The 144,179-nt window shown below is 48.1% G+C and overlaps 2 protein-coding genes across 2 annotated transcripts; one reads left to right on the forward strand and one right to left on the reverse strand.

The window, feature by feature from the left end:
* Positions 1 to 12,657: 12,657 nt before the first annotated feature.
* On the reverse strand, positions 12,658 to 55,817 carry LOC146010151 (uncharacterized). Its single transcript, XM_083151109.1, is given in 8 exon segments — positions 12,658 to 19,956; positions 19,958 to 21,266; positions 30,609 to 30,846; positions 30,971 to 31,068; positions 32,520 to 32,598; positions 33,907 to 34,098; positions 54,077 to 54,199; positions 55,559 to 55,817. Coding segments are annotated over 7 exon segments (2,181 nt in total). The 5' UTR covers positions 54,182 to 54,199; positions 55,559 to 55,817; the 3' UTR covers positions 12,658 to 19,796.
* LOC146010219 (uncharacterized) lies at positions 55,358 to 106,115 on the forward strand. Its single transcript, XM_083151254.1, has 7 exons — positions 55,358 to 55,926; positions 57,106 to 57,201; positions 58,880 to 58,954; positions 59,997 to 60,094; positions 60,228 to 60,852; positions 70,424 to 71,485; positions 102,584 to 106,115. The coding sequence occupies exons 3-7, from the start codon at positions 58,924 to 58,926 to the stop codon at positions 105,229 to 105,231; spliced, it is 4,464 nt and encodes a 1,487-aa protein (XP_083007380.1). The 5' UTR covers positions 55,358 to 55,926; positions 57,106 to 57,201; positions 58,880 to 58,923; the 3' UTR covers positions 105,232 to 106,115.
* The last annotated feature ends 38,064 nt before the right edge of the window (positions 106,116 to 144,179 follow it).

Here is a 144,179-nt window from a genome sequence, read left to right on the forward strand (position 1 = left end):
TTTGCCCACCACTGATCTTATTAATAAATTTTTTGACTGGTGTTTCTATAATAATTTTGGGATTTTCCACCCCAATATATTGGGAGAGAGCACTCCTCATTTGTAGATATCGATAGAACATCGTCTTGGGTATCCCATATTCCCCCTGAAGTTGTATAAAAGATTTTAATACATTATTATCATACATCTGTCCCACCGAGTTAATACCATAATTATTCCAAATTCTACCCCCTTGTTCTATTTTCAGTTTTTCCATATGTTTGGAGGAAAACAGGTGTGTGCCCAGATCAAGTCCCTCATAGTTGGTGACTCTACCCACTCTTTTCCATACTTTTATTGCCTGCGCCATGATCGGCGGTATCCCCCGACCTCCCTCCGCCGCCAGTATTACTTGGAGCGGGGTTTGCCCAGGGGCGACCGTTCCAACCAGATCCCACAGACCGGGTGGCTCTTCCCCTTCCCTGATCCAATTACTAATATGGGCTAACTGGGTTGCCAAATAGTAAAGCCTAAAGCTTGGCATTGCCAGCCCACCACGTTCTCGCTCTCTTATCAGGGTATCATTTTTAATTCTAAGGCGTTTGTTTCTCCATATAAAAGATGTAATTATACTGTTAATTTTCCTAAATGTATCTTCACCTATGTATATCGGGGATTGCTGAAAAATGTATAGAAACTTGGGTAGAATCACCATTTTTATAAGATTTATACGCCCCATCAGATTTAATGGTAACTTCATCCAGCATTTACACTTAATTTTAATTTCTTCAATTAAGGGAGTTACATTATCTATATAGAAGTTCTTAGGGTCTTTGGAAATAACAATCCCAAGATATTTAAATTTTCTCGAGATTGACAGTGGAGTATCCACCACAGCTTCGCCCCGGCCTCGCCACTATCAATAAATTAGATTTATTCCAATTTACTGTGAGGCCAGAGAAGAGCCCAAACTCTCTGAGTAGGGCTATCACTTTTGGCAGGTCCCTATGATAATTTGATACCCCGACCAGCAGATCGTCTGCATATAAGGAAACAATGTTATAGTTCTTTATACTTCTATTCCTCTCTATCCCTAATGCCGCTCTTATCTTACATGCTATTGGCTCGATTGCTACTGCAAACAACACTGACGACAGGGGACATCCCTGCCGTGTACCCCTTGACAGGCTAAACGGCGTTGATACAAATCCATTTATCACTACTCTGGCTGTCGGTTTTCCATACATCAGAAAGATCCAGCCAATAAAGCGTGGTCCGAAACCAAAAGCTTTCAGTACTGCGCGTAAATATATCCACTCCACGGAGTCGAATGCCTTATTGGCATCGAATGACGCCACCCCGGCCTCCGCCCCTGTGTATTCCAATGTCTGAAGATATGTAAAGACCCTTCGAATATTTTCCGAGGTAGCTTTCCCACTCATAAACCCTGTTTGGTCTGGGCACACTATATCCTTGACTACATAATTAAGCCTATTGGCCAATACTTTAGCAAAGATCTTAACATCGGCTGTAATCAAGGATATAGGCCGATATGAGTCCACACTCTGTGGGTCTTTACCGCTCTTAGGGATGACCGTTATTACTGCCTCCGTCATTGAGTCTGCTATTTCTCCCTGTTCTTCCATTTTTTGAAACAAATACAGTAGTCTAGTTATCAATGTAGAGCTGAATTTCTTGTACATCTCCCCCGGCAACCCATCTATACCCGGCGCTTTTCCGTTCGCCAATGCTGCTACTGCCACCTCTATTTCCTCTAAGGAAAAAGGGGTTTCTAATGTATTGGCCATTTCAGGAGTCAGCTTTGGTAGCCCAATCCTTCCCACATAGCTTTGTATATCCTCTTCCCCTCTCTCTTCTAGTCTGGATTGGTATACCTCTTTAAAATGCTTTACAAATACTTCCGTGATTTTGGCAGTATTAGTATGGATTTCACTGGTATCTGAGGTTATTTTATTTACTATATTCGTGGGTCTATCTATTTTAGACAGTAGGGCCATATACTTCCCTGCTTTGTCCATATTTACATACAGTTGATGGGAATTTTTAAGTAGCCTAAGTTTGGTCATGTTCTGCAGGTGTTCTACCCATTTTTCCTGTGCACTCACCCAGACCATTCTGTCATTTTCCGTTTTACTTATAATATATCCCTGTTCATATTCTTTCATTTTGGCCTCCAATTCTAAAGCTTTTTCCTGTGCCGCTTTTTTAATCGTAATTGATTTCTTGATCATATAGCCTCTAAAAAAAGCTTTGAATGAATCCCATACATTGGTAAATTTAGTTGTACCTGTATTAGTTTCAAAAAATCTTTCTATTTCTTCTGCTATTTTTTTTTGTTCCAACCATACTGATTTATTTTTTTGTTCCAACCATACTGATTGGAGTCTCCAATACCTGTACCCGCTTCCTTTTCTAGTTCTATTTGCATAACCATTGGGGAATGATCAGAAATTCCACGGGCTTTATACTCTATTGAGGAGTTGCTATTTATAATATTCAGGGATGTAAGTATCAGATCTATCCTAGAAAATGATTTTTTGGCTGGGGAGTAGCAAGAATATTGTCGTGACATAGGGTATCTATCCCTCCATACATCGAACCATCCTACTTCCCTAACAAAATCAGCAATACCTCTCCTTACATTAGCCAACACCCCTTTATTACTCCAACTATCTACTGCGGGGTTCATGACAGCGTTGAAGTCCCCAAGACAAATTATATTATTTTCTGGATACGATGCCGCAAAGTCCACCGCCATCCTCAATATTTCATATGTAAAAGGAGGAGGCACATACACTGACATAATACAAAACCTGACCGCATTTAAACAACAATCCAGGAATATAAATCTGCCACTTTGATCGATTTTGGAGGTGATACACTCAAATGAAATACTTTTCTTAACAAGAATTGAAACCCCCCGTGAGGAAGAGGTGAACGGGGCATGGAAGGATGACCCAATCCAGGGGCGCCTTAATGATAATAGCTTATCACCACACAGATGCGTCTCCTGAAGACATAGGATATCTACATTCAGCGATTTACACTGCTTAAGTACAAGTGAGCGCTTGACTTTCTCATTCAAGCCTCTCACATTCCAGGTCATAAGCCTAACCATTATTATTTGCTTTTGCTAGCTGTATATTTTCAGGTAACACCATTTTCAGGCTCTCTTCCTCCATGCAAACTTATTTTACATTTTCTTGGTTGCATACTACAAACATGACTCACATTTACATACATCACACTTAACACATACCCTCCCCCCTCCCCCCACCCTGTATAACCTACCCCATTAGGCATACCTATTCCAACCTTACCCCCTTACCCTTAGAACTAATCAGCTCTTCCTTCTTTTCCCAGGGGTTAATTAATTAAATAGCCACCATCGCCCGGCCGGCTCTCCAGCTCTTATTCAAATATAAATTCAATATATTCCTGCCCCCCCCCCCCCCTCCCCCCAGATCTCCACAGAGCATATACACATACTAGCTTCTCTGAATATTTTATCTCCCACCTCTTTCCCCCCGCTCCCCCTTTTTATATATTTTTTTCAATACTTGTCAACGTTAAGCCACATATTTTTCAGTCGGCTCCAAGTTGCTTCCTGCCCGGATAGTTATTATCTAGCCACTTGGCTGCTTCACCCGGGCTTAGGAAGAATTTTGTTTCGCCCCCTGAGATCACTCGCAATTTGGAGGGGCACATCATTGAGTATTTCACATCCAGTTCTCTCATCCTGCCTTTAATATCTCGGAACTTGGCTCTCTCTCGTTGAACTTCCAGAGGGAGATCGGGAAATACTGAAATCTTAGCCCTTGTATCCAAAGTCCTCTTTATTACGGGCCAGCCTTAATATCGTATCTCGATCTTTGAAATGGAGGATCTTTGCAATAAAAGTCCTAGGAGGATCTCCTGGGGGCGGTGGACGGCCTGGCACTCTATGTGCCCTTTCCACAGCGAATTGGGCTGAGAATTCCTCCCCCCCAAACTCATCCCTCAGCCATTCTTCCAGAAATTTTTCAGGGGCTCTGCCTTCCACCCGCTCCTCCAGACCCACAAATCGAACATTGTTACGCCTCATCCTCCCTTCAATGTACGATATTTTAAAGCGCATCTCACTTAGCTGTCCAGGCATTTTGACTTGTTTTTGCAGTGGCCCTAAAGCATCTTCAATTGTGGACATACGGCTTTCTAGTTCAGTCACTCGCTCTCTGGTTTTTTGTGCATCATTCCTTATCAGCATTATGTCCGACTGCACCTGATTTATTTGGTCAGAGAGGCGAACCTCACATTTATTCACCGCGTCAAGGACCTGCTGTAAAGTCACTTCAGGGGTTTGGGGTATACTAGCTGTTTTAGTAGGGGTTGACTGAGGTGTAGCCACCTGTGAGCCATTGGCTGCATTGGTTTGCAAACGCGCATATTTCTCCAACCGCGCTGCGGCTGTGTTTTGGCCTGTTTTACCCATTTTGTGACACGTGTGCCTGTAGGCAAGGGATAGTATAATTTTATTTTATTTTTTCCCCAGTAGAGGCCAGGTTTCTCCTGCACAGGTATTACCACACAGTCTTAATCCTTTAATATGCACTCTTTTGTTTTATTTTCCGCCCCTTGACTCTTTACTTGCTGCTGCACTTGCTGTTAGGTTACCAGGCTATACTCTGGCCTGCCTGTTCCACCTTATATATTCCTGCAGCTACAGTATACTGGGGGTTCCTTTTATAGTCCCTCAAAAGCAGTACATAGTCTCACAATCAGGAGCAGAAGTTTTAAATGGCTTACCAGCCTGCTTGACTTCCCATTCGAGACGCAGTTCCCTCTTGAGCCTTTAATGTATACTTTAGAACACAGTCCAGAGTCCTCCTGCTGCATATGTCACCTTCAGCCTCCTGGTATTGCTGGACTGCCTGGGCAGTGATACTCAGCCCCCTGCTCATCCGTTCCCCGTATCACCGGCCGCCGTCTGGCTGGGGTATCGCTGCCGTCAGCTTCTTATGCCGCTGGATCTGCCTGAAGCGTCTCTCCGGCAGCAGGCTCTGAAGCGGCGAGAGGCTATGGCATCCCCTCCTCCCCACAGCGCCTGCGCCTCTGCGCCCGCTCACGTGACCTTCCTCCATCACCGCTGGGCTGTCAGCGCTTCACCGTTCCCCTGCAGCCGGGAAAGTTCATGCAGCTGGGGTATCGCTGCCGTCAGCTTCTAATGCTGCTGGATCTGCCTGAACCGTCTCTCCGGCAGCGGGCTCTGAAGCAGCAAGAGGCTATGGCGTCCCTTCCTCCCCACAGCGCCTGCGCCTCTTCGCCCGCTCACGTGACCTTCCTCCGTCACCGCTGGGCTGTCAGCGCTTCAATGTTCCCCTGCAGCCGGGAGAGTTCATGCACTCGCTTCTCCGCACTGGTCAACACTGCTACACCGGAGGGGAGTCAGAACAGGGACTCGCCCACTCACAAGCTCCCCAGGTATATGCTCTGGGTGGCGGGGAGGGTAGGGCAGCTTGTACCGCTGGGATAGCTGGAGAGCCGGAACTCACTCCCTACACCTCACTCACAGGCTGCCGTGGCCACACCCCCTCCCCCAGCCCTGTTTTTCTGCTTTAAACTATAGCTACACATCCCAAATGTATTACTGAGATGAAAAAAGTTAATTCTGGTGCATGGTTTTTAAATGGGACCAGAAAAACTTTTCACATTCACATGAAAAAATTTCTAACCCCCGGGGGTTTTGTCCAAAAAATGAAAATTTCAAAAGTTCCTATTTTTCTGCTTTAAAATATAGGTACAGATCCGAAATGTATTACTGAGTTGAAAGAAGTTGATTCTGGTGCATGGTTTTTAAATGGGACCAGAAAAACTTTTCACATTCACATGAAAAAATTTCAAAACCCCGGGTGTTTTGTACAAAAAATGAAAATTTCAAAAGTTTCTGTTTTTCTGCATTAAACTATAGCTACACATCCAAAATGTATTACGGAGTTAAAAGAAGTTGATTCTGGTGCATGGTTTTTAAATGGGACCAGAAAAACTTTTCACATTCACATGAAAAAAATTCTAACCCCCGGGGTTTTGTCCAAAAAATGAAAATTTCAAAAGTTCCTGTTTTTCTGCCTTAAACTATAGCTACACATCCCAAATGTATTTCGGAGTTGAAAGAAGTTGATTCTGGTGCATGGTTTTTAAATGGGACCAGAAAAACTTTCCAAATTCACATGAAAAAAATTCTAACCCCCGGGGGTTTTGTCCAAAAAATGAAAATTTCAAAAGTTCCTTTTTTTTCTGCTTTAAACTATAGGTACACATCCCAAATGTATTACTGAGTTGAAAGAAGTTGATTCTGGTGCATGGTTTTCAAATAGGACCAGAGAAACTTTTCACATTCACATGAAAAAAATTCTAACCCCCGGGGGTTTTGTCCAAAAAATTAAAATTTCAAAAGTTCCTGTTTTTCTGCTTTAAACTATAGGTAGACATCCGAAATGTATTACTGAGTTGAAAGAAGTTGATTCTGGTGCATGGTTTTTAAATGGGACCAGAAAAACTTTTCACATTCACATGAAAAAAATTCTAACCCCCGGGGGTTTTGTCCAAAAAATGAAAATTTCAAAAGTTCCTTTTTTTTCTGCTTTAAACTATAGCTACACATCCCAAATGTATTACTGAGTTGAAAGAAGTTGATTCTGGTGCATGGTTTTTAAATGGGACCAGAAAAACTTTTCACATTCACATGAAAAAAAAATTCTAACCCCCGGGGTTTTGTCCAAAAAATGAAAATTTCAAAAGTTCCTGTTTTTCTGCCTTAAACTATAGCTACACATCCCAAATGTATTTCGGAGTTGAAATAAGTTGATTCTGGTGCATGGTTTTTAAATGGGACCAGAAAAACTTTTCAAATTCACATGAAAAAAATTCTAACCCCCGGGGGTTTTGTCCAAAAAATGAAAATGTCAAAAGTTCCTTTTTTTCTGCTTTAAACTATAGTTACACATCCCAAATGTATTACTGAGTTGAAATAAGTTGATTCTGGTGCATGGTTTTTAAATGGGACCAGAAAAACTTTTCACATTCACATGAAAAAAATTCTAACCCCCGGGTGTTTTGTCCAAAAAATGAAAATTTCAAAAGTTCCTGTTTTTCTGCCTTAAGCTATAGCTACACATCCCAAATGTATTTCGGAGTTGAAATAAGTTAATTCTGGTGCATGGTTTTCAAATGGGACCAGAGAAACTTTTCACATTCACATGAAAAAATGTCTAACCCCCGGGGGTTTTGTCCAAAAAATGAAAATTTCAAAAGTTCCTGTTTTTCTGCTTTAAACTATAGCTACACATCCCAAATGTATTACTGAGTTGAAAGAAGTTGATTCTGGTGCATGGTTTTCAAATGGGACCAGAAAAACTTTTCACATTCACATGAAAAACTTTCTAACCCCCGGGGGTTTTGTCCAAAAAATGAAAATTTCAAAAGTTCCTGTTTTTCTTCTTTAAACTATAGGTAGACATCCGAAATGTATTACTGAGTTGAAAGAAGTTGATTCTGGTGCATGGTTTTTAAATGGGACCAGAAAAACTTTTCACATTCACATGAAAAAAATTCTAACCCCCGGGTGTTTTGTCCAAAAAATGAAAATTTCAAAAGTTCCTGTTTTTCTGCCTTAAGCTATAGCTACACATCCCAAATGTATTTCGGAGTTGAAATAAGTTAATTCTGGTGCATGGTTTTCAAATGGAACCAGAAAAACTTTTCACATTCACATGAAAAAATGTCTAACCCCCGGGGGTTTTGTCCAAAAAATGAAAATTTCAAAAGTTCCTGTTTTTCTGCTTTAAACTATAGGTACACATCCCAAATGTATTTCGGAGTTGAAAGAAGTTGATTCTAGTGCATGGTTTTTAAATGGGACCAGAAAAACTTTTCACATTCACATGAAAAAAATTCTAACCCCCGGGGGTTTTGTCCAAAAAATGAAAATTTCAAAAGTTCCTATTTTTCTGCTTTAAAATATAGGTACAGATCCGAAATGTATTACTGAGTTGAAAGAAGTTGATTCTGGTGCATGGTTTTTAAATGGGACCAGAAAAACTTTTCACATTCACAAGAAAAAATGTCTAATGTTTTGTCCAAAAAATGAAAATTAAAAAAGTTCCTATTTTTCTGCTTTAAAATATAGGTACAGATCCGAAATGTATTACTGAGTTGAAAGAAGTTGATTCTGGTGCATGGTTTTTAAATGGGACCAGAAAAACTTTTCACATTCACATGAAAAAATTTCTAACCCCCAGGGGTTTTGTCCAAAAAATGAAAATTTCAAAAGTTCCTGTTATTCTGCTTTAAACTATAGGTAGACATCCGAAATGTATTACTGAGTTGAAAGAAGTTGATTCTGCTGCATGGTTTTTAAATGGGACCAGAAAAACTTTTCACATTCACATGAAAAAATTTCTAAGCCCCGGGTGTTTTGTCAAAAAAATGAAAATTTCAAAAGTTCCTGTTTTTCTGCTTTAAACTCTAGGTACACATCCAAAATGTATTACTGAGTTGAAAGAAGTTGATTCTGGTGCATGGTTTTGAAACCGCAGTCAGAAAAAAAATCACATCCATATCAACATTTTTCTAACCCCCAGACTTGTCGTTTTGGTCAAAAAATGAAAATTCTAAAAGTTCCGGTTTTTCCGGTAATTAGGATCAGGACCCTCTTTGTTTCTTTTGGCAAATAATACTGCACAGATGAGGGTGCGCTACCAGTGACACTAGTAAGATATAGGACTGGGGGACAGAAAAGAGTGTCCTGTGCTGGTGCACCTAAGAAACAAATGAACTCATAATACGTAACATTTAATGGTTTATTTTAAAATAGTTGTGAAATAAAACCAAACATATACGACATATAACAAACACAATTTAAAAGGGGAAAATACCCCCCACTCAGTGTGAACCCCTTCCACAATATCCCTCTTGTAGCTTTCTGTATGCACTGTGCGCAACTTAAATCAATATGTGGGAATAAACACTGTTCCTCCCGATAGTATGATACTCTATTCGCCGTTACAAAGTCCTAGCCGTGAAGCTATTCAGGCTGGACAAATATATATATATTTTTTTTTAAATTCCGTATTTTTTATTGAAGTTTTTGCATGAACATAAACGATAAACACCCCGTACATATATGTGGGCAGTTAGAGCATCAGTGTAAAATTGCAAAAGAAAATACAGCATAAAGATATCCATTCTTGTGTAACGAAGCAAGGTTTACATTTCACATGTGTGTGTATTATCTCCATAGAGCCAACGTGGTAGTTCATGCACCAAAGGTGCCATTTGGGCGCGACGGTACAAAAGCATTATATAGTATGCATTGACACAATAATTGTAAACCGAGGTAGCAGTGGCGTAACTATAGCACCGCAGCCCCCGCGACCGCCGCAATCCCCCACAGTCTTTACCTGTCTTCAGTACATGCTGGTCCCGGCTCCCTTCTTCTGCTATGAGGACCACCACAAAATGTCCGCCCCCATTTAGCAGACAGTTCTCTGAAACTGTCTGCTGTATGGGGGCGGACATTTTGTGGTGGTCCTCATAGCAGAAGAAGAGAGCCGGGACCAGCGCGTACTGAACGTAGGTAAGACGTGGGTGATGGGGGGGTTTGCATGGGGGTTGGTGCGGGGGGGTGGGTGGGTGCCCTCCCTTTAACGGCAGGGGGCAGCGCCCAAAACGTAGTTATGCCACTGCGAGGTAGCCAGCATGGTCTTATTTAGTAGGGATCCCTTATTATATCTTGCTGTAACCATATTGATCTATACTAGTAATAAGAAGGGTATGCCCAACTACCCAAAATAAAAATAATACAATAATTCCCAAAACAACCCTACCTCAAAACCCCCCACCCTGTATAGCCTACCCCCAACTTTAGGTATACCTGGAGCCCATAACTGACTAACCCCTACACCAAATCTATATCCTAACTATATTACCTAATTAACCCACCCCCCAACCCATTAACAGTGGGACAATAAACGAATGGCCCTAAGCTACGCGGAGCATGACCCAGCCCCACCTCCGCAAATATAGATGTGTAGCAAATGTGTCATTTGTAAGTATGTCATATATTAAACAAGCATCGACATAGTCATAAAAACAAAATATATACGTAAGGATACATCAGTGTATATCAGAAGCATCATGAAAGTAAGAAAATAAAAACAAACAGGACCGAGAGAAATGAGAGACCATCTTGAGCCTCCTTACACTGTGTGGATTTACTCTGGCCAGTTCTGCATTCCCAGAAAGGATCTATAGGTAGCATATGAAAGAACTTCAGGTACCCACGTACCCGCTGGGGCAGGATTAAAACGTGAAGGATAGACGCATCGTCCATAGAAAAGAACAACAATTAGCATAACTGGATATATATGCAGGAGAATATCACTATTAAAAATAATAAGGGGAAAGAAAATGATAAAAGGGCTTGTCAGACTACAACATGACATCAAGCATCAGTCCGGCCAGCGTTCAGGACCGAGAGCGGGTCGCATCATAGTTATAAGGGCAAATCCAGGTTCCAGAGGAAATTCAGAAGGATAACCAAGCAGGGCAAAACATGATCTCCATAATAGTTGAGCCAGAAGCAGGAGAATTGGATGTTTTTCAGAGCGAACCCCAGCATCTTCGTGTGTAGGTTCAGAGCACCCGACACTTCCAGAGCCAGGTAGGTCCCCGCCGGGATCCCCAACCAGCAGGAGAGCAGACTCAAGTGCCACAGGACACTCAAATATACGGCACAGAGGTGGGATCTCGTAGTTTACAGCAATATACTCCCCAGGTGCAATCAAAGTAGGGGAAATATCCCCCTGTATGCCCTCCAGCTTCTTGACAAGCCTGTCAGAGGAGGCGTAGATGGCCATCAGGATTTGTTGTGGAGAGGTGTCCATTGTGGAGGAGAGGACAGCCACAGGCACGTTGAAGGGTAGATATGCTGCAGGAGGTACGTATATATAGGATAGTCAAACAGCACGTGGCCAGGAGGACCGCGCAATGGCTGTAGCTGCACCCCGGACCCCGAAGCAGACTTATCGCAACTCTATGGGCCTTATTCTGGTCTGTGCGGCTGGAGCCGATTATGCGGCCAGGGCCGTGCGTCCTAAACCCCGCCTTCTGTATGGATCGCTCACTCCGTCCGAATGCGGTAAGCCGCTGACCGCACGGAGCACGAGTGTATTTCTCATGTATACACCTCCTCCATCTCTGGGAACCTCCCCCATCATTCGGTCGCAGAACATCGAATGCAGGACCGAGTGGTCAGGCAGCTCCCGCGAGCTCAGACCACTCGGGCATTTCTCCATGCAAAAGCAGGGATCTGGGCGAGCAGCTGACATCCGGCAATGTCATATGTCCGAACGCCCATGAAACGCGGGGCGTATGTATATGTTAATGAGGCCAAACAGCCCTTTACGCCCCTCTCCTCCCCCTGTTCGTAGTGTAAACAATTCATGCGGAATTTGGATGTATGTCCCTTTCGCACATGCGCAGATATGCCTCTGCACATGCGCAAACACAAAACATCGGCGGAACAAACGCACACGGACATATCCACACCAACCAGAATAAGGGCCTATGTGTGGTAGAAGGAGGATATAAAGGATATATCTCTGGGCGCTTGGGTGTGAGTGTGTTTGGCCTAGCAGCAGTCAAATAAAAGGGATAGTCAGTCCCAATACAATAGAAACAAAATTAGGAAGAGGCGTGACTGCGCTGCACTGAGAAAGGCAATATTTACATATAAAATGGATCAGGTGTGTGAAAAATTGTAAAATGTAATGACACAATTTGAAGCATAATATATAACAATAGTAAAAAATATATAAAAAAATACAAAGTAACCAGACAGTTAAAATAGATAATAGTCACCCACAAATTGTCCAGAGTTAAGTCCACAGGGTGTATGATCTTGTTTATTTTGCCCAAACTTTTTTAGGTATGCCCGGTACCAATGGTGGAATGAATTTAGCCTTGTGTAAGGATCACCTTTTATTTATATTCCAATTTGATGGAGGGAATATTCACAAAAGTCGACTTGTATGTCCACACCACGATTTTTTCAGTCAGGCTTTTTAGGAGGTGGCGTGCCTCCAGATGGAGAATTTGCCTTGCGGTGGAGAGGAATGGATATGGGTCCTTTAGGAGTTCACTCCAAAATAGGCAGGTGAGTATCCAAAAATGAGGTGGAGATGGAATTCCTTTTTCTTGGATAAGGAAAAACGGGCAGTCCTCTGGTAAGGGTGAAATTGTTTAAAAGTGTTCTGTGGTGTTCAATCACAAAATCTGAACTCCTCGCTGCACTCTGTCTGTCTATCTGTAGTCTGACTACATGATTGATTTTTAAGTGCATTGTATTCAGAATATTTTCTAGAGGTCAGATCATACCCATTATCTGTATTCCTATAGATCATGGTACTATTGCTAGTGAATATCTCTTGCAATGATTTAACCTATTTATTTTGTTTAGGTACGTACTCATGGTGTTATTTAACCGTCACACATGTTCTTTTTGTTCTCTCTCTCTAGCTGTATCTGGAGTATATTAGTCTATACCGATATTTATCACTAATATTCTGAGATATTAGAATATTAGTGATAAATATCGGTATAGACCAATATACTCCAGATACAGCTAGATAGAAAGAGACACCTCCCGTGACCAAGCTATTTGCGAAACGTACGTTGGGGCTGCCGGATCACGTGGTGCACCGACGTGACCGGCTTCCAGCAGCCGAGGAAGACGCAGGAGCTACTTTACCACACAGACGGATTGACTTATGCTACTCACCACGGCGCCTCACACACGCCGCTGAGGTAACCACTGGACCTGTCCACCGGCTTTCTGTACTACCAATACTAAATCCGTGCTGTGTTCCCTGTCATATGGCACTAGCTATCCCAACTATGGGCTGCCACTGACATTACGTAATCTAGGATAGGACATAGCTTATCACCTGTTCCTATTGCCTATTCTCAACAGCGCTGTACTTATATCAATCCTCCTTATCTTTGAATAACAGTATAGATATTAGCTTATATTTTTGCTACTTATCTACACCATTTTTTTCTATTTACTGCCATTCAATTTACCTTCCAAACCTGCGTGGAGACAGAAACGGTTCCCCTCATGGTACCAAATGACCTATGATTTAAAAAAAAACTCAAAAATTACCTACATATTGGTATTGAAATAAAAATAAGAATCACTATCTGTTTACACTGAGGGAATACCATCTCCTATCATTACTTTATATTTTTGCAAATAGCCGTTTTAAGAGAACTATTCAAGCTACTAGGATTTCATATATATCTTTTAATGTATACCTATTAAAAATTGTTCTTAAATTCAGCATTAACCCATTTATTATGGTTCTGTGATTGAAGAGTGCCCCCAAAAAGTGTTTTTCTTTTTTTCCTTACCTTCCTTGGTCCTAGCAAACCCAGTGAGAGAGTAACAGATCCCACATTATGGGGCTCATGTGGAGGGGGACGGGAGTTGTGTCTAAGTACCGGATGCCAAATGGGATCCATAAAGCTGCATGGTGCTGGGCTCGTGAGCTGCCACTACCACGGAACGTGGTCGGCTCGGCAATCCCAGCACATGCACCTCCTACATAGGTGTCCGGGGTGTGACAAGAGGCGCAGAGTCATAGTGATGGCCCAAATATCAGTATACACCACACACATTACAGTACAGGGTCACACAGTGTATTTATTACATATATATTACAGAGAGGCTGTTATAGATAACATAAAGCACAGTTACAACAATGCGGCTATATAATTACTCAGTAATACATATACCAGCTGCTTTCCCATATACAGTCAGACTAGGAGACATGGAGTCTTATTGCACACTGATCGCTCATGTCACTGTAATCATGGGATTACATCAGAGCAGCAATAGAACTGGAACATCAGCATAACTGACATATGCATTCAGCCAATCAGATGTGGCCGCCGGCATTACATTGTAACTTGCACCAAGGGTGGAGATGGTACTAAGAGGTTACACTTTGCACTAATTAGGAGTCCATGTCAACACTGACACCAAAACACGTAGACATGAGTTTTTCACCTTTTACCTCAACATTTTGACCCTGTTAAACTTTCCTATGTTGACCTTTGGTGTAGACTTTTTGACTGGCTCTCTAGACACTGTCTATCTGATAATCCCCACTCGATGGATGATAGAGGAATTTAGTATCGACGCTTCTTCATGTAGTTTAGCTAATTGAAAACAGAAATTTGGTACTCATCGATAATTAAATTTCTCTGATTCCACAGGGGACACTGCAGTCTTCATATATTGGGGATAGAGTGTTGATTGAAGGAGTCGGCACCTTAAAATTCTTACAGTGTGGCAGGCTCTTCCCCCTCTATCCCCCGCTCAGACCTCAGTCTTAGGAAACTGTGCCCAAGAGGAGAAAGTAGACCAGGGAACCTCCAGAGTAGGAGGAGCAGGAGAACACAGTACATGACCCAGCTAGAAGAAGCCTAGAGTCACAACACCCAAGGCATTCAGGACACACCAGGAAGAGCAGTGCTGGGTGGGCTTGCAGTGTCCCCTGTGGAATCTGAGAAATTGAATCATCGACGAGTACCAAATTCCTGTCTTCTCTCTCATCCACCAGGGGACACTAAAGTCTTCATACATTTGGGACGAACCAAAGCTACCCCCATGGATGGGAGATCACTGTGCATCCTGTACCACCGCTCGGCCAAACCGGGACGTGGAGGCTGCAAATGGTGTCAAACCTGTAAACTCATAGAAAGGTGTGTGAATAATACAAAATGGCTCTCTACACTAAGTCATGCCCCGTACGCAGCAGCCCATGAAAGCCGCACTGATTGAGTAGACGGAGCTGAAATAACCAATGAAAACCTTTGAGAAGAGGTCAGGTAAGCATGTTTAATGGTCAGGCAAATCCAGCGCACCAGCGTCTGTTTTTAGAGGAAATCCATCCTCTCTTTGTTACATCATAGAAAACAAAAAGGGAATCTGACAAGGAAGTATTCTGTTCACATAGATAAGTAGAGCGCTTACCACATTCAAGGAGCAGGAACCCCCTGCCAAGGCCAGAACCACAATGGGTTGGTTGACGTTGGACACAGATACCACCTTCGGGAAGAAATCCAACCGGGTCCACAGTTCCGCCCTATCCTTGTAAAAGATCAGGTAAGGGGAACTGCTGGAAGAACACGGAGGTCAGAAAACCTTCTGGCCAAAGCCAGTACCAGCAAGATAACTGTGGAATGGCTCAAACATATCCACCGGAGGATAGGACCAAGTACAAATCCCATGGTTCTGTAGGAGCCACAAACAGTTGCTTAAGTCGTAAGACACCAATCAGAAACATTTGGACTTAAGGAAGTAGGGCCAGATGTCGGTGAAAGAAGTCTAACAGGGCCAAAACCTGGACCTACAGGGAACCCAACCTAAGCCCTGCTGAAAATCCAGCTTGAAGAAAGCATAGAAGTCAACACAGACTAAACACAGCTGTAGGCAGTCTGTGCTCATCACAGCAGGAGATATAGGATTTCCAGATCCTAGGGTAATGGGCCGAAGTAAAAGCCTTTCTTGTCCTAAGCATGGTAGGGATGACTGATGTCGGGATGCCTGGCCAACTCAGCAACATGGAATAAACAGCCACACCCTCAAACAAAGACACTGTGAATTGAGGTGAATGAATTAACCCTGTTGTAACAGGTCCTCCCTTAGAGGAAGACGCCAGGGGTTGTCTGCCAGAAGGAGACGCAGGTCCGAGTACCATGCCCTGTGTGGCCAGTTCGGAGCCACTAAGATGGCGAAAGCGGACTCTCTTTTGATCCCTTGGAGTAGCCTTGGAATCAGTGAAAAAGTGCAGGAAAAAAGGTAGATTAGACTGTAATTCCAAGGAATTGACAGGGCATGCCGTGCCTCAGCAGCCAGGGTCCTTAGTACAAGAACAGTATCTCTGAAGTCTGTGATTGAGTCTGGATGCCATCAAATTGGTCTGGGGAACCCCCAATCGGTGAGTTGGTTGTGAAAGATATGAGGGTGAAGCATTCTCATGGGTGGAGATCCTGTCGGCTGAAGAAATCCACCTCCCAATTGTCCTCCTGCCCCTGAAGCTGGTGTATAGCCTTAAGCTCCAGGATATTGATGGAGAGCTTGGTCTCATCTTGACCAGCAACCTTGGAATGGACGATCCACGACAAAAGTCCGAAAGGCTGGCATCCATCATCAATACCGTCCAGTCCCATATTCAAAACCTTCACCCTCTAAAAGGTTTGTGGAGTTTAGCCACCAGGGAGTGAGAGACGAGTATCCGGTACCAGCTTCACCAACCGGTGCATATGGAGAGGAGACCCTGTCCACTGGGCGGGAGATCTAGCTGGAAACTCCGGGAATGGAATTGGCCATATGGGAGAGCTTTAAAAAGGAAGCTACTATCTTCCCAAGGAGGCAAATGCAATGGTGTATTGACACCCTTTGGGGCAGCAACACCTGCCGAACCAAATACTGTAAGGAGAGAATCCTGTCCAGTGGCAGGAAAACCTTCTGTTCTACCGTGTTCAAAATCAATCCCAGGAACAGCGGTCTTTGGGACGGCAACAGCTGGGACTTTTGGAAGCTTATTATCCATCCATGTAAAAGAAAACGATATTCCCAAAAAGCATCTTGTAGTAGCTTTTCTCATGAAGATGCTGTGAGGAGCTCACCTAGGTATGAGATTATCGTAATCCCTTGTAGATGTAGCTCCGATACCATGCAGGCCATGACCGCAGCAATGACCGTCTAAAAGGATTTAATTTGGAATTTGCGGTAAGCAAGGTATGGGTTCAGTGTCTTGAGATTTAATATAGGCTATACCGCGCCGTCCAGTTTTGGTACCACATAAAACCTGGAATAAAAAACATAGGCCATGTTGTCCTAGGAAAACTGGTATATTATCACACTTGCCACTAACAGTGTTGGTATAGCCGTTATAATAACCGGTTTCTTTTACGTCAGAACCGTTGAGTCCTGTTGTAAAGAACCGGTTTGGATGCTGAAAGGCAAACTAACTTGTATCCATGAGAACCAATCTGCTGAACCCAGTTGTCCTTGCAATTTTGAAACCACATGGATTTGAAATCATGCAGACGGGTCCCCAATCTGAGGACTCCCACGTGGTTCGGAAGCCCGTAATGTCACTGGTTTGTCCGTGGACTTAATGTCTGATTGACAGACAGGATCCTCTGGGTCTGCCACTGAACTTAAAGAAACCCCCAAAAGGAAGGTCCAGTGAAGTTCTTTTGGGGCCGGTAGCAGCAGAAGGCAAAAAGGTTGACTTACCACCAGTCACCTTGGAGATGAGCTTGTCCAGGTCAGGCCCAAGAAGAGCGCCCCCCTGTGTAAGGAAGGGACTCTGTTCTTGCAACATTTTGATAGCTGAAAGCTTTCGATCAGGAGTCAATGAGGGACCCTCCCGTTCCTGTGAAGCTGGGAAGGTAACTGTGGTTTTATTGGATGCTTTATGCGAAGTAGAAAAGAGGGACTGTTCTATGGGACGCACATTAGTACATTTTCAATAAAACTTAACTTTTAATAAATGTATTCTCAAATTCCCTTTTAATATTCTGAGGGAAATAGCAGTGAAATAAAGAAGTTAAAATCACGGACACACACGAGAAACATATAACATACACACATGTATAGTGCTCAAAATGAGTAAAGAGGTGTATTTAAATCCACAACAATGTAGTACTGAAAAATATTGTGTCAATTATAGCACAACCTCTATAGAGTTACAGTTATTATTTGTAGCCTTAATTGGCTTGTATATATGGTGGCTTTTAAGTTAAGGAGATTACAGGAGGATTTATTGATGGACACCTTTCCGAACTTGAAATAAAAGTTTGTGCTTGAGCCGACACACTGGGATATTTTACCAGTATTGCTCTGGTTTCCCAGAGTCGACACACTGAGAGCCGACACACTGGAATATTTTACCAGTATCACTCTGGTTTCCCCTTTGTTGGGGCTCAGTCTCCCACTTATTGAAATAAAAGTTTGTGCTTGAGCCGACACACTGGGATATTTTTTACGAGTATTGCTCTGGTTTCCCAGAGTCGACACACTCAGAGCCGACACACTAGGATATTTTAGCAGTATCGTTCTGGTTTCCCCTTTGTTGGGGCTCAGTCTCCCACTTATTGAAATAAAAGTTTGTGCTTGAGCCGACACACTGGGATATTTTTTACGAGTATTGCTCTGGTTTCCCAGAGTCGACACACTCAGAGCCGACACACTAGGATATTTTAGCAGTATCGTTCTGGTTTCCCCTTTGTTGGGGCTCAGTCTCCCACTTGTTCGGGGAGGCTGGGCAGCTTTGTAAATTCCTAGATAGGTAATCAATTTTGCTGTGGATTTATTTATATAAATTAACAACAATCCAACAATATTTGGCTGCCACCTGGTGGTTCTTATCTAGCAACAAAACTTTCACATCAATATAATAGAATCTGGTTCAGGTTAATATAGTAATGAATTGCTCAGTAAATTAATCTTGGTAGTTAACCTGACAGTATAGGTGCAGTCTTTTTCCTATTACACTGCTGCCTAGCAATCTCCACAAACTACCTGCACCCTTAATGGGTATGCAGTATCGCCTCCTAACTGATCTCTACAGTGGGCTAAATCATGCTAACACATATTACAGTACTACAATCCTTTCCTACACGTGTTTCACTGAATAAAACAGCTTTCTCAAGGCCAAGCACAAGTTTAAAAAAGATACCAAAGGTAGAGGCTCAGGGTCAGTAACATTACAGTGACCACTTCCTTAGCCGCATGCCCTGACATTCCCAGGAGGCAGCAACAGGTATCTGACTCACTGTAACATGAGCTACAGAGAGCAGCACCAGCGTAATGCAGCTTCTCGGTGGTGCATGTTGGCTTCTGCCAGCACAAAAAAAAAACTGAGTTGCCTAGCTTGGAGGCGGGGTAGAGGAGGGGAGGAGCCTAGCTGACTGGGAGCAGAAGCATGAAGATTAACCTTACTGGTGCTGTTAGCCTTGTGGCCCCCGAAGAATAGAGTAAAGCTGAGGGGAAATGCTGCAGGTCAGCGGAGATCACGCCATGAGCACAGGATCTGGAATCTGTAGTGCGGGTAATGGCGCTTATCTGTAGGAGGACGCCAGCTCTGCATGGAGGAAGAGGCTGGGTAGTAGCACACACGTGGTGTACAGCGGCCTTACAGACTCCTCTGCCCGGCAAGCGCGCGGAACTGGCCGGGATACCACATGGCGAATGTGCACCCTTGTCTAGGTCTGGACACCTGGCGGTGTGGTATGGGCCGTGTACCAGTTACTCGCCGCGGCTGATCCTTGATTCGGAGGCAACCTGATCCTCCCCAGGGGTTCCCAAATTGCAGGCAGTTGGCTTCCTCCGTCTGCCTGTCCTTATTGTAAAATGTAAATGAATACAAAGAAAAGTATTAAAAACATAGTCTCCTAAGGAGACAAAGCCCAGGGATCCACCTACTCCAGGCACATTTCTAAGACAGAGGTCTGGGAGGGGGATAGAGGGGGAGGAGCCTGCCACACTGTAAGAACTGTAAAGTGTTGACTCCTATCACCACTCTATCCCCAATGTATGAAAACTGCAGTGTCCCCTGATGGATGAAGGAGAAATTATATCTTGTGTGTGTGAGTTTTCTGGTGTTTACAAACAGATGATTTACGTGTAAAACGTTTCCCACACTCAGAGCATATATATGGTTTCTCACCTGTGTGACTTCTTACGTGTTTTCTAAGAGATGATCTGTCTGTATAACATTTCCCACAGTCACGGCATGAAAATGGTTTCTCTCCTGTGTGATATCTCTGATGTGTAACAAGAGATGATTTCTGTTGAAAACATTTCCCACATTCAGAACATGAATATGGTTTCTCTCCTGTGTGACATCTCTGATGTCTAAAAAGATGAGATTTATTTTGAAAACATTTCTCACATTCAGAGCATGAAAATGGTTTCTCACCTGTGTGAAGTCTCTCATGCGTAACAAGAGCTGATTTATATGTAAAACATTTCCCACACTCAGAGCATGAATATGGTTTCACACCTGTATGACTTCTCTCATGTGTAACAAGAGATGATTTCTCTATAAAACATTTCTCACATTCAGAGCATGAAAATGGTTTCTCACCAGTGTGACTTCTCTCATGTTTAACAAGAGTTGATTTCATTGCAAAACATTTCCCACATTCAGAGCATGAAAATGGTTTCTCGCCTGTGTGATGACTCTCATGTTTAACTAGACTTTCTTTTTTGCTAAAACATTTTCCACACTCAGAGCATGAATATGGTTTCTCCCCTGTGTGACTTCTCTCATGTCTAACAAGAGAAGACTTCTGTGTAAAACATTTCCCACATTCAGAGCATGAAAATGGTTTCTCGCCTGTGTGATGTCTCTCATGTTTAACTAGACTTTCTTTTTTGCTAAAACATTTCCCACATTCAGAACATGAAAATAGTTTTTCCCCTGTGTGACTTCTCTCATGACTAACAAGAGTTGATTTAATTGCAAAACATTTCCCACATTCAGAACATGAAAATGGTTTCTCCCCTGTGTGACTTCTCTCATGACTAACAAGAGTTGATTTAATTGCAAAACATTTCCCACATTCAGAACATGAAAATGGTTTCTCACCTGTGTGACTTCTCTCATGAGTAACAAGAGTTGATTTCATTGCAAAACATTTCCCACATTCAGAACATGAAAATGGTTTCTCACCTGTGTGACTTTTCTCATGTCTAAAACAATTTGATTTGTTTCTAAAACATTTCCCACATTCATAACATGAAAATGGTTTATCTCCTGTGTGACTTCTCTCATGTGCATCAACATATGATTTACTTCTAAAACATTCCCCACACTCAGGACATGAAAACGGTTTCTCACTTGTGTAATGTATCTGATGTAAAACAGAAACTGACGGATGTATAGAACTCTTACTAAACTCAGAACTGGTAGATACTGTATCATCTTTATGGTCTGTACTGTGTGTAGTAAGGTCTGAATGATCAGGAGAAGGTTCCTCATGACTAGAGGGACCAGATGAAATATCTGCACTGGGAAATGTTGGGTGTGTATTGGGGATAATGGGGTTTTCCTCTGGAGAATCTTGTCTGATGTTCTTATCTTCTAGTATATAACCTGGAGACACAATGAGATCTCCCTCCGAGGTATTCCTGCTTGTGCGCCCATCTACAGGAAACAGATGAATGACAACAGACAGAATTGTTTACATTGAGAAGGAAATGTTCATGGATGTTTTATCACTTAAACTGAACATGTCTAATGCTGCGCACACACTGGCCGATATATCGCTGGTCTGTCAGCCAGTGATAGGTCTGTGAATGACGTCGGTCAGACATATATAGCGTCAGCACCGCAACACAGCCGATGGTCAACATACCTAGGGTTCGATCCTATTCTGTGCGGATGATTCGTGAGTGAAAATCATCATGGCACCGTGTGCACTTTATGGCGGGCTGAATTCGCTTAAAAGCGCTCGCACTGCCATAGGGGTGCAAGCAATTTTAAGAGAATTCGGCCCAGAGAAGGGTGCGAGATCGGCTTAATTCAGTGCCGTTTTCAGCATTTAAATGCATGAGCACGGCACCCAAATGGCACCTCGCACCCTTCAGACCTAATAGGATCACTCCCCTAAAGCGCTGTGTGTGTGAGGGTGATCTCCTGCCATCCATATACCCGCAGCAGGAGCTGGTGGTGATCAGCAGCTGAATTGGCCGGCACATGTAATTGCACCCGCCCAACTGTGACATCAGTCACTATGGATTGGGCAGTGTGTATGGAGGACAATCCGTCCACAGATATATCTACAGATCAATCGTTTTGCAGATATATCTATGTGTTCGGTGGGGTGGGGGGTATCCTGCTCCTTGGGCTCCAAAACTACACAGCACAGCTAGCAGGTCTGAATAGGGCCATAAGACCCTCATCCAATCACTGGCCAGACTGGATTACTGTAACCTGCTCCTATGTGTCCTCCCCAACTTCCATCTCTGTCCACGGCTCATCTCCAACCTGACTGCTTCTGCCCCTCCTCCTACAGTCCCTACACTGGCTCCCATTCCTTCCAGACCCTAATCCTCCCCAATAACTCACTCATCCATCTACATCCTCCATCTCCAACCTGACTGCTTCTGCCCCCCCCTCTCCTACAGGCCCTACACTGGCTCCCATTCCTTCCAGACCCTAATCCTCCCCAATAACTCACTCATCCATCCACATCCTCCATCTCCACCTGCCTCTCCCCCAAATTCCCAGGAACCTTGTTCTGCCAATGACAGGCACTTCACCTCCCACCTAATTACCTCCTCCCACTCAGGACATTACCCACGCTGCCTCCCACCATGGGAACTTTCACCCTCTCAGACTCCACCCCTCTCTGATGTAAAAAAGGGAGAGACAGATATATCTGCACACAAATATATTGTACCGCTGATTGCAGAGCTTCTATATTAAACATAAACTTTTATCATTCCATTAAAACATATGAGGGTAGGATCCCTACAGCCTTTTAATGTATCCGGCTGTGGGGGGGAAACCCCTCCATACTTGAGGCGATAAATATTTAGAGGTTAAAAAATGGCATTTTTGTTAGAACTTACTGTTCTTAACCCTTTCTCTGAGTCCATCCTGGTGACACAGCTTAACCATGGGATGTAGGAGGGTCCTAAGGAGCCCAGCACCTATGCTATGTTCTTTTAGAGGCAGGCTCCTCCCCTGCTGCATCCCAGAAACTGCAGTTCAAACTTCAAGAGCCCACTAGGATACATTACTCAGTACAATGCCTGAACATATTAATATGCACAATCAACAAAATTAACCATATAATATGAGTATGTAACATGAAACAGTATAACACTTACTGAGTGTAAGGGAGGGATCGCTGTGTCACCAGGACTGACTCAGAGAAAGGGATTCGAATGGTTAAGTGTTTACAAAAATCCCCTTTTCTTTAGCGTCCATCCTGGTGACACAGCTCAACCATGGGACGTTCAAGAGCCGGTCCTTTGGGAGGGTACGCTCAGGTCTGCAGCATGTAGCACTGCTCGCCTAAATGAAGCGTCCTCCGAGGCAAACTCAAGGAACTGATAGAATTTGGTAAAAGTGTGAACAGGTGGCAGCCCTGCATAGCTGCTCCGCTGAAGCCCTGTGACGCTCAGCCCAAGCAGAGGCAACCGACCTCGTGGTACGGGCGTTCACCCTTGCTGGAACTGGACGACCAACCTTGGTGTAGGCAAAAGCAATAACCGACCTCAACCATTTTGCGATAGTCTGCTTAGAGGCGGCCACCCTCTCTTATGTACATCATACAGTACCAACAACATATCGGTCTTGTGAAAAGACTTCACACTATCCAGAAAAACAAGCATAGCGCGAACCACATCCAAACGCATCAATCTGTCCCTGTTTCTGGTCTCCTCAGGAGAGGAAAACACTGGAAGCACAATCTCCTGGTTTAAATGGAAATCAGAGACCACTTTTGGTAAATATGTAGGAACTGTACGGAGAACGGCCCTATCCTCATGGAAGATTAAGAAGGGAGGCTTACAGGACAAAGCCCCATACTCTGAAACTCTCCTGGCCGAAGCGATAGCCAAAGCCAGTTTCCATGACAAAAACTTCAAATCAGCTGACCGCAAAGGTTCAAAGGGAGGCTTCGGCAGCACTGATAGGACCAGGGACAAGTCCCACAGAGATACCAGGTGATGAGAAGGCGGTCTAATACGCATAGAAAATTGACAGTGCGTAAAGTTCTACCTTTACCTTTAAAGATTGAAGACTCAACCCAGCCGAAAAAAACGTCCTGAAAAAAATCCAATAGCCTAACCAATTTGAATCTAGACGTATGAACCTTTTGTTTCTCACACCATCTGATGTAGATCTTCCACACCCTATAGCAGTTAGCTGCTGAGAAAGGCTTCCTGGCCTTCAGCATCCGAAAATCCCTTATTTTTCAATAATGAGATTTCAAAAGCCACGCAGTCAAATTTAGCCGAGCTAGGTCCAGGTGGAAGAACGGACCTTGACAGAGAAGATCTGGACGAAGAGGCAGGCACCATGTGGACACTACTGACAACCTGAGTATGTCAGAATACCAGGACCTCCTGGGTCAGTCTGGAGCCACCATGGTTACTGGTGAGCCCTGAACCCGAATCCTCTTGAGGACTTGTGCAAGCTTCGGAAAAGGTGGGAAGATGTATGCCAGCTTGAATCTCCAAGGAACTGTCATGGCATCCATGGCCCATGCCGTCCGATCCCTGGTCCATGAACAGAACATCGGGACCGGACAATTGTGTCTTGAAGCCATCAAGTCCACTTCCGGAACTCCCCAGTGTAATGTGAGGTCCCGGAACACCTCCGGGTGTAAGGCCCACTACCCCTCCAGCAGTTCCGACCTGCTGAGGAAGTCCACCTCCACATTCCGGACCCCCGCAATAAACACAGCTGATAATGCTGGAACATGACTCTGCCCATTGGATAATCTGGGAGACTTCTTGCATCACCGCATTGAGCCCCCCCATTGTGGACATCTGAGCCCCCCATTGTGGACACTTATTTCAAGCACATCACTGCAATTTGCTTCAAATCCATGTATTGAGGACACCACCACGTGCACTTGCACTATCCCATCCGGATCAATCATCCGAGGCAGCCATTGGAAATTCGACCAAGCCATCCAGGTCTTTACCATCTTTCCCGTTAGAGGAACCTAACTCACCATCTGGACTCTGTTCTGGGACTACATTGGCCACCTGGTTATCTCCTCTATGGGATTCATATCTGAGATGTCCGTGTGGTAATATGAACGCTCACTGGAAAGCCCATTAAAAACATTCTCCACCTGCCGAAGCGCAATCAGAACTGCTCTGAGTTCCAGGATATGGATGGGAAGCGTCGCTTCCGACCGTGACCGCAGGCCCTGAAGCCTGAGATGGAGAACCACGGCTCCCCAACCTTTGAGACTCGCATCGGTTGTGACCACTAACCACACCCAAGACTGCAGAGAACGGCCCATCCGGAGAGTCTCCACGTCCGTCCACCACAACAGGGAATCTCTGAATCTCCTATGTCAGAGAAATTCTATCCAACTTCATAGTGTCGGTGTCCCCTCACCAAGAAGTTAGGATGTTCCACTGGAACACCCTCGAGTGGAACCTTGCATACTGCAGGGTTTCGAACGTGGCCACCATCTTGCCCAACAGTCTTAGACACATCCAGACCGATGGGTCCGGAGCCCTGAGTATAAACCAAGTTAAGCTCTGCACCCCCTTGGCTTTGTCCTCTGTCAAATGAGTGTCCAAAACTACCCTCAAGAATTGCAGCTTCTGGGATGGCGCTAGGTGAGTTTAGGATCCATCCGTGAACCTGAAAAAACCTGATCGCTACACTGATGTGTTCCTGTAACAACTCTGCCGAATCCGCCTTGGACAGGAGGTCGTCCAAATTCGGAATAATCACAATTCCCCGCAATCTGAATGATGCTTCCATGACAGCCATCACTTTGGTGAACACTCTTGGAGCTGTTGTTAGCCCAAATGGAAGAGCCTGGAACTGCCAATGCTGTGAGCTCACTGCAAAACGAAGCAGAGATTGATGCTCTTTCAATATAGGCACGTGAAGATACGTGTCCTGAATATCGAGGCCAAATATTCCCTGACTCCATGCTTAGCAGCACTGATCCGAGAGACTCCATCTTGAAATGATCCACCCACAAATGTCTGTTCAGGGATTTCAGATTCAAGATGGGTTGAAAGGACCCCTCCGGTTTGGAACCAGGAACAGAGTGGAATAAAATACCTTCCTCTGTTCCTATGCAGGCACTGGAATCACCACCTCCAACAGAGCTGCTCTCTTCCCTGCCTTCCGCGGTAAGGGAGTAAGGACAAATTGTTTCGGAGGATCCCCTTTTAAGTTGATATTGTAACCTGTGTGGACAGGAACCAAACATCCTGAAAATGTAGGAGGCGACCACCCACGCTGCTCTCAGAATGTGGAATCTGCTTCCCGTCATGCTGAGGATTTATGCTCAGGTTTGGACGCTTGCTTCTTGGTAAAGACACCGAAATGGGATTTGGAAGGTTTTACCCTGCTTGTGGGAAATTTCCCTTTACCTGTTTGACCCCTGCCAGATGCTCTGCCCCGAAAGGACGAGTGAAAGGAAGGACGAAACGCACCAAAGCAAGGACTGCCCTGCTTTGACTCTGGACCCGGGAGGAAAGAGCCACAGGTGCATCCACTAAAGGGACCTTTTCCCACAATTTAAACATGCTCCTCCTGAATGGGGTGTAAGTTATCAAAACTCTTTGGCATAACAACCTTTTTGTCTGGGGTCTTCCAAGCTTCCCTCATAAGCTCAGACATGCTTGTATCAGTAGGAGATTTGCGCAGCCTTTTAAACACGCCTTCCTGCTGAACCGTGTCAATCTCAGATAAATGCAAAGCCTGGCGCACAGCCAAAATAAAATCCTCCACACCTGGGACTGAGGTATACATAACCTCCTGCTGTCCCCAAACAGTATATGATCCTCAGTCTCTCCTCTCTGTATCCCTTCTCTAGGATCCTCTGCCTCTCCTCTCTGTATCCCCTCTCTATGATCCTCAGTCTCTCCGCTCTGTATCCCTTCTCTAGGATCCTTTGCCTCTCCTCTCTGTATCCACTCTCTATGATCCTCAGTCTCTCCTCTCTGTATCCCCTATCTATGATCCTCAGTCCCTCCTCTCTGTATCCCCTATCTATGATCCTCAGTCTCTCCTCTCTGTATCCCCTATCTATGATCCTCAGACTCTCCTCTCTGTATTCACTCTCTATGATCCTCAGTCTCTCCTCTCTATATCCCCTCTCTATGATCCTCAGTCTCTCCTCTCTGTATCCCCACTCTATGATCCCCAGTCTCGCCTCTCTGTATCCCCTTTCTATGATCCTCAGTTTCTCCGCTCTGTAACCCCTCTCTAGGATCCTCTGTCTCTCCTCTCTGTATCCCATCTCTATGATCCTCAGTCTCTCCTCTCTGTATCCCTTCTCTAGGATCCTTTGCCTCTCCTCTCTGTATCCACTCTCTATGATCCTCAGTCTCTCCGCTCTGTATCCCCTATCTATGATCCTCAGTCTCTCCTCTCTGTATTCACTCTCTATGATCCTCAGTCTCTCCTCTCTATATCCCCTCTCTATGATCCTCAGTCTCTCCTCTCTATATCCCCTCTCTATGATCCTCAGTCTCTCCTCTCTGTATCCCCACTCTATGATCCCCAGTCTCTCCTCTCTGTATCCCCTCTCTATGATCCTCAGTCTCTCCGCTCTGTAACCCCTCTCTAGGATCCTCTGTCTCTCCTCTCTGTATCCCCTCTCTATGATCCTCAGTCTCTCCTCTCTGTATTCACTCTCTATGATCCTCAGTCTCTCCTCTCTATATCCCCTCTCTATGATCCTCAGTCTCTCCTCTCTGTATCCCCACTCTATGATCCCCAGTCTCTCCTCTCTGTATCCCCTCTCTATGATCCTCAGTCTCTCCGCTCTGTAACCCCTCTCTAGGATCCTCTGTCTCTCCTCTCTGTATCCCCTCTCTATGATCCTCAGTCTCTCCTCTCTGTATCCCCTCTCTATGATCCTCAGTCTCTCCTCTATGTATCCCCTCTCTATGATCCTCAGTCTCTCCTCTCTGTATCCCCTCTCTATGATCCTCAGTCTCTCCACTCTGTATCCCCTCTCTATGATCCTCAGTCTCTCCGCCCTGTATCCCCTCTCTATGATCCTCAGTCTCTCCACTCTGTATCCCCTCTCTAGGATCCTCTGTCTCTCCTCTCTGTATCCCCTCTCTATGATCCTCAGTCTCTCCTCTCTGTATCCCCTCTATATGATCCTCAGTCTCTCCTCTCTGTATTCACTCTCTATGATCCTCAGTCTCTCCTCTCTATATCCCCTCTCTATGATCCTCAGTCTCTCCTCTCTGTATCCCCACTCTATGATCCCCAGTCTCTCCTCTGTATCCCCTCTCTATGATCCTCAGTCTCTCCGCTCTGTAACCCCTCTCTAGGATCCTCTGTCTCTCCTCTCTGTATCCCCTCTCTATGATCCTCAGTCTCTCCTCTCTGTATCCCCTCTCTATGATCCTCAGTCTCTCCTCTATGTATACCCTCTCTATGATCCTCAGTCTCTCCTCTCTGTATCCCCTCTCTATGATCCTCAGTCTCTCCACTCTGTATCCCCTCTCTATGATCCTCAGTCTCTCCGCCCTGTATCCCCTCTCTATGATCCTCAGTCTCTCCGCTCTGTAACCCCTCTCTAGGATCCTCTGTCTCTCCTCTCTGTATCCCCTCTCTATGATCCTCAGTCTCTCCTCTCTGTATCCCCTCTATATGATCCTCAGTCTCTCCTCTCTGTATTCACTCTCTATGATCCTCAGTCTCTCCTCTCTATATCCCCTCTCTATGATCCTCAGTCTCTCCTCTCTGTATCCCCACTCTATGATCCCCAGTCTCTCCTCTCTGTATCCCCTCTCTATGATCCTCAGTCTCTCCGCTCTGTAACCCCTCTCTAGGATCCTCTGTCTCTCCTCTCTGTATCCCCTCTCTATGATCCTCAGTCTCTCCTCTCTGTATCCCCTCTCTATGATCCTCAGTCTCTCCTCTATGCATCCCCTCTCTATGATCCTCAGTCTCTCCGCCCTGTATCCCCTCTCTATGATCCTCAGTCTCTCCGCTCTGTAACCCCTCTCTAGGATCCTCTGTCTCTCCCCTCTGTATCCCCTCTCTATGATCCTCAGTCTCTCCTCTCTGTATCCCCTCTATATGATCCTCAGTCTCTCCTCTCTGTATCCCCTCTCTATGATCCTCAGTCTCTCCTCTCTGTATCCCCTCTCTATGATCCTCAGTCTCTCCACTCTGTATCCCCTCTCTATGATCCTCAGTCTCTCCGCTCTGTATCCCCTCTCTATGATCCTCAGTCTCTCCTCTATGTATCCCCTCATACTCACCTCACCAGGGTCCAGGGATTGCTGCAAGTCTACGGGGCCTCCTGCTGCATGGTGTCACCTGGTGCAGTAAAGTGATGCTGCAAAGCGGCAGGTCACTTTACAGCACCGGGGGTTACAGGAGAAGGAAGCATTGAATACCGACCGCGCTGCAGGAGCCGATCCCCAGGGATTGGTGACTATACCAGCGGTGTGGGGGGGGGTTGCGTCGCATGGAGGAAGTGTCATTATGATGGGGAGGGGGATCCGTTGCTGCACTGCCCAGACACTACTGCACTCTAGGGTTATATGTCCCAACCAGCCGGGATATCTGCCCACTTGGAAGCGCTTTGTGAGAAACCCGCATTGCAGTGGGAACGCCGTTACATCATCAGGGAGATAAAGGGCTCTATACACCGGAGCAGCTGCTATGTCTGTATACACAACTTGTGCGGCTACACCTCCATCTGACCCCCAATTTGGGGTAATTGGTACATTCATGCCATGTATTCAATTATCCCATTGTGAGTTTCGCCGATATTACATGATATCACATATTATTGGCTGCTTACATGGCTGCTGTGACTGCACCTGCTGCAATGTGGTTATAGCTTATATCTCATAGGCTACAGTGTATTGTACTGCATAGACCCAGCCACAGTGACAGGCAGACTGCATAGACCCAGCCACAGTGACAGGCAGACTGCATAGACCTAACCACAGTGACATGCAGACTGCATAGACCCAGCCACAGTGACATGCAGACTGCATAGACCCAGCCACAGTGACATGCAGACTGCATAGACCCAGCCACTGTGACATGCAGACTGCATAGACCCAGCCACTGTGACATGCAGACTGCATAGACCCAGCCACTGTGACATGCAGACTGACGGGAGTCACATTTCCCAGCTTACACATTACCCAGCTAGTACTATGGGACAGGAACCCACATAAGCCAGTGACACTGTGCAGCCAGTCACTTCTCTCACACACACTATACACATGTGGCAGCACAGTAGCTGTGTACACTAGCAGCATGTCCTAGTCACTGGTTACAACTACTACAGTGGGAGTATAATAGGGGCTGATGGCTCCTGATGTATGAGATACACCAGATAGTGTGGGGAGGAGACTGGTCAGATCTCTGGGCTGGTAACACACAGTGACCTGATGTGAGGGGAGAGCAGGAGTATAATAGGGGCTGATGGCTCCTGATGTATGAGATACACCAGAGAGTGTGGGGAGGAGACTGGTCAGATCTCTGGGCTGGTAACACACAGTGACATGATACGAGGGGAGAGCAGGAGCATAATAGGGGCTGACGGCTCCTGATGTATGAGATACACCAGAGAGTGTGGGGAGGAGACTGTTCAAATCTCTGGGCTGGTAACACACAGTGACATGATGTGAGGGGGAGAGCAGGAGTATAATAGGGGCTGATGGCTCTGGATCCCCCCCCCCCCCCCACTAGGCCATTAGTTTGGTCTGACAGATGAGGATGTAAGATAAGAGAAAGCTGTATTGGTAAAACAAGGAAAATATGTAATTTGTGATTATTACTCACATGTGCTGATATCTGTTGGGATTTCCTCCTCCTTACACTGCTGATCACCTCTCATATCCGTATCTTTTGTCTCTGTATCTTCTTCCTTATTTGTCACATAAGACTCTTCTCCTTCTGCCTTAATTTCAGTCAAATACATCTCTTCTCCCTCTGTATCTTCTATCTTAATTTCAGTCACATCTGTCTCTTCTCCCACTGTATCTTCTACCTTAATATCAGGCAAATCTTCAAACTGAACCTAAAAAAAAATATATAACTTTAGTAATGTCTGTTTTATTTTATTTTTTACACACAGACAACTGCTGCAATTCATATAGTGACAATCACTTTGGTATATTGGGGAGACCCTAAATTCCACCTACCTGATCCTCCTGTGGGGTCCTGTGAGTCTCCGCTGTACAGTGCTGTGAATACAGAGGACGGGGACATCTCTCTGGGGTATCTCTGTTACTGGATCCATCTATAGGAGACACAGTGTGACTGAGGACATTGTATATATGTGATTATCCTGGGAATACAGAGGACGGGGACATCTCTCTGGGGTATCTCTGTTACTGGGCCCATCTGTAGGAGACACACAGTGACTGAGGACATGGTATATATGTGATTATCCTGGGAATACAGAGGACGGGGACATCTCTCTGGGGTATCTCTGTTACTGGATCCATCTATAGGAGACACAGTGTGACTGAGGACATTGTATATATGTGATTATCCTGGGAATACAGAGGACGGGGACATCTCTCTGGGGTATTTCTGTTACTGGGCCCATCTGTAGGAGACACGCAGTGACTGAGGACATGGTATATATGTGATTATCCTGGGAATACAGAGGACGGGGACATCTCTCTGGGGTATCTCTGTTACTGGGCCCATGTGTAGGAGACACACAGTGACTGAGTACATGGTATATATGTGATTATCCTGGGAATAGAGAGGACGGGGACATCTCTCTGGGGTATCTCTGTTACTGGGCCCATGTGTAGGAGACAAGCAGTGACTGAGTACATAGTATATATGTGATTATCCTGGGAATACAGAGGACGGGGACATCACTCTGGGGTATCTCTGTTACTGGGCCCATCTGTAGGAGACACGCAGTGACTGAGGACATGGTATATATGTGATTATCCTGGGAATACAGAGGACGGGGACATCTCTCTGCGGTATCTCTGTTACTGGGCCCATCTGTAGGAGACACGCAGTGACTGAGGACATTGTATATATGTGATTATCCTGGGAATACAGAGGATGGGGACATCTCTCTGGGGTATCTCTGTTACTGGGCCCATCTGTAGGAGACACGCAGTGACTGAGGACATGGTATATATGTGATTATCCTGGGAATACAGAGGACGGGGACATCTCTCTGCGGTATCTCTGTTACTGGGCCCATCTGTAGGAGACACGCAGTGACTGAGGACATTGTATATATGTGATTATCCTGGGAATACAGAGGACGGGGACATCTCTCTGGGGTATCTCTGTTACTGGGCCCATCTGTAGGAGACACGCAGTGACTGAGGACATGGTATATATGTGATTATCCTGGGGATACAGAGGACGGGGACATTTCTCTGGGGTATCTCTGTTACTGGCCCATCTGTAGGAGACACACAGTGACTGAGGACATTGTATATATGTGATTATCCTGGGAATACAGAGGACGGGGACATCTCTCTGGGGTATCTTTGTTACTGGGCCCATCTGTAGGAGCCACACAGTGACTGAGGACATGGTATATATGTGATTATCCTGGGAATACAGAGGACGGGGACATCTCTCTGGGGTATCTCTGTTACTGGATCCATCTATAGGAGACACAGTGTGACTGAGTACATTGAATACATGTGAGATTAGCAGATGATAAGTGTACAATATCACGTACAATAAAATGAAATCTCTTCTTACCCAGTGATGTGAGGGGCCGGTGATTCTCCATCATCAAGTCCTTGTACAGATCCTTGTGTTCCTCTATATACTCCCACTCCTGCATGGAGAGATAGACAGTGACATCCTGACACCTTATAGGAACCTAACACACACAATTATACAGTCATCACCCAGACACATCCCCCGGTGTTACTGTATAATGTCCCATTCCCAGCAGTCACCTCTCCAGTCACATCCCCCAATGTTACTGTATAATGTCCCATTCCCAGCAGTCACCTATTTGGTCACATCCCCAGGTGTTACTGTAAAATCTCCCATTCCCAGCAGTCTCCTCTCCGGTCACATCCCCGGTGTTACTGTATAATGTCCCATTCGCAGCAGTCACCTCTGTAGTCACATCTCCCAGTGATACTGTATAATGTCCCATTCCCAGCAGTCACCTCTCCTGTCACATCCCCCGGTGTTACTGTAAAATGTCCCATTCCCAGCAGTCACCTCTCCGGTCACACCCCCGGTGTTACTGTATAATGCCCCATTCCCAGCAGTCACCACTCCAGTCACATCCCCCGGTGTTACTGTATAATGTCCCATTCCCAGCAGTCACCTCTCCGGTCACATCCCCTGGTGTCACTGTATAATGCCCCATTCCCAGCAGTCACCTCTCCGGTCACATCTCCCAGTGTTACTGTATATTGTCCCATTCCCAGCAGTCACCTCTCCCGGTGTTACTGTATAATGTCCCATTCCCAGTAGTCACCTCTCTGGTCACATCCCCCGGTGTTACTGTATATTGTCCCATTCCCAGCAGTCACCTCTCCGGTCACATCCCCCGGTGTTACTGTATAATGTCCCATTCCCAGCAGTCACATCTCCAGTCACATCCCCCGGTGTTACTGTATATTGCCCCATTCCCAGCAGTCACCTCTCCGGTCACATCCCCCGGTGTTACTGTATATTGTCCCATTCCCAGCAGTCACCTCTCCAGTTATATCCCCCAGTGTTACTGTATAATGTCCCATTCCCAGCAGTCACCTCTCCGGTCACATCCCCCAGTGTTACTGTATAATGCCCCATTCCCAGCAGTCACCTCTCCAGTTATATCCCCCAGTGTTACTGTATAATGTTCCATTCCCAGCAGTCACCTCTCCGGTCACATCTCCCAGTGTTACTGTATATTGTCCCATTCCCAGCAGTCACCTCTCCCGGTGTTACTGTATAATGTCCCATTCCCAGTAGTCACCTCTCTGGTCACATCCCCCGGTGTTACTGTATAATGTCCCATTCCCAGTAGTCACCTCTCTGGTCACATCCCCCGGTGTTACTGTATATTGTCCCATTCCCAGCATTCACCTCTCCGGTCACATCCCCCGGTGTTACTGTATAATGTCCCATTCCCAGCAGTCACCTCTCCGGTCAGCAGCTGGATGATCTTGTTGATGAGTTCCAGGATCTTCTGCTTATTGTCTCTCCCATGTATCAGTGAGTGAGGTGCAGGCACTGTGATGGAACTCTGGGTCTTCTTCTGTCCTTCTGACACACAGGGATAACTATTGGGTGTCTCATGATCACCGGATGTCTTCTTCACCACTGTGTAACCCTGGTGTATTGGAATATATACAATCAATGCAGAGACTCCTAGTTATAACTTTCTATTATTGCAATGCGATGTCACTCCCAAGATCCACCAGTCAGGTCACTGTAGTATTTACATATTAGTGATATCACCAACACTCTGATCTCCTTATCGCCCCAGTCTATGTACAGAGCAGGATTAACAGGGGAGTGACACAGGATGTGTCTGAACCAGGGATGTGCACTGCCCACTTTTTGCATTTTGGGTTCTGATTACCTTCAGGATTTGGGTTCTGCTGGGTTTTGCCAAAACTCCCCCTCAACGTTTTGGGTTCTGATTTAAAAAAAAAAAAAAAAACATAAAAACTGCTAAAATTGCTATATATTTTTTTTTCTCCTACGCTATTATTAACCTAAATAACATTAATTTCCACTCATTTCCAGTCTATTCTGAACACCTGACAATATTGTTTTTAGAGCAAAAGGTTTCAAAGAGGCAGCTGGTTAACTATGTTGAGCCACACAATTGGGCGTCACAAACACGTAGATCATCTAGGAGTGGCACTGCAGCGTGGCAGGATGGCAGTTTTAAAAACTAGGCCCAACAAAGCACATAATGGTCAAAACAAGAGGTACAAGATGGAATTGTCCTTGGACCCTCCCACCCACCCTTATGTTGCGGAAATAGGACATGCACACTTTAACAAACCAATCATTTCAGTGACAGGGCCTACAAAACTGTGGCTGAAATGATTGGTTTGTTTGGAACCCCACACAAAAAAAATAGGATTTTAATACCTACCGGTAAATCCTTTTCTCGAAGTTCTTATGGGATACAGGGAGTCGTTCATAACGATGGGGAAAAGAGCTTATCCGAAGGAGACAGGCACATATAAAAATTTATACAGGGTGTACTGGCTCCTCCCCTCTGCTCCCCTCCCTCAAGCTTCAGTTAAGTGAACTGTGCCGAAGGAGAAGAACAATATGAGAGGAATATGTGTATATTTACCGTGGTGAGATTCATCCAGCACACCCAACATTCAACATAACAGACCACATTAGCAACCCCATAACCTGGGAAGTCTAAGGCCTAAGAACATGTCAACATGACAACTATTTTGAACTGTGTTCCAACTGGAACAATGTATAGAATTATCACCTAAGTGACAATTTACACTCGTGGACCTTTAAGGTACACTATGTAAGATTAAGTTACCTAGGTAACCTACACCCTATGTCCACCAGGAACTAGAAGGGTAGCAGAAGGACCCAGTATTGGTCCATATCTCACAAAGTGAGCAAGGCAAACCTCTGCACAGAGGCGGGTGCCCTGTATCCCATAAGAACTTCGAGAAAAGGATTTACCGGTAGGTATTAAAATCCTATTTTCTCTATCATTCTTATGGGATACAGGGAGTCGTTCATAACGATGGGGATATACCAAAGATATCAGAACGGGCGGGATTGTGCGGAACCTATTGCCGCAGCACCGCTTGCCCAAACTGAGTATCCTCAGTGGCCAGAGCATCAAACTTATAAAATTTGACAAAAGTGTGTTGGCCAGACCATGTGGCTGCTCTACACAATTGTAAGGCCGAAACTCCTCGGGCAGCCGCCCAGGATGTCCCCACGGAACGAGTAGAGTGAGCTTTCACCCCAACAGGCATAGGCAGCTTTGCTACCGCATAAGCCTGTTTATTGGTTGCACATATCCATCGTGCAATAGACTGCTTGGAAGCAGGACGTCCAATCTTCTGGGCGTCATAGAGGACGAAAAGTCCATCAGTTTTTCGAATCCTTGCTGTTCTCCTGATGTAGACACGGAGAATCCTTACTACGTCCAAGGACGTCGGCACCTCAGAATGAGGCCCACCAGCAGGAACCACAATTGGCTGGTTCACATGGAACGCAGACACCACTTTGGGCAGAAAACGCGGGTTAGTGCGTAATTCTGCCCTGTCCTCAAAGAATATCAAATAAGGACTCTTGCAAGTCAACGCCCCTAGCTCCGAGACCCTCCTAGCCGAAGCTAGGGCCAGTAAGACCACTGTCTTCCAGGTTAAATATTTCAGGTCAATTTCCTCCAAGGGCTCAAACCAGGAGGATTTAAGGAACTTCAGCACAACATCCAAGTCCCACGGTGGAGTAGGGGCCACAAAAGGAGGCTGTATATGCAATACTCCTTGCAGAAATGTCTGCACTTCAGGAATATTAGCCAGTTTCCTCTGGAAGAAAACCGATAACGCAGATACCTGCACCTTCAAAGAGCCTAGGCGTAGGCCGAGATCCAGACCAGCTTGAAGAAAGCTAAGAAATCTTTCAAGTTTGAACTCTGATGGAGAAAACTTTCCCTGTTCGCACCAACCCACATATCTTTTCCAGATATGGTGGTAATGTGCAGCTGTTACCGGTTTCCTTGCACTTGTCATAGTTCTGATGACCGAAGTGTGAAACCCCTTCTGAGTCAGGATCTGCCGTTCAACTTCCAGGCCGTCAAACGCAGCTGTTCCAAGGCCTGGAAGACGCACGGTCCTTGCATGAGTAGATCTCTTTGCAGGGGTAGGCGCCACGAGTCCCTTTGCAGACTTAGAAGTTCCGGGTACCACGTTCTTCGTGGCCAGTCTGGGGCCACCAGAATCACCTCGGTTCCGTCTCTTCTTATCTTCCTTAGCACCCGAGCCACTAGGGGGATCGGTGGGAAGACATAGACCAGGCTGTTGAACGTCCACGGTATGGAGAGGGCGTCCACTCCTTCTGCCTGAGGGTCTCTTGCCCTCGAGAAGTACCTGGATACTTTCCAGTTGTTTCTTGATGCCATCAAGTCTACCAGTGGGGTCCCCCACCGAGCCACCAGAGAATTGAATACCTGGTGGTGTAGACTCCATTCCCCGGGGTGGAGCTCGTGGCGACTGAGGAAGTCTGCTTCCCAGTTGTCCACCCCGGGTATGAAAATGGCCGAGAGCGCTTGGCAATGACTCTCTGCCCAGGACAGGATCTTTGATGCTTCCCTCATACAGGGCCTGCTCTTGGTCCCGCCCTGTCTGTTCAGGAATGCCACAGTGGTGGCGTTGTCTGATTGTATACGGACCGCCTGACCGCTGAGGAGAGGGCCCGCCTTCAGAAGTGCGTAATACACAGCACGTAACTCCAGGCTGTTGATATGGAGGCGTGTTTCCCATAGGGTCCACTTGCCCTGAAAGGACTGACCCATGGTCACTGCCCCCCATCCCGTGAGGCTTGCATCCGTGGTGACTAAGACCCAATCCTGGATGCCAATCCGACGCCCTGCCAGCAGGTTGGGCGTGTGGAGCCACCACTGTAGTGACAGTCTGGTCCGAGATGACAACGCAATACGCCGGTGCATCTGGTGGTGTGAACCGGACCACTTCCCTAGGAGATCGAGCTGGAAAATCCTGCTGTGAAACCTCCCGAATTGGAAAGCCTCGAAAGAGGCGACCATCTTTCCCAATAGGACAATGCACTGGTGCACCGTCACCTGGGGGGTCCTTAGCAAGTCTGTGACCAGCCGCTGGATGTCCAACACCTTGTCCTGTGGCAGGGACACTCTCATGAGAGCTGTGTCCATCACCATGCCCAGGAACTGGAGTCTCTGTGAAGGGATCAGAGAAGACTTTGCCAGATTCAGGAGCCAACCATGGCCCGACAGGGTCTGTATGGTAACTTGTAAGGCTGTCTGTAGTTCCTGTGGCGACCGCGCCTTTACTAACAGGTCGTCCAAGTATGGTATCACACAGATACCCTTTTTTCTTAAGACCACCATCATCTCCGCCATCACCTTGGTGAATATGCGCGGGGCTGAGGACAAGCCGAATGGCAGTGCGCGAAACTGATAATGCTCGTTTAGCAGCGCAAACCTCAGATATTTCTGATGAGGGGGCCATATTGGGATGTGAAGGTAGGCGTCCTTCACATCTAAGGACGCCAAGAACTCCCCCTCCTCCAGTGCCGCTATCACGGCCCGCAAGGACTCCATCTTGAATTTGGTTACTTTCAAGAAGGGATTCAGGGATTTTAAGTTCAGAATTGGGCGTACTGACCCGTCCGGTTTCGGAACTACAAATAGGTTCGAGTAATAACCCTGCCCCCTCTCTAGGGGAGGGACCCTGGTTATTACCTTGGCCTGTACCAGCTTTTGGATTGCTTGCTGCAACACCACTTTGTCCTCTGGGGACGCTGGGAGGCCTGATTTGAAGAACCTCTGAGGTGGCTGAACTGCAAACTCCAGCTTGTAGCCGTGCGTAATAAGAGCCTGCACCCAAGAATTGAGGCACGAGGCTTCCCAAACCTGGCCGAAGAACGCCAGTCTGGCTCCCACCTCTGCCGGAGCTAATGGTGGAGCCCCACCGTCATGCTGCTGGTTTCCCTGCAGCTGCCCCGGATGGCCGCTCTGCGGTGGCTGAAGCGGATGGCTTCCTGAATTTACCACGGGAGCCTCTAGCAGCGTTTGAACCACCCCTGGCTTTAGGGCGGAATTTACTTGCCCGAAAGGACTGCTGGGAGTGAGCCTGAAAAGGACGCTTCGGCGCCTGTGGAGTGGATGGTAGGAAAGTGGACTTTCCCGCCGTGGCTTTAGAGATTAAATCGTCTAAATCACTCCCAAATAACCTGCCACCTGTGAAGGGGAGGCTTTCTACACTCCTTTTGGAGTCAGCGTCAGCTACCCACTGCCGGAGCCAGAGGGACCTGCGCCCTGACACTGCCATGGCTGAGTTACGGCCGTTAATGGCTCCTAACTCCTTCTGCGCTTCACACAGAACTTTAGCAGTGTCCTGAATATGGTGTAATTTCTCAGACACCTGTGCTACTGTCATGTCGCCCAGAAGACCTTCCTGGATCTGGGAGGCCCACGTGTATATGGACTTGGCCATATAGCAACTAGCTAATACAGGACGCTGACATGCGCCACTAGCAGTAAAAATGGACTTCAAAGTGTTTTCAACCTTTCTGTCCGTGGTGTCTTTTAATGAAGACGACCCTGGTACTGGGAGTACCATCTTTTTGGCTAAGCGAGACACAGAAGAATCAACCTCTGGTGGCTCCTCCCACACCTTACGTCCCTCAGGATCAAAGGGAAACGTGGACTTAAACTTTTTAGCCACTTTAAACCTCATTTCTGGGTTATTCCACGCTGACTTGAATGTACTTTCCAGGTCAGCCTGCTCAGGGAAAACTACCTGTTGCTTTTTCTGAGTAGCAAAGAAGGCATCCCCTGCTGTGGATTCAGCCAAGGGAAGGTCCAACACCTCCCTGATTGCCATAATCAATGGCTCTGTGCCCCGCAGTAGTGACTGTGAAGCATCAGGCTCGTCATCACCTGCGTCTGCATCCTCCACATCATCATCATCATCCCCATCGTCAGCCCCGGAATCAGGGGTTTGAGAGGGGGCCTTTCTCTTACGAGTATCCCCAGGGGCTTACCTGCGTTTTATACTGAGACTGACATTGGGGAATGTCCAAATCCTCTTCGGTAACTGCCCTGGACAAAACAGGAACTGTACCCTGTCTCAGTGTAGGCAGGGGGTTACGCGGTCCCTGTGCAGGGCACCGCCATACCGCCGCCATCTTGCCGCACAATAACCCGGGGACCCCACGGCGGGGGACCCCGGGGTAATACTCACCACTGACGTCTTCAGACTGGACTAGGGGTGTGCGGCGTGCCAGGGGTGTGCGCGCTGCAGCGCAATGCCCACGGTAACATCACCCACTCAGGACGGTGGTCCTGTGGCAGGGACAGCTCGGTACCTTGAAGTGGCCAGCAGCTGAACCCTTCCCCTAGTCTCCCACGACGCAGGACTGCTGTTAAGTCCAAACAGCAGCCCCAAAATAATAAAGAAAATAAAACAGAAGAAAAACTCTCTGGAGCTCTTCCTGATGCGTGCTTCTCCTGAGGCACAGTTCTCAAACTGAAGCTAGAGGGAGGGGAGCAGAGGGGAGGAGCCAGTACACCCTGTATAAATTTTTATATGTGCCTGTCTCCTTCGGATAAGCTCTTTTCCCCATCGTTATGAACGACTCCCTGTATCCCATAAGAATGATAGAGAAAAGCAATTTATCTCTCCCTGTATAAACTGGATCTACAGAGACAAGATGTCTTCATCACTCATCATCCTCCTCCTCCTCCGATTCCTCGCCCCCTTCAGTGTGTACTTCCTCATCCTCACAGATTATCAATTCGTCCCCGCTGGACTCCACAATCACAGGTCCTGTTATAATCTCTGGAGGCAATTGCTGGTCTTCATTGAAGAATTCATGGTACTCTTTACCTAGCACGGCGCCCATCGCGGCCATCAAATGCACTAAAAAACGGGTGCGACGCGATGCCCGCGATTTCCCATAGGGAACAATGTTAAAAGTGTGATTGGACGCGATTTTACTGTTCAATGCCTCAATGCCCGCGATTTTTCCATAGGAAACAATGTTAAATGGGCCACAGAGCCCAAATAGTCCCCCTGAAGTCTGAAATGGCCCCCACAATTGTTAACGCCACCCCACGATCAACGTGAACCCGAAGCATGGCGAGTGCAGCGAGCCCGCGAGGGGCGGCGGTACGCTTCCTCTGACCTTTTCATACCCCCACTATCCACGTCGGCGTGGAGTTGAGAATAGAATAGTGTGGCGAGCGCAGCGAGCCACCGAGCTCGAAGCATGGCGAGCGCAGCGAGCCCCGCGAGGGGACGCGGATACCTTCACAGGTAAACGCGTCCCTTCGCGGGCTTCACAGGTATCCGCTGCGCTCGCCACGCTTCGGGCTCGGTGGCTCGCTGCGCTCGCCACACTATTCTATTCTCAACTCCACGCCGACGTGGATAGTGGGGGTATGAAAAGGTCGGAGGACGCGTACCGCCGCCGCTCGCTACGCTTCGGGTTCACGTTGATCGTGGGGTGGCGTTAACAATTGTGGGGGCCATTTAAGACTTCAGGGGGACTATTAGGGCTCTGTGGCCCATTTAACATTGTTTCCTATGGAAAAATCGCGGGCATTGAGGCATTGAACACTAAAATTGCGTCCAATCACACTTTTAACATTGATCCCTATGGGAAATCGCGGGCATCGCGTCGCACCCGTTTTTTTTAGTGCATGCGATGGCCGCAATTTTTTACCCCCGATGACCGCGATGGACATCGTGGGCGCCGTTCTAGGTAAAGAGTACCGAATTCATTTTTATGAACATCATCTTCTCCACATTTTGGGGAAGCAACCTCCTTCGCCGCTCACTGACCAGGTTCCCCGCTGCACTAAAAACTCTTTCGGAGTACACACTGGAGGGGGGACAACTCAGGTAAAATAGAGCCAGCTTGTACAAACTGCCTTTTTTTCCTGCCAGTAGAGGTAAGGATGTCTGACATGTCTACTTGGATGCTGTCACCAAAGTAATCCTCCACCATTTTTTCAATGATGACAGCATCCAATGCAGCAACAGCAGACATGTGAGCAATCGTTGCCAGCTCCTTTAGTCCAGATCAGATGTCCAAACCCCCTCCTACCTGCCCTGCATCCCCGCCAGTGGGACATCGCAGCTGTTTCCTTGAAGGCACAGGTGTGGGAGACAATGAAGGAGGAGCTGTGGCCGTGTCTCCTGACCAGCAGATCTTTGCACCTCTGTAGACTTGTGTCCGCCGGAAACAGAGACACAACATACGCTTTAAACCGAGGATCGAGCACGGTCTGTATCAGACTGACCACCCTTGTATCCTGGCAAAGCATATGGAGGGATTCATCCACAAGAGCTACATGCTTTGCAGAATCTATCAGATGTTCGGATTCCTTGTTTGTGCTCTATGGGTTCCACAAAAGAGGATGGCCTGCTCACAAGCAGACCTTGGCTCGCTGGATTAGGATGGTCATTATGCAGACCTATGAGAAGGCTAAACTACCGTCACTTTCTGCACTCTCAACCTGGTCATTTGGTCCTTCGTGGGCTGCTCGGCATGGTGACCCAGGAACCCTGAAGAAGTAAACGGTAGTTGAATCCCTTTCTTCGAGGTTCCTGGGCCCACAGGGCGCCCACCCTAGTACGCCTGATCATTTCTGGGGCAGGTAACCTTGGTCATTGGTCCTTTTCCCTCTTGAATGTATACCATGCCTGTATTCTGCCCTTCTCCACTTCCTGCTGGGACTTGTTAACTAAACTGCGTGACCTAGCATGGAGGCGGGGTTATAGGGGGGGGAGCCAGGCATTATGGGAAGCTGACAGCTTCAACCCAAATGTTATCCATGTGGGACCAGGAACCCTGAAGAAATGGAGTTAACTGAAGGTAGGTTTTACCATAACTCCCGCTTTTCCTGTGCTTTGTTCTGGTAGCGCCTGTGCATCGTTATATTAGCGCCTGTGCTTTGTTATAGTCATGTCTGTGCTCTGTTATAGTCGCACCTGTGCTCTGTTATAGTCGCGCCTGTGCTCTGTTATAGTCGCGCCTGTGCTCTGTTAGTCACATCTGTGCTCTGTTATAGACACGCCAGTGCTCTGTTATAGTCGCGCCTGTGCATTGTTATAGTCGCGCCTGTGCTCTGTTATAGTCGCGCCTGTGCTCTGTTATAGTCGCGCCTGTGCTCTGTTATAGTCGCGCCTGTGCTCTGTCATAGTCGTACCTTTGCTTTGTTATAGTAGCGCCTGTGCTTTGTTATAGTCTCGCCTGTGCTCTGTTATAGTCGCGCCTGTGCTCTGTTATAGTCGCGCCTGTGCTTTGTTATAGTCGCGCCTGTGCTCTGTTATAGTCGCGCCTGTGCTCTGTCATAGTCGTACCTTTGCTTTGTTATAGTAGCGCCTGTGCTTTGTTATAGTCTCGCCTGTGCTCTGTTATAGTCGCGCCTGTGCTTTGTTATAGTCTCGCCTGTGCTCTGTTATAGTCGCGCCTGTGCTCTGTTATAGTCGCGCCTGTGCTTTGTTATAGTCGCATAGCACAAACAGGGAAAGAAAGTATAATGTAGGTGCACTGAAAGTCCTTTAATGTTATATAAAATTTAACTTTTATTGATTTTGCAATAAAATTTGGTGAAATATTAAAAATTAGAAAGAAATAAAGATCAGAAATAAGATTAAAATAAGATGGCCACTGCTCAACTCTGTTCTGTATTTGCAGGGTTAAAATATCCCTGTATATTCCTTATTTGTCCTGTTTAGGATACTAGGGGTGAAATGTAATAGGATGAGAGATTCAGAAAGTGAGAGATTTGGTAAGAAAGCTCCAGTTTTTTTAAAGCAGCAATCATTTACACTGCAAAGGCAAACTGGTTTTGCAGTGTAAATGATTGCCGCTTTAAAAAAACTGGAGCTTTCTTACCAAATCTCTCACTTTCTGAATCTCTCATCCTATTACATTTCACCCCAGGTCTCAGATAATTTATCTGTGATATGTGTTATTTTGTAGTGTATCGTTGCGATAAACAGGTGACAGTATTTACAATTTCCAATCACTGTCACTATTTTGCAGTGTATCGTTGCGATAAACAGGTGACAGTATTTATAGTTTACAATAACTGTCACTTGGGCTTAAATAACCCTCAAATAGGTTTTTTGTTGCTTCAGTTCGTTGTGATTCGGATGTGTTTTAACTTATGTTATATTAACCGTGATATTTCACTGGTATTATATAATTATATGCAGATATAATTTAGCAGGGCAGTTCAGTGAGAAGACATCTGTCATTATATGTGCATTTATACTGTCTGGTGATTGGACAGTGTGTACTAGTACCACCAATCGTCCAATTACTGATTTATATAAAGCTTCTGAATATATACACCGTCCTGTGTTTTAGATTATTGAGGACAAGATATTCTAACTTGTACCAAGGAGAACACTGTTTGGGCTAAGGGAGATTAGATTTATCCGCTGCTCAGTACTTTTCAGCATTTACCCCACTTCAATCAGTGTTTTTATGTATATCTGCCACTGATTTTAGGACAGTGCTTTTTTAGAGAACTCTCCAATATTTCTGTTTCAAAAAGCTGTTCAGATTCCACATCAATGGCTACTGCTGAGTTAAGGGATATCAATTTATCAGCCAGTTAATCTTAATTAGCTGTTACCCCATTCAAGCAGTATTTAAGTGTGTGAAGCTGTTATATAACAGAGTTATTTAATGCTGTTGAGCTAAGGGACATATAATATAGCACTTTATATTTATCAGCTATTACCCCACTCAAAACAGCATCTTTGTGTAATTATCACTTCTTTATTGGACAGTGTGTATAGAAACCACCAATCCTCCAATCTCTGCTTTTGTCAGAATTTGTGCACACAAGATAAAGATGTTTTAATAGCTGGGTTTGCACATCAGTGTACTGTTATCAGGGATTGAACAGTTTATAGCCTCTTCACTTTTGCTCGGCTACGGTCCCATACATAACATTATTACTTGTGTAATTGCCTTGATTTATTGGACAGTGTGTATACATCAAGTCTGCCAATCATCCAATCTATGTTATTCCCACATTTCTAATATGTTTTTGTTATAACACATAGATTCAAATTCACTGTGAGAAATAGTTGGTGTATCGGCTTCACTGAAAAACGTTATTATAGACCTGCTACAAATGCGGTTTTGGTCTGATATGCCGGCTTCCACCCCTGCTTGTTCCAAAGCTTTTAAATGACTGCCGTTTGGATACTCTTACATCTCTGTCCGTTAATACGGACTTGCAGCGGCTCTTATTGTCCGTACTATGAGTTCTTAGTGGCGGCTATGTAATGTGCCGTTCACTTGCTCCAGGGATACAGCATGCTTGTACTTTTAGCATCAACCGGCTATCAGATTATTTAATACGGGCAACTATCGTCCCGTACTATGCCTCCAATATCTGCCTGCCTGTATATTACTGTCTATATCTGCATATTTCTAACACATATTTCCAACAAACATTTAATACACATTTAGGAACATTTTAACAGAGGAGCTGTGGTCATTAATAGTTAATTGTTATAGTCGCGCCTGTGCTCTGTTATAGTCATGTCTGTGCTTTGTTATAGTCGCGTCCGTGCTTTGTTATAGTCGCGCCTGTGCTCTGTTATAGTGCTTTGTTATAGTCGCGTCCGTGCTTTGTTATAGTCGCGCCTGTGCTCTGTTATAGTCATGTCTGTGCTTTGTTATAGTCGCGTCCGTGCTTTGTTATAGTCGCGCCTGTGCTCTGTTATAGTCATGTCTGTGCTTTGTTATAGTCGCGTCCGTGCTTTGTTATAGTCGCGTCCGTGCTTTGTTATAGTCGCGCCTGTGCTCTGTTATAGTGCTTTGTTATAGTCGCGTCCGTGCTTTGTTATAGTAGCGCCTGTGCTCTGTTATAGTGCTTTGTTATAGTCGCGTCCGTGCTTTGTTATAGTCGCGTCCGTGCTTTGTTATAGTCGCGCCTGTGCTCTGTTATAGTGCTTTGTTATAGTCGCGTCCGTGCTTTGTTATAGTAGCGCCTGTGCTCTGTTATAGTGCTTTGTTATAGTAGCGCCTGTGCTTTGTTATAGTCATGTCTGTGCTTTGTTATAGTGCTTTGATATAGTAGCGCCTGTGCTTTGTTATAGTCGCGTCCGTGCTTTGTTATAGTAGCGCCTGTGCTCTGTTATAGTCATGTCTGTGCTTTGTTATAGTCGCGTCCGTGCTTTGTTATAGTGCTTTGTTATAGTAGCGCCTGTGCTTTGTTATAGTCATGTCTGTGCTTTGTTATAGTGCTTTGTTATAGTAGCGCCTGTGCTCTGTTATAGTCGCGTCCGTGCTTTGTTATAGTAGCACCTGTGCTTTGTTATAGTCGCGCCTGTGCTTTGTTATAGTCGCGTCCGTGCTTTGTTATAGTCGCGCCTGTGCTCTGTTATAGTCGCGCCCGTGCTTTGTTATAGTCGCGCCTGTGCTCTGTTATAGTAGCACCTGTGCTTTGTTATAGTCGCGCCTGTGCTTTGTTATAGTCGCGTCCGTGCTTTGTTATAGTCGCGCCTGTGCTCTGTTATAGTCGCGCCTGTGCTCTGTTATAGTCGCGCCTGTGCTCTGTTATAGTCGCGTCCGTGCTTTGTTATAGTCGCGCCTGTGCTCTGTTATAGTCGCGCCTGTGCTCTGTTATAGTCGCGTCCGTGCTTTGTTATAGTCGCGCCTGTGCTTTGTTATAGTCGCGTCTGTGCTCTGTTATAGTAGCACCTGTGCTTTGTTATAGTCGCGCCTGTGCTCTGTTATAGTAGCGCCTGTGCTTTGTTATAGTCGCGTCCGTGCTTTGTTATAGTCGCGCCTGTGCTTTGTTATAGTCGCGTCCGTGCTTTGTTATAGTCGCGTCCGTGCTTTGTTATAGTCGCGCCTGTGCTCTGTTATAGTCGCGCCTGTGCTCTGTTATAGTCGCGTCCGTGCTTTGTTATAGTGCTTTGATATAGTAGCGTTTGTGCTTTGTTATAGTCGCGTCCGTGCTTTGTTATAGTGCTTTGATATAGTAGCGTTTGTGCTTTGTTATAGTCGCGTCCGTGCTTTGTTATAGTAGCACCTGTGCTTTGTTATAGTCGCGTCCGTGCTTTGTTATAGTCGCGTCCGTGCTTTGTTATAGTCGCGCCTGTGCTCTGTTATAGTCGCGTCTGTGCTTTGTTATAGTGCTTTGATATAGTAGCGTTTGTGCTTTGTTATAGTAGCACCTGTGCTTTGTTATAGTCGCGCCTGTGCTTTGTTATAGTCGCGCCTGTGCTCTGTTATAGTCGCGTCCGTGCTTTGTTATAGTGCTTTGATATAGTAGCGTTTGTGCTTTGTTATAGTCGCGTCCGTGCTTTGTTATAGTGCTTTGATATAGTAGCGTTTGTGCTTTGTTATAGTCGCGTCCGTGCTTTGTTATAGTAGCACCTGTGCTTTGTTATAGTCGCATCCGTGCTTTGTTATAGTCGCGCCTGTGCTCTGTTATAGTCGCGCCTGTGCTCTGTTATAGTCGCGTCCGTGCTTTGTTATAGTGCTTTGATATAGTAGCGTTTGTGCTTTGTTATAGTCGTGCCTGTGCTTTGTTACAGTAGCGGCTGTATTGTTGGCATTCTGCCCAGAAATTCAATATTGATACATTTTATTCAAGAAGCTGTGATGGTTTTATTTCACATACAATGTATCAGTAATGAAGTCAGAGTGATACTCTTGTATTGAATATTAATTCCTTTAAATATCTAATAAAGGGAAGTGAGTTCTTAATGTGTCATTATTTCACAGCTTCTGTGTTTTTATTTTGATGAGGAAACCAAACGTAACACTATAAAGAGGGTATATACAGTAAGGATCAGACTAGATTGTAAGCTCCTCGAGCAGGGCCCTCTTCCCTCCTGTTGTCAAAGCCCTGTTCTCCTCACATCTCACTCACAGCTCTCCTATACTCAAACACTCAGTGACCATCTTTGTCCACATACTCCTCTCCACCATTGGCCACAGGCCTCTAGTATTACGCAGATTGAGTCCTCACTACTTATATTTAAGCTGTAATGTGTATTGAACTGTGGCGCTCTTTATTTGTACTCTACTTTTGTTATTTATTCAATGTAATGCTAAGTTTTGTCTCCCTGTATTGTTCCTTTGTACGGCGCTGCAAAACACTTGTGACGCCCTATAAATAAAATAAAAATAATAAGACTACAGCCAATGCATGATAGATCTGGATAGCATTATACAGCAGAAAAAGCGAGGATAGCTTGCAAAGCAGATTGTACTTCATATACCACGACTATACACGACTATAACAAAGCACAGACACGACTATAGCAACGTGCAGACACGACTATAGCAACGCGCCGACACGACTATAACATAGCGCCGACACGACTATAGCAAGGCGCAGACACGACGATAGCAACGCACCGACACGACTATAACATAGCGCCGACACGACTATAGCAAGGCGCAGACACGACGATAGCAATGCACCGACACGACTATAACATAGCGCCGACACGACTATAACATAGCGCAGACACGACTATAACAAAGCGCAGACACACTATAACAAAGCGCAGACACGACTATAACATAGCGCCGACACGAATATAACAAAACACAGACACGACTATAACATAGCACAGACACTGAATTATTACTGTAGATATAAGTGATGTCAGTGACACTCACAGATCCCCTCACCTCCCCAGTCACGTCCTTGTATTATTACTATAGATATAAGTGATGTCACAGTGACACTCCCAGATCCCCTCACCTCCCCAGTCACGTCCCTGTATTATTACTATAGGTATAAGTGATGTCACAGTGACACTCCCAGATCCCCTCACCTCCCCAGTCACGTCCTTGTATTATTACTATAGATATAAGTGATGTCACAGTGACACTCCCAGATCCCCTCACCTCCCCAGTCACGTCCCTGTATTATTACTATAGATATAAGTGATGTCACAGTGACACTCCCAGATCCCCTCACCTCCCCAGTCACGTCCCTGTATTATTACTATAGCTATAAGTGATGTCACAGTGACACTCCCAGATCCCCTCACCTCCCCAGTCACGTCCCTGTATTATTACTATAGATATAGGTGATGTCACAGTGACACTCCCAGACCCCCTCACCTCCCCAGTCACGTCCCTGTATTATTACTATAGATATAAGTGATGTCACAGTGACACTCCCAGATCCCCTCACCTCCCCAGTCACGTCCCTGTATTATTACTATAGATATAAGTGATGTCAGTGACACTCACAGATCCCCTCACCTCCCCAGTCACGTCCTTGTATTATTACTATAGATATAAGTGATGTCACAGTGACACTCCCAGATCCCCTCACCTCCCCAGTCACGTCCCTGTATTATTACTATAGATATAAGTGATGTCAGTGACACTCACAGATCCCCTCACCTCCCCAGTCACGTCCCTGTATTATTACTATAGATATAAGTGATGTCACAGTGACACTCCCAGATCCCCTCACCTCCCCAGTCACGTCCCTGTATTATTACTATAGATATAAGTGATGTCACTGTGACGCTCCCAGAACCCCTCACCTCCCCAGCCATGTCCCTGTATTATTACTATAGATATAAGTGATGTCACAGTGACGCTCTCAGATCACCGCACCTCCCCAGTCATGTCCCTGTATTATTACTATAGATATAAGTGATGTTACAGTGACGCTCCCAGATCCCCTCACCTTCCCGGTCACGTCCCCGTATTATTACTATAGATATAAGTGATGTCACGGTGACACTCCCAGATCCCCTCACCTCCCCGGTCACGTCCCCGTATTATTACTATAGATATAAGTGATGTCACGGTGACACTCCCAGATCCCCTCACCTCCCCAGTCACGTCCCTGTATTATTACTATAGATATAAGTGATGTCACAGTGACACTCCCAGTTCCCCTCACCTCCCCAGTCACGTCCCTGTATTATTACTATAGATATAAGTGATGTCACAGTGACACTCCCAGATCCCCTCACCTCCCCAGTCACGTCCCTGTATTATTACTATAGATATAAGTGATGTCACTGTGACGCTCCCAGATCCCCTCACCTCCCCAGTCACGTCCCTGTATTATTACTATAGATATATGTGACGTCACAGTGACACTCCCAGATCCGCTCACCTCCCCGGTCACGTCCCTGTATTATTACTATAGATATAAGTGATGTCAGTGACACTCACAGATCCCCTCACCTCCCCAGTCACGTCCCTGTATTATTACTATAGATATAGGGGATGTCACAGTGACGCTCCCAGATCCCCTCACCTCCCCGGTCACGTCCCTGTATTATTACTATAGACATAAGTGATGTCATAGTGACGCTCCCAGATCCCCTCACCTCCCCAGTGACGTCCCTGTATTATTACTATAGGTATAAGTGGTGTCACAGTGACGCTCCCAGATCCCCTCACCTCCCCGGTCACGTCCCTGTATTATTACTATAGATATAAGTGGTGTCACAGTGACGCTCCCAGATCCCCTCACCTCCCCGGTCACGTCCCTGTATTATTACTATAGATATAAGTGATGTCACAGTGACGCTCCCAGATCCCCTCACCTCCCCAGTCACGTCCCTGTATTATTACTATAGATATAAGTGATGTCACTGTGACGCTCCCAGAACCCCTCACCTCCCCAGCCATGTCCCTGTATTATTACTATAGATATAAGTGATGTCACAGTGACGCTCTCAGATCACCTCACCTCCCCGGTCATGTCCCTGTATTATTACTATAGATATAAGTGATGTTACGGTGACGCTCCCAGATCCCCTCACCTCCCCGGTCACGTCCCCGTATTATTACTATAGATATAAGTGATGTCTTGGTGACACTCCCAGATCCCCTCACCTCCCCAGTCACGTCCCTGTATTATTACTATAGATATAAGTAATGTCACAGTGACACTCCCAGATCCCCTCACCTCCCTGTATTATTACTATAGATATAAGTGACGTCACAGTGACGCTCCCAGATCCCCTCACCTCCCCAGTCACGATCCTGTAATATTACTCTAGATATAGGGGATGTCACAGTGACACTCCCAGATCCCCTCACCTCCCCAGTCACGTCCCTGTATTATTACTATAGATATAAGTGATGTCACAGTGACACTCCCAGATCCCCTCACCTCCCCAGTCACGTCCCTGTATTATTACTATAGATATAAGTGACGTCACAGTGACGCTCCCAGATCCCCTCACCTCCCCAGTCACGATCCTGTAATATTACTATAGATATAGGGGATGTCACAGTGACACTCCCAGATCCCCTCACCTCCCCAGTCACGTCCCTGTATTATTACTATAGATATAAGTGATGTCACAGTGACGCTCCCAGATCCCCTCACCTCCCCAGTCACGTCCCTGTATTATTACTATAGATATAAGTGACGTCACAGTGACGCTCCCAGATCCCCTCACCTCCCCAGTCACGATCCTGTAATATTACTATAGATATAGGGGATGTCACAGTGACACTCCCAGATCCCCTCACCTCCCCAGTCACGTCCCTGTATTATTACTATAGATATAAGTGATGTCACAGTGACACTCCCAGATCCCCTCACCTCCCCAGTCACGTCCCTGTATTATTACTATAGATATAAGTGACGTCACAGTGACGCTCCCAGATCCCCTCACCTCCCCAGTCACGATCCTGTAATATTACTATAGATATAGGGGATGTCACAGTGACACTCCCAGATCCCCTCACCTCCCCAGTCACGTCCCTGTATTATTACTATAGATATAAGTGACGTCACAGTGACGCTCCCAGATCCCCTCACCTCCCCAGTCACGTCCCTGTATTATTACTATAGATATAAGTGATGTCACAGTGACACTCCCAGATCCCCTCACCTCCCCAGTCACGTCCCTGTATTATTACTATAGATATAAGTGACGTCACAGTGACGCTCCCAGATCCCCTCACCTCCCCAGTCACGATCCTGTAATATTACTATAGATATAGGGGATGTCACAGTGACACTCCCAGATCCCCTCACCTCCCCAGTCACGTCCCTGTATTATTACTATAGATATAAGTGATGTCACTGTGACGCTCCCAGATCCCCTCACCTCCCCAGTCACGTCCCTGTATTATTACTATAGATATAGGGGATGTCACAGTGACGCTCCCAGATCCCCTCACCTCCCCGGTCACGTCCCTGTATTATTACTATAGATATAAGTGACGTCACAGTGACGCTCCCAGATCCCCTCACCTCCCCAGTCACGATCCTGTAATATTACTATAGATATAGGGGATGTCACAGTGACACTCCCAGATCCCCTCACCTCCCCAGTCACGTCCCTGTATTATTACTATAGATATAAGTGATGTCACAGTGACGCTCCCAGATCCCCTCACCTCCCTGTATTATTACTACAGATATAAGTGATGTCACTGTGACGCTCCCAGATCCCCTCACCTCCCCAGTCACGTCCCTGTATTATTACTATAGATATAGGGGATGTCACAGTGACGCTCCCAGATCCCCTCACCTCCCCAGTCACGTCCCTGTATTATTACTATAGATATATGTGAGGTCACAGTGACACTCCCAGATCCCCTCACCTCCCCAGTCACGTCCCTGTATTATTACTATAGATATAAGTGATGTCAGTGACACTCACAGATCCCCTCACCTCCCCGGTCACGTCCCTGTATTATTACTATAGATATAGGGGATGTCACAGTGACGCTCCCAGATCCCCTCACCTCCCCGGTCACGTCCCTGTATTATTACTATAGACATAAGTGATGTCATAGTGACGCTCCCAGATCCCCTCACCTCCCCAGTGACGTCCCTGTATTATTACTATAGGTATAAGTGGTGTCACAGTGACGCTCCCAGATCCCCTCACCTCCCCGGTCACGTCCCTGTATTATTACTATAGATATAAGTGGTGTCACAGTGACGCTCCCAGATCCCCTCACCTCCCCGGTCACGTCCCTGTATTATTACTATAGATATATGTGATGTCACAGTGACGCTCCCAGATCCCCTCACCTCCCCAGTCACGTCCCTGTATTATTACTATAGATATAAGTGATGTCACTGTGACGCTCCCAGAACCCCTCACCTCCCCAGCCATGTCCCTGTATTATTACTATAGATATAAGTGATGTCACAGTGACGCTCTCAGATCACCTCACCTCCCCGGTCATGTCCCTGTATTATTACTATAGATATAAGTGATGTTACGGTGACGCTCCCAGATCCCCTCACCTCCCCGGTCACGTCCCCGTATTATTACTATAGATATAAGTGATGTCTTGGTGACACTCCCAGATCCCCTCACCTCCCCAGTCACGTCCCTGTATTATTACTATAGATATAAGTAATGTCACAGTGACACTCCCAGATCCCCTCACCTCCCTGTATTATTACTATAGATATAAGTGACGTCACAGTGACGCTCCCAGATCCCCTCACCTCCCCAGTCACGATCCTGTAATATTACTCTAGATATAGGGGATGTCACAGTGACACTCCCAGATCCCCTCACCTCCCCAGTCACGTCCCTGTATTATTACTATAGATATAAGTGATGTCACAGTGACACTCCCAGATCCCCTCACCTCCCCAGTCACGTCCCTGTATTATTACTATAGATATAAGTGACGTCACAGTGACGCTCCCAGATCCCCTCACCTCCCCAGTCACGATCCTGTAATATTACTATAGATATAGGGGATGTCACAGTGACACTCCCAGATCCCCTCACCTCCCCAGTCACGTCCCTGTATTATTACTATAGATATAAGTGATGTCACAGTGACGCTCCCAGATCCCCTCACCTCCCTGTATTATTACTACAGATATAAGTGATGTCACTGTGACGCTCCCAGATCCCCTCACCTCCCCAGTCACGTCCCTGTATTATTACTATAGATATAGGGGATGTCACAGTGACGCTCCCAGATCCCCTCACCTCCCCGGTCACGTCCCTGTATTATTACTATAGATATAAGTGACGTCACAGTGACGCTCCCAGATCCCCTCACCTCCCCAGTCACGATCCTGTAATATTACTATAGATATAGGGGATGTCACAGTGACACTCCCAGATCCCCTCACCTCCCCAGTCACGTCCCTGTATTATTACTATAGATATAAGTGATGTCACAGTGACGCTCCCAGATCCCCTCACCTCCCTGTATTATTACTACAGATATAAGTGATGTCACTGTGACGCTCCCAGATCCCCTCACCTCCCCAGTCACGTCCCTGTATTATTACTATAGATATAGGGGATGTCACAGTGACGCTCCCAGATCCCCTCACCTCCCCAGTCACGTCCCTGTATTATTACTATAGATATATGTGAGGTCACAGTGACACTCCCAGATCCCCTCACCTCCCCAGTCACGTCCCTGTATTATTACTATAGATATAAGTGATGTCACAGTGACGCTCCCAGATCCCCTCACCTCCCCGGTCACGTCCCTGTATTATTACTATAGATATAAGTGATGTCACAGTGACGCTCCCAGATCCCCTCACCTCCCCGGTCACGTCCCTGTATTATTACTATAGATATAGGTGATGTCACAGTGACACTCCCAGATCCCCTCACCTCCCCAGTCAGCAGGTAGATGATCTCGAGGGTGAGATTTAGTATCCTCTCAGTCATGTGACTCTGGTCCTTGTCCATCCTCGGGGAATCAGTGACGTGTCTCATTCTCACTGCTCTGTTGTCCTGGAATAAGTATAATAATTACATTTAACACGACACAGTACACATGTAACATATATGGTAAAAGTAACAGTTCCCACAAACGGTGAGATTTGTGCTATACAATACCAACTTTATACACTGCGCTATTTGATCTACATGAGATTTGGACTAGACTACACTATGTAATATAAATATATAAAGTACATATCGTATACAGAATTTGTATGCGCTATATAAGAAACTGTTAATAAATAAATAAATAAATAAATATGATTCCCTACACAGGGTGCGAATTGAGCTAGACACGATGTAGTACAATAATACCTGCCTGCACATACAAGTTTGCCTTGCGATATGGACAACACGGGAGCACGCATTGCAAGGCACAATAAGCACGGTGCGATTTGTACTAGACGCAATGCAATTTGAATGAAATAATGCAAATTATACGTGAGTATCGCACCACTTGTGGGCACCTTACCCCTTTGTGTGCTGACATCTCTTTAAGAGATGTTCAAAATATCCACTAAAAATGCCACCGTCACTCCCATTTGTTATATAAATTCAAATTAACAAAAAGTGTAAAAATAGATTAGATTTCCTATATAAAGTAAACATTACAGGTCAGTACAATTAATTAAAAAAAATGTTTGCTTGGCAATTTTCACCCCTATTTTGACAAATTTGTTTATCACTCAAAGGGTTAAGAGGAATCCTAACAGAGGCCAAACAGTAGCCTCTAATGTTTCCGTACATATAAATATATATCATACAGAGAACATCAGGTACACGTATAGTATAAGCGCTATAGGAAATAATACAACTACAATGTCCACTGTAGCGCATGGTTGCCTCAAAAGTAATGTAACAGGACACCAAATGTAATGTAACAGGGCGCCATTTTTGAGTTGAAAATCTTCTTTTTACTTCTGGGCTCTTGTGCATTAGGATATTAGGGAAATATCCTCCAACTCAAGATAGGCGACGCTCTATTATCATATAGGCGCCAAGGGATTTTCTCACACAAAAACCTGCATATTAGGACACCAAATGCTACTCCTCCTGTATAACAGGACACCACAGGCCGTATACCTATATAATAGGACACCCAGGCCTCTCCCCTTATATAACATGACACCACAGGCCACTCCCCCAGTATAACAGGACACCACAGGCCACACCCCAGTCCCCCCTGTATAACAGGACACCATAGGCTTCTCCCTCTGTATAACAGGACACCACAGGCCGCTCTTCCTGTATAATAGGACACTACAGGCTTCTCCCCCTGTATAACAGGACACCACAGGCTGCTCCCCATGTATAACAGGACACCGCAGTCTACTCCTCCTATATAACACCAGGGCAGCACAATACCATCACCTGCTGCCAGATACAGCAATGTCTTCTCTCGGTCCCCCGTAACTTAATCACCGTGGCTGCTGGAAGTGAGAGGCCTCAGGTAAGATCAGCAGCGCTGCCCCAGCAGGAAATCGAGATGCTGTAGCCAATGAACGCGGGGATTGGTCTTCGGGAAAATGGCCGCCGCTCCCTCACACAGGAGACAATTGTTAAGGCACCTTACTAGTCCTACCTCCAGCATGGAATCTATCAGCTACCATTATTCTGCAACCTGCTGCTGGGTGTGCTGCCGCGGGGGAGTCTGGGAGCTCAGTTCAAACCACAAGAAAATGGCCGCCGATGTATAAGGAGTCGGACACTGGGGTATCACTGCCGGACTGCTAGAAGCGGTAATTGCCCCTGTGAGAGGGTTACGTGATGTGAGGTCACCGGTAGCTGATAGTTTCCATGCTGTGTATGCTAGTAAGGCTCCTGATGCCTCTAACTTCCAGCAGCCACGGTGATTAAGTTACGGGGGTCGGGGACATCGTTGAGGGTAAGTATAATGCACTACACACACAACACACGTTTCATCCACTAACACAATCATATCCCCACTATCCACATCAAACCCCCAATGTCCACGTAAGCGTCGAGTTAATTTTATAAAGTGTGGCGAGCCCGAAGCGTGGCGAGCGGACGCGTATCCGCGTTCCCTCGCCACGCTTCGGGCTCGGTGGCTCGCCACACTTTATAAAATAAACTCCACGCGAACGTGGACAGTGGGGGTGTGACGTGGATAGTGGGGATATGATTTTGTTAGTGGATGAAACGTGTGTTGTGTGTGTGTAGTGCATTAAACTTACCCTCAACGATGTCCCCGGCGCCTTCTCCATGTCACTCCTAGTTAACGGTGTCCCCGGCCCAGCATTCCCCTCCTCCAGCACTCGCCTCCTCCATGACACTCCCTGGCGGCAGCAATGTACGCAATTAGTGCCGCTGGGGGAGCTGGGAAACCATGTGATCCTGTCCCAGCGGCAGTACGCTGAATTATGTACATTGCTGCCGCCGGGGAGTGTCATGGAGGAGGCGAGTGCCGGAGAAGGGGAACGCTGGCGCCGGGGACATCGTTGAGGGTAAGTATAATGCACTACACACATATTAGCAGGGCACCCGGCTACGTTACGCTGACAACTTCGCCTAAGTTACGCTGTCAGCGTAGCTGGGCGCCCTGCTAATACACAAGTACTCTATTTATAACAAATCCTTCCTCAGTGTATAATATATAGACCTTTATTTACAGGCTTACTGACAAGTGATCCCATTAGCGGTAACCACTTCTGTTTTGTGCCTCCGCATTGCTGCCGTGCATGTGTGGTCTGCTGGTTACACGCGTGGCGGCCATTCTACGGTAACTTGCTGGGCTCCTGTAATCATGTTATTTGTCTGACGCGGCCACAGAGCAAAATATTGTGAGAGCCCCTGATCTGTTGTATTAGCAATTTGGTTATTTTGCACATCGTACAATTGAATTGCAATTTATAGGCATATACAATAAAAGTTACATTTATTTATGTATTCCGCACAAGCGGGAAGTCGGGTGAGGAGCACAAGCCAGAAGTTGGATGTGTAACGTGTTTTGAGTGGGAGAGAACAGGAGTTGAGCCAGTGACCGGGATCGGACGGTAAGTCCATGTGAAGATACATAGACATAAGGAGGCACAGGTGTCTCCCGCCTCATCCCCCTATAATACCTCTGTATATCCCCTTATGCTCTATTATAAGTAGTTATTGTATAATGACTGAGCCCCTGCACTAGTGCTTACACATACCCGCTGTGACCCCCAGCACCGCTGTCCCCACATGAGGGATGTGACCGGAGAAGTGACTGCTGGGAATGGGACATTATACAGTAACACCGGGGGATATGACCAGAGAGGTGACTGCTGGGAATGGGGCATTATACAGTAACACCGGGGGATGTGACCGGAGAAGTGACTGCTGGGAATGGGGCATTATACAGTAACACCGGGGATGTGACGAGAGAGGTGACTGCTGGGAATGGGACATTATACAGTAACACCGGGGATATGACCGGAGAAGTGACTGCTGGGCATGGGGCATTATACAGTAACACTGGGGGATGTGACCGGAGAGGTGACTGCTGGGAATGGGGCATTATACAGTAACACCGGGGGATATGACCAGAGAGGTGACTGCTGGGAATGGGGCATTATACAGTAACACCGGGGGATGTGACCGGAGAAGTGACTGCTGGGAATGGGGCATTATACAGTAACACCGGGGATGTGACGAGAGAGGTGACTGCTGGGAATGGGACATTATACAGTAACACCGGGGATGTGACCAGAGAAGTGACTGCTGGGCATGGGGCATTATACAGTAACACTGGGGGATGTGACCGGAGAGGTGACTGCTGGGAATGGGGCATTATACAGTAACACCGGGGATGTGACCGGAGAAGTGACTGCTGGGCATGGGGCATTATACAGTAACACTGGGGGATGTGACCGGAGAGGTGACTGCTGGGAATGGGACATTATACAGTAACACCGGGGGATGTGATTGGAGAGGTGACTGCTGGGAATGGGGCATTATACAGTAACACCGGGGGATGTGACCGGAGAGGTGACTGCTGGGAATGGGACATTATACAGTAACACCGGGGGATGTGACCGGAGAGGTGACTGCTGGGAATGGGGCATTATACAGTAACAACGGGGCATGTGACGGGAGAGGTGACTGCTAGGAATAAGACATTATACAGTAACACCAGGGGATGTGACCCGGAGAGGTGACTGCTGGGAATGGGGCATTATACAGTAACACCGGGGATGTGACCAGAAAGGTGACTGCTGGGAATGGGACATTATACAGTAACACTGAGGGATGTGACCGGAGAGGTGACTGCTGGGAATGGGACGTTATACAGTAACACCGGGGGATGTGACCGGAGAGGTGACTGCTGGGAATGGGATGTTATACAGTAACTCCGGGGGATGTGACCGGGGAGGTGACTGCTGGGAATGGGGCATTATACAGTAACACCGGGGGATGTGACCGGAGAGGTGGCTGCTGGGAATGGGATGTTATACAATAACTCCGGGGGATGTGACCGGAGAAGTGATTGCTGGGAATGGGGCATTATACAGTAACACAAGGGGATGTGAATTGAGAGGTGACTTCTGGGAATGGGACATTATACAGTAACACCGGGGGATGTGATCGGAGAGGGGACTGCTGGGAATGGGACATTATACAGTAACACCAGGGGACGTGTCTGCGTGATGACTGCACTATTCCATAAGGTGTCAGGATGTTAATGTCTATCTCTCCATGCAGGATTGGGAGCATATAGAGGAACATAGGGTCTGTACAAGTACGTGATGGAGAATCACCGGCCCCTCTTATCACTGGGTAAGAAGCGAATTCTTTATTGTACAAGGAAGATTATATACACAAAAATCATCCTATAGCTGCATATATACAATGTCCTCAGTCACTGCGTGTCTCCTACAGATGGGCCCAGTAACAGAGATACCCCAGAGAGATGTCCCCGTCCTCTGTATTCCCAGTATAATCACATATATACCATGTCCTCAGTCACTGCGTGTCTCCTACAGATGGGCCCAGTAACAGAGATACCCCAGAGAGATGTCCCCGTCCTCTGTATTCCCAGGATAATCACATATATACCATGTCCTCAGTCACTGTGTGTCTCCTACAGGTGGGCCCAGTAACAGAGATACCCCAGAGAGATGTCCCCGTCCTCTGTATTCCCAGGATAATCACATATATACCATGTCCTCAGTCACTGCGTGTCTCCTACAGATGGGCCCAGTAACAGAGATACCCCAGAGAGATGTCCCCGTCCTCTGTATTCCCAGGATAATCACATATATACAATGTCCTCAGTCACTGTGTGTCTCCTACAGATGGGCCCAGTAACAGAGTTACCCCAGAGAGATGTCCCCGTCCTCTGTATTCCCAGGATAATCACATATATACCATGTCCTCAGTCACTGCGTGTCTCCTACAGATGGACCCAGTAACAGAGATACCCCAGAGAGATGTCCCTGTCCTCTGTATTCCCAGGATAATCATATATATATATATACCATGTCCTCAGTCACTGTGTGTCTCCTACAGATGGGCCCAGTAACAGAGATATCCCAGAGAGATGTCCCCGTGCTCTGTATTCCCAGGATAATCACATATATACAATGTTTTCAGTCACTGTGTGTCTCCTACAGATGGGCCCGGTAACCGAGATACCCCAGAGAGATGTCCCCGTCCTCTGTATTCCCAGGATAATCACATATATACCATGTCCTCAGTCACTGTGTGTCTCCTACAGATGGGCCCAGTAACAGATACCCCAGAGAGATGTCCCCGTCCTCTGTATTCCCAGGATAATCATATATATACAATGTCCTCAGTCACTGTGTGTCTCCTACAGATGGGCCCAGTAACAGAGATACCCCAGAGAGATGTCCCCGTCCTCTGTATTCCCAGCACTGTACAGAGGAGACTCACACGAGCCCACAGGAGGATCAGGTAGGTGGTAATTAGGGTCTCCCTAATATACCAAAGTGACTGTCACTATATGAACTGCAGCAGTTGTGTGTGTCTGTATACTACAGTGTAATCTCAATAACCTCACACATTCCTAATGTGGTATTTTGTGTAGGTTCAGTCTGAAGATTTAACTGATATTAAGGCAGAAGATACAGAGGGAGAAGAAACGGATGTGACTGATATTAAGGCAGAAGAGACGGATGTGACTGATATTAAGGCAGAAGATACAGAGGGAGAAGAAACGGATGTGACTGATATTAAGGCAGAAGATACAGAGGGAGAAGAGACGTATGAGACTGATATTAAGGCAGAAGATACAGAAGGAGAAGAGACGGATGTGACTGATATTAAGGCTGAAGATACAGAGGGAGAAGAGACGTATGAGACTGATATTAAGGCAGAAGATACAGAAGGAGAAGAGACGGATGTGACTGATATTAAGGCAGACGATACAGAGGGAGAAGAGACGTATGTGACTGATATTAAGGCAGAAGATACAGAAGGAGAAGAGACGGATGTGACTGATATTAAGGCAGAAGATACAGAGGGAGAAGAGACGGATGTGACGGATATTAAGGCAGAAGTTACAGAAGGAGAAGAAACATATGTGACTGACATTAGGGCAAAAGAAGAGTCTTATGTGACCGATAAGGAGGAAGATACAGACACAGATGACACATATATGAGGGGTGATCAGCAGATTAAGAAGGAGGAAATCCCTACAGATCCCAGCACCGGTGAGGAATAATGTCTTATTACAGATTAATTTTGATCTGCCAATACAGCTTTCTCTTATCCTACACTCTCCTCTGTCAGTACAGACTAATAAGGACAATGCATCTGCCTAGTGGAGGACTCAGTAGCCATCATCCCCTATTATACTCCTGCTCTCCCCTCACATCATGTCACTGTGTGTTACCAGCCCAGAGATCTGACCAGTCTCCTCCCCACACTCTCTGGTGTATCTCATACATCAGGAGCCATCAGCCCCTATTATACTCCTGCTCTCCCCTCACATCATGTCACTGTGTGTTACCAGCCCAGAGATCTGACCAGTCTCCTCCCCACACTCTCTGATGTATCTCATACATCAGGAGCCATCAGCCCTTATTATACTCCTGCTCTCCCCTCACATCATGTCACTGTGTGTTACCAGCCCAGAGATCTGACCATTCTCCTCCCCACACTCTCTGGTGTATCTTATACATCAGGAGCCATCAGCCCCTATTATACTCCTGCTCTCCCCCTCACATCATGTCACTGTGTTACCAGCCCAGAGATCTGACCAGTCTCCTCCCCACACTCTCTGGTGTATCTCATACATCAGGAGCCATCAGCACCTATTATACTCCTGCTCTCCCCCTCACATCATGTCACTGTGTGTTACCAGCCCAGAGATCTGACCAGTCTCCTCCCCACTCTCTCTGGTGTATCTCATACATCAGGAGCCATCAGCACCTATTATACTCCTGCTCTCCCCCTCACATCATGTCACTGTGTTACCAGCCCAGAGATCTGACCAGTCTCCTCCCCACACTCTCTGGTGTATCTCATACATCAGGATCCATCAGCCCCTATTATACTCCTGCTCTCCCCCTCACACCATGTCACTGTGTGTTACCAGCCCAGAGATCTGACCAGTCTCCTCCCCACTCTCTCTGGTGTATCTCATACATCAGGAGCCATCAGCACCTATTATACTCCTGCTCTCCCCCTCACATCATGTCACTGTGTGTTACCAGCCCAAAGATCTGACCAGTCTCCTCCCCGCACTCTCTGGTGTATCTCATCCATCAGCCCCTATTATACTCCTGCTCTCCACGCTGCGCTGGCAAGTGGGGATCTGGCCTCTCCATTCCCCCACTGGACCACCAGGGAAGCAGGCTGTGGGCACACAGCGCCAGTAGTGGGGTAGCATAGCCGGATCCCCGTCGCTTTACTGGCACTGTGCAGAGGCCATGTTCCCTTGGGCTCTGAGTCAGCATGGAGAGGTGGGCTCTCCTCATTAGCCCCTCCCCTGGGTCAGTGATGTAATCCCTCCTGCAAGGTTCCCACCGCTGGCTTCTCTCCTCACGGCCTCAGGTACAGAGCAGCCATTGTGCTCAGTGCACGGTCCTGCTGCTGGAGAGTTTAGGTTGTGGCCCCTGGGTGCCTGTCCTCCATTAAGGTCCGGTCACTCGAGTTTTCTTCTACCAGCCGCTGGCTTGGATAGTTGAGCTGTTTGCCCCCATTATTCTGCATTGCCTGTACTGTATGATTGCAGTGTATGCTACATGTTGCCTTTAACACTTTCATTGCTGTTATTTCTTCTGCGGCAGACTTCAGGGGCCACAAGGATAACAGTGGGTAGAGGGTGGGTCACAATCCAATTCCAGCACCAGAAAGGTTAAACTTCTGGCTGCTCAGTCAGCCCTGGCTCCTCCCCTCCTCTACCCCGCCTCCTAGGCTAGCTACTTAGTTTTAGTTGTGCTGGAAGGAGACAACACACACTATAGAGAGGGGCTGCCTTATACAGCCTTACTTATTTTTAAACTTTATTTTTACACTGACGCTTTGTCAGTGACAGGGCAGCAGCGCTGGGGATCTGTCAGAACCCTGCGCTGCCGCCTCATCACCCGGGCTCGGCAGCCGCACACCACCTGAGCTGTCTTCCACAGAGGAGATGTTTCTGTCTGGCCCCGGGCTTTGGGGGACCGCAGAACCGGGCACCGGGACACCAGCGGGCAGCATCAGATAAGGTAACTCGCGCTCACACGCCACTAGCGGCCGAACAGCCAGGCGAGGGGGATCACTGGGCTGCACTAACAGGGTGGACGGATGGACAGGTCTACCGTCTGGCCCGCTGGACCACCAGGGCTATTTTGAGTGTGGGCAGCGGCGCCAGTAAGTGGGGTTGCCCGGTGAGCGCCAGATCCCAGCCATTTTACTGTCGCCGCATGAGTCATATCCCGGGCGGCCATTTGCTAGTAGGGGGAAGGAGCCTCACCTCACACAGCCCCTTCCCCGGGGACAGGTGCAGGATGTACCCACAGGAGTTTCCTGCCCTGGTCTCTTCTTGCCTTCCTACACTATCTCTGCCTGAAGACGTATATTGTGTTAATTGTTACAGTTAGCTGCCTCTTGTACAATGTCCGAGGACAGCGGTGATGACACATGGGCCCCTATATTGGTGTCCTGCACAAGTTGCAAGGCGGGCGTCCCCACCTTGTGGAGGGGTTATGCCGACAATGTATTAAGGTGGATGCGCAGCCCCCTGTGGGGGCTTCCTCTCAGGAACCTGCCTGGGCCCAGCTTACCCAGGTGATGTCACAGTTAATAGACAAGCTCTCAGCTGCACCGCCTCTGCAACTGGGACCATCCGCGACTCAGGCATGTGCTCACCCGGGTTCATGGCATCCAAACCTCTTTAAAGGGTAAGGGCCGTAAGGCTCGGGTCAGGAGGACTCCTTCCCCCAAACCCTTCCTCCATCAGGACACTGATACAGATGACAACGATGAGGAGGAGGGACAAATGGTTGATGACAGGGATGATGACGATGCTGATGAAGCCCCAAATGGCGACACCGCAGCACGCATTGATGTGGGGGCACTGGTAACTGCTGTTAGAGAAGTCTTAAATTTACACGACACCTCTGAATCCCCTCAGTCTTTGGGCCCATCCTTCAAGCATCCCCAACGGACCCTGATGTTTTTCCCTAGCTCTACTGAGCTGGAGGACATCCTCGACGAGGCCTGGAAATTGGATGGTTAAGGCCATGGTGGAATGGACTTCCGCCCTCACCAATATCATTGAAGAGGGGGGTAGTGCAGATGGCATGTTGCCTATTATTGACACCATGCATCAAGCTGCACTATATTTGGGGGAGGCTGCATTAGATGCAGCCACCCTTAACACCCGAGCTTCCGCCTCAGCTGTGGCGGCGGTCCCTGTGGCTCCGCTCCTGGAAAGTGGATGCTGATTCCAAGCAAACACTTGAGGCTCTACCCTTTACATGTTCCCTCTTGTTTAGATCGAAACTAGACGAAATCGTGGCTGCTTCAAAGGCTGCTCTTCTGCCATCCACTCCTACTCCACGTCCCCCAACGGTGTTTCAGTCCTTTCGTTTTCAGGGCAGGGGTAGGGGGCAGTCATTCACAAGAGCTCAGCCCCAGCCCACAAATGTCCCTGGGCCACCAGACCCCCTGACCCCAAGCCCAAGGATAAGCCCTCGGCATGATGGGGCGGCGCTTCACTTGGGAGATCCGGGGGGGGGGGTCGCCTGCTACGGTTTTCGGATGTTTGGGTATAAACCACGACAGGCGTGTAGGTTTGGGATGTGGTCTCACAAGGCTACTCCATAACCTTTCGCCGTCTACCAAGCTCGTTCTTTTCTCCCAGGGACTTGGAAAAGCGCAGAGCTCTGAAACAGGCCATCCGGAAGCTACTGTCGGCAAGGGTCATAGCTCCCATTCCGGTGTCTCAGATAGGCACAGGCTTTTACGCCAACCTTTTGTTAGTGCGGATGCCCATCGGGTCTTTCTGTCCTATTCTAAATCAAAAGTGGCTCAACAAATTTGTCAGGGTCCCAAAGTTCAAGATGGAAATCTTGAGGTCCATTGTTTTGGTATTACAACCGGGGGACTACATGGTATCCCTCGACACCCGGGATGCTTATCTGCATATACCTATCAAACAGGAACACTGGCGGTTTCTGAGGTTTGCACTGTAGGACCGTCCTTTCCAGTTTCAGGCTCTGTCTTTCGCCCTTGCCACGGCACCCAGGGTGTTGACGACGGTAATGGGCAGTACTCCTAACACAGTCGCCCCAGGTTCTCCAAGCACACTTGACCAAGGTGGTAGAGGTCCTGGAATGCCACGGCTGGGTTATTAACTGGCCCAAGTCTTCCATGATTCCTGCCCAATTCATGGTACACCTAGGGGCCCTGTTGGACACAGTCCATCAGCGGAATTACTTGCCAGAGGTACACCACAGGGCCCTGTTCAGTGTTTCCTCTCCCTCAGGTGTGTCTCAATCCATGCCTGCATGAGGGTCCTGGGCTCCATGGTGTCAACCTTCGACATGGCGGAGTATGCGCAGTTCATGGAGGGGAGGTTGTTTTGGATCCACCGGTGAACTCTCCTCACCACGGACGCCAGTCTCCGCGGTTGGGGAGCGGTCACATGTTAAAAATCCTTTTTATGGACTGTAGACTTCAAAGGAATCCCTACTGTCCATCAATGTCCTCAAACTGAGGGCAGTCCTGCTGGCTCTCCGCCAGACGGAGTCTTGGCTTCGGGGTGTCCAGTCAGACAATGCGACGACGGTGGCTTATATCAACCACCAGGATGGGACTCTGAGTCGGGCGGCCATGGAGGCAAGTCTTAGAAATTCACTGGGGCTCCAGCCTTGCTGTCATGTACAGCCTGTGCTGCTGGCTTGTCCCGCAGGATCAGATACACTGGCTTGTATGTTAGCTGCTACAAGGCGCAGAAAGAGCCCACAGTTTCAGCCTCCTCACAGGAGCCAGCGTGGGCAGTGTCTGACACGCGTGCTGGTGCAGCTAGTTGGTAAACTCTCCTCTGAACCACCCCAGCAGTCTGCGGTACCGTCTGTCCCCCAGATGAGTTTGGCTCCCCCTTTGCTAGAACCCTCATGGTAGTTTATTATCTGCCTGTGTTCAGAGTGTGCAGCACACTTTACACGGTAAATCTGCTAAAAGGGGGCTGATCCACCTCTCAGTCCCTGTGCATCTCAGATTCTGAGTCTGGGTCTGATTTAGAGGAGACTAGGTGAAAACAGAAGTCAACAAATGACTAAAGGGAACACAAAAGGGTTTTTTGGGGCACACTTGTGAAATAAATGTTCATATTATTACTGGGAAGATTAAAAATGAACTTTTATTGGTAAGGCTAAAATTAATTATTGGCCCTATGAAAATACATTGAATACATACAAATGACACAGGCATAGGATACTAATTTCAATATGTTCAGAAGGCAAAACACAATTAATAGGATCTAATCCTTCTATATTGATATTGCTATAAGCGAAAATGTTTTAACAAACTGATTCTCCTCTTTATGACGCAAACAATTAATGACGACTCAATTGCCATGGATATTAAGACAGTTTACACTTGATCTGCCCGTGTGGGGGAGATATCAGTTAAAGTAGCGCAGGACACACCCCGTCTGAAAAGTCCCCCAATGTTTTGGTTTAAATCCAAAAAGAAGCACCTCCCACAATCAAAGGTGGAGTTTGAAGGAGGGTATAGTACCCAATTTAGGAGGAAAAAAACAAATGACATGCATCACCCTCTGATAATTAGAAGAGTCTAGTTTAGATTCTTCTGATGTGGAAGTTTCCTCTACCCCAGGTGACACTCCATAACGTATTGATGTGGCGTCTCTGGTCAGGGCAGTTAGGGAGGTTCTGACTATGGAGGATACTGAACCACCTCCCAAGTCTAAGGGCCCAAATTTTAAGCCTAAGAAAGGGGCCCTCATCCTTTTCCCTAAATCTTATCAACAGAAGTAGATGTTAACAGAGGCGCAAGTGCCTCTCTCTGTTTACCAGCTCACACTGGATGATAGAGCTAAATGGGAGGCAGCATCTCCGGTGGACGCACATGTCGCTAGGCTTGTCAGGTCATCCACTTGCCAGTTCTGGCTTATGTGTGGGTGGCAAAAGCTTTGGGGTAATGGGCTGACGCCCTTTCCGGCGGTCTCTCTGATGGTACACCCAGAGAAGAGCTGCTGTCTGTGGTTACTGACATTCAGCAGGCATCCTTGTATAAGGAAGAGGCAGCCTTAGACACGGGCACACTATCCTCATGGGTGTCTGCCTCAGCTGTTGTGGACAGACAATCCTTGTGGCTCAGATCTTGGAAGGTGGGATGCTGATTGTAAGAGCTTTGGAAGCGCTTCCTTATGAAGGCTCCGTGTTGTTTGGCTCAGAGATGGACAAAATTGTGGCCACGGTAGCGGCCTCAAAGACTGCTTTTCTGACGTCTATTTCAGCCCGTAAACTTCGTATCGCTACCTATCTGTTCCAGGGCAGAGGTAAGGGTCAGGCTTTCTCCTGACCCCAGTCGCTATGCCTTCCAGGTCAAGGGGAAATTAACCCTGGGCTACCACACACCCGGACTCCAAGCCCGCCGATAAGCCCTCCACATGATGGTGCACACCTCCACCTGGGGGACTCTAGAGTGGGGGGGCCGGCTGTTGGGGTTTTCAGCAATATGGCTGGAAACCACAATATACTTTGGGGTGATTGACATGGTCACAAAAGGCTACACCTTGACATTGTGAGGTTGGCCGCCCAGCTGTTAATTTTCCATCAATTTGCCCAGGGACTTGGCAAAGGCCAGGGCCCTCAAGCAGGCTATTAAAAAACTACTGCAGTCCGGTGTCATAGTCCCAGTCCCCACCCCTCAGAGGGGTCTGGGTTTCTATGCCAGCCTGTTCTTGGTATGGAGGCCCAATGGAACTTACCATCCCATACTAAAAAGCCTCAACAAGTTCCTCCGTGTCTCCAGGTTTCGCTTGGAGATTTTACGCTCCATCATCGTGTTGTTGGAACTGGGGGATTTCATCTCATCCCTGGATATCCAGGATGCCTATTTACATGTCCTCAGCCGACCGGACCACCAGAGGTTCCTGAGGTTTGCGGTACAGGGGCGGCATTTTTTAATTTCAGGTTCTACCCTTTGGACTCTCCACTGCTCCCGGGGTCTTCACGAAGATGATGGTGGTCAAGGGAATAAGACTTCGGAGACAGGGCATCCAAATTCTTCCATATCTGGATGACTTACTGATCTTGGGACAGTCCGAGTCGGTTCTCACAGATCATTTGTTCACCGTGGTACAGTTGTTGCCGGTTCACAGCTGGATCGTCGTTTGGGCAAAGTTCTTCATGGTCCCCACTGCATCTGGGGATTCTGTTGAACTCGGTCAGACAGAGGATCTACCTGCTGGACCCAGGGCCTTGCAACCCTCCTCTCTCACAGGCGACTGTCTGTGCTTGCTTGCATGCGAGTCTTAGGGTCAATGGTGTCGGCCTTCAACATGGCAGAATATGCTCAGTTTCACTCTCGCCCTCTGAAAAATTAGATCCTGGACAAATGGTCAGCGTCTCATGCTTGAATCTGGTCCCAGCTGATTCTTCTGGCTCCGGTAGTTAGTCTTTCCATCTCTTGGTGGCTTCTAGATCAGAACCTCAAGGCAGGGAGGCCCTTTTGGAGTTGGTTTCAAAATGGTTTCTCCTCACTCGGATGCCAGTCTCTGTGGGTGGGGAGCAATCACTTGCAGCCAGACTTTTCAAGGTCTTTGGATCCAACAGGAGTCGACTGTCCCTCAACAATGTGACCACTGTCGCCTACATCAACCATCAGGGGGCATTCAAAGTCAGTAGGCAATGTAGGAGAAGACCCGCATCTTTCTTTGAGGAGGATTTCAGCCTTATCTGCAATCTTTATTCCGGGGTGTCCTCAATTGAGAGGCGGACTTCTTGAGCCAGACTCTTCACACCAGAGAATGAGCTCTCTATCCAGAGGTCGTTCCAGATGCTGGCCCGTCGCAGGTGCAGGCCAGAGGTGTAACTAATGGTGTCTCGCCACAACTACAAAATTCCTTTGTGCCACCAGTGGCTCCGTGGGACCTTTCATCGGTCCTGAAGTCTCTTCAGGCTCCTCTGTTTGAGCCTTTGCGTTCTGAAAACTTACCATGGCTTACGTGGAAAACTTTATGATGGCCATTGCTTTGTTTAGGAGGGTCTCTGATTTATCTGCCCTCTCCTGCCGATCTCCTCCTTAATCTTCCATCCGAATAGGGCGGATCTCAGGGCTAGGCCGGATCACCTTCCCAAGGTGGTGTCCAGGTTCTACGTGGACTAAGAAATTGTGCTCTTGGCAATTCGTGGGTCGGGCTCTTCTGCTGCACAGTCCTCCCTCTATGTGGTCAGGGCTCTTAGGATCTACGTGAGAAGTACAAAGAATAGTTATAAATTCGAACTCTCTCTTTGTCCTATAAACGTGTTTCGCCTGCGATGAAGCAGACCTGCGCTAGTTGGCTCAGACATCAATTTAATTTTTTGAGGTGTTTTGGTGTCAATGTTGACACCTGAGCAGATGGGTCTCCATACTGTAGGCCACTCCACGTGGATGGTAAAGTATGAAAAAGTAAAAATCATGAAAAACTTTGCTTGTGTTGGCCTTTTCTCTATGTCAGCCAAGAAATCATCTGTCAGCCATCTGGTTTCCCATGCAGGCAGAGAGGACTGGCTGTTGCTGCAGTTGCCTCTCTCACTAATCAGCAGGCCTGGGGGAAGAGGCTGCAGCAGCAGTAGCCACACATTAGAGAGTCAGAGAATGTGATGTATGCAGATTCCCGCCATCGGTGCCCGTGCACAAAGATCCTACAGACTCAGAATCCAGCCCTATGTCCTGGTCTCCATGTTGGATGGAGTTGCCCAATGTAGCCATGCCATCTGTGGCTTAGGGCAGTATTCAATGAGGCTGATTCACCATGTTTTATGGCGATTTTGTGCTATTTTCGTGCTGTACGGCGATTTTTTGACTAAAACGGTGAATCACCCTATTCAATGACCAGATGGCGAATACATTTTTATCGCCATGATTCACGGAGTAGCAATCGCTATCTTTTTATGGTGAAGTGGAATGTGAACTTTTAAAATAAAGTGTTTTGTTTTTTACATTTGGTGTCAAAAAATCAGGAATTTTATTCTGAGGAGGGGCATGCTATTTTTATTCATGTGCTGTAAGCATATGAATATATATTTAATTTAAAAAAAAATATATATATATTTTTTTACACAGCAGCCAGCAGGGGGTCGGGAGCCGAGCCGCTCATTAGATATTCATATATTCACTGCACCCGATCATTACATATGCACGATCGGGTGTAGTGAATTCCCGGTCCCCTGTTGGCTATCCCGTCGGGCAGCCTGTGCTGCCTGGCTCCCGGGGAGCCCACCTCCCCCCCACAAACGTTCTGGGGCAGGCAGGGAGACTTCCATCTCCCTGCCTGCCGCCGTCCTCAGGCTCCCTGCGGCATCGCCGCAGGAGTTAAAATTTGCCGGTCAGGGGCAGTGAGCCCTTGACTCGTTGAATACTGGAGCTGGCGAGGCTCCGGAACGCGGCGGGCAGTGGCGAATCCTAAACAGGATTCGCTGCACATCGTCAAAATTCTCATTGAATACTGCCCATTGTCTGCACAGTGATACGTATGTACAGTGGTTGTAGCATATTGGTATTGATTCAGTTACTTATATAATAATGTCCCCAATGTGATTTATGTGTTTTCCACAGATGGACGCACAAGCAGGAATACCTTTGGGGGACATCTCATTCTGTTTCCAGATGATAAAACAGAAGAGAAGAACATTACACAAGCTGTTACAGGAGACCATCCTGTGCCCATCATTACACGGCCAGTACTGTACAGTGAAGATGCATCAGCTGGTCCGTCTCACCATGACGAGTGTCCTCCTTGTAATTCAGGCAATATGACACATAGTACAGGTCATAGGCGTGATTCAGTATTTCAGTGCTCCGAGTGTGGCAGACGTTTTTTAAATCAGGATCACTTTGCAAACCATCAGAGGATTCACACGGGGGCGACATCGTTTATGTGTTCTGAGTGTGGGAAATGTTTTCCACATAAATCCTATCTTGTAATACATCAGAGAACTCACACAGGTGAGAAGCCTTTTTCATGTTCTGAGTGTGGCAAATGTTTTACACAGAAAGCACATCTTGTTTTACATGAGAGAACTCACACAGGAGAGAAACCATTTTCATGTTCTGAATGTGGCAATTATTTTACTAAGAAATCTCATCTTGTTACACATCAGAGAACTCACACAGGCGATAAGCCATTTTCATGTTCTGAGTGTGGGAAATGTTTTACACGGATATCAGGGCTTGTTATACATGAGAGAACTCACACAGGAGAGAAACCATTTTCATGTTCTGAATGTGGGAAATGTTTTACACACAAATCAGCTCTTGTTATACATCAGAAAACTCACACAGGCGCTAAACCATTTTCATGTTCTGAGTGTGGGAAATGTTTTACACGGCTATCAGGACTTGTTATACATGAGAGAACTCACACAGGCGATAAACCATTTTCATGTTCTGAGTGTGGGAAATGTTTTACACAGAAATCACAGCTTGTATTACACGAGAGAACTCATACAGGCGATAAACCATTTTCATGTTCCGAGTGTGGGAAATGTTTTACACAGAAATCAGAACTTGTTTTACATGCGAGAACTCACACTGGAGAGAAACCATTTTCATGTTCTGAGTGTGGGAAATGTTTTACAAATAAATCAAATAGTGTTATACACGCGAGAACTCACACAGGTGATAAACCATTTTCATGTTCCGAGTGTGGCAAATGTTTTACACAGAAATCATATCTTGTTATACACGAGAGAACTCACACAGGAGAGAAACCATTTTCATGTTCTGAGTGTGGGAAATGTTTTACACGAATATCAGGACTTGTTAAACATGAGAGAACTCACACAGGCGATAAACCATTTTCATGTTCTGAGTGTGGGAAATGTTTTGCACAGAAATCACAGCTTGTTATACATGCGAGAACTCACACAGGCGATAAACCATTTTCATGTTCTGAGTGTGGGAAATGTTTTACAATTAAATCAAATCTGGTTATACATCAGAGACTTCACTCATGACAATCGCTCAACAGGGTGCGGCTCTATTCTAATAGAAAACAGTGTAATGTCATTTGTAATGGACTTTTATGGCTCACATATTTGTATTATAGCTAAAAATAAATATGTTTGTTGATGTTTATGTACTGTACCAATCACAAATGTTTTTGTATATTAGTGAATCCTGTACAGTGCCAGTGATTTTCCTGACAATTTCTGCCACTTATTCTAAGTAACTCTCTCCCCTCCTCATCAGTCCATGTTGCCTCATGCTCTGTAGTGTAGAAATATGCCAGCTATGCTTCTCCGATTCACATGCTATGTCTCTTGTTTCTGATTCAGGATAGTGACATCATGCAGGGAGACAGCCAATCACCTTCTTTTGTAGAGTCATGTGTTCAAAATACCGGGTCTGAGTCTTTCACACTGGGAAACGAATCGCCTTTGAACTGTGTAGGATCCTTCTTTTTAAACTTGTTCTAATACCAGGTTTTTTGACCATGGAGCTTTCACACTGCACCTAGAACCGGGTTGACACGCTTTAAAATTGGCACTATAACCTCTTATAGCTACGGTGTGAAAGGGGTATTAATATGTATATGTGACTGAGCCCCTGAATCTGTATACAATATAGCAGCTGCAGCTTATTCCCCAATACCAGTTCTGTTCTGCTCCGTATACTGACCCAGTCACGTACAATATACGTGTGCTATCACAATCGGCACGGTCTCCTCACGTGACTAAAGCTGTGTACACACCGGGCGATTCTGGCTACTGACTGACTATAGAGTCACAATGCAATAGAAAGTCTGAATCGCACAGTGATCAGCCGCATGTGATGCCGATTGGATGCCGATACACGCCCCCACTTAGTCAGTATCCAATAGAATAATAGACTGTGCAGGCAAGTCTATCCTGACTATCCCGTCTGTACAATGTATTTGGCCTAGGGACAGATTGCAAGATAGTCTAGGTGTGTACACACTTGTACAATTTAGACTATATTACAATTTAGACAAGTCTTACTATGAGATCTGGGCAGGAGTAGTATGTATCTGACACGGGTTTTATCCTCCAGTGCTCGGATCATATACAGTATGGTTGGACCTTATTCCATACTAGGTAAAGCCTGTCACAAGGATGGCTCCTCCCTCCAATCTCTGTCCTCACAGCTCCCTCTGTCCATATCCAGGACGTGTCTTTCTATTTAGAAGTAATTTAGTCCATTGAGTGGCCTCTAGTGGTCAAAGAAGGTGAGGAGGCTCTAGCATTTTATATACAGTGATGTGTTATTACCGCTACTTATACCACCAGTACCGGGTAATTATTATGCTGGTCCCCGTTGTGTGTTTATTTAATGTCATTACGTGTGTGAGGGTTTATGTGACGCTGTACTTGTGCCTTGTTGGGATTGCTGCAATGTGACTCCATATTCATGGTCCATCCTGATATCGGTTTCTTATGGTTTGTATGTTTCATTAGTTAAAAACCAATAAAATCTATTGGAAAATATAAAATGGTGGCTACTTCCTTCATCTCCGTGGATGTGACTGACTGTGCAGTGATACTTATGGAGGAGACGTCACACATCCTGGTGTCACACATCCTAGTGTCCTTCCGTTCCTCCAGAGAAGCATGTTATGGAGAAGGCCGCTTTGGAGGCATCACAGGTTTGGTTGGTGTCTCCATGTTCCGTTATCGTTGCTAGGAATGCGGATGGTAGTTCTGGCTGGGTTACCATCTGTCTCGGAGGTGGGTACATGCTCTGCATATGGGACTGGACCGAGGTGGCCACGGATCAGGATGGAGGAGCTCTGCTGCACCTCCTTGGACTTGGGAGACTTTCTGTGTAATTGCCTAAAGTTGGCAGCTGGGCACCAGATCAGGGCTTGACAAATTTCTTTAAAATCTAGGAGCCAGACAAACTAAGACTTCGGGACTGTGCGCGCCAAAGGCATGCTCCAAAAATATACTGTACACACAAACAATAATGCCTATTATATATAGCACATGCCGTAATGCCCATTACACATTATGCCACATACTGTAATCCCTATTACATATAATACCACACGCCTTCATTACATATTATGCCACATAAATTCCGCTTACCTACATACTTGTTGCTATGGGTTTTATGCTAAATGCCAGGGGTTATCATGCTCTGCCAATGGGGTAACATGCTCTGCCAGGGGCATTGAGGCGCCTAGTTCTTTAGCAGCAGCACTGGAGGTTAAGCAGAGCTGCGCTGAGACATCTACGGCTTCCGGATACTGAGGCCGCGGCTATAGTGCATGTGGCAGGCCCCAGCGTCGGAGAGCAGAATGCCGCTCAGTAGGTGCTCCGTGATGCTGTGCGGGGGGGTCTCTGCGCCACTGCCTGTACCCAGTGCATTGCCGGGGCACCTCTGCCTGCGCTCAGTGCGCTACCACTGGTCCCTTAGAGGGAGAAGGGGGGTCTGGCACCCTGCTGCCTTCCAGCAGGTGGGGGTGGGCGGGCGCTGCTGCCTTTGCTCAGTGCGCTGCTACAGGTCCGTTAGGAGGGGTGGGGTCAGGAACCACTGCCCACACTGCTGCTGACTTACACCAGGCAGCTGAAGGGGGAGGGGGGGTTGGGCACTACTGCCCGTGATGCTGCTGCTACTGATTTCCAGCAGGAGAGCTCAGTGCGTTATGCTGTTTCATTAGCAGAGAATGGGGGGAGGGTTGGAAAACGCTGCCGCTGACGTTCTCATGACCAGACTCTGCTTCCTCCCTCCAAAAATGATGGAATGATAGTAGAGGCATTAGTGACCAAGTGTATCAGACCATAGCTGGTTGGTCCTGACATTTCCACTACAGGACAGTTATCTCCTCACCTGCTGCCCTTCTCCTGGCTTGCAGCCGGTGGAGGTCACATGCGTACCTCTCTGTTACACTTCGTGGTAGTGTAGCATTGTGTAACGTCAGGCCTCAGCAGCTATTCATAGGTGTATCAATGACTATTCGATGGTTGGGCCTCTTACTTTCTAGGCTTTTTATTGTTCCCTATTGTTTTAGGCTGTTACTTCAGGTTAGTTGCCTCGTACATCTAGTGCCTGAATCTCGCAGCTATTACACCCCCTATATAGGTTATAGTACTGCAGGAGGAATCTATAACAGTCCACTACTGATGGGAGGAACAAACCCATATACTATACCGCAAATCACCAGGGTTACAGTAAGCCCATCTGATCACAGTGCACAGTGACCCCGGTGGCAGAGTAAGCCCATCTGATCACAGTGCACAGTGACCCCGGAGGCAGAGTAATCCCATCTGATCACAGTGCACAGTGCCCCCGGTGGCAGAGTAATACCATCTGATCACAGTGCACAGTGACCCCGGTGGCAGAGTAAGCCCATCTGATCACAGTGCACAGTGTCCCCGGTGGCAGAGTAATACCATCTGATCACAGTGCACAGTGGCCCCGGTGGCAGAGTAAGCCCATCTGATCACAGTGCACAGTGACCCCGGTGGCAGAGTAAGCCCATCTGATCACAGTGCACAGTGACCCCGGTGGCAGAGTAAGCCCATCTGATCACAGTGCACAGTGACCCCGGTGGCAGAGTAATCCCATCTGATCACAGTGCACAGTGTCCCCGGTGGCAGAGTAAGCCCATCTGATCACAGTGCGCAGTGACCCCGGAGGCAGAGAAAGCTCATCTGATCACAGTGCACAGTGACCCCGGTGGCAGAGTAAGCCCATCTGATCACAGTGCGCAGTGACCCCGTGGCAGAGTAAGCCCATCTGATCACAGTGCACAGTGACCCCGGTGGCAGAGTAAGCCCATCTGATCACAGTGCACAGTGACCCCGGTGGCAGAGTAAGCCCATCTGATCACAGTGCACAGTGCCCCCGGTGGCAGAGTAACCCCATCTGATCACAGTGCAAAGTGACCCCGGTGGCAGAGTAAGCCCATCTGATCACAGTGCACAGTGCCCCCGGTGGCAGAGTAAGCCCATCTGATCACAGTGCACAGTGACCCCGGTGGCAGAGTAAGCCCATCTGATCACAGTGCACAGTGACCCCGGTGGCAGAGTAAGCCCATCTGATCACAGTGCACAGTGCCCCCGGTGGCAGAGTAACCCCATCTGATCACAGTGCAAAGTGACCCCGGTGGCAGAGTAAGCCCATCTGATCACAGTGCACAGTGACCCCGGTGGCAGAGTAAGCCCATCTGATCACAGTGCACAGTGACCCCGGTGGCAGAGTAAGCCCATCTGATCACAGTGCACAGTGACCCCGGTGGCAGAGTAAGCCCATCTGATCACAGTGCACAGTGACCCCGGAGGCAGAGTAAGCTCATCTGATCACAGTGCACAGTGACCCCGGTGGCAGAGTAAGCCCATCTGATCACAGTGCGCAGTGACCCCGGTGGCAGAGTAAGCCCATCTGATCACAGTGCACAGTGCCCCCGGTGGCAGAGTAAGCCCATCTGATCACAGTGCACAGTGCCCCCGGTGGCAGAGTAACCCCATGTGATCACAGTGCAAAGTGACCCCGGTGGCAGAGTAAGCCCATGTGATCACAGTGCACAGTGACCCCGGTGGCAGAGTAAGCCCATCTGATCACAGTGCACAGTGACCCCGGTGGCAGAGTAAGCCCATCTGATCACAGTGCACAGTGACCCCGGTGGCAGAGTAAGCCCATCTGATCACAGTGCACAGTGACCCCGGTGGCAGAGTAAGCCCATCTGATCACAGTGCACAGTGACCTCGATGTGGGCCGATGTCACCTGTTCCCACTGCAACGTGTCGAGAAATCGGGTCAGTGTGATGTCCCCTTCGGTCCCATGCTAGGTCCTGGGTGCATCAGACCTGAGTCGGAGGTCAGAACGGCATGCAGGACTGACCACGGACCTCCCTCCAGGCAGTGTGCGGGGCGGGAAATGGGACGCATGCAATCAATCACAAGGGACTACGTGGATTGGATCGCATGCGACCCTGCCACCCTGGAAGGTCCCGGGTGGATCGTGTGTGATCGGCTGGGCATGTGAGAAATCGCAGCACTGCATGCCCAGCTTTAACATTAGTTCTTCAGAAAGTAAACCGACAAATGAGGAATTTCCAGTCACATTCAGGTGCCACCAGCCCAGTGATGCAGAGTTCTAGTGGTGATGTGGAGAACCTGGCCAGGATACTAACACTCGCTAGTGCTGCGGCCTCCAGCGACAGGGGATGGGGAGCAGCGCGGTGCCTGGGGGCGGGGTATAGGGGATGGGGAGCACTGAGGTGCCTGGGGGCGGGGTATAGGGGATGGGGAGCAGCGAGGTGCCTGGGGCGGGGTATAGGGGATGGGGAGCAGCGAGGTGCCTGGGGGCGGGGTTTAGGGGATGGGGAGCAGCGAGGTGCCTGGGGGTGGGGTTTAGGGGATGGGGAGCAGCGAAGTGCCTGGGGGCGGGGTATAGGGGATGGGGAGCAGCGAGGTGCCTGGGGGCGGGGATGGGGAGCAGCGAGGTGCCTGGGGGCGGGGTATAGGGGATGGGGAGCAGCGAGGTGCCTGGGGGCGGGGTATAGGGGATGAGGAGCAGCGAGGTGCCTGGGGGCGGGGTATAGGGGATGAGGAGCAGCGAGGGGGTGTTGGCAACACAAAAATAGAAAAGAACAAAGATTGAGACTGCGTAACAGAAATGTTATAATAATGCCTGTCTCCTAGGGATGGCCATCGACCATCGATGATTCAAAATCATCGATGGCCGATGTCGAATACTTTTGCCACCGATGGGGGAGAACCAGATGGTTTCCATCCATCGATGGAACATCAATTTTTTTCAAAGTGACGGGACACCCGTGAAGCCCCGCCCCGTGTTTTGATTGGCCCACAGGCCAATCAATCAAACACAATGGAGGACCATCGATATGTAAAAATATCGATGGTCAGCCATTACATAGTTTAGCACTATCGATGGCCAGTTGCAGAATTGCCATGATCGATGGCCATCCCTACTGTCTCCCGCTAGCACTGCTGCACCTAGCTATGAGAGAGGGACAGCGACACTGCTGCCGAGTGGGACACTGGTGGGGGGGTAATGCTGTAGCCTGCTGGGTGAGATAGGGGGGGTTGAGGTGCTGTGGTCAGGTGCGAGATGGTGCTGTGGCAGGGGGGCCAGCATGGATATCAGCTTGAAAAATTACAAGTCCCAGCATGCACACCGGTCTCTGCCTTGCAGCACCACAGCTAGGGCTGGGAGGACTCAGCTGCCTCTCCCTGGTCCCAGTGATAGCACACACCTGGTATTATACTGCAGCCTGTGTGAGTAGAACAGCAGCTCCCCTGTAAGTGCCCTTATGGCTCACACCCAGCAATCACTACTATGCTGTTACTAGCAGTATAATACCTGGGGTCACCTGGTGCCAGCTGCAGCACTCTCCCTCCTGCCTGCCATGCATTGCACACCAGGAAGTAGGGATGGGTAATCATATGATGTTTCATCGGTAACATCGGATTTATGGTTCCAATGTTCGATGTTTAACCCTGCGATGTTGAGGATCCAATGTTTCATCAACATCGCTAGATTTCTCCCCCCGATGTTTTTCTCAATCTTCCAATGTTTTTTCTTTTGTGTGTCAATGTGCTGCTTTTAATGCTTTGCAGCCAGCTCACTCTCTCCTTGATTTATATTCATTAAAAACTTAAGAGACTGATAAAAAAAAAAACATTAACAAACATGACAGTAGCACTGCTGGCTGGGCTTTCATATGTGTGTGTGGCTGTGTGCTGCTGCTGTGGGTGGAAGCTGACAGTGAAAGACAGTCTGGCCAGCCATTCAGCAGCAGCACACAGGACAGCCCCACCCCTGCCTCACTGCAACTGGTGCTGTTAGTGAGTCACTGTCGCTGTCTGCTGTGGTGTTTCTAGCACAGGTCTGGTTTGCATATCAGTGCTGATATACAGACCACACTGTACTAGAAGCACTACAGCAGACAGCGACACTCCAGGCAGGGAAGAGGAACTGCATGGGTTTTTAAAGATAGTGGGTGCTAGAATGAACAGTATAATACGATAGTCACTAGTAGTGACATTGTGGTGAACTCCCTTCATATTTATTTATTTATTAATCGTTTCTTATATAGCGCAGCATATTCACTTGCGCTTTACAATAGGAGACAGTGATACAACAAACTGGGTATTTACAGTCAGTCAAAGGTATGAGGGCCCTGCTCGCAAGCTTAGAATCTATCAATTGATTTATTATTATGCAGCAAGCATATCACAGTACCTTACAAAGGGCCTGATTCAGTTGTGGATGCAGACATTTGCACAGTTTATTTCTTTGAAATGCAATGTCAGTCACACTGTACATGTGCAGCGATTTATTAGTAACAGCGGACGCAGATACTGAGTGACAGGTACAGTAGTTTCTATTTGAGGGGGGGATGGGGGCTGGTTTGTCAAATGCAGACGTGTTTCAAACCTTAATTTGCAGTTGCACTGGCTCCAGCGTCTTTGTTCTGATGGTTATTCTAAGCAACAATGTAGTATGTTCTATGTTGCACTGTGTGTACAGTTTTTTTGTTATTTTCTATGATCAACATAAGTTATTAGCCTGTTGCTACAGTTAAAAATCTAGGTAAAAATAGCAGATTGTGAGTTGTTGTAATAAAGGTTTGATAGTTAATGCTTCTTGTTTTTTTCCTTCCATAACAAATTTGATTTACCACAAAACATGAACCATATATCCATTGTGTGTGTATAAACTGTAAGAATCCAACAAGATAAACTTAATAGAGGGATTATTTATCATTTCAGAAGCTTATTAGTGTATTATATGCTTTGGTAACCAGTTTATTTGAAAAAATATCGAAACATCCATTAACATCGGTTAACATCGGGTTCACAGTATCAATGTTTAGGTCTAAATGATGTTTTGCTACCACTGTTGAAAAACATCATTTGACCGATGTTTTCTTTCGATGTCCCATCCCTACCAGGAAGGGACGTTTCCCTGGTAACACAGCTCCTCCCACTCTGCCCCACACAGGAAATACACTTTGGCTACAGCCGCGGGGGAGTCTGGGAGCTGGGTACAAACCACAAGAACATTCCCGCCGCTGTAGGAGTCGGGCACTGGGACATCACTGCCGGACTGCTAGAAGAGGTAATTGCACCTGCTGGGAGAATGTATTGAGAGAGTTATGTGCTGTGAGGTCACCGGTAGCTAATTCCATGCTATACCACTATCAAGTTTACATAAGAATTGTCCCCTGTGTGAGGGAGCGGCCGCCATTTTCCCGCAGACCAATCCCCGCGTTCAGTGTAGCAGCATCTCGGCTCCCTGCTGGGGCAGCGCTGCTGATCTTACCTGAGGCCTCTCTCTTCCAGCAGCCGCGGTGATTAAGTTACGGGGGACCGAGAGAAGACATTGCTGTATCTGGCTGCAAGTGATGGTATTGTGCTGGTGCTGTTATACAGGGGGAGCTGCCTGCGGTGTCCCGTTATACAGGTGTCCTTTTTTATATAGGGGGAGCGGCCTGCGGTGTCCTTTTTTTATATAGGGGGAGCGGCCTGCGGTGTCCTTTTTTTATATAGGGGGAGCGGCGTGCGGTGTCCTTTTTTTATATAGGGGGAGCGGCCTGCGGTGTCCTTTTTTTATATAGGGGGAGCGGCCTGCGGTGTCCTTTTTTTATATAGGGGGAGCGGCCTGCGGTGTCCTTTTTTTATATAGGGGGAGCGGCCTGCGGTGTCCTTTTTTTACATAGGGGGAGCGGCCTGCGGTGTCCTTTTTTTACATAGGGGGAGCGGCCTGCGGTGTCCTTTTTTTACATAGGGGGAGCGGCCTGCGGTGTCCTTTTTTTACATAGGGGGAGCGGCCTGCGGTGTCCTTTTTTTACATAGGGGGAGCGGCCTGCGGTGTCCTTTTTTTTTCTATAGGGGGAGCGGCCTGCGGTGTCCTTTTTTTTTCTATAGGGGGAGCGGCCTGCGGTGTCCTTTTTTTTTCTATAGGGGGAGCGGCCTGCGGTGTCCTTTTTTTTTCTATAGGGGGAGCGGCCTGCGGTGTCCTTTTTTTTTCTATAGGGGGAGCGGCCTGCGGTGTCCTTTTTTTTTCTATAGGGGGAGCGGCCTGCGGTGTCCTTTTTTTTTTATATAGGGGGAGCGGCCTGCGGTGTCCTTTTTTTTTTATATAGGGGGAGCGGCCTGCGGTGTCCTTTTTTTTTTATATAGGGGGAGCGGCCTGCGGTGTCCTTTTTTTTTTATATAGGGGGAGCGGCCTGCGGTGTCCTTTTTTTTTTATATAGGGGGAGCGGCCTGCGGTGTCCTTTTTTTTTATATAGGGGGAGCGGCCTGCGGTGTCCTTTTTTTTTTATATAGGGGGAGCGGCCTGCGGTGTCCTTTTTTTTTTATATAGGGGGAGCGGCCTGCGGTGTCCTTTTTTTTTTATATAGGGGGAGCGGCCTGCGGTGTCCTTTTTTTTTTATATAGGGGGAGCGGCCTGCGGTGTCCTTTTTTTTTTATATAGGGGGAGCGGCCTGCGGTGTCCTTTTTTTTTTATATAGGGGGAGCGGCCTGCGGTGTCCTTTTTTTTTTATATAGGGGGAGCGGCCTGCGGTGTCCTTTTTTTTTTATATAGGGGGAGCGGCCTGCGGTGTCCTTTTTTTTTTATATAGGGGGAGCGGCCTGCGGTGTCCTTTTTTTTTTATATAGGGGGAGCGGCCTGCGGTGTCCTTTTTTTTTTTATATAGGGGGAGCGGCCTGCGGTGTCCTTTTTTTTTTATATAGGGGGAGCGGCCTGCGGTGTCCTTTTTTTTTTATATAGGGGGAGCGGCCTGCGGTGTCCTTTTTTTTTTATATAGGGGGAGCGGCCTGCGGTGTCCTTTTTTTTTTATATAGGGGGAGCGGCCTGCGGTGTCCTTTTTTTTTTATATAGGGGGAGCGGCCTGCGGTGTCCTTTTTTTTTTATATAGGGGGAGCGGCCTGCGGTGTCCTTTTTTTTTTATATAGGGGGAGCGGCCTGCGGTGTCCTTTTTTTTTTATATAGGGGGAGCGGCCTGCGGTGTCCTTTTTTTTTTATATAGGGGGAGCGGCCTGCGGTGTCCTTTTTTTTTTATATAGGGGGAGCGGCCTGCGGTGTCCTTTTTTTTTTATATAGGGGGAGCGGCCTGCGGTGTCCTTTTTTTTTTATATAGGGGGAGCGGCCTGCGGTGTCCTTTTTTTTTTATATAGGGGGAGCGGCCTGCGGTGTCCTTTTTTTTTTATATAGGGGGAGCGGCCTGCGGTGTCCTTTTTTTTTATATAGGGGGAGCGGCCTGCGGTGTCCTTTTTTTTTTATATAGGGGGAGCGGCCTGCGGTGTCCTTTTTTTTTTATATAGGGGGAGCGGCCTGCGGTGTCCTTTTTTTTTTATATAGGGGGAGCGGCCTGCGGTGTCCTTTTTTTTTTATATAGGGGGAGCGGCCTGCGGTGTCCTTTTTTTTTATATAGGGGGAGCGGCCTGCGGTGTCCTTTTTTTTTATATAGGGGGAGCGGCCTGCGGTGTCCTTTTTTTTATATAGGGGGAGCGGCCTGCGGTGTCCTTTTTTTATGTAGGGGGAGCGGCCTGCGGTGTCCTTTTTTTTATGTAGGGGGTGCGGCCTGCGGTGTCCTTTTTTTATATAGGGGGAGCGGCCTGCGGTGTCCTTTTTTTATGTAGGGGGAGCGGCCTGCGGTGTCCTTTTTTTTATGTAGGGGGTGCGGCCTGCGGTGTCCTTTTTTTATGTAGGGGGAGCGGCCTGCGGTGTCCTTTGTTTATGTAGGGGGAGCGGCCTGCGGTGTCCTTTGTTTATATAGGGGGAGCGGCCTGCGGTGTCCTTTGTTTATATAGGGGGAGCGGCCTGCGGTGTCCTGTTGTTATGCGGGGGGGGGTGTCCTGTTATACAGGGGGGGGGGGCCTGTGGCGTCCTGTTGTACAGGGGGAAAGCGGCCTGTGACGTCCTGTTGTACAGGGGGAGGGACCTGGGGTGTCCTGTTGTTATACGGGGGGGGATGTCCTGTTGTTATACAGGGGGAGCGGGGGGAGTGGCCTGCGGCATCCTGTCATATAGGGGGAGCGTCCTGCGGCGTCCTGTCATATAGGGGGAGCGGCCTGCGGCGTCTTGTTATACAGGGGCTGCGGCGTCCTGTTATAGAGGAGGAGAGACCTGCGGCGTCCTGTTGTTATACAGGGGGAGCGACCTGCGGCGTCCTGTTGTTATACATGGGGAGCGGCCTGCAGCGGCCTGTTGTTATACAGGGGGGAGCGGCCTGCGGCGTCCTGTTGTTATACCGGGGGAGCGGCCTGCGGCGTACTGTTGTTATACAGGGGGGAGCGGCCTGCGGCGTCCTGTTGTTATACAGGGGGGAGCGGCCTGCGGCGTCCTGTTGTTATACAGGGGGGAGCGGCCTGCGGCGTCCTGTTGTTATACAGGGGGGAGCGGCCTGCGGCGTCCTGTTGTTATACAGGGGGGAGCGGCCTGCGGCGTCCTGTTGTTATACAGGGGGGAGCGGCCTGCGGCGTCCTGTTGTTATACAGGGGGGAGCGGCCTGCGGCGTCCTGTTGTTATACAGGGGGGAGCGGCCTGCGGCGTCCTGTTGTTATACAGGGGGGAGCGGCCTGCGGCGTCCTGTTGTTATACAGGGGGGAGCGGCCTGCGGCGTCCTGTTGTTATACAGGGGGGAGCGGCCTGGGGTCTGTGTGTGTCCTGTTATACAGGTGGAGCGTCCTGTTATACAGGGGGAGCGTCCCGCGGCGTCCTGTTATACAGGGGTAGCGTCCTGTTATACAGGTGGAGCGTCCTGTTATACAGGGGGAGCATCCTACGGCGTCCTGTTATACGGGGTGGAGCATCCTGCGGCGTCCTGTTATATGGGGTGGAGCATCCTGCGGCGTCCTGTTATACGGGGGGAGCATCCTGCGGCGTCCTGTTATACGGGGGGAGCGGCCTGCGGCGTCCTGTTATACGGGGGGAGCGGCCTGCGGCGTCCTGTTGTTATACAGTGGGGAGGGTGTCCTGTTATACAGGGGAAGCAGCCTGGGGCGTCCTTTTATACAGGGGGGAGCTGGGGGGGGGGGCATCTTGGTATACAGGGGGGAGCTGGGGGGGCATCCTGTTATACAGTGGGGAGCTGGGGGGGGGGGGCTTCCTGTTGTTATACAGGGGGGAGCGACCTGGGGCTTCTGTTGTTATACAGGGGTGAGCAGCCTCTATTGTCCAGTTACTACTATACAGAAGGAGCAGGCTGTGGTTTATTAATTGTATGAGGGATATGCTATTAGATACAATATCCAATTTTCCTGGTAACAATGCACTTTGAAGGTTTTTTCCTTAAATATAATTTTACTGAAATGAAATCAGACATTGTTACAAAATGTGAAAACCGTAAAATACAGGTAAAATCAATACAAATAGAGTAATAGACACAAACAGACATAGAACAATCCAATGTGTACATAATGACATCAAGAAAACAAAGCGCATAGCCATGACTATGTTAAAATGGTGGAGCACCCTCTTGTAGTGTAGCTAGATTATACCAAGTGGACAAGCGTACAGCGGGGGTCCCGCTTCTCCTGCATAATGAGTGAAGTGGGCACCCATTATAGCCGTATGTATTAACCCCCCCTTGTCGATAAGAAGAGCCGTTATGTCCTGCGTCCACACGGCTCTCCTTATCGGCGCCCCTGCATTGCTGCATTTAAACAAACGAAAACCCTCTTTCCCCCCCAGCCACTTCACTGGGCATGCGCGAGATCTCGCTATTAGTTTTGTAATAAAAAAATGTAAACCTCCCCCCCCCCCCCCCACAGTCAAACTGCGTTAATTGCAGCATATGCACTTAACACTGGTTAATACATCTGCCCCTGTATTCCCAAGATTATCACCTTCAGCAATGGTAAGTTATATTATGCGGTACCCAAATATTAAAAGTTTTTAATTAATGATGTATGTAACCAATAATAAGATGTCTGTTTTGGGGTAAAAAAGTGCAAAGTGATGGAAATGGGGGTACGAGGTATAGGACAGGGTTATTGAGGTGCTGTATTAGTGGGACAAGTGTTTTTAGGCTTGCAGGTCGGATTCATCAGTTTTTGAAACCTTTAATTGTCCCAAATAAATATTTGTACCCGTTTTCATATACCCCAGATATGAGAGTATATTACACACAGCAGCTGCTTTTTCTTATGTTCAGTGTTTTTTTTATTGCAGCCGTTTAACATATTTATAAACCTTTTCATTATGCCCTGTGTTATCCGATGTTACTGTGCCATGTTTGGGGGTTACAGGGTGATTTCCCTACTGTCACCTGCACAATTTCATTGGTTAACACATTTTTGCAATTATCTAATAGGATTGGTCAAAAAAGGGAGCGCACATAACTGCGATACATGGATTTTTTGGGGTGATAAGTGCGGTAACTTTACCAGCGATTGTGGGTCAGGTTATCGCCGCTAATAGAATATCTCCCAATTATTATTATTATTATTATTATTATTAATCTTTCAAAACCTTAATTTCCTCTTTCCTTCTTGGGGTGTCGCTCTCTGCTGTGGTGTGGTGCTTCTAACTGCATATGAGTGCTGAAATACAGACCACACTGTGCTAGAATCACCACAGCAGGGAGGAGGAACTGCACGAGGTGTGACAGATGCAGGGTGCTATAGTGAACACTACCTATGTGAGGGTATTAATCACAGCTATACACTACTGGATCACAGCGACTACTTAATAACTGACCACACACTAGATGCTGACGCCTCACTGTGATTAATAATCTCTACTGAGCTGATCAGATGATAAGGATTAAACCACCATCTATATCCCTCATATGGGTACAGGTGCCCCAAGCAGCTATGGGATATAATACTGCCATTTACATAAGGATGACCTCAGTGTACATATGATGTAATCTGTTATGTATAACAAATCCTGGTACTTGTTTTCTAGCACGGTGCCCGTCGTATGCCATCGCTTAAGGTATGTGATACGACGCGATCAGACCCGATTTTACATTGTACAGCCACCCAGATGGGTGATTACTATGTTAAATGCACCCCCATTGTTAACGCCATCCCCACTATCAATGCCAACCCGAAGCGTGGCGAGCGGCGCCGATACGCGTCCTCCGACCTTTTCATACCCCCACTATCCACGTTGGTGTGGAGTTGATTTTAGATAGTGTGGCGAGCGCCGACGTACCCGGAACGCTGCTGGGGGCAGCCCAGCACTAAGGTAAGCTGCTAGGCTGCCCCCAGTCCCCGCGCGCACCCCCCCTGCCATTGGACAGGAGGTGAATGGATGCCGCACACAGGCATCCGTTCACCTCCCTCCCCCGCCGCCGCTGCTGCTGCTGTCTGCAGAGTATAGCAGACAGCAGCGCCGGCTGTCAGTGTCAGACTGACAATCCATCCAACGTCCGCAGGTTGGACGTTCCCCATTCATGTAAATGGGAGCCGGGTCATCCATTTACACCGCCCTCTACCCAGGTCCTAGCCGTGTTCTACCCAGGTCTACGTGTAAAGGGACACGGCGTTAGGGATTTACACCGCCGAAGATCCGGGTCTGACCCGCCGCTGACCCGGATTTTTCGGCGGTGTAAAAGGGGTATAACTGTGGGTCACGACCTTCTCAACATGGGGTCACGACTCCATGTTGCTGACAGTCAGGCTGATGACTTCTCTGACTGAGGTCAGGGATCCAAGGAGTCTGAAAAAAAATCAGTAGAATTGTCTGTAAGGCCCCCATACATTAAGCGATTTGGGCATGATTTCAACCATGAAATCGGCCCAAATCCCCTCCAACCCGATGCGTGGTCCCATACGCATCGGAGTCGGGAGGTCGGACGGGCTGCACATAAGATGTGCTAAATCTTATGTGCTGTCTGGAGCCGTGTGGGGGGGACTGCAGCTGGCGGGGGATGACTGCTACCAGAGCCGGGCGGAGGGTGCCGGACAGGGGGGGAAGCCGCTGCCGTGTCAGTGGGAGCAGGGGAGCGGCACAGGGAATTAGGGAGCTGGGCAGGAGAAGACGCTGCAGCGATGCAGAGCACTTCCAAAAAAAAAAGCCCACACAAACGAATAGGAAGCCATTGATTGACTGAGACCTCTCTCTGAGAGAGGTTTTAGTCAATCAATGGCTTCCTATTCGTTTGTATGGGCTTTTTTTTTTTTAAGTGCTCTGCTGCCGCCACTGCCCGGCAGCGTCTTCTCCTGCCCAGCTACCTGCGCCACCCACCTGCTCCTGCTGACGGCAGCGGCTTCCTCCCCTGCGCGCCCCCCTGCTCCCGCTGATGGCAGTTGCTCCCTGCGCCTCCCCCACCCCCCTGCTCCCTCCGCCCGGCTCTTTGGTCGTGGGCATACCCTTACTCCCTGGCCCCCGACTAATGTATGGGGGCCATTACTTCAGAGCTCCTGATCTATTGTGTAAAAGAAAACAAATTGCTAATACATCATACAATTGAATGGCATTTTATAAGCATATACAATAAAAGTTACATTTTTATTATGTATTCCGCACAAGCCCATTCAGGGGGGGGGGGGGCACCCGGGCACGTGCCTGCCGCCCCCCACCCTTTGTCATTAGATATTGAGATATTGCCTGGCAAAGCTGTAACGGTTTTCCCCATAGGATAATATGGGACCCGTTAATTCCGACCCCACCCGGTCCGGACGGCTGCCAGTTCCCCCCCCCCTGGCATCACAGAAGCTTGTAGTTGATCTCATTCAATTCCAAATCGCTGTGCCTTCAATATGATACCACACTGGTCCATATCGGTCAATCGGTTCCAGAGATATTGTGGGTAAACCAATATTTTTTATTTTTGAAATGTAATTTCATGGCTGTTCATGTTCTTTGAGGGCAGATTACTCTGGAACCAAATGTTCCAGTTTCACTGGACCAAAATCATTCAAAGCCCACTCAAAAGTTCTTCAATATGATACTTGTCTCATGTAAATGGGTCAGTTGGTTCCGAAGATATAGCCGGTTAAATGAGATAACTGGTTAAAGGAGGGGGAGGGGTGGTTTTCTCTCCCCCTCACACCAGAAAATGCAGGGACTAGGCTGGTGTAAAAGGGGCCAACCTGGGAACGCATTTTCTGGAGTGAAAGGGGTATTATTTCAAATAGCCGGGACCTGCAGTGCTCTGAATACAGCCAGGCTCTGTCACTGGCTATCACTTCTGCCTGGTGGTGGCTGTCCCCCATTTACCGCAAGCATATATTCCCCCTTGGCAATGAGCATGGAACCTCTGGCAATGAGCATGGAACCCTTGGCAATGAGCATCTAGATAAGCAGCACTTATGTAGCATAATTTTTAATAGGCATTATGGTGTTTGGCATAATACATAATGGACATACTGTAATGGCGTGTAACTTAACGTGTAATGGACATTATGGTGTAAATGTTTAATGCGCGCCTTTGGCAGACAATGTCCCTGTTTATGAAGCGTATTGTGAATTTTGGCTCAATCCATGTGGCATTATGTGAATTTTGGCTCAATCCATGTGGCATTATGTGAATTTTGGCTCAATCCATGTGGCATCATGTGTAAGGGGCAAGTATAATGGGGTCTAGTATTTTGTTGCATAATGTGTAGAAGTTGTATATGGTGTGGTACACTACACTCAAGGACACGCTCCCCTGTAGAGTGGCCACACCCCCTTTTCCGGCGCGCACACAACTACATCATTCACTTTTGTCTCCATGGTGGGCCTGCGTATTTTAAATTCCAGGGCCTATTTTTAATCCCATTCTCACCCTCTCTGCCGCTCTTAGCATGTATACTGGCACCACTAACACCGCCCCTCCCCCACCCAAACCCTCTTTTATCATGGTGCCCCCCCTGTCATTTTTTCCTGGATCCGCTCCCAGCACAAGCCGGATGTCGGGTGTGTAAAGCCTTTTGAGCTGGAGATGAGCCAGTGACCAGGATCGGACGGTAAGTCCATGGGTAGATATATACAGAGACATAAGGAGGCACAGGTGTCTCCTGCCTCATCCCCCTATAATACCTCTGTATATCCCCTTATGCTCTATTATAAGTAGTTATTGTATAATGACTGAGCCCTGGCACTAGTGCTTACACATACAGGCTGTGACCCCCAGCACCGCTTTCCCCACACTCCCAGGACCAAGTCCCATCCAGGCCGCACACACATATACAGTCCTCAGGCTGCTGCTCAGTCTGGGCCTGTGTCATATATGGTGTAACATATGGCTATACCCCGGTGCCATCCTCTGCCATTATACACCTGACGTTACTAACCAGCTGATCGTTAGCCACCCACGATTGGCTGATGGTGGCATAAATCTAGACCAATGAGTGAGTTACCCGCTGCCCTCTGAGGAAACTGTCCTGCACAGTGATGGAGAAACACGTTAGTGATCATGGATCACCATTACTTTACCACCGGTATATGGACTGTATAATTATCACCCACTATGGGGACCAGTGACCACAGCTATCCTGGCAAGTGGCACACCAGCCGGTCCGTCTATGCACTTGGTGCACACTGACTACCTGTCTGCACGAGTGACTCGTTCTACCACCTAACATCTGAGCCTATGCAGGACACAGCAGAGGGTGGGGGAGGGGGGGTTGTACAATATACAGAGCTCCTCTATGGGATAGAACCTTGGGCAGCCATTACCCGCTCACCGGCAGTAAAGTATTACCCGATGCATACTGTAACACACCGGACACGTCCTGCCGTCCTTAAGATGCTCTGACCCAGAAGTCTTGGCACTTGGTAAAGTCACTCCGAATGATGTGTACCCCAGCCGATGGCATTACTAATATAACGATAAATTGGTCAGCAGTACACACTGAGCGATATGTGGATGGTCATGTGATACATTATTCACAAGAGCATCCACCTGCATGCTGCTATTGCCAGGATGGCCCTATTGGGTGTGCATCATGTGACATGGGGGGTGTGACCGGAGAGGTGACTGCTGGGAATGGGACATTATACAGTAACACCGGGGGATGTGACCGGAGAGGTGACTGCTGGGAATGGGACATTATACAGTAACACTGGGAGATGTGACCGGAGAGGTGACTGCTGGGAATGGGGCATTATACAGTAACACAGGGGGATGTGACCGGAGAGGTGACTGCTGGGAATGGGACATTATACAGTAACACCGGGGGATGTGACCGGAGAGGTGACTGCTGGGAATGGGACATTATACAGTAACACCGGGGGTTGTGACCAGAGAGGTGACTGCTGGGAATGGGACATTATACAGTAACACCGGGGGATGTGACCGGAGAGGTGACTGCTGGGAATGGGACATTATACAGTAACACCGGGGGGTGTGACCGGAGAGGTGACTGCTGGGAATGGGACATTATACAGTAACACCGGGGGATGTGACCGGAGAGGTGACTGCTGGGAATGGGACATTATACAGTAACACCGGGAGATGTGACCGGAGAGGTGACTGCTGGGAATGGGGCATTATACAGTAACACAGGGGGATGTGACCGGAGAGGTGACTGCTGGGAATGGGACATTATACAGTAACACCGGGGGATGTGACCGGAGAGGTGACTGCTGGGAATGGGACATTATACAGTAACACCGGGGGATGTGACCGGAGAGGTGACTGCTGGGAATGGGACATTATACAGTAACACCGGGGGATGTGACCGGAGAGGTGACTGCTGGGAATGGGACATTATACAGTAACACCGGGGGATGTGACCGGAGAGGTGACTGCTGGGAATGGGACATTATACAGTAACACCGGGGGATGTGACCGGAGAGGTGACTGCTGGGAATGGGACCAGAGAGGTGACTGCTGGGAATGGGGCGTTATACAGTAACACCGGGAGATGTGACCGGAGAGGTGACTGCTGGGAATGGGACATTATACAGTAACACTGGGGGATGTGACCGGAGAGGTGACTGCTGGGAATGGGACATTATACAGTAACACCGGGGGTTGTGACCGGAGAGGTGACTGCTGGGAATGGGACATTATACAGTAACACCGGGGGTTGTGACCGGAGAGGTGACTGCTGGGAATGGGACATAATACAGTAACACTGGGGGATGTGACCGGAGAGGTGACTGCTGGGAATGGGACATTATACAGTAACACCGGGAGATGTGACCGGAGAGGTGACTGCTGGGAATGGGACATTATACAGTAACACCGGGAGATGTGACCGGAGAGGTGACTGCTGGGAATGGGACATTATACAGTAACACCGGGAGATGTGACCGGAGAGGTGACTGCTGGGAATGGGGCATTATACAGTAACACGGGGATGTGACCGGAGAGGTGACTGCTGGGAATGGGGCATTATACAGTAACACCGGGGGATGTGACCGGAGAGGTGACTGCTGGGAATGGGGCATTATACAGTAACACCGGGGGATGTGACCGGAGAGGTGACTGCTGGGAATGGGGCATTATACAGTAACACAGGGGGATGTGACCGGAGAGGTGACTGCTGGGAATGGGACATTATACAGTAACACCGGGGGATGTGACCGGAGAGGTGACTGCTGGGAATGGGGCATTATACAGTAACACCGGGTGTGTGACCGGAGAGGTGACTGCTGGGAATGGGACATTATACAGTAACACCGGGGGATGTGACCGGAGAGGTGACTGCTGGGAATGGGACATTATACAGTAACACCGGGGAATGTGACCGGAGAGGTGACTGCTGGGAATGGGACATTATACAGTAACACCGGGGGATGTGACCGGAGAGGTGACTGCTGGGAATGGGACCAGAGAGGTGACTGCTGGGAATGGGGCGTTATACAGTAACACCGGGAGATGTGACCGGAGAGGTGACTGCTGGGAATGGGACATTATACAGTAACACTGGGGGATGTGACCGGAGAGGTGACTGCTGGGAATGGGACATTATACAGTAACACCGGGGGTTGTGACCGGAGAGGTGACTGCTGGGAATGGGACATTATACAGTAACACCGGGGGTTGTGACCGGAGAGGTGACTGCTGGGAATGGGACATTATACAGTAACACTGGGGGATGTGACCGGAGAGGTGACTGCTGGGAATGGGACATTATACAGTAACACCGGGAGATGTGACCGGAGAGGTGACTGCTGGGAATGGGACATTATACAGTAACACCGGGAGATGTGACCGGAGAGGTGACTGCTGGGAATGGGACATTATACAGTAACACCGGGAGATGTGACCGGAGAGGTGACTGCTGGGAATGGGGCATTATACAGTAACACGGGGATGTGACCGGAGAGGTGACTGCTGGGAATGGGGCATTATACAGTAACACCGGGGGATGTGACCGGAGAGGTGACTGCTGGGAATGGGGCATTATACAGTAACACCGGGGGATGTGACCAGAGAGGTGACTGCTGGGAATGGGACATTATACAGTAACACCGGGGGATGTGACCGGAGAGGTGACTGCTGGGAATGGGGCATTATACAGTAACACCGGGTATGTGACCAGAGAGGTGACGGCTGGTAATGGGACGTTATACAGTAACACCAGGGGATGTGACCGGAGAGGTCACTGCTGGGATTGGGACATTATACAGTAACACTGGGGGATGTCACCGGAGAGGTGACTGCTTGGAATGGGACATTATACAGTAACACCGGCGGATGTGATTGGGTGATGAATGGGGGCATTATACAGTAACACCGGGAGATGTGACCGGAGAGGTGACTGCTGGGAATGGGACATTATACAGTAACACCGGGGGTTGTGACCAGAGAGGTGACTGCTGGGAATGGGACGTTATACAGTAACACTGGGGGATGTCACCGGAGAGGTGACTGCTGGGAATGGGACATTATACAGTAACACCGGGGGATGTGATTGGGTGATGAATGGGGGCATTATACAGTAACACCGGGAGATGTGACCGGAGAGGTGACTGCTGGGAATGGGACATTATACAGTAACACCGGGGGTTGTGACCAGAGAGGTGACTGCTGGGAATGGGACATTATACAGTAACACCGGGGGATGTGACCAGAGAGGTGACTGCTGGGAATGGGGCGTTATACAGTAACACCGGGAGATGTGACCGGAGAGGTGACTGCTGGGAATGGGACATTATACAATAACACCGGGGGATGTGATTGGAGAGGTGACGGCTGGTAATGGGACGTTATACAGTAACACCAGGGGATGTGACCGGAGAGGTGAGTGCTGGGAATGGGACGTTATACAGTAACACTGGGGGATGTCCCCGGAGAGGTGACTGCTGGGAATGGGACATTATACAGTAACACCGGGGGATGTGATTGGGTGATGAATGGGGGCATTATACAGTAACACCGGGAGATGTGACCGGAGTGGTGACTGCTGGGAATGGAGCATTATACAGTAACACCAGGGGATGTGACCGGAAAGGTGAATGCTGGGAATGGGACATTATACAGTAACACTGGGGGATGTCACCGGAGAGGTGACTGCTTGGAATGGGACATTATACAGTAACACCGGGGGATGTGATTGGGTGATGAATGGGGGCATTATACAGTAACACCGGGAGATGTGACCGGAGAGGTGACTGCTGGGAATGGAGCATTATACAGTAACACCGGGGGATGTGACCGGAGAGGTGAATGCTGGGAATGGGACGTTATACAGTAACACTGGGGGATGTCACCGGAGAGGTGACTGCTGGGAATGGGACATTATACAGTAACACCGGGGGATGTGATTGGGTGATGAATGGGGGCATTATACAGTAACACCGGGAGATGTGACCGGAGAGGTGACTGCTGGGAATGGAGCATTATACAGTAACACCGGGGGATGTGACCGGAGAGGTGAATGCTGGGAATGGGACATTATACAGTAACACCGGGGGATGTGACTGGAGAGGTGACGGCTGGTAATGGGACATTATACAGTAACACCGGGGGATGTGACCAGAGAGGTGAATGCTGGGAATGGGGCATTATACAGTAACACTGGGAATGTGACCGGAGAGGTGACGGCTGGTAATGGGACGTTATACAGTAACACCAGGGGATGTGACCGGAAAGGTGAATGCTGGGAATGGGACATTATACAGTAACACTGGGGGATGTCACCGGAGAGGTGACTGCTTGGAATGGGACATTATACAGTAACACCGGGGGATGTGATTGGGTGATGAATGGGGGCATTATACAGTAACACCGGGAGATGTGACCGGAGAGGTGACTGCTGGGAATGGAGCATTATACAGTAACACCGGGGGATGTGACCGGAGAGGTGAATGCTGGGAATGGAGCATTATACAGTAACACTGGGGATGTGACCGGAGAGGTGACGGCTGGGAATGGAGCATTATACAGTAACACCGGGGGTTGTGACCAGAGAGGTGACTGCTGGGAATGGGACATTATACAGTAACACTGGGGGATGTGACCGGAGAGGTGACTGCTGGGAATGGGACATTATACAGTCACACCGCAGGAGGTGACTACTGGGAATGGGGCATTATACAGTAACACCGGGAGATGTGATTGGGTGATGAATGTATCACTGTGTTTGTCAGTTTCCTATAAGGTGTCAGGATGTTATTTTCTGTCTCCCCACACAGGAGGGGAAGTATATAGAGGAACACAAGGATCTGTACAAGTTTATAATGATAGAGAATTATCGGACCCTCACATCACTGGGTAAGAAGAGACTTCTTTATTGTACAAGGAAGATCAGCTATAGGGGCCATCTACACACAATAATAATCTTCTAACTGCGTATATACAATGTCCTCAGTCACTGCGTGTCTCCTACAGATGGGCCCAGTAACAGAGATACCCCAGAGAGATGTCCCCGTCCTCTGTATTCCCAGGATAATCCCATATATACAATGTCCTCAGTCACTGTGTCTCCTACAGATGGGCTCAGTAACAGAGATACCCCAGAGAGATGTCCCCGTCCTGTGTATTCCCAGGATAATCACATATATACCATGTCCTCAGTCACTGCGTGTCTCCTACAGATGGGCCCAGTAACAGAGATACCCCAGAGAGATGTCCCCGTCCTCTGTATTCCCAGGATAATCACATATATACCATGTCCTCAGTCACTGTGTGTCTCCTACAGATGGGCCCAGTAACAGAGATACCCCAGAGAGATGTCCCCGTCCTCTGTATTCCAGGGATAATCACATATATACCATGTCCTCAGTCACTGTGTGTCTCCTACAGATGGGCCCAGTAACAGAGATACCTCAGAGAGATGTCCCCATTCTCTGTATTCCCAGGATAATCACATAAATACAATGTCCTCAGTCACTGCGTGTCTCCTACAGATGGGCCCAGTAACAGAGATATCCCAGAGAGATGTCTCCGTCCTCTGTATTCCCAGGATAATCACATATATACAATGTCATCAGTCACTTTGTGTCTCCTACAGATGGGCCTAGTAACAGGAATACCCCAGAGAGATGTCCCCGTTCTTTGTATTCCCAGGATAATCACATATATACCATGTCCTCAGTCACTGTGTGTCTCCTACAGATGGGCCCAGTAACAGAGATACCCCAGAGAGATGTCCCCGTCCTCTGTATTCCCAGGATAATCACATATATACCATGTCCTCAGTCACTGTGTGTCTCCTACAGATGGGCCCAGTAACAGAGATACCTCAGAGAGATGTCCCCATCCTCTGTATTCCCAGGATAATCACATAAATACAATGTCCTCAGTCACTGCGTGTCTCCTACAGATGGGCCCAGTAACAGAGATATCCCAGAGAGATGTCCCCGTCCTCTGTATTCCCAGGATAATCACATATATACAATGTCCTCAGTCACTGCGTGTCTCCTACAGATGGGCCCAGTAACAGAGATACCCCAGAGAGATGTCCCCGTCCTCTGTATTCCCAGGATAATCACATATATACCATGTCCTCAGTCACTGTGTGTCTCCTACAGATGGGCCCAGTAACAGAGATACCCCAGAGAGATGTCCCTGTCCTCTGTACATATGTGATTATCCTGGGAATACAGAGGACGGGGACATCTCTCTGGGTTATCTCTGTTACTGGGCCCATCTGTAGGAGACACGCAGTGACTGAGGACATGGTATATATGTGATTATCCTGGGAATATTCTACTGTGTAATCTCAATAACATGAAACATTACTGATGTGTTATTTTGTTTAGGTTCAGTATGAAGATTTGACTGATATTAAAGTAGAAGATACAGAGGGAGAAAAGATGGATTTGATTGATATGAGGGCAGAAGAGATTGAAGATACCTATATGAAGGATGACCAGCAGTGTAAGAAGGAGGCAATCCCTACAGATATCAGCACAGGTGATGAATACTTGGTTAAAACATTTTTTGGTGTATCTCCTCCTGCTCTTCCCTCACATCATGTCACTGTGTGTTACCAGCCCAGAGATCTGACCAGTCTCCTCCCCACACTCTCTGGTGTATCTCATATATCAGGAGCCATCAGCCCCTATTATACTCCTGCTCTCCCCCTCACATCATGTCACTGTGTGTTACCAGCACAGAGATCTGACCAGTCTCCTCCCCACACTCTCTGGTATATCTCATACATCAGGAGCCATCAGCCCCTATAATACTTCTTCTCTCCCTCTCACATCATGTCACTGTGTGTTACCAGACCAGAGATCTGACCAGTCTCCTCCCCACACTCTCTGGTGTATTGCATACATCAGGAGCCATCAGCCCCTATTATACTCCCGCTCTACCCTCACATCATGTTACTGTGTGTTACCAGCCCAGAGATCTGACCAGTCTCCTCCCCACACTCTCTGGTGTATCTCATACATCAGGAGCCATCAGCCCCTATTTTCTCTTTCAATGGTCCTGGTGACACAGCTCAACATTGGGATGTAGGAGGGTCCGTAGGAGCCAGGCACCTATCCTAAAGCTTTTGGAGGGTAGGCTCCTCCCTTCTTCATCCCAGACTCTTCAGTTTGTGTTAGGTGCCCACTGGAGTGGGTGCTATTCTAAAGGGCTGCTGGAGCAGCCGAAGGATTAGAGTTAGTTAGGAGTTTTTTTTTTTATTAACTTTTACACTAGCTAGGTAGGCACAGTGTGAGGATTCTCACTGAATCCTCACAATGACAGCGTAGCAGGAGCTGACAGAAGCGCGTCCTGTCAGCTCACTGTGCACAGGGGAGACACTGTCTGGTCTCCCTGTGCAGCTCTGAAACCGGCTTCACGCTAGGTGGGGATCATGGGGGACAAGCGCTCCGTGATGGCGGCGGCCATTTTCTGTGGAGCTTACACACTGAGCTCCTATATGAGAGGACAGCAGTGTGTTACAGGCATGTTCCAAGTGGTCCCCAGCAGAGGGGGAGACACTGGAACTTGGAAATCCTGCAGTGGGAGCTGCTGTCTGGGGGTGGTTGGCGCCAGAAGACACGGACCCCGCAGCAGCAGGGACTTGGTCTCTTCCCTCACTCTGTTTTGGCGCCATTCGGAACGCTTGCAGCGGAGCTGAGCTGGCTTACAGATCCTGGCAGAGTGATTGGATTTCCTGGGCATCGTTTCCCCACTTCTGAAAGCTTCAGACAGATAAGTGACTGTGGTACATTGGCTCTGTATAAAACGCCTGTACATTGTGCGCTGTGACTGTGTTACTTTTACATCATGTCTGAGCAACAGTCTGTGGCTTTGGGGGAGGGAGCCCTTAATGCATTGAGCGCTTGCAGTGTTTGTACACTGAAATTTGTCCCTGAGCAGATGGCCAAGGGGGGCTTGTGTATTACTTGCGCTGCTGTGAGACCCATGGGCAGTGAACCCCAGAGGTTAGGGCAATCGGAGCCTGCGTGGGCCAGTGCCCTGGGCAGGTCTGTGAATGCCTTAGTGCAATTGTTGGACAGGCAGAGTGATGTGTTGGTATCTTCCCCTAGACCTATGTCATCATCTCAGCAGTCCTCTGGCTCCTTGCCTTTGACCCAAGCAGATCCTGGTTTCTTACAGGTCATGCAGGATACTGCTAAGGGAATCAGCAGGTTTAATGATTTGTTAGACAGATTTGATGGTGACACTGTGGGGACCCCTAAAAGGTCTTATTCAGTGCCATTGCTTGTTGCTGATGAGGAGGGAGAGTACACAGACATCCCCTGGGATCAGGATGATGATTCTGAAGATTCCTCGGCCTCAGGGGTGGAGGATTTGATTCCTACTGTTAAACAGGCTTTGAATTTGTCTGTGGAAGATAAACTCCTGCAAAAGGTGTTTTTAAACGGCAGCGTAAGGAAACTGTTACCTTCCCTGCGGATGAAGGGTTACAGGATTTATTGGAAGGGGCTTGGAAAACGCCCGATAAAAGGCTGCAGATGCCTAAGAGATTCTTAAGTCTATACCCCATGCCTGAGGCTCATGCGGACCTCTGGGAAAAAGTTCCGGTGGTGGATGCTTCTGTGGCACGGCTTTCAAAAGCCACGGTGCTACCTGTCCAGGGGGGTGCAGCCTTTAAGGACCCCATAGACAAGAAGCTGGAAGGTAACCTCAAGGCAATATTTGAAGGGGTGGGATACACTTTACGCCCTCTTATAGCATCAGCCTGGGTCTCTAAGGCCATGATTGTGTGGGCCAATGACTTGTGTACTATTTTACATGCTGATCCATGTGTGTTGTTGCTTGCTGAGAAGCTTAAAGCAGCTGCGGAGTATGTGCTTGAGGCTGTTGAGGAAGCTCTCAAAATGGCTTCCAGAGTATCCACGTGTCCGTCAATGCCAGGAGAGTGCTGTGACTTAAAGCCTGGGAAGCGGATAATGAATCTAAAAAGGCCTTAGAGGCATTGGCTTTTAAAGGAAAGCTGTTGTTTGGTTCAGAGCTGGAAGAGATTATTAAGCAGGCCACGGGAGGCAAAAGTACCTTCCTGCCGGCTCCCGCAGCTAAACAGGCCTCAAGGTTTTCTGCTTTTAGGCCGTCCTTTCGGCCCTCCCCTAGAGGGGGTGCGTCCTTTCGAGGACAGTCATTTAGGGGAAAGTTTCAGTCCTCCAGGGGCAAGGCCCCAAAGTCTAAACCGAGCACCAAAGGAGAGGACAAGCCCTCCGCATGACTACCTGGGGAATATCCCAGCGGTGGTCAAGGTGGGGGAACATTTGAGATGGTTCAGGGACGCGTGGGCATTGTTGGGCCGGGATCCTTGGGTGTTGGACATTGTGTCCCAGGGTTACAGGATTCCCTTCAAAGGTCTTCCTCCGAGAAGATTCATACCTACACCACTGCCAAAGGAGTCTCGGCTCCGGGCTGCTCTTTTAGGGGCGGCTCAATCTCTTAGAGAAAGGTGTGGTGATCCCGGTCCCTCGAGCGGAGTGGAAGAAAGGTTTTTATTCCACTCTGTTTTTGGTGCCCAAGCCAGACGGGTCTTCAGACCAATCTTAAATCTAAAGTCTTTGAATCTCCATCTGTGGGTAGACCATTTCAATATGGAATCTCTACGGTCTGTGCTGCTAAGCCTGGACCAAGGAGAATTTTTGGCGTCCATGGATGTCCAGGACGCATATCTTCATGTTCCTATCCACCCAGAACATCAGGCTCTCTTGAGGTTTGTGATAGGAGATCTGCATTTTCAATTCCAGGCATTGCCCTTTGGTCTGGCCACAGCACCAAGGGTATTCACCAAAATAATGTCAGTAATGGCGGCTGCTCTCCGGATGAGGGGAATTACCGTGATTCCGTATTTGGATGACCTGCTGTTCAAAGCAGAGTCTGCGGAAAGGTTGCAGAGTCACTTGGCAGAAGCCATCAGGTTTTTGCAGGCTCACGGTTGGCTTTTAAATTTACAAAAGTCTCAGTTGGTGCCTTCACAGAGACTCCAGTTCCTGGGAGTTGTCCTGGATACCCATTTATATCGGGTATTCCTACCAGAGACAAAGGCCAGGGACCTGGCCTCCTTGGTTCGGGAGATCCTGGGGTCTCAGAGCCCGTCGGTTTGGAGGTGTCTCAAACTGTTGGGGAAAATGGTGGCGACTTTCGAGACGCTACAGTTCGCCAGGTTCCACTCTCGAGTGTTCCAGTGGAACATCCTGACATCTTGGTCAGGGAACACTCAGACCATGAAGTCAGAGTACATAGTGTTGTCTCCAGAAACACGGTCTTCCCTGCAATGGTGGATGGAGGTGGATTACCTTCAGTGGGGTCGGTCTCTGCAGTCCTGGGACTGGCTGATAGTCACTACCGACGCCAGTCTCAGGGGCTGGGGGGCAGTGGTTTTGGGCCTGCGCCTCCAGGGCTTATGGACCTCGGAGGAGTCTGCCTTGCCGATCAATATCCTGGAACTGCGGGCTGTGTGGAAAGTGATCTCTCTGGCAGGAGAAAGATTGCAGGGTCTTCCTTTAAAGATTCAGACCGACAACGCCACGGCTGTGGCGTACCTGAATCATCAGGGAGGCACAATCAGCAAGCTGGCCATGTGGGAGTTTTCCCGGATCTTCTTGTGGGTGGAACAGAAGGTTCCAGTGTTGTCAGCGATATTCATCCCGGGGGTGGAGAATATCGAGGCCGATTTCCTGAGCAGGGAGGAGCTGCTAGAAGGGGTATGGAGCCTGAACCCACAGGTGTTTCATCAGATTACACTGAAGTGGGGAACTCCGGATGTGGACCTGATGGCATCAAGGTTCAATCATCAGGGTTCTATGCCAGGACAAGAGATCCACGGGCCGAAGCAGTGGATGCAATGACAATTCCCTGGGAGGGGAATCTGCTTTATGCCTTTCCGCCGTTTCCAATGCTGGCGAGAGTATTGAAAATAATCCAGTCCCAAGGAATTCCGGTGATTCTAGTAGCCCCGGATTGGCTAAGGAGGTCCTGGTACTCGAGACTTCAGAGATTGTGTGTGGACTCGTGGCGTCTACCTCTGAGGTCAGACCTGTTAAGCCAAGGGCCGTTCTTACACATGGATTCAGCTCGGCTAAATTTGACGGCTTGGGTATTGAGACCGCCATCTTGAAGAACAAGGGTTTCTCGGAGGCTGTGGTTAACACCATGGTGAAAGCTAGGAAGTCAGTGTCTTCAGCTAACTATTATAGGGTCTGGAAGACCTATATTAGGTGGTGTGAAAGGCAGAAGTCGCATACATCGCGATTTCGACTTTCAAAATTGTTGGAGTTTTTGCAGGATGGTTTTTCGTCTGGGTTAAGCCTTCAATCACTCAAGGTACAGATCTCGGCCTTGTCAATTTATTTCCAGAAAAGGATAGCATTGTTACCGGAGGTGCAAACCTTCCTGCAAGGGGTTTCTCGATTGAAACCTCCCTACAAACAACCAGTGGCTCCTTGGGATTTATCGCTGGTTCTGGAGTGTCTTCAAAAGGCACCTTTTGAGCCGTTGAGGTCGGCTGACCTTAAGTTTCTTACATGGAAGCTTGTATTTTTGTTGGCGGTTGCGTCAGCAAAGAGAGTATCGGAGTTGGGAGCATTGTCCTGCAAGTCTCCCTTCCTGATATTTCACGATGATAGGGCGGTTCTTCGGACGGTACCCCAGTTTTTACCTAAAGTAGTCTCTGCTTTTCATCTGAATCAGGAGATAGTTCTGCCTGTGTTTCAACCCCCAGAGGGTTCAAGGAAAAGGGACAAATCGAGGAATTTGGATGTTGTGCGCGCCTTGCGCATTTATGTGGACAGGGTGAAGGGTGTCAGGAAGACTGACACTTTGCTAGTCTTGTATGATGTGCACAAGATTCCTAGGTGCTAGGTGGTTGCGTTCTGTTATTGCATTTGCATATACTAAGGTTGGTAGGCTTGTGCCGGCCAGGATTAATGCGCATACCACCAGGTCGGTCGCCACCTCTTGGGCGGTTTGACATGGGGCCACAGCTGAGCAGGTTTGCAGGGCCACCGCTTGGTCATCTTTTCACACTTTTGCCAAATTCTATAGGTTCCATGAGTTCGCGTCGGAGGACGCATCATTCGGGCGAGCAGTGATGAGAGCTGCAGACCTGAGCGTACCCACCCAAAGGACCGGCTCTGGAACGTCCCTATGTTGAGCTGTGTCACCAGGACCATTGAAAGAGAAAAAAGGATTTTTGTAAAAACTTACCGTTCGAATCCCTTTTTCTGATATGGTCCTGGTGACACAGCGATCCCTCCCTTACGCTCAGTAAGTATGCCAGGTTCATGATGTTTCATGTTCTATATGGTTGAACAGTTATTTTGAGATTGAGATTGTGCATATAATATGTGCAGGCGTTTGTACTGAGTTAATGTATTCCAGTGGCTTTGAAAGATTGAACTGAGGAGTCTGGGATGCAGAAGGGAGGAGCCTACCCTCCAAAAGCTTTAGTATAGGTGCCTGGCTCCTACGGACCATCCTACATCCCAATGTTGAGCTGTGTCACCAGGACCATATCAGAGAAAGGGATTCGAACGGTAAGTTCTTACAAAAATCCCTTTTTATGTGTTTCCCACAGATGGATGCACAAGCAGGAATACCTTTGGGGGACATCTCAGTCTGTTTCCAGATGATAAAATAGAAGACAAGATCATTACGCGGCCAGTACTGTACAGTGCAGATGCATCACCTGGTCCATTTATGTGTTCTGAGTGTGGGAAGTGTTTTTTACATAAATCCACTTTTGTAATACATCAGAGGACTCACACAGATGAGAAGCCATTTTCATGTTCTGAGTGTGGGAAATGTTTTACACATAAATCAGAACTTGTTATACATGAGAGAACTCACACAGGTGAGAAACCATTTTCATGTTCTGAGTGTGGGAAATGTTTTACACGTAAATCAGATCTTGTTATACATGAGGGAACTCACACAGGAGAGAAGCCATTTTCATGTTCTGAGTGTGGGAAATGTTTTGCAAAGAAATCATCTCTTGTTATACATGAGAGAACTCACACAGGAGAGAAACCGTTTTCATGTTCTGAGTGTGGGAAATGTTTTACACATAAATCAGATCTTGTTATACATGAGAGAACTCACACAGGTGAGAAGCCATTTTCATGTTGTGAGTGTGGGAAATGTTTTGCAAATAAATCATCTCTTGTTATACATGAGAGAACTCACACAGGAGAGAAACCGTTTTCATGTTCTGAGTGTGGGAAATGTTTTACACAGAAATCATCTCTTGTTATACATGAGAGAACTCACACAGGAGAGAAACCGTTTTCATGTTCTGAGTGTGGAAAATGTTTTACACAGAAATCAAATCTTATTATACATGAGGGAACTCACACGGGAGAGAAGCCATTTTCATGTTCTGAGTGTGGGAAATGTTTTACAAAGAAATCATCTCTTGTTGTACATGAGAGAACTCACACAGGAGAGAAACCATTTTCATGTTCTGAGTGTGGGAAATGTTTTACACATAAATCAGATCTTGTTATACATGAGAGAACTCACACAGGTGAGAAGCCATTTTCATGTTGTGAGTGTGGGAAATGTTTTGCAAATAAATCATCTCTTGTTGTACATGAGAGAACTCACACAGGAGAGAAACCATTTTCATGTTCTGAGTGTGGGAAATGTTTTACACATAAATCAGATCTTGTTATACATGAGAGAACTCACACAGGTGAGAAGCCATTTTCATGTTGTGAGTGTGGGAAATGTTTTGCAAATAAATCATCTCTTGTTGTACATGAGAGAACTCACACAGGAGAGAAACCATTTTCATGTTCTGAGTGTGGGAAATGTTTTACAAAGAAATCATCTCTTGTTGTACATGAGAGAACTCACACAGGAGTGAAACCATTTTCATGTTCTGAGTGTGGGAAATGTTTTACACATAAATCAGAACTTGTTATACATGAGAGAACTCACACAGGTGAGAAACCATTTTCATGTTCTGAGTGTGGGAAATGTTTTACACGTAAATCAGATCTTGTTATACATGAGGGAACTCACACAGGAGAGAAGCCATTTTCATGTTGTGAGTGTGGGAAATGTTTTGCAAATAAATCATCTCTTGTTGTACATGAGAGAACTCACACAGGAGAGAAACCATTTTCATGTTCTGAGTGTGGGAAATGTTTTACAAAGAAATCATCTCTTGTTGTACATGAGAGAACTCACACAGGAGTGAAACCATTTTCATGTTCTGAGTGTGGGAAATGTTTTACACATAAATCAGATCTTGTTATACATGAGAGAACTCACACAGGTGAGAAGCCATTTTCATGTGAGTGTGGGAAATGTTTTGCAAATAAATCATCTCTTGTTATACATGAGAGAACTCACACAGGAGAGAAACCGTTTTCATGTTCTGAGTGTGGGAAATGTTTTACACAGAAATCATCTCTTGTTATACATGAGAGAACTCACACAGGAGAGAAACCGTTTTCATGTTCTGAGTGTGGAAAATGTTTTACACAGAAATCAAATCTTATTATACATGAGGGAACTCACACGGGAGAGAAGCCATTTTCATGTTCTGAGTGTGGGAAATGTTTTGCAAATAAATCATCTCTTGTTGTACATGAGAGAACTCACACAGGAGAGAAACCATTTTCATGTTCTGAGTGTGGGAAATGTTTTACACATAAATCAGATCTTGTTATACATGAGAGAACTCACACAGGTGAGAAGCCATTTTCATGTTGTGAGTGTGGGAAATGTTTTGCAAATAAATCATCTCTTGTTGTACATGAGAGAACTCACACAGGAGAGAAACCATTTTCATGTTCTGAGTGTGGGAAATGTTTTACACATAAATCAGATCTTGTTATACATGAGAGAACTCACACAGGTGAGAAGCCATTTTCATGTTGTGAGTGTGGGAAATGTTTTGCAAATAAATCATCTCTTGTTGTACATGAGAGAACTCACACAGGAGAGAAACCATTTTCATGTTCTGAGTGTGGGAAATGTTTTACAAAGAAATCATCTCTTGTTGTACATGAGAGAACTCACACAGGAGAGAAACCATTTTCATGTTCTGAGTGTGGGAAATGTTTTACAAAGAAATCATCTCTTGTTGTACATGAGAGAACTCACACAGGAGAGAAACCATTTTCATGTTCTGAGTGTGGGAAATGTTTTACACATAAATCAGATCTTGTTATACATGAGAGAACTCACACAGGTGAGAAGCTATTTTCATGTTCTGAGTGTGGGAAATGTTTTACACATAAATCAGATCTTGTTATACATGAGAGAACTCACACAGGAGAGAAACCATTTTCATGTTCTGAGTGTGGGAAATGTTTTACAAATAAATCAAATCTTGTTAAACATCAGAGAACTCACACTGGAGAGAAACCATTTTCATGTTGTGAGTGTGGGAAATGTTTTACACATAAATCATCTCTTGTTGTACATGAGAGAACTCACACAGGAGAGAAGCCATTTTCATGTTCTGAGTGTGGGAAATGTTTTGCAAAGAAATCATATCTTGTTATACATGAGAGAACTCACACAGGTGAGAAGCCATTTTCATGTTCTGAGTGTGGGAATTCTTTTACACAGAAATCAAATCTTATTATACATCAGAGAACTCACACAGGAGAGAAACCATTTTCATGTTGTGAGTGGGACATTTTTTACACTTAAATCAAATTTTGTTATGCATGAGAGAACTCACATAGGCGAAAAACCATTTTCATGTTCTGAGTGGCTCACTCATGCCTGGCATCTCGCACTGCATGGTGTAGTGCCGCTAGATGTATGAGGACACATCTGTATGTACCCGTGACATACCAATCTTTGACTTCTGAGAAGAAATAGAGATGTAACATACATTTGGTTACCCGCAATTATTGGGCAGCACCAGGAAAATCTGCCATTGTGGTTTTGTTGTTTGTGTAGTTGCAGTTTGGGGAATGGCGGCTCCTTGCCCCTGCTGCGTGGCCTGAGTCTTACTATGAGATCTGGGCAGGAGTAGTATGTATCTGACACGGGTTTTATCCTCCAGTGCTCGGATCATATACAGTATGGTTGGACCTTACTCCATACTGGGTAAAGCCAGTCACAATGATGGCTCCTCCCTCCAATCTCTGTCCTCACAGCTCCCTCTGTCCATATCCAGGACGTGTGATACAGATCATTTTGGTTTCACTTTCTATTTAGAAGTGATTTAGTCCATTGAGTGGCCTCTAGTGGTCAAAGAAGGTGAGGAGTCTCTAGCATTTTATATACAGTGATTTGTTATTACATCTACTTATACCACCTGTACCTGGTAATTATTATGCTGGTCCCCATTGTGTGTTTATTTAATGTCATTACGTGTTTGAGGGTTTATGTGATGCTGTACTTGTGCCTTGTTGGGATTGCTGCAATGTGACTCCATATTCATGTCCATCCTGATATCGGTTTCTTATGGTTTGTATGTTTCATTAGTTAAAAATCAATAAAATCTATTGAAAAATATAAAATGGTGGCTACTTCCTTCATCTCTGTGGATGTGACTGACTGGGCTGCAACTCTTATGGTGGTGACGTCACACATCCTGGTGTCCTTCCGTTCCTCCAGAGAAGCATGTTATGGAGAAGGCCGCTTTGGAGGCATCACAGGTTTGGTTGGTGTCTCCATGTTCCGTTATCATTGCTAGGAATGCGGACGGTAGTTCTGGCTGGGTTACCATCTGTCTCGGAGGTGGGTACATGCTCTGCATATGGGACTGGACCGAGGTGGCCACGGATCAGGATGGAGGAGCTCTGCTGCACCTCCTTGGACTTGGTAGACTTTCCATGTAGTTGCCTAAAGTTGGCAGCTGGGCACCAGATCGGGGCTTGACAAATTTCTTTAAAATCTAGGAGCCAGATAAACTAAGACAAAATGCCCATACACACTAGAAGATTTTCATTTCAAAAGACTTTGCAAAAATCTCTGATAGATTTATCTTTCACCAAAGTAGTGCGTACACACTGAGCTATTTTCCCCAAAGAGCGAGAGATTTTCAGGAGGTGAAAGACTTTGCTGAAAATCTTTCATTATAAGGCTATTTACATAATGGGCGGGGTTTAGGGCCCATTTTATTCAATGCCTTTCTGTTCTTGGGGCCTGATTCAGAGCTGATCATTGGGCTGTGTATATTCAGAGTAGGGCCAGCGCCACCACTAGACAGCTTTAGAATTTCCCTAGGGTGCCAGCCACTGGAGGCCGTCATTTGGGAGCAGCTTCCCTACTTGGTTGGAGCCAGGTGAGCGTCGCCCCACACCAGCCCCCCAACCGAGCATCACCCCCTCCCCCCCAGACTCGGAGGAGGCAGCCGCATCAAGCTCCTCCCCTGGATTCGGCGGCCGCAGGGGCCGCTTCACCCCCTTCCCTCTGGACTCGGAAGGGGGTGGCTTATACATTACGTTGGTGGGCCAGTGGTGCCAGTTATATATACATTGCTGGCATGTGCCAGCAATGTATACATTACTGGCTTATATATTACATTGGTGGGCAGTGGCTTATTAATAACATTGGTGGCCAGCAGTGCCAGTAATATATACATTGCTGGCATGTGCCAGCAATGTATATACTACTGGCATAAGCATTTCATTGGTGCCCAGTGGTGCCAGTAATATATACATTGCTGGCACATGACAGCACTATATATATATATATATACACACACATACAGAGTACCACAACACTCGCCATCCCTGCGAATGGGGTGCAAACAGCACTCGCCATTCCCAGGTTGGGGTGAAAGTGGCCTGTGACCACATGCTCTAATATATACAAATACAGGGACTCAACACTCTCCATAATGAACTAACTCACCTTAGTATACAATCAATCAAATAAATAATGGGGTTTTAGTTCATGAATTGATCAATGCATTTAAGCTTGCAGCCCATCGCCAAGGGACCCCATTTCACTGCAAGTCCTACACTAGCATTTGTTTCTCAAGAGCCTGCCAACTGCCGACACATCATAGCTAAAGTGGACATGTGTATTTTCCTGGTTTAAAGCTCACCTGCCAAGTGCCTTATGGCTTTTAAAGATGAGGCAGTCACCTAACACAACACCTGACTTAGAATTAAAGGGGCAGCTGTAACAGGTTACAGATAAATTAGCTCATCTGGGGTGAAAGAGAAAGCTATGATCACAGTAACAAAGGTTAATAAAAATTAACCCACATATATACACACATACAGAGTACCACAACACTCGCCATCCTTGCGAATGGGGTGCAAACAGCACTCGCCATTCCCAGGTTGGGGTGAAAGTGGCCTGTGACCACATGCTCTAATAAATACAAATACAGGGACTCAACACTCTCCATAATGAACTAACTCACCTTAGTATACAATCAATCAAATAAATAATGGGGTTTTAGTTCATGAATTGATCAATGCATTTAAGCTTGCAGCCCATCGCCAAGGGACCCCATTTCACTGCAAGTCCTACACTAGCATTTGTTTCTCAAGAGCCTGCCAACTGCCGACACATCATAGCTAAAGTGGACATGTGTATTTTCCTGGTTTAAAGCTCACCTGCCAAGTGCCTTATGGCTTTTAAAGATGAGGCAGTCACCTAACACAACACCTGACTTAGAATTAAAGGGGCAGCTGTAACAGGTTACAGATAAATTAGCTCATCTGGGGTGAAAGAGAAAGCTATGATCACAGTAACAAAGGTTAATAAAAATTAACCCACATATATACACACATACAGAGTACCACAACACTCGCCATCCCTGCGAATGGGGTGCAAACAGCACTCGCCATTCCCAGGTTGGGGTGAAAGTGGCCTGTGACCACATGCTCTAATAAATACAAATACAGGGACTCAACACTCTCCATAATGAACTAACTCACCTTAGTATACAATCAATCAAATAAATAATGGGGTTTTAGTTCATGAATTGATCAATGCATTTAAGCTTGCAGCCCATCGCCAAGGGACCCCATTTCACTGCAAGTCCTACACTAGCATTTGTTTCTCAAGAGCCTGCCAACTGCCGACACATCATAGCTAAAGTGGACATGTGTATTTTCCTGGTTTAAAGCTCACCTGCCAAGTGCCTTATGGCTTTTAAAGATGAGGCAGTCACCTAACACAACACCTGACTTAGAATTAAAGGGGCAGCTGTAACAGGTTACAGATAAATTAGCTCATCTGGGGTGAAAGAGAAAGCTATGATCACAGTAACAAAGGTTAATAAAAATTAACCCACATATATACACACATACAGAGTACCACAACACTCGCCATCCCTGCGAATGGGGTGCAAACAGCACTCGCCATTCCCAGGTTGGGGTGAAAGTGGCCTGTGACCACATGCTCTAATAAATACAAATACAGGGACTCAACACTCTCCATAATGAACTAACTCACCTTAGTATACAATCAATCAAATAAATAATGGGGTTTTAGTTCATGAATTGATCAATGCATTTAAGCTTGCAGCCCATCGCCAAGGGACCCCATTTCACTGCAAGTCCTACACTAGCATTTGTTTCTCAAGAGCCTGCCAACTGCCGACACATCATAGCTAAAGTGGACATGTGTATTTTCCTGGTTTAAAGCTCACCTGCCAAGTGCCTTATGGCTTTTAAAGATGAGGCAGTCACCTAACACAACACCTGACTTAGAATTAAAGGGGCAGCTGTAACAGGTTACAGATAAATTAGCTCATCTGGGGTGAAAGAGAAAGCTATGATCACAGTAACAAAGGTTAATAAAAATTAACCCACATATATACACACATACAGAGTACCACAACACTCGCCATCCCTGCGAATGGGGTGCAAACAGCACTCGCCATTCCCAGGTTGGGGTGAAAGTGGCCTGTGACCACATGCTCTAATAAATACAAATACAGGGACTCAACACTCTCCATAATGAACTAACTCACCTTAGTATACAATCAATCAAATAAATAATGGGGTTTTAGTTCATGAATTGATCAATGCATTTAAGCTTGCAGCCCATCGCCAAGGGACCCCATTTCACTGCAAGTCCTACACTAGCATTTGTTTCTCAAGAGCCTGCCAACTGCCGACACATCATAGCTAAAGTGGACATGTGTATTTTCCTGGTTTAAAGCTCACCTGCCAAGTGCCTTATGGCTTTTAAAGATGAGGCAGTCACCTAACACAACACCTGACTTAGAATTAAAGGGGCAGCTGTAACAGGTTACAGATAAATTAGCTCATCTGGGGTGAAAGAGAAAGCTATGATCACAGTAACAAAGGTTAATAAAAATTAACCCACATATATACACACATACAGAGTACCACAACACTCGCCATCCCTGCGAATGGGGTGCAAACAGCACTCGCCATTCCCAGGTTGGGGTGAAAGTGGCCTGTGACCACATGCTCTAATAAATACAAATACAGGGACTCAACACTCTCCATAATGAACTAACTCACCTTAGTATACAATCAATCAAATAAATAATGGGGTTTTAGTTCATGAATTGATCAATGCATTTAAGCTTGCAGCCCATCGCCAAGGGACCCCATTTCACTGCAAGTCCTACACTAGCATTTGTTTCTCAAGAGCCTGCCAACTGCCGACACATCATAGCTAAAGTGGACATGTGTATTTTCCTGGTTTAAAGCTCACCTGCCAAGTGCCTTATGGCTTTTAAAGATGAGGCAGTCACCTAACACAACACCTGACTTAGAATTAAAGGGGCAGCTGTAACAGGTTACAGATAAATTAGCTCATTTATTTGATTGATTGTATACTAAGGTGAGTTAGTTCATTATGGAGAGTGTTGAGTCCCTGTATTTGTATTTATTAGAGCATGTGGTCACAGGCCACTTTCACCCCAACCTGGGAATGGCGAGTGCTGTTTGCACCCCATTCGCAGGGATGGCGAGTGTTGTGGTACTCTGTATGTGTGTATATATGTGGGTTAATTTTTATTAACCTTTGTTACTGTGATCATAGCTTTCTCTTTCACCCCAGATGAGCTAATTTATCTGTAACCTGTTACAGCTGCCCCTTTAATTCTAAGTCAGGTGTTGTGTTAGGTGACTGCCTCATCTTTAAAAGCCATAAGGCACTTGGCAGGTGAGCTTTAAACCAGGAAAATACACATGTCCACTTTAGCTATGATGTGTCGGCAGTTGGCAGGCTCTTGAGAAACAAATGCTAGTGTAGGACTTGCAGTGAAATGGGGTCCCTTGGCGATGGGCTGCAAGCTTAAATGCATTGATCAATTCATGAACTAAAACCCCATTATTTATTTGATTGATTGTATACTAAGGTGAGTTAGTTCATTATGGAGAGTGTTAAGTCCCTGTATTTGTATATATATATATATATATATATATATATATATCTATCTGGCTTAAAAATAGCAAACATTGGTGGCCGGTGGTGCTCCGTGTGGAGCGGGGCGGGGCGTCAGCAGCAGCAAGCCCCGGGCAGCTGAATTTGAACATGCCAGCCCCGAGGACGGTGCCGGGGGACCAGCGCGGTGGACGGCAGGCGGGGGGGGGAGGCGTCAGCTACAAGCCCCGGGCGGCTGAACATGGAGCCAGGAGGACCAGTGCGGTGGACATCGGGGTGAGTATGGAGCAGGCAGAGGGAGCAGGGCAGTCCCCCGGGCTGAAAGTGGCTAATCTTTCAGCCCGGCGGCCATACACACACACACAGCGATGATGGATGACAAACCATCCATCATCTTACTAGCGATGATGCGGGAGCGCGCATCATCGCTAGTCGGGGATCCTTGACCCATACACACTAAGCGATTTGCAACTGAAAATCGTCAAGTGTGTAAGGGCCTTTAGGAACTGTACGCGCCAAAGGCGTGCTCCAAAAATATACACACAATAATGCCTGTAATCCCTATTACATATAATACCACATGCCGTAATTACATATTATGCCACATAAATCTGCTTACCTACATACTTGTTACTATGGGTTTCATGATAAATGCCAGGGGCTACCATGCACTGCCAGGCATTTGTCATGCTCTGCCAATGGGGAAAAATGCTCTGACAGGGGCATTGAGGCAGGGCCATTTCTAGAGTAAGCCCATCTGATCACAGTGTAGAGTGACCCCGGTGGCAGAGTAAGCCCATCTGGTCACAGTGCACAGTGCCCCCGGGGGCAGAGTAAGCCCATCTGATTACAGTGCAGAGTGACCCCGGTGGCAGAGTAAACCCATCTGATTACAGTGCACAGTGCCCCCGGGGGCAGAGTAAGCCCATCTGATCACAGTGCAGTGACCCCGGTGGCAGAGTAAGCCCATCTGATCACAGTGACCCCGGTGGCAGAGTAAGCCCATCTGATCACAGTGCACAGTGACCCAGGTGGCAGAGTAAGCCCATCTGATCACAGTGCACAGTGTCCCCGGTGGCAGAGTAAGCCCATCTGATCACAGTGCACAGTGACCCCAGTGGCAGAGTAAGCCCATCTGATCACAATGCAGAGTGACCCCGGTGGCAGAGTAAGCCCATCTGATCACAGTGCACAGTGCCCCCTGGTGGCAGAGTAAGCCCATCTGATCACAGTACAGAGTGACCCCGGTGGCAGAGTAAGCCCATCTGATCACAGTGCAGAGTGACCCCGGTGGCAGAGTAAGCCCATCTGATCACAGTGCACAGTGCCCCCGGTGGCAGATTAAGCCCATCTGATCACAGTGCACAGTGACCCCGGTGGCAGAGTAAGCCCATCTGATCACAGTGCACAGTGACCCCGGTGGCAGAGTAAGCCCATCTGATCACAGTGCACAGTGGCCCCGGTGGCAGAGTAAGCCCATCTGATCACAGTGCACAGTGGCCCCGGTGGTAGAGTAAGCCCACCTGATCACAGTGCACAGTGACCCCGGTGGTAGAGTAAGCCCATCTGATCACAATGCACAGTGACTCCGGTGGCAGAGTAAGCCCATCTGATCACAGTGCACAGTGGCCCCGGTGGCAGAGTAAGCCCATCTGATCACAGTGCACAGTGGCCCCGGTGGTAGAGTAAGCCCACCTGATCACAGTGCACAGTGACCCCGGTGGTAGAGTAAGCCCATCTGATCACAGTGCACAGTGGCCCCGGTGGCAGAGTAAGCCCATCTGATCACAGTGCACAGTGGCCCCGGTGGCAGAGTAAGCCCATCTGATCACAGTGCACAGTGTCCCCGGTGGCAGAGTAATCCCATCTGATCACATGGAGCTGGAGCTCTGCCGCCGGCTCCCTCGCCCGCTCCCGCTGTCCCCGGCATCAGTCAGAGGGGAAAATCTGATGAAGCCGCTGACAAGGAGAGAGGCTTCCTGTTTGCTTCTGCTGACCACCGTAGCTTGGGAGACCAAAGAGCCGCAGCAGAGTGTTCTAGAGAAGGCTGCACAGACTGGCGAGAGCGAGACCAGCAGCCGGGAACCCGCTCTAGGCGAGTAAGGTTACCCCATGAGTGGATTACAATTTATGACTCAACTTCCCCGGAGCATAAGTATTACATACCTCCCAACAGTCCCGATTACAGCGGGACAGTCCCGATTATCAGGGCCTGTCCCGCTGTCCCTCCCGCGGCCGGCAGTGTCCCGCGGTGAGGGGGGCTGTTGGGAGTCCCCCCTGTCGGCTTCTAGGCAGCGGGGAATAAACGCTGTGCGCATGCGCACAGCGTCTATTCCCGCAGCCAGGGGATTGGGGGCATGGCTAGAGGCTCACAAAGCCTCTGGGTCATGCCCCCATAGTGGCAAAATGGGGGCGTGGTCTCGCGGGGGAGTCGCGAGTATAGACCATGCCCCCGGAATTAGGCCACGGCCCTAAATTTTCACCACGCCTACGGCGCGCAGCAGCAGTGTCCCGGCTCCAGCTCTTCAGGAGTTGGGAGGTATGGTATTACCGTATTTGTCTGCATATAAGACAACTTTTTCCCCTGAAAAACATGCCTCCAAGTGGGAGGGTCGTCTTATACACTGGGCTGTAGCTGCCTCCCTGCTGGGGGAGCGGCAGGAGATCTCGTCACCTCGCCCAGGGATCTGTGCACCGGAGGAGGGAAAGAGGGGATTCTGCTCCCCGGGCAGGGTCCAGGGCGTCTGCCATGTCGGAGGCAGCTGTAGAGCCAGGCTCCGATGGCAGCTCAGCCAGTACGGGGTCTCCGGCCTTGGTAGCACCAGCAGCAGCCGCTGAAGCACCCCAGGGAGCGAAGAGTCCGTGTGGGGGAGGCGCAGTGGTGTCAGCGCCGCTCAGAATTGCTGCAAAGAAGGGGCAGCTCCGCTCCCCGGGGAAGAAGCTGGAGAAGCTGGGAGTGTACTCAGCGTGTAAGGTAACGGGGCTGTGTGAGAGTGTGTGTCACTGTGTAGTGTGTGAGTGTAGTGACAGGATCCTGTACTACTGTAAGAACAATAATGCTGGTGGCTTGGAGGAGCATGGAGTAGCAGCAGCACGCTGCTTGTGGTAGCTCCCACACAAGACCCGATATGCAATCCTAACCCTGCTTGTAACCGCTAAAAACTGCTAAAACCCCCAGGATAAAGCTCCTGTCAAATACCTGGAGCCGGTCGGGAGAGGCTGCTGGCTGGAGGTGCTCGGCCCTCGGTGTACGGCGCACGGTGCTCCGGGCTGGGCGTGTGGAACCCCTGTCTGGGTACATGGAGGAAGGAAGCCGCGTGCGTGAGACATCCGGTGACGCGGCCGATGCATAACCGGCGCGGCCCGGAGCCGAAGTCGGAGCTATTGCCAGACTGTGTGTGGCACTGCTGGATGCGGACCTGGGGAGCGCAAGAAGCAGACCGTGAAGCAGCTGGAGGCCGCGGGGAGCCCGGTGACAGGCAGCCAGACTCGGGAGGTGAGCAGGGACCAAAAAGGCTGTAATCGCATTGGGAGACGGGGGCAGAGCGGAGGTCTGTGAAGTGCCTGTGACACAAGGTACCACATACACGAGGCCGCCTATACCTCATGGACTGAGCTATATGCCCACAGTCGCCCTACAATAAAATAGACATAATACACTCCCTGATATTATAAGGCAGGCTGATATTCCCCTTGCCCTGACTATCAGAGTAGCTACTGAATTAGTACAGAAAGTGCCAGGAGAGGCACCTGCGGTTTCTGGCATTGAGAGTGTATCCGCCTGAAAACCTCTTTTCACTAACGTCCTTGATGGGATACTGGGAATGGTCTTAAGACATTGGGGTATTAGAGGGTATCCGCAGGAGACAGGCACATCTATAACTTTGAAGCTGGGTGTACTGGCTCCTCCCCTCTGATTCCCCTCCCAGGAACCAGTTTAGAAAAATGTGCCCTCAGGAGAGGATGCACACTGCTGGAGCTCCAGAGAGTTTGTCTTCAGTTTATTTTCTTTTATTATTTTGGGGTTACTGTGTTGGACTTCACAGTATCCCTGCTTCGTGGGAGTCAGTTGAGGAGGGTTCAGCTGCAGGCCTCTTAAGGTACCGAGCTGTCCCTGCTGCAGGACCACTGTCCTGAGAGGGTGTTTGTACTCACGGGCATTGCGCTGCAGTGATACTCACCCCCAGCATGCCGCACACTCCTGACACAGTCCGAAGACGTCTGTGGTGAGTAGAAACCGGGGTCCCCACAGTGGGGTACCCCGGCTCATTGTGCGGCAAGATGGCGGCGGCGGCAGACGCGGTACCCTGCACAGGGGCTGCGCAGACCCCCCGTCACAGACTGGCTGCGGGTGACAGTCCCTGGGCTACCAGGGCAGATCCCACCTCAAAACGCTGTTCAGTGTAAAGGGCGCCATTAAAACTGACAGCCAGCGCCAGTATAAAGATCAGTGAAGCCCCTGCGCCATCACAGGGGGGCGGGGCTTCAGCGGAGCGAGGCCAGAGCTCTGAGCGCGCATACACTACTTCCTGCTTCTCCCTGGGCGCCATTACAGCCTACAGATCACTCCTCAGCGGTGAGGTGTTGGACAGAGGAAATCTGCAGAAAACAGCAAGTGTATTTAGCGCTAAAATCGCTTAATTGATCACACTGTTCTGTGTTTATGCGTGTTACCAACTCCTAAATAGGAGTTCAGGTTGTACAGGGTGTGCTGGTCTCCTCAGTGTAATCTGAGCGCTCCCCCACGTGCTTGTTAAGCTACACACTTCCAGTGATAGAGCTCACACATATATAGCTGCTATACACTGCACATTGATATATATATATATATTTTATTTCATTGTGATTGTGGTGTGTTTGTGGAACAGAGGTTACTTATTCCCCCAACATGGTGAGGAAGTTAACCTGTCTCATTTGCAGCAGCAAGTTTGTGCCTAAGTCCACCTCACAGATTACCTGTGAGGAATGTATGTCCACTCAAACGAGTGGGGCAGGGGTTTCACCCCAGATCAGTGGTACTCCTTAATCAGACTCACAAGAGCCTGAGTGGGCGGCAGGCATTAAAACCATGCTGCAGGCAGTGTCAACTCAATTGGCTGCAAATACAGTGCAGACCAAACAGGTGCAGCAAGACTTAACAGTTCTAGCCGCACGGGTGGATAATATGAATACCACCACGGGCCAGTCACGGAAGCGTGCTGCGACCGCCATGTTGCCTGATTCAGATGATGATCTGCAGGCGGGTGACGACACAGATGATAATGTGGACGACGGGGCTCTGATCCCTGATTCACAGTCATCTCTTAGAGGCCCTGAACCTCTTATTACAGCAATAAGAGAAGTGTTAGACCTTCCCTTAGCAGACATGCAGGAAGGTGATCCGTTTTTTGGGTCCCAAAGGAAACAGCAAATTGTTTATCCTGAACAAGTTGACCTTGATGAGACGTTTAAGGAGGCTTGGAAACAACCTGAAAAGCGTTTCCAACTTTCTAAAAGGTTCAAGTCAAATTTTCCCTTTGATCCCGCCACTAGAGCGGTGTGGGAAGAGCCTCCGGTTGTGGATGCGTCAGTGTCCAGACTGTCCAAGAAGGTGGTTCTCCCCGTTCCAGGGGCAGCAACACTGAAGGATAGTACAGACAAAAAACTGGATACTACCCTTAAGTCCATGTACACAGCGAGTGGGGCGTCTCAGAGACCTGTCCTCGCCAGTTGTTGGATGGCTAAGTCCATTTATACATGGGCTTCTCAAATCCAGGAAGGCATGCTGGCCGATATGTCAATGGCGCAGGTCGGAGAGAGACTTCGCCATATCCAGGATACTGCAAAGATCCTGTGTGACACACAAAAGGAGCTTGGAGCTATAAATGCTCGCTCTTCCACAATGGCGGTTTCGGGCCGCAGGGCTCTCTGGTTAAGACAATGGGTAGCTGATCCAGAGTCAAAGCGTAGTGTGGAGAGTTCTTAGCATCGCTGGATGTGAAGGACGCCTACCTCCACATACCAATTTGGGGTCCACACCAGGCTTTCCTGAGGTTTGCGGTAAAAGATCTGCACTTTCAGTTCAGAGCGCTGCCATTCGGCCTGTCATCAGCGCCGCGTGTGTTCACGAAGGTGATGGCAGAGATGATGGTACTACTCAGGAGGTCGGGTGTCAACATTATCCCCTACCTGGACGACTTGCTGATCAAAGCAAGGTCGGAGCAGGTCCTGCTGCAGGATATAGCAAAAACCAGGCAGGTTTTATCCGAGCATGGGTGGATCCTAAATATCCCCAAGTCCTTCCTGACGCCGTCGCGTCGTATCCTCTTTCTAGGAATGTTCCTAGATACAGAGTTGAAGCGGATTTTCCTCCCTCGGGAGAAGATGGAAGCCATACAATCCCTGGTGATGGTGATTTTGGCAAAGCCTCAGGTGTCGGTTCACCAATGCATCCAGCTATTGGGCAGGATGGTAGCCACCTTCGAGGCCATTCAGTTCGGACGCTTTCACACCAGGGTGTTCCAACTGGATCTGTTGGCAAAATGGTCGGGCTCCCATCTCCTGATGTACAAGAGGATTTCTCTGTCGCATCAGTCCCGGCAGTCCCTTCTATGGTGGACCCAGGAGTCGAACCTGCTTGCGGGTCGGAGATTTGGCATCCAGGATTGGGTGCGACTCACAACAGATGCGAGTCTGCAAGGATGGGGTGCTGTGACCATGGACAGAACCTTTCAAGGTCAGTGGACTCGGTGGGAAGCGAGACTCCACATCAATATACTGGAGCTGAGAGCTGTATACTATGCAGTGTTACAAGCCCAGGATCTCCTCCAAGGTCGGGCGCTCCAGATACAGTCCGACAATGTCACAACTGTGGCCTACATAAATCGCCAGGGAGGCACGAAAAGCAGGACTTGCATGAAGGAAGCTTCCAAGATCCTGGCTTGGGCGGAATTGTACGTGGTGGCTCTGTCGGCCATCTTTATCCCGGGTGTGGACAATTGGGAGGCGGACTTTCTGAGCCGTCACGCCCTCCACCCCGGGGAATGGAGCCTGAACTCGCAGGTGTTTGCAGCAATTGTGGACCGTTGGGGCCAGCCATCGATAGATCTGATGGCATCCCGGTTAAACCACAAGGTCCCCATGTATTGCACAAGGACCAGGGATCCCTGCGCAGTGGCAATAGACGCCCTGACAATTCCATGGGTGTTTCCCTTGGTGTACCTGTTTCCACCCATACCACTGCTGACAAGAGTTCTAAAAAGGGTTCGAAGTCAGGGAGTGGAAGCCATTCTTGTGGCTCCGGACTGGCCAAGAAGGGCTTGGTTCTCGGACCTACAGAGCCTGCTGATCGAGGATCCTTGGCCTCTGCCTCTAAGGAGAGATCTTCTCACACAGGGCCCTTGCGTCTTCCAAGATTTAGGGCGGCTACGTTTGTCGGCGTGGAGGCTGAGCGGAAAATCTTAGCTCAGAAGGGTCTGCATTCGTCAGTTATCACCACGATGATTCAGGCCAGAAAGCCGGTGACAAACACGCACTACTACAAGATCTGGAGAAAGTACGTGGGTTGGTGTGAGGAACAGAAGGTTCCCCCTGCAAAATTCAACCTGAATAGGTTGTTGTGCTTCTTACAAGCGGGATTGGATTTGGGTCTTCGTCTGGGCTCACTAAAAGTACAGATTTCGGCCCTGTCCATATTCTTCCAAAGAAAATTGGCTGTCATCCCGGAAGTACAGACCTTCCTTCAGGGAGTGCTTCACATCCAGCCTCCCTTTGTACCTTCTACACCTCCTTGGAGTTTGGACGTTGTTCTAAACTTCCTTCAATCCTCCTGGTTTGAACCATTGGAGTCAATTGAGTTGAGGTATATCACCTGGAAGGCAGTGGTCCTTTTGGCCCTAGCCTCGGCTAGGAGAGTGTCTGAATTGGGAGCCCTTTCCTGTAAAAGTCCTTATCTGATTTTCCACTCAGATAGAGCGGAGTTGAGAACAAACCCGCGTTTTCTTCCCAAGGTGATTTCTTCCTTTCACCTAAATCAGCCAATTGTGGTCCCATCTGCATCTGGTTCGCCGGATATTCCGGTATCCCTGGATGTGGTGCGTGTCTTGCGTGTGTATGTCCAGAGGACGTTAAGAATCAGGAAGACAGATTGTCTATTTATTCTGTATGACGCACAAAAGAAGGGACACCCTGCATCTAAGCAGTCCATTGCTAGATGGATTAGGACTACAATCCAACAAGCCTATGTGACGGCAGGCATGCCGACTCCTCCGGTTTTAAAGGCTCATTCCACCAGATCGGTGGGCGCATCCTGGGCGGCTGCTCGGGGTGTGTCAGCTCTGCAACTCTGTAGAGCTGCTACATGGTCGGGGCAACACACCTTTGTAAAATTTTACAAGTTTGATGCCTTGGCCCAAGAAGATACCCAGTTTGGGCAGGCAGTACTGCAGCAGTCTCCGCACGTACCCTCCCTTTCTGGAAGCTTTGGGACATCCCCAATGTCTTAAGACCATTCCCAGTATCCCATCAAGGACGTTAGTGAAAATAGGAATTTAATACCTACCGGTAATTCCTTTTCACGTAGTCCTTATGGGATACTGGGCGCCCGCCCCGTGCGGGGGTCTGGCTGCAGCTTATTCTGCTGTTTAAGTTCAGAAGTTCACCTTATGGTCTTCTGGTTCAAAGGTCTAGTTCAGTGACCTTGTTAAAGAAAATCCACCCAGTTGGTGGTATTATAGTTGTTTATTGTTTTGTATGAATGCGGGTGTGCTGGCATAAATCTCACCACACTATTCACACTTATGTTTACATAGGTGACATATATGTTATTCCTCTCATATGTACATTCTCCTTCGGGCACAGTTTTTCCATTAACTGGTTCCTGGGAGGGGAATCAGAGGGGAGGAGCCAGTACACCCAGCTTCAAAGTTATAGATGTGCCTGTCTCCTGCGGATACCCTCTAATACCCCAATGTCTTAAGACCATTCCCAGTATCCCATAAGGACTACGTGAAAAGGAATTACCGGTAGGTATTAAATTCCTATTATTTAATACTCTGCGTGACATAGGGAAGGTGGAAGGAGAGTATACACTGCTACCTCCAAGCTGCTGACTATACTCCTTGTGAGAGAAAACTGTTGGTAAGAACCATGGGCAAAACGTCCGCTGCAACGGCTGCGGCCAAACTGGAGAGATTTGCACGTAATACGCAAGCCCCTAAATTAACCCCACGGAGTACCCCCTAGCTCGCCCTCCTCTCAGGCAGAAGGAGAATCTTCATTAATGGAAACATCTCAGTCTCAGTGGACACAACAAATTCTACAGGCGATCAATGCATCTGAACAAAGGGTAACAGAAAAAAATTGGCCAAATACAGATAGAAGTCTCCCTGCTCAGACAGGACGTACAAAAGATCCGGGAGAGAGTACAAGAGACGGAGCATCGAATCTCAAGGCTAGAGGACACTACTGCCCCCTTAGAAAAAAAAAATGGAGAAACTTGCGTCTCAAATGGGGAGTCTACAGTCCAAAGTTCTGGACATGGAAGGGAGATTGAGGCGAAACAATGTCCGTATAGTGGGTCTGCCAGAGCGGGCAGAGGGCTCAGACCCAGAAAAATTTCTTGAACACTGGCTGACACAGGTATTCACAAAGGAGGCATTCACCAACCAGTTCTCTGTGGAGAGAGCGCATAGAATACCATCCTACCCAGCAAAACCAGGTGCTCCTGCTAGAACCTTAATCGCAAAACTTCTGCATTATAAAGACAGAGACACAGTTTTGAGACTGGCCAGAGAAAAGGGTTTAATTGAATATGAGAACCAGAAAATATCCTTTTATCCAGACTTTGCATTGGAAGTCCAAAAGTGCCGGGCAAGCTTCTCACAAGTTAAAAAACAGCTCCGGGAACAGAATCTACAATATTCCATGATATTCCCAGCGCGCCTACGTGTGATACATGAAAATGCCACTCATTTCTTTTCAACACCTAAGGATGCCGAGGACTGGCTTAAAAACATTAAAAAATAGTAATAATCTGAATTCCAGGGGGAAAGCGTATTGCTAGTACAACATTCCTGAGGTTTTTTTTTATTTTTTTATGACTAACGAAATTTGTGCACCTGATAGAATGCTAACTCGCAAAATAATGTATTATAAAGACGGAAGTACTGTCATGAGACGGGTTAGAGAGAAGAGATTAACTGTATGATTAACTATAATGGGATATTCATTGTGTTTTTTTTTAGTTTTTTTATTATGACTAACGAAATTTGTGCATCTGACCAAATGCTAGCTAGCAAAATAACGCATTATAAAGATGGAGGTACTGTCATGAGATGGGCTAGAGAGAAGAAATTAACTGTATGACTGTATGGTATATTTATTACGCTGTGTCTTTTTTTTTTTTTTTATTATTATTATTATTATTATTATGACTAACGAAATCTGTGCACCTGATAGAATGCCAACTCGCAAAATAATGTATCATAAAGACGGAAGTACTGTCATGAGACGGGTTAGAGAGAAGAGATTAATTGAATGATCAACTATAAGGGATATTCATTGCGCTGTTTTTCTTTTTCTTTTTTTTTTTCTCTCTCTGCTTGGGGATGGATATAAGTAAAGCAGGGGTCAAAATTGTAAAGATGGAATGTGGGAGCTCTCAAGTGCTATTATAGCCATGGGGAACTCCTGGGTTCCTTTAACCCACAAGGGAAACTAAGATAAGAACTATAGATTTCTCTTAGGAGGGGCGGGTAATCGGGAGTAGGTATATCTCAGGGCGCTAGGATATACAGGGAGGGCCAAGGGATGGGAAGCAGGGGGTGGCGACAGGGAGGGGTAAATGTTAATGTGTGTTTGACAGGTTTAAATGTTGTTAAAGGTCAGGAAAGAAACTCATAACACAGCGTGTCACGGCTAAAGGGCTGGATGGAGTCGTGTGGTGCACAGAAGCCGGAGACGGACCAGGAGGAGTAGGATTGAAACGTGCAGGTTTAATAACGGATTTCATAAATGATAAACTTCACTCAAATACTTCTTTAAGTGACAGTTGGGATAAATTAAATAGAGTCCAGCACAATATTAATAACGAGCAGGTAAATCTGGAAACGTGTACTTGATGAGCCAGAGTACATAGAGGAAGATCCGGAAAGAGGTTGATTTGATGACAGAAGAAATGGATCCGGATGACTGAAAGATGATGGAATGAATGAGTTGTATGAAGGAGGGCAGCGGAATGCTGTGCAGGGTAATTCTGGGACACAAGCAGGAACAAGCACTAGGTAGGACTTGCAGCATTGGTGTCAGGAGAAAACTTCCTTATAGCAAGATGCAGGGAGCAAGGCACCAGAGTCAGGAGAGAAAGAGCCAGGATCCGGGAATCAGCTAGGAGTTGTGAATGACTCCAAAGACTCATTGCACTGACACTGAACAGCCTAGACAGATCCCTTATATCCCCAGGGGACGGCTGCCATTGGCTGTCAGCGCAGGATGAGGAGGGAACCTCCACTCTGGGCCAATCTGTCTCCTGCCCTCAACCAAGATGGCGACGCCGGCCTCCCAGCACCACTATCTGCAAAGACATCGCTACCCGACGCTCCCCTGCTGCCATCCCTACCCAGAGCTGCCGCTACCCGCACACCGCAGACCGGAGCCTGCACACGCTAGCCGGCGGTGGGCGCGGACGGGTGAGTACTGTACCCGCCGCGCTCCGTCGCGGCTACGTGTGACAGTACCCCCCCTTTTCAGGGTGGCCCCAGGGCGCCTATGGGCCTTGTGAGGATTTCTCTGGAGAAATTGCTTTATCAGTTTCGGAGCGTGCAAATCAATGGAATCCACCCAAGAGTTCTCTTCGGGACCAAACCCAACCCATTCCACCAGATACTGGGTACGAGAATTGCGGCAACGAGAGTCTATAATGCGTCTTACCTCGAATTCAGCCCCACTTTCAGAGTTAATCTTGGGCGGTTTGGGAATCTTCTTTTGATAAGAGTTCAACCTTAAAGGCTTGAGGAGGGACACATGGAAGGAATTGGAAATCCTTAGGGAAGGAGGAAGTTGAAGTCTATAAGTGACCGGATTAATGACTTGGGTGATAGGGTACGGTCCAATGAACCGGGGAGCCAGCTTCATAGAGGGCAGACGGAGGCGTATATGGCGGGTAGACAGCCATACCCGGTCTCCGACTTTCAATCTGGGCGCTGCCCTTCTTTTCCTGTCTGCCATCCTCTTGTATCGGGCGGAAGATTTAAGGAGAGCGGTGTGGACATCCGACCAGATTTTAGCAAAGCGTTGTAATGAAGTGGTTGCTGCAGGAACTTCGGAAGAGGATAATTCTGAGAAATCTGGAGATCGTGGATGTTTGCCGAATACTGTAAAGAAGGGGGTGGTTCCGGAGGAAGAGTGATAGGAGTTGTTATGCATATATTCTGCCCACGGGAGAAGATCCACCCAGTCATCTTGGGAAGACGAGACAAACAGTCGGATAAAGGCCTCCAAGTCTTGATTCACCCGTTCTGTCTGGCCGTTGGTCTGGGGATGAAAGGCAGTGGAAAACTTGAGTTTGACCTGTACCGCGGCACAGAGAGCTCTCCAGAACTTTGCAACGAACTGTACTCCGCGGTCGGATACAATCTCTTTGGGCAGTCCGTGAAGTTTAAAAATGGTTGAGATAAATAGCTGAGCCAGTACTGGAGCAGAGGGGAGACCTTTTAGTGGGACGAAATGGACCATTTTAGAGAATCGGTCAACCACTACCCAGATTGCAGTATGACCTTTTGAGGGAGGTAGTTCGCAAATGAAGTCCATTGACAGATGGGTCCATGGTTCTGTGGGAATGGTTAGAGGGTGGAGAGGACCAGCGGGAGTTGTTCTGGGCACCTTATGCTGAGCACATTTTACACAAGAGGCGACGAAGTTGGTTACGTCGTGGCGGATGGTTGGCCACCAATAAGAACGTGACAGGAACATCAAGGTCTTTTGTGCTCCTGCGTGCCCTGCGAAGCGGGAAGAGTGTGCCCATGACAATATTTTCTTGCGGAGTTCGGGAGGAACGAACGTTTTACCTGGAGGAGGAGATGGCTGTACGGTTACTTGGGCGAAGACCACCGGATCGAGGATTGGACGAGGAGGTGTCTCTAGGTCAGAGGTCGTCTCAAAGGAGCGGGATAGAGCATCCACCTTAGTATTCGTGGTTCCAGGTCGGAATTTAATTTGGAAATCAAAGCGTTTAAAGAACATGGCCCAACGGGCTTGGCGGGCAGTAAGGCACTGAGCTTGTTTGAGAAAGGACAGATTTTTGTGGTCTGAATACACGGTGATCTTATGCCGCGCCCCCTCCAGAAGGTAGCGCCACTCCTCTAACGCAGTTTTGACTGCAAGCAACTCCTGTTCCCCGATGGGGTAATTCCTCTCTGCCGGGAGGAATTTTTTGGAGAGGAAGGCACAAGGGTGTAATTCTTGATCCTCACCCTTTTGTGACAAGATGGCCCCGATCCCTTCCGAGGATGCGTCCACCTCGAGAATGAAGGGCTTGTCGAGGTCTGGTTGGAGGAGGATTGGTGCTGTCATGAATGCTCTCTTTAACTGCTGGAAGGCAGAGGATGCATCTGGCGACCATCGGCTTGGATCAGCTCCCTTGCAAGTGAGAGCAGTGAGGGGAGCAGCGATAGTAGAGAAGTTCCGGATAAATCGCCGGTAATAGTTTGAGAACCCTAGGAATCTCTGAATTCCTTTGAGTGTTGTGGGGGCTGCCCAGTCTTGGATGGCTCTCACCTTCTCTGGGTCCATCTCTATCCCAGTGGCGGAGAGAATGTGACCCAAGAATGGAATGGACGTGACCTCAAAAACGCACTTCTCCAACTTGCAGAACAGTTGATTTTGGCGAAGACGTTGTAGGACTTCGGACACTGTCTGTCTGTGAAGTTGAAGATTTGGAGAGAAGATGAGTATATCGTCTAGATAGACTACGATGGAGTGGTACAGCAAGTCCCGAAAGATATAATTTACAAACTGTTGGAAGACGGCGGGGGCGTTACAAAGGCCGAAGGGCATCACCAGGTATTCATAGTGACCGTCGCGCGTATTAAAAGCCGTCTTCCACTCGTCACCTGGACGGATCCGGATCAAATTGTAGGCCACTCGCAGGTCCAATTTAGTAAAGATTACTGCCCCTCTGATCTTGTCGAATAGTTCTGCGATAAGGGGTAAGGGATAGCGGTTTTTAATGGTGATGTCGTTCAGGCCCCTATAGTCGATACATGGCCGAAGACCGCCATCCTTCTTTTTCACAAAGAAAAACCCGGCCTCGGCCGGAGAAGTAGATGGTCGAATGAAACCTTTGTTTAAGTTCTCTTGAATGTACGAGGACATGGCCTCAGTCTCGGGTAGCGACAGGGGATAGATGCAGCCACGAGGAGGGAATTTCCCGGCCACCAGCTCTATCGGGCAGTCCCAAGGACAGTGAGGAGGCAGGGTGTCGGCACCACCTTTACTGAAGACATCTGTAAATGAACGATATGGTGCGGGTATTGACAAGGGTGGAACTGAAGAGGATGAAGGACAGTTGCCCTCACTTTGTGGATGGGTCTGGTAGACCGGAAGGATCTGAGGAATGCAAGTAGACTGGCAATCTGTTCCCCAGGCCTTGACCTCCATATTGGTCCAATCGATGTGTGGGTTATGTTTGGAGAGCCAGGGAAGGCCCAGGACCATTTGGTGTGAGGACTGTGGAAGAACGAAGAATTCGAGGGTCTCTTGATGTAGAGCTCCTATGAGCAGTGTCACCGGGGTGGTCTGATGGGTGATTTGTCCACTACGAATTCGACTCCCATCCACAGCAGTGAGGACCAGCGAGTGATCCAGGGGTTGTACAGGCAGGGCATGTTGGGTGACAAATGAGGAAGAAAGGAAGTTTCCCGCTGCTCCAGAGTCCAATAGGGCCTGAACTCTTTTTCTCCCTTGGGGACACACAAGGGTAACCGGAATGGTGGAATCAGAAGAAGAGGGAGATGGAAGCAAGACTCCTAATCGGACCTCCCTCGGGGAGATTAGGAGCGGTCGTTTCCCGGCCGCAGCAGGCAGGAAGCCAATAAGTGAGCTGAGGAACCACAGTACATGCACAGATTCTCTCGCCGTCTTCGGGACTTCTCTTCGAGAGAAAGACGGGAGCGGTTGATTTGCATGGGCTCATCTGTTGACACCGCAGGAGGCGGGGTTGGTTTGGAAGCTGGTGCGACATTGGAAGGGAATCGAGGGCGAAGGCGATCAGAGCGATTCCTCTCAAGTTGGCGTTCTTGGAGTCGCAGATCGACCTTGTTACATAATGAAATTAGTTCAGCCAGGGTGGAAGGAGAATCGCGAGTTGCTAACTCGTCCTTGATGCGCCCGGCTAGGCCGTTTCAGAAGGCAGAAACGAGAGCCTCTTCGTTCCATCTGAGTTCGGAAGCCAGAGTTTGAAATTGTATGACATATTGTCCCACTGGGCGACTGCCCTGACGAATCCTTAGGATCTCCGTGGCTGCGGAGGACACTCTGCCAGGCTCGTCGAAGATGCGACGGAAGGAGGCCACAAATTCTTCATAGTTGTTGAGGATGGGATCCACACGCTCCCAAAGGGGGGACACCCACTCCAGGGCTGGACCCGCCAGTAGGGACACGATGTAAGCCACCCGAGTCTTGGGAGAGGGGAAATTGGAAGGCTGGAGGGTAAAATGGACGTCACATTGATTCAGGAATCCTCGACACCCCCTCGGGGACCCGTCATATTTACTGGGGGTTGATAGCTGTAGCTGGTGAGGAGCAGCTGGCCCAGGAGGAGCAGCAGAGGTCAAAGCTCCGGAGGTTGGTGCTGCCGAAACTGGGGGAGCCGCCTGAGGTGGTGACAAGGTCTGGAGAAATTGAGCCACTTGACGCTGGGTAGCCTCTACCTGTTCCAAGCGAGCCATGATGCCTTGAAGAACATCCGTCATGGAGGCCTGTGCTTCACCCGATTCCATCGGGTCAGTGCAAACTGTCACGGCTAAAGGGCTGGATGGAGTCGTGTGGTGCACAGAAGCCGGAGACGGACCAGGAGGAGTAGGATTGAAACGTGCAGGTTTAATAACGGATTTCATAAATGATAAACTTCACTCAAATACTTCTTTAAGTGACAGTTGGTGTCACGACCCTAGTCGGCGATTCCCCAGATACGACAATCTGAGAATCGCGGCCACGTGACACTTCTACTGGGTATCCCAAGCGTGTGCGTATTTCACCACGATTCCGCTTGCCACCAGGGGTGCCGAGAGGGGGGGGGAGCAGGTACAGTTTACCTGGGCCCGGGCCTATCAGGGGGGCCCTGGTCTGGACACACAGTTTTTTTTAACTAGGTGGCGAGTGCGCAAGGTCTGATTGCGCCGGAGTCAGCTGTTTAGCGGTGGCATTGAGAGTGCTGATGTAGGCCAGTGTGGGGGCAGCAGCATTACATAGGTCCTTCTGAGCGTTTTTCCCCTCTCAAACTCCAGGGTCTGCTGAGAGCCAGCCACGTGACTTGGGAGTTTACCGTGGCTTGGCGACAGGAGGATACTTAGGGTAGCTAGTCCCTGGGTGCCGGGAGGAACTGGGTCAAAGAGAGGCCACCTTCTGCAGGAGTACCACCCAATCCGCAGAATCCAGTATGCTCCGCTCCTTACATTCCCATCCCAACCAGCAGTAGCAGGTGCCAGTGCCATATCTCCAGTCTAGCAGTCCCAGACCTGGTTCCCCTCCCATGTCCAGGTCACTGTGTTCCAAGGTGGAAGGTGTGTGGCTGGTTGTTCTGTGTCTGCTGCCTCCCTGTATGCTGCTGGGGCTGAGATCCAACTCTGGAGGTCAGCATGTAACCCCTGGCAGAGAATGTTAACCCGTGACAAAGAATGTAACCCCTGGCAGAGCATGTAACTCCATGGCAACGAGCATGTTAACCCCTGGCAGAGCATGTTAACCCCTGGCAGAGCATGTAACTCTGGGCAGAGAATGTTAACCCCTGGCAGAGCAGGTTAATCCCATGGCAATGAGCATGTTGACACCCTAATATGCAATGAGCATTACGGTGTGTGGAATAACATGTAATGGGCATTGTGGCATGTGGTAAAATATGTAATAGGTATTATGGTGTATGACATAATGTGTTCTGCCCACTACGGTGTGTGGCATAATGTGTAATGAGCATTGTGGCATGTGGTATAATATGTAATGGATGTGTGATGTGTAATAGGCATTACGGTGTAAATTTTTGTCCCTGTATCCACCTTGGAAGCAGTGGCGTAACAACAGGTCCGCGGAGTGTGCAAGGAGCTCCGTCCGTGGGGGCCCCACGAAGTTATTGTACCGGGGCCCAGGATTTCTCTTGGCGGCCCTGCTTGCCACCAATCAAAGTAAGCTTTTTGGACTTAGTCCGCGACAGCTTTGATTCTGCCGACACACCAAATTATGAGTTACAGGGTAGCGCCCTGGCAAATTCGTCAGAGGCTTGGGCTGGAAAACAGCAGGTACCAGAACTAATTATAACTTTTTAATTAAGTGAAAACACTACAAGGCTTACAGTATATTACAGAAAACATAAGTTATAAGATATATGATTAATAGGTAAGTCAAACGTAAAAACAGTTTAAAAATAAAACAAAATGGGAATAAAGAAACAAACCACTTCAAGGACACACAGCATGAAGCGGGATTTGGAGTGGAAATCTCTCCGGATACTGGATCATTTCAGAGACAGGTATCGGACCCGTATCATCCCAAGGAAAATGAACCAACATGTCTTGTGAGACACACACTTTTAAGATTTGCAAAACACTCACAATCACAGCCCCCACCTCAGGAATCTTCCTTGTCCAGGGGTTTCCTGAAGATATACCCAGGGGCTGGCTAATTGACTTCTCTTTTGAGGCTTAGCAATTTAGCCATTCAATCACCCCCTGCTAATTCTTATCTCAAATAAGGTGTCATTCTAGAGGTCTAAGGGAATTGCTTTTCTGACATCTCTTCTGGTCTGGGAAGACATTTACCAGAGACCCTGGACTTCAGTACAAGTTTTATAGATGCAGGGGGGGGAAGGAGATAACCTCCTGTTGAGGTTTCAAACAGATGAGCAAGGGTTGTTGGAATAACCTTTTTACCCACATAAAAATACAGGATGAGTAGATTGCACACCATATCAGAAACAGTATTGTAAACAGACCATGGACTTCAAAGGAAGGAGATCCCATCTGCCTTCCTGCTTCACCCCCCAGTCCTCCCAACCATCCAGGGCAAAGGCAGGTCACTTTCTCCATTACATTTACAATTAGGGCAGAATGGCGTGGTACAATTACGCTCCTTCTGGCATAAAAATGGCGGTCGCTCATGACAAGATGGCATCCAATCATGACACCTCCCCCTTTAAAGATCAGCATGGGAGCAGTGGCCAAACCAGCCACAGTATCCCATGCTGAGCCCTGACACTTGTCAGCGCCCTGCCCGACAGACTGCTGCAGTTTCCAGGTTAGGACCAGCGCTATGGGCGGGGTCTCCGAACTACCGGATTCTTGCTCCTCTTCCAGGAGACAGCAAGCTGCAGGCAAACAGGTGTCCCTGCCCAAGCCATCTGTGGGCACACTGATATAGTGGAAGCGGTGTCCCCTTGTGCCATCCTTGCTGGCAAGGACACAGCCCACCCCAGCTGTGCGTTGGACTCCTGGGCATAGATTCTCACCTGCCGCCGGCAGTTCCGTTTGCCATCCTGGGGTCAGAACCAACCTCTTCAGCCACACCCCACACGGGCATTCCCCTGAGGTATAGGCATTCCAGAGCCTCTGCTTGGCTGGGGCAGCCTTAAGAGGACTGTGGGACAATGCTATCAGGTGTTGTAAAGTACCTTTACACGACATGAGGTTAACAACAATAAATATGATACAAATCATATGGGCTAGGGCCTTTCCTGTGTTTACCTCAGCACTACATACAGTGGGACAGGTAATCCTGTCACCTTCCAAGAATCTCTTGTCCTGCTCTCTTGCCTGAGCTGATTGACCCCCCTCCCTTTCACTGGGGGGAAGGTACACTCCCTCAAAGCCTTTGTGTGAATTGTGAAGGGGGGCAGGTTTCTGCAGGGGGGAAACCAACAGGTCATTGTCCCCTGTGTTGGAAACATCCAATTCCAGCCTTTCAGAGGTTAATGGAGCTGAGTTTATCTGTGCTCCGTGGGCCCTCAGACCCTTCTGGTTAAACACAGCACTTGCCACTGGCTCTATTACTGAAGCAACCCTCTCACTATACCCATGTGTATCTTTCACACTTCCCAGGTACGGGGCAGCCGCAGTGGGAGGCGGCTCACCTGGCATTTGCAGGCTTGCAGCCTCCATGGCTGTGGTTTGGTCACAGAATCTCTCCGTGATTGGAGGGGACCCCTTCTGGGTTCCTGTGTTCGTCAATATCTCCCTGGGGAACCATACCCGGGAGAATATGGGGACAAGGACATCGACCACTTTGTCGGCCCTAATGGATAAAAGGGCTACAGCTTCTGGGTAATCTACCCCTATTGAAATGTACTCTGTTCTGGAGCTACTGGGCACTGCAAGGGGCCCTAACATATCTACAGCCACCCGCTCAAAGGGTTCTGATACCACGGGGAAAGAAATGAGGGGGGCCTTGCCCACATCCCCAAGCTTCCCCACTATCTGACAGGTATGGCAGGTCCGACAGTACCGGTCCACCTCTTTCATCATACCTGGCCAGTGGAACTTAGGCAGGCGAGCCCCGGTCTTTTTAACCGTAAGGTGTCCAGAGAGGGGAATTTCATGAGCTACCTTAAGCAGACCCTCCCTATACCTTTGGGGTATGACCAGGTGACGTTCCGTAACTTGCCCTGGTGGAGTGTTGTGGACTCCATACTCTCTATGCAAACAACCATTCTCCCAGTACAGCCTGGGAGTACCCTGGGAGCCATCTGACTCCTCAGCTGCTGCTGCAGCCCTGAGACTCGTTATCAATTCAGTTTTGAAAGATCCACTTTCTATTGAGCCCTCAGGGTGTGCAGGGACCTCCTGCTGTGTGACTGTGTCCTGACAAGAAGAAGGGGGGTCTGTGGGGGAAGCTGCAGCAAGGGACACTCTCTCCCTATTTTGGGAGCGAGTAGTGACTACAGCTGCCCACACAGACCCTCCCCTATCTGACCGGTCTGCAGTGCACACAGGACCCACCGGGTCACTTATTATACTTGGTACCACATTTCCCACAGTAGTGCAAGACATCACATTGTCAACATTAACATCAATCTCATAACCTGGGAAGGCATCCTGCACTACCTGCAAATTAGCCTGTGCATCTTCCACAACACATGGGACCCATCCTGCTGGCTTACAATTGGCCAGTGGTAAAACCTCTATAGCCTCAGGTCCCTGGGGAAGAATAGGGTTAGCTTCTAGCACCGCAACCTGAATGACATCACCAGCAGCACTCCTACCATTGGTGAGTGAGGGTGTCTCATTCCCAAGTAGATTAGGGCATTCGTTTAACCCCACAAACTGGCAAGGATTACCCACTATACCTGTCTCTAACTCACCCTCCCTTACCTCTACAGAAGGTACGGCACTATCACAGATCATCCCAGGAGTTTCACAAGAAATCACAACATTGCAATGTTCAGCATGGTTACATACTACCTGAGATGCATCATATGGTTCAGAAGGGTCAGCGACAGTGGGTAAAACATTGACACATATGTGTGGAGTGAATAAAAGTCCCACATCAGTAGTCCCACACACATTTGTGTGCATGCAGTCAGAAAGTCCCATTCCTCTTTCCGACATTGTCCCTTCCCTGCATACTTTCACTATGCAGGCAGCCTCTTTTTCCGGCAACAAATCTGGAGCAACGGATGGGAACATGCTGCTCACATCTTCCAGCAGTTTAAACTGGGCCTTGTGATGTGAGGTCTCCTGAGCAGGTTCCATGACGACTGTAGTAGGCAGAGTTACCTTGTCCTGGTAGGGCATTCCTGGTGAGAGCAAGCTGCTGACATCCTCAGCTTCTGCTTCTCCCAGCAGTTTAAACTGGGACTTTGCTTCCAGAGCTGGTAACAGCAACTGTTCTAGGCGATGCCACTCCGCATCTACCCGGCGGCACTGATCTCTCCAAAATGGGGTATCCAGCTTTCTCCAAGCAGCGACCTCCTGCTGCGCGAATTGGTAACATTCTCCCAGCTCTCTCAGCAGCACCTCAGGAGATGCAGATGAACCCCAGACACGAAATGCTGCACGATACTGGCTGAAGGCATTGCACTCATCGTCCCTTGCCTTGGTGAGCTGCGTGATCATCTCCCCACGAGTATGGTGGTGGCAGGAGATACCTTGCAGCTGGCATTCTTCCGTTAGTTCCTCTGTGCTCATTATGGTAAACACATCATCATCCTCCTCTGGGTCAATATACCCACTGGACTCCTCCGGTACCATAGGGGATTGGTACTCCGCAGCCTCTGTGACTGCCATGCACCCTCCAGTCTCCCTGGTACTAGCAGAAATGCCAGTCCCCTGAGTAAAGTCCAGGTCCAGCTGGTTATCCACAACCAAGCCGGCATTTACTTTGCTCTCCCTGTGTGTTTCAAAGACAGGGAAATCCTTGTAACGCAGTCCATTGAAATTTGCATCCACTGTCACAGGCTGCCAGCTGAGCTTAGCTAGTTCCAGCTGAAGCTTGCGATCTGCTGCTTCCTTTGCAGCAGTGGACTCCCTTTTATTAAACTGCATTATCAGTTTCAGCACCACGGCATTATCTGGCTCTTTCACATACTTCAGAGCCTCTTGCATATACAGATCCAAGGCAGAGCAGTAATTGAAGGCATCCAATCCACTGTGTGTGGGGCCTGCAATCTTCATTGTCCGCTTCTCCTCTTCCTCTGTTCTGGAACCAGAATGATTTCCAACCTCAGACCTGGAATCCGCTTGATTCCCCCCAGCTACCTGCTGGTCCGCATCTCTGAGGACTTGGATCATCTGTTCCCTGGTCTGCCCCTTGGCAGGCTCCACTCGGTTGATACCAGAGACCACATCACGATCCAACTTCACACTATTAATTTCCGCAGAAAGTAAAAGTTCAGTACGAAGTCCACCTCCTGCTACCTCAGTAGCCCTGGCTGGTGAACTCTCACGCACAAGTCCGCCATCGTGATGCTCTGTATATTCCTCCATAGAGTCACAGGTCAATCTCCACTTAATCTGTGCCTCCTTATAAGTAGCTGCCATTCTGCTGCAGTTACTTCTCCAAAATAATAAAACAGGGATGGGGAACAGAAAATGCTTTTACGGTGACTTACACTACTACATAAGCCTTGAGTTTTGGTATCTGGTGAAATGTATTCACTTAAGTTATCCAAATAAAAAACAAAAAACAAAAATTGCTTTTTGAAATATCCCCACCGCTGGCCACCAGTTTGTCACGACCCTAGTCGGCGATTCCCCAGATACGACAATCTGAGAATCGCGGCCACGTGACACTTCTACTGGGTATCCCAAGCGTGTGCGTATTTCACCACGATTCCGCTTGCCACCAATCAAAGTAAGCTTTTTGGACTTAGTCCACGACAGCTTTGATTCTGCCGACACACCAAATTATGAGTTACAGGGTAGCGCCCTGGCAAATTCGTCAGAGGCTTGGGCTGGAAAACAGCAGGTACCAGAACTAATTATAACTTTTTAATTAAGTGAAAACACTACAAGGCTTACAGTATATTACAGAAAACATAAGTTATAAGATATATGATTAATAGGTAAGTCAAACGTAAAAACAGTTTCAAAATAAAACAAAATGGGAATAAAGAAACAAACCACTTCAAGGACACACAGCATGAAGCGGGATTTGGAGTGGAAATCTCTCCGGATACTGGATCATTTCAGAGACAGGTATCGGACCCGTATCATCCCAAGGAAAATGAACCAACATGTCTTGTGAGACACACACTTTTAAGATTTGCAAAACACTCACAATCACAGCCCCCACCTCAGGAATCTTCCTTGTCCAGGGGTTTCCTGAAGATATACCCAGGGGCTGGCTAATTGACTTCTCTTTTGAGGCTTAGCAATTTAGCCATTCAATCACCCCCTGCTAATTCTTATCTCAAATAAGGTGTCATTCTAGAGGTCTAAGGGAATTGCTTTTCTGACATCTCTTCTGGTCTGGGAAGACATTTACCAGAGACCCTGGACTTCAGTACAAGTTTTATAGATGCAGGGGGGGAAGGAGATAACCTCCTGTTGAGGTTTCAAACAGATGAGCAAGGGTTGTTGGAATAACCTTTTTACCCACATAAAAATACAGGATGAGTAGATTGCACACCATATCAGAAACAGTATTGTAAACAGAGCATGGACTTCAAAGGAAGGAGATCCCATCTGCCTTCCTACTTCACCCCCCAGTCCTCCCAACCATCCAGGGCAAAGGCAGGTCACTTTCTCCATTACATTTACAATTAGGGCAGAATGGCGTCGTACAATTACGCTCCTTCTGGCGTAAAAATGGCGATCGCTCATGACAAGATGGCATCCAATCATGACAGTTGGGATAAATTAAATAGAGTCCAGCACAATATTAATAACGAGCAGGTAAATCTGGAAACGTGTACTTGATGAGCCAGAGTACATAGAGGAAGATCCGGAAAGAGGTTGATTTGATGACAGAAGAAATGGATCCGGATGACTGAAAGATGATGGAATGAATGAGTTGTATGAAGGAGGGCAGCGGAATGCTGTGCAGGGTAATTCTGGGACACAAGCAGGAACAAGCACTAGGTAGGACTTGCAGCATTGGTGTCAGGAGAAAACTTCCTTGTAGCAAGATGCAGGGAGCAAGGCACCAGAGTCAGGAGAGAAAGAGCCAGGATCCGGAATCAGCTAGGAGTTGTGAATGACTCCAAAGACTCATTGCACTGACACTGAACAGCCTAGGCAGATCCCTTATATCCCCAGGGGACGGCTGCCATTGGCTGTCAGCGCAGGATGAGGAGGGAACCTCCACTCTGGGCCAATCTGTCTCCTGCCCTCAACCAAGATGGCGACGCCGGCCTCCCAGCACCACTATCTGCAAAGACATCGCTACCCGACGCTCCCCTGCTGCCATCCCTACCCAGAGCTGCCGCTACCCGCACACCGCAGACCGGAGCCTGCACACGCTAGCCGGCGGCGGGCGCGGACGGGTGAGTACTGTACCCGCCGCGCTCTGTCGCGGCTACGTGTGGACACAGCGCAATATGGCTATCCAGTTTTGTCCAAGATAGCTGAGCATAAAGACTATGGGTGATCAGAAGAAAGGGTGCAGCTGTCTGATCTGGAATGTACGAGGCTTAAACAATAAGTTTAAAAGAGCCCTGGTACTGTCGCAGGTACGAAAATATGCTGCCGACATTATTTGCCTCTCGGAGACTCATTTATATGGAGAGCGAGTTTGTGCACTAAAGAAAGCATGGATCGGACATGTATTTAACTCAACGTTTGCCCCAAACTCCAGGGGTGTCTCGGCCCTTATTAAAAGAACCTTGGCCTTTCAACTGCTACAAAGTTCGATAGACCCATACGGTCGATTTGTCTTCTTAAAAGCTAATGTTAATTTTAAAAAGTTATATATACTCGCAATATATATACCACCCCCATATAATAATGAGGTTCTCCAACAGGCGGTCCAGTTTATATCAGAAGCTTCGGATGTCCCTGTGATTTGTATGGGGGACTTAAATAATGTTACGTGTGCGAATTACGACAGATGGAAAGAGCGGGGGCAACATATGGTTATACCAAATAGTACACATCCAACTGCATTTGCCAAACTGATCAATGAGATAGGGTGGATAGACATATGGAGGCTTAGAAATCAGAACGGGATGCAGTTCTCATGCTACTCAGCCACTCACAATACATTCTCAAGGATAGATCTAGCTCTGATATCCCCGGCGCTAGCTCCAATGACAGTAGAGGTCAATTATTTAGTGCAGGGCATCTTCGACCACTCTCCCATATTGTTGAAAGTTGATCTGGGGATAGATAGAGGGGAAGCTGCATGGAAGATGAATCCATACTGGTTGGATTTGATGGGAGAAGATAACAAGCTGGTCACGGATTGGGAGTCATATGCTATTGACAATGACTCATATGATAACTTAGCTATAAAACATGACACCTTCATAGCCGTCATGAGAGGCACATTTATAAAAAAAATCGTAGAAATTAAAAGAAATGGTAGAAAGGAAGAAGAAGACCTAGAAAATAACTGTCGATCAGCCGAATCCGAATACATCATGTCCGGTAGAATCCAACTAATAAATGCTAGGCAGGAGTGGGCAACATTTCTTTATAATAAATCTAAAAGAAGGGAGCAATTCTCCAAACATAAATACTACTTCCAATCAGAGATAGGAGGGAGCCAACTAGCATTCCTAGCCAGAGAGGATAAAAACTCTAACCTAATACCATGTATTAGAAACTCCCTAGGGGATAGGTGTTATTCCCCAAAGGATATTGCCGAGGTATTTAGGGAAAACTATCAAGATCTGTACGAGTCCCGGGAATCGGTCTCAGATATGCAACTGGTCGAATATTTAGATCAGGTAGGTATGCCATCCCTATCTGAGGCAGATGCAAAAATGTTAGATAATCCATTTACGGAGGAGGAGGTGGGGAATGCGGTAAAATCACTGCCAAACTCTAAAGCACCAGGCAGGGACGGAATCCCCATTGAGGTATATAAGAAATACAGGGACTTCTTTGTGCCCTATCTGACAGATCTCTATAATGCACTGTTAGAATGGGGCGGGTTGACATCAAGCATGTCTGAGGCTGTGATTGTATTAATCCTAAAAAAGGATAAAGATCCTCTTTCCCCAGACTCGTACAGACCAATATCCCTTCTGAATACCGATGTTAAAATCTTTGCTCGGGTGATCGCTACTAGAATGAATTGTATAATAACAACCCTAATCCATCCAGATCAGACTGGATTCATGTCAGACAGATCAGCAACACAAAATGTAAAGCGGCTGTATTGCCATTTGCAGCGGGGACAGGGGACACAAACAGATGCCGTGGTTGTGTCGTTAGACGCAGCCAAGGCATTTGACACGGTGGAATGGAAATACCTCTGGGCAGTGCTACGGAGGTTCGCATTCGGCCCTCAATTCATGAAGTGGCTAAAGTTCTTGTACGCGAGGCCAATTGCGAGGATAACAGCAAATGGCTATACTACATCTGCATTCGAGTTAAAGAGAGGGACCAGACAAGGTTGTCCCCTCTCCCCAATGCTGTTCTCCCTGGCTATAGAACCGCTAGCGTGCATAGTGCGTACACACCCAGAGATTGGAGGGATAAAAATAGATAATGAGGACACCATTGCATTATATGCGGACGACATGCTTCTATTTATGCGTGACTCAGATGTGTCGCTGCGCACTCTGCTAGATGTAGTAAGTCAATTCGGTGACTATTCTGGGCTTCGCATAAATTGGAATAAGTCCAATATTCTCCCAATCTCTGGCAAGATACAGTGGACTCTCAAGCTCAGGTATCTGGGAATTTGGATAACTCCCTGTGCGCGGCAATATAGAGAGTTAAATGTAGACCCCCATCACAATGGAATTTAAGGAACGAATGCATATCTGGAAAAAATTACCAATTACAGTAACAGGACGTATTAATATGTTCAAGATGATAATGCAGCCGAAATACTTGTATGTCTGGGAGAACTCCCCTATATATATCCCCAAAAAAGTCTTTGCAGACATAGATAAAATAATTTCATCTTTTATTTGGAAGGAAAAATCGCCAAGAATAGCAATTAGAACATTACAAAATAAAAAAACAGAGGGCGGATTGGGTCTATCAAATAATAGGAATTATTATATTGCCTCTCAGATGACGCATTTGATTGCTTGGGTTAAAAACACAATGGAGAGAACAATGCAGGCATATCTGAGGGAACAACCAGTAAGTTTTAGCTCCCCTCTGCAGCTCCTCCTATCAAATACTTCCCCAAGAAAGCTTCCGCCGATTTTCAGGCAAGCACTGCTCATATGGAGATTAGCACACAATTTGTGGGAGTGGTCCGGTGTCGAAGGCGACTCCCCCTTAGGGAATAACAGGAAATTTCCAGAACTAGAAAAACTGTAAGATGTCAATATGTGGTCCCAAAAAAATATTATAAATATTGGGCAAATATATCACAACGGACAGTTTAAGACCTTTAGTCAATTGCAAGAAGAATTTAACATTCCTAATATATCCTTCTATAAATATCTGCAGTTAAGGCATGCTGTACAATGCCAATTTGGTGGTCTCACGTTGACAATCACCGCTTCACCTGTTAAACTCATGTTAAAAAATCTAGGTAATAGAGGCAGAGTCTCTAAGATATACACTGCCATAAATGCAGATAAGTACCCCGTTCCATTAGAAACGTTAAGGATAAAATGGGAAGTAGATATAGGACCATTGACAACGGAAGATTGGAAGGGTGTATTGGGAGCTATAAAATATGCGACATATTGTATCAGGTATCAACAAGTGCACTATTATGTGCTTCATAGAGTCTATCGTACCCCTAAGGGATTATATAGAGCTGGTCTGAGGGGGAATGCAAGATGCCCTAAATGTGAAAAGGAGGAGTCAGGATTCTACCACTTATTATGGGAGTGTCCGGGAGTTAATAAATTCTGGCAAGAAGTGTGGTATGATGTTGAGACCACAGTGCCAAACCTGACTCATTTCGGACCGAGACCATGTATATTTGGCATAGACATAGGGGCGGACCATATAGCCTCGGTATACCAGTACATCACTAGTCTGGTCACCCTTGCGAAAGTGATAATAGCACGACTGTGGCTATCTCCTAGTCTACCAGAAATTACTAAATGGAGAATACTAGTAAGGGAAGTTATTGGACATGAGAGATATATGCACAGATCCAGAAATACAATGCATAAGTTCCATGCCAAATGGGATAGATGGCTTAAATCAACCGCTGTAAGATTAAATGATGAAGACCTATAGATAGGTAAAATTTAAATATTAACACAAAAAGAAAGGAAAAAAAAAAATTTAGTTGTAGAAGATATATTCTATAGGTCAGGGCCGTAACTAGGGGGGGGCTGGGGGGTCACGCGCACCGGGCGCTGGAGGCGGGGGGTGCTAGTGAGCAGCGGCAGCAAAGGAGAGCTATCGCCGCAGACATAGATCTATGTCTGCGGCGCTGCGGCCACATCAAAGATGGCCGCCGCCATGAAACAGACAGACACTAGAGGTGCGCTTGACCTCTAGTGTTTGTGATGAACAAAGTGCGCCCAGCGATACGCGCTGGGGCTGGAGTCTGGACCTGCCCTGCCTGTATCCTCAGCCCTGCCTGTCTCCTCAACTGACCTGCTCTGCCTGTCTCCTCAACTACATCTCCCTCCTCCTGCAGTAGGCACCCCCTTCGCCCTGTCCCTGGATCCACTGGCTACCTGGATACCCTGCAGCTCCCCCAACAAATTGGTGAGTGCCCAGGGATTGACCCCCCTGTACTCCCTTCCCCCATGTGTGAATCCTTGTCCCCTGTAACCCCCTTCCTCTGTGTCTGTGACCCTATCTTCCCCAATTTCCCTGGTGTCTGATCCCCTCTTCCCCTTATGTGTGTGTGTGACACCTTTTACCCAAATAAAAATGTGTAATGGGCATTACGGTGTGTGCTATAAATTGTAATGGGCATTACGGCATGTGATATTATGTGTAGTGGGCATTACGGTCAGTGGCATTATGTGTAATGGGCATTACAGCATGTAATATTATGTATAAGGGGCATTACAGTGTTTAATATTATGCGAAATGGGCATTAGCGTGTGTGGCATATGTAATGAGCATTACGGTGTGTCATTATGTATAATGGGCATCACAGTGTTTGGTATAATGTGTACTGGGCATTACGGTTTGTGGTGTAATGTGCTTTGGGCATTACGGTTTGTGGTGTAATGTGCTCTGGGCATTATGGTTTGTGGTGTAATGTGCTCTGGGCATTACGGTTTGTGGTGTAATGTGCTCTGGGCATTACGGTTTGTGGTGTAATGTGCTCTGGGCATTACGGTTTGTGGTGTAATGTGTACTGGGCATTACGGTGTGTTCTATAATGTGAATTGATACTACTATGTGACCACACCACTCCCCCCCAAAAAAAATGCCCTAAATTTTTACCGCGCACTGTCCCTGCTTAATGTCCCCCTTTTGCTGTCTATAAGCACACATAAATGGCTTCTGATTAATGTGTACTGGGCATTACGGTGTGTTCTATAATGTGAATTGATACTACTATGTGACCACACCACTCCCCCCCCAAAAAAATGCCCTAAATTTTTACCGCACACTGTCCCTGCTTAATGTCCCCCTTTTGCTGTCTATAAGCACACATAAATGGCTTCTGATTAATGTGTACTGGGCATTACGGTGTGTTCTATAATGTGAATTGATACTACTATGTGACCACACCACTCCCCCCCCCCCCCCCCCAAAAAAATGCCCTAAATTTTTAGTGCGCGCCTTCGGCGCGCACTGTCCCTATTTGATGTCCCCCTTCTGCTGTCTATAAGCACACATAAATGGCTTCTGATTAATGTGTACTGGGCATTACGGTGTGTTCTATAATGTGAATTGATACTACTATGTGACCACACCACTCCCCCCCCCCCAAAAAAAATGCCCTAAATTTTTAGCGCGCGCCTTCGGCGCGCACTGTCCATGTTTAATGTCCTCCTTCTGCTGTCTATAAGCACACATAAATGGCTTCTGATTAATGTTTTTCTTTCTGTGCAAAACCAAATGCCAAATGTGTGCCTGCTTCTGAAAAAAAAAAAAATGATATATATATATATATATATATATATATATATAAAAAAATTTTGGGGGGGGGCACTAAATGTATGTCTTGCCCCGGGCACCAGAAACCCTAGTTTCGGCCCTGTATAGGTGACATAAATTGTATAGAATGAGGCTTTGCACTGTTTGCAGCTTATTAATGATATCTCTTATATATTTGGCTACATCTGTCACTCAAAGTGTGTCTGGAGCTCTAACGCTGGGTGGAGCCTCTGACTCACATGACTGACTCACATGACAGAGAACCAGCCCAGTGAGCCCACAGACAGTGCCAGACACCTCTGCCTCTCCATGTTACACAGCAAAGACACAGCTACTCACCAGACACACCAGGTGAGCGCCCCCACACCTCCATACCGCCCAACATGACCCTCTCCAGGAGGGACAGAATGCTCTGTTTCTGGACTTCCATCTTAATTTATGATTGTCATCACCTGTTTTAAAAAGGGTAATTGATAAGAAAGGTGTTTAAGCACAGGTGATGGTAATCCATAAATTAAGAAGAAAGTCCAGAAACAGAGCAATGTGTCCCTCCTGGATAGGGTCATGTTGGATATGCACCTCCCCCTCCCCCCCCCCCCCTTCCCATTCAGGGCATCCCCACGATTAAATGGCACATGCAAAACACTGACATGGCTATGGTCGACAATGAAAAAGGCTGAAAAGATTTATGTTTCACTTTTTCAATGTTTTCATATTAATTCTCATGCGTCGACATGGACACCAATGAAGTGCCACACTTATGTCAACATTTACATGTGTTAACCTTTCTGTGTTGATTTTTTCTTGTGGCGATTCGCAGCACCCCCCGCGACCCCCCTCCCGCGATTTGCAGCACACCCCTCACCTCCTCCCTCCCCCCCCCCCCCCCCCCCCCACCCCTGCGCGCGATTCACACAACCCCAGGATTAAATGGCACATGCACGGCTATGGTCGACAATGAAAAAGGTTGACATGAGTTTTTGAAGATTTATTTTTCTTTTTTTAATGTTTTCATATTCATTCTCATGTGTCGACATGGACACCAATGAAGTGCCACACTTATGTCAACATGTGTTGAACTTTCTGTGTTGATTTTTTCGTGTAGCAATTTTTTTCCAGTGACAACTATGAACTATGTGCACGTCAACCTACACATCATCAACCAATTCTTTGTATAATATATAACACCTGTTCTGTTTTACTGTAGGTGTTTTAAGTCAGACCTTTTACTGCTACTATTACTGTTTATGTAAATGCATTCTGAATGACAGCAACATCCTACCATCCTTCTACAAGAATATATAACCAACTAGGTGATTCATCGTGCTCCGTGCCCCCCCCCTCCCGCAATTCACGGACCCCCCGCGCACCCCCCTCCCGCGATTCGCAACCCCCCTTGCGCAATTCACGCCCCCTCCCACGCTTTGCGGACCCCCGCCCTCTCCCGCGATTCGCCGACACCTGCGCCCCCTCCCTCCCTTGATTCACGGCACCCCCCGCGCCCCTCCCGCAATTCACAGCACCCCTAAGCCCCCTACCTGTCCCAGCCCACCCTCTGCCCCCTACCTGTCCCAGCCCACACTCTGCCCCCTACCAGACCAAGCCCACCCTCTGCCCCCTACCTGTCCCAGCCCACACTCTGCCCCCTACCAGACCAAGCCCACCCTCTGCCCCCTACCTGTCCCAGCCCACACTCTGCCCCCTACCTGTCCCAGCCCACACTCTGCACCCTACCAGACCAAGCCCACCCTCTGCCCCCTACCTGTCCCAGCCCACCCTCTGCCCCCTACCTGTCCCAGCCCACCCTCTGCCCCCTACCTGTCCCAGCCCACCCTCTGCCCCCTACCTGTCCCAGCCCACACTCTGCCCCCTACCAGACCAAGCCCACACTCTGCCCCCTACCTGTCCCAGCCCACACTCTGCCCCCTACCAGACCAAGCCCACCCTCTGCCCCCTACCTGTCCCAGCCCACACTCTGCCCCCTACCAGACCAAGCCCACCCTCTGCCCCCTACCTGTCCCAGCCCACACTCTGCCCCCTACCTGTCCCAGCCCACACTCTGCCCCCTACCAGACCAAGTCCACCCTCTGCCTCCTACCATTCCCAGCCCACCCTCTGCCCCCTACCTATCCCAGCCCACACTCTGCCCCCTACCTGTCCCAGCCCACACTCTGCCCCCTACCTGTCCCAGCCCACCCTCTGCCCCCTACCTGTCCAAGCCCACCCTCTGCCCCCTACCTGTCCCAGCCCACACTCTGCCCCCTACCAGACCAAGCCCACCCTCTGCCCCCTACCTGTCCCAGCCCACCCTCTGCCCCCTACCTGTCCCAGCCCACACTCTGCCCCCTACCAGACCAAGCCCACCCTCTGCCCCCTACCTGTCCCAGCCCACCCTCTGCCCCCTACCTGTCCCAGCCCACACTCTGCCCCCTACCTGTCCCAGCCCACCCTCTGCCCCCTACCTGTCCAAGCCCACCCTCTGCCCCCTACCTGTCCCAGCCCACCCTCTGCCCCCTACCAGTCCCAGCCCACCCTCTGCCCCCTACCTGTCCCAGCCCATACTCTGCCCCCTACCTGTCCCAGCCCACACTCTGCTCCCTACCAGACCAAGCCCACCCTCTACCCCCTACCAGTCCCAGCCCACCCTCTGCCCCCTACCTGTCCCAGCCCACACTCTGCCCCCTACCTGTCCCAGCCCACACTCTGCCCCCTACCAGACCAAGCCCACCCTCTGCCCCCTACCAGTCCCAGCCCACCCTCTGCCCCCTACCTGTCCCAGCCCACCCTCTGCCCCCTACCTGTCCCAGCCCACCCTCTGCCCCCTACCTGTCCCAGCCCACACTCTGCCCCCTACCAGACCAAGCCCACCCTCTGCCCCCTACCTGTCCCAGCCCACCCTCTGCCCCCTACCTGTCCCAGCCCACCCTCTGCCCCCTACCTGTCCCAGCCCACCATCTGCCCCCTACCTGTCCCAGCCCACACTCTGCCCCCTACCTGTCCCAGCCCACACTCTGCCCCCTACCAGACCAAGCCCACCCTCTGCCCCGTACCTGTCCCAGCCCACACTCTGCCCCCTACCAGACCAAGCCCACCCTCTGCCCCCTACCTGTCCCAGCCCACACTCTGCCCCCTACCAGACCAAGCCCACCCTCTGCCCCCTACCTGTCCCAGCCCACCCTCTGCCCCCTACCTGTCCCAGCCCACACTCTGCCCCCTACCTGTCCCAGCCCACCCTCTGCCCCCTACCAGACCAAGCCCACCCTCTGCCCCCTACCTGTCCCAGCCCACACTCTGCCCCCTACCAGACCAAGCCCACCCTCTGCCCCTACCTGTCCCAGCCAACCCTCTGCCCCCTACCTGTCCCAGCCCACACTCTGCCCCCTACCTGTCCCAGCCCACCCTCTGCCCCCTACCTGTCCCAGCCCACCCTCTGCCCCCTACCTGTCCCAGCCCACCCTCTGCCCCCTACCTGTCCCAGCCCAC

Source organism: Crinia signifera, chromosome 6, assembly GCF_055691185.1.
Source record: "Crinia signifera chromosome 6, ASM5569118v1, whole genome shotgun sequence".
Taxonomy (NCBI): Eukaryota; Metazoa; Chordata; class Amphibia; order Anura; family Myobatrachidae; genus Crinia; species Crinia signifera.

What these genes read in the sequence shown, in the direction of transcription:
- LOC146010219 (XM_083151254.1), top strand. Translation starts at nt 58,924, where the DNA reads ATGGAGAATCACCGGCCCCTCTTATCACTGG. An exon ending in CCGGCCCCTCTTATCACTGG is followed by an intron (nt 58,955 to 59,996) that starts GTAAGAAGCGAA and finishes TGTCTCCTACAG; the next exon opens with ATGGGCCCAGTAACAGAGAT. An exon ending in ACACGCGAGAACTCACACAG is followed by an intron (nt 71,486 to 102,583) that starts GTGATAAACCAT and finishes GAACTCACACAG; the next exon opens with GAGAGAAACCGTTTTCATGT.